General features: G+C 38.0%; 4 protein-coding genes, 1 long non-coding RNA gene, 1 other non-coding gene and 1 pseudogene across 7 annotated transcripts; 1 reads left to right on the top strand and 6 right to left on the bottom strand.

The window, feature by feature from the left end:
* Positions 1–2,261: 2,261 nt before the first annotated feature.
* Positions 2,262–8,889, bottom strand: LOC127950319 (primary amine oxidase, liver isozyme-like). The gene is made up of 4 exons (XM_052547301.1): positions 7,256–8,889; positions 3,177–3,462; positions 2,931–3,063; positions 2,262–2,837 (listed from the first exon to the last, which is right to left on the bottom strand). Exons 1-4 carry the CDS (start codon positions 8,814–8,816, stop codon positions 2,556–2,558), a joined length of 2,262 nt encoding a protein of 753 aa, XP_052403261.1. The 5' UTR covers positions 8,817–8,889; the 3' UTR covers positions 2,262–2,555.
* A 1,034-nt stretch (positions 8,890–9,923) lies between these two features.
* Positions 9,924–26,997, top strand: LOC127950277 (next to BRCA1 gene 1 protein). Of its 2 annotated transcripts, none has more exons than XM_052547298.1 (21): positions 9,924–10,146; positions 11,334–11,396; positions 11,557–11,575; positions 11,960–11,982; positions 13,602–13,832; positions 14,107–14,184; positions 15,046–15,242; positions 15,419–15,544; positions 15,625–15,828; positions 18,378–18,537; positions 18,626–18,895; positions 19,482–19,610; positions 19,717–19,792; positions 20,949–21,059; positions 21,144–21,317; positions 21,735–21,932; positions 22,076–22,493; positions 23,696–23,778; positions 23,951–24,020; positions 24,148–24,244; positions 24,562–26,997. In XM_052547298.1, exons 1-21 carry the CDS (start codon positions 10,045–10,047, stop codon positions 24,733–24,735), a joined length of 3,003 nt encoding a protein of 1,000 aa, XP_052403258.1. In that variant the 5' UTR covers positions 9,924–10,044; the 3' UTR covers positions 24,736–26,997. The 2 variants fall into 2 exon arrangements, with proteins under 2 accessions (XP_052403258.1, XP_052403259.1); XM_052547299.1 differs by having other exon boundaries at positions 13,602–13,790.
* A 935-nt stretch (positions 26,998–27,932) lies between these two features.
* LOC127950387 (caspase-6-like) lies at positions 27,933–32,385 on the bottom strand. The gene is made up of 8 exons (XM_052547399.1): positions 32,262–32,385; positions 32,036–32,074; positions 31,690–31,729; positions 30,443–30,583; positions 29,638–29,714; positions 28,904–29,079; positions 28,665–28,812; positions 27,933–28,515 (listed from the first exon to the last, which is right to left on the bottom strand). The coding sequence occupies exons 1-8, from the start codon at positions 32,290–32,292 to the stop codon at positions 28,274–28,276; spliced, it is 894 nt and encodes a 297-aa protein (XP_052403359.1). The 5' UTR covers positions 32,293–32,385; the 3' UTR covers positions 27,933–28,273.
* Positions 32,386–37,036: 4,651 nt separating this feature from the next.
* Positions 37,037–97,929, bottom strand: LOC127957127 (deleted in malignant brain tumors 1 protein). The gene is made up of 29 exons (XM_052555518.1): positions 97,810–97,929; positions 94,494–94,517; positions 94,031–94,351; positions 93,351–93,656; positions 92,943–93,230; positions 92,409–92,729; positions 90,272–90,577; positions 89,848–90,132; positions 89,295–89,615; positions 84,296–84,601; positions 83,872–84,156; positions 83,326–83,646; positions 76,648–76,953; positions 76,224–76,508; positions 75,678–75,998; positions 74,991–75,128; positions 74,604–74,861; positions 60,961–61,266; positions 60,265–60,393; positions 59,882–60,132; positions 53,631–53,751; positions 42,419–42,442; positions 41,987–42,304; positions 41,300–41,617; positions 40,892–41,176; positions 40,372–40,692; positions 40,155–40,292; positions 39,787–40,028; positions 37,037–37,527 (listed from the first exon to the last, which is right to left on the bottom strand). Exons 1-29 carry the CDS (start codon positions 97,841–97,843, stop codon positions 37,363–37,365), a joined length of 7,044 nt encoding a protein of 2,347 aa, XP_052411478.1. The 5' UTR covers positions 97,844–97,929; the 3' UTR covers positions 37,037–37,362.
* On the bottom strand, positions 42,942–53,624 carry LOC127950412 (uncharacterized). The gene is made up of 2 exons (XR_008152463.1): positions 50,244–53,624; positions 42,942–45,453 (listed from the first exon to the last, which is right to left on the bottom strand). It is a non-coding gene; the product is annotated as an uncharacterized LOC127950412 (long non-coding RNA).
* LOC127964530 (uncharacterized) lies at positions 85,380–85,496 on the bottom strand (annotated as a pseudogene).
* LOC127966308 (U6 spliceosomal RNA) lies at positions 91,220–91,324 on the bottom strand. Its single transcript, XR_008155580.1, has one exon. It is a non-coding gene; the product is annotated as a U6 spliceosomal RNA (small nuclear RNA).
* Positions 97,930–107,755: the final 9,826 nt, after the last annotated feature.

The raw sequence follows: 107,755 nt of genomic DNA on the forward strand, positions 1-107,755 counted from the left end.
TAAAGGTTTGATAGAATTGGCTGGAAGACCTGCCAAGAGGGCATTGCAGTAGTCCAGCCTGGACAGAACAAGAGCTTGAACAAGGAGTTGTGCAGCATGTTCCAAAAGAAAGGGCTTGATCTTCTTGATGTTGAATAAAGCAAATCTGCAGGATCGGACGGTTTTAGCAATGTGGTCTGAGAAAGTCAGCGGATCATCAATCATAACTCCAAGGCTTCTAGCTGTTTTTGAAGGAGTTATGGTTGATGTGCCTTACTTGATGGTGAAATTGTGATGGCAGCCTTTGACTTTGGTTCCCCGCTGAACTGCACTGAATGTGTGGTCCACATCTGGAAATCGTCATCTGTATTTCCAGGGAATGCTGAGAAATTGAAAGAAGCAGCTGTAGAGCGGTTTTGTTTGTAACGGTTTGAAATGACACGTAAGACAAATTGTTTAAATCTAAGAGATCGCAGCACACATAGGGCTGTGCACAGTGATAAATTCTTTAATCTTATAGGGGAGATGAGGTTATTTGTAATGCAGGGTGGTTGTTACAAGGGCTGTAGGCCTGTCTTTCTAATTATAAGGTAATGAGCGAAATTTCCAGTGGCACAAATCATGTTGGACCAGCCCACATGTTCGTCCAGCCCACATTTGGAAATCGTGATCTGTATGAGAAAGTTGGAGGAGCAGCTGTAGAGCTTGTGCAACTTAAAAAATAAGGAATTTTCAGTACGAGCCAGAAAATAATAATCTTTCAGAGATTTCTTGGAATACCAGCAATACATGATACACTTATCATCCCTCCTGTCAAACTACAGCCTGAGAAAGAAGGCTTGATAAGTTGATTCTGTGCTCTGTTAAAACACATTTTAACACAGTATTGCAATAATATTAATAAGCTGCGTGTACATTTCTGAGAAATAAAATAAAAGGAATTGAGCGAAATGTCCAATTTCACAAATTGTGCTGGACAGTTCGGGGAAAGTTGTCTAGGTAGTTTTTATGTGGTTTTAAATGTGAGAAATGTATTAAATAGAGTATTTCTTAGCCAAATCAATGGTTTGATATCTTTATATGTTGCTTTGTATATTTTTTTGCTGTTGCATAAAGATAATGGTTTAAAAGTTCAATCAATTTTTGTGGTCCAGACTGTGCATCTCACATACATTAATGAAAGGAGGGTAAAGTATGTACAAACTAAGATAACACGACCCTAACTGACACAGCTGCTGCTCTCCAAATATACCATCTGGAATTCATTGACATCTTGACAGAATAGCTGTACATCTATGAGATTAAATTTGTTTAATATGTATATCAGTCTTTACTTGCATGAATGTACTCTGAAATAAGGGGCAGCTGGGAGATAAACGATCATCAATCCTTGAAGAAGTTTAGTGTCCAATGTCAGTTTCCACAATCTATAGCCCTCCGACAATTCATGCTCTTAATAGGTTTGGATTCCTTATCTGTTCAGCTGTAAAACCAGGCTTTGTTTTGCCTGCATCTACTGATGGCTAAAAGGTAATCTGAGGTTTTGATTCAGTAGAGCTGAACCGTGTAACAGGCCAAACAATTACTCCAAGGAGACAGAAAACACTATTAATTGATTGCAGATGAACTGGTAGAGCATGGTGATGTTATCTTGTCATGATTTGAAAGTTGCTCTTAAGCAGCAAGAGGTGAATATTTTCAGTAAATAATAAAAAATGTCAGTCTGTTCTTTAAAGCTATTATATTCAGAAGACTTGGAATATAGTGCATGTGGACTAGCCATATGTTATGCAAAGTATTAATATTGCTTTTTTGGAACAGTTGAATGGAAAACACCTGCATGAAAATTCTTTAAAATTATCTTTTGTATTCCACAGAAAAATACAGATATAGAAAATGGTTTATGCAAGTTGCTCTAGTGTGAACAGTTGTGTTGATGTTTTTTTTTTAAACAAACATTTTGTTTAAAACATTTGATGTGTCGCGGAGCAAGGGATGGACTTCTTCAGTGTAGTTGTGTTGCCACAACTATAATTATAACGACAGAGAAACAATATCATTGGAATCAATTCTAGAATTATATTTTCTCCTACAGATTAATGATAAAAAAATTGTCAGTCAAACAGAATCCATCTGACTTTAAAGAGCTTGAGAATTTAAATCAGACAACATGCTTATAATAAACAGCATGCTATACAAACCTTAGAAAAATACAATTATTTAGAGATATATATTACCCCCCCCCCCCCAAAAAAAAACAAACAAAAACAAACAAACAATATGTAGTCACCTTTGACATTTTATTTCATGGATGAACATTTTCATAAAAATAATAGTGCATTTGGTGAGGTGTTCTATCAATCTATTTAAATTTAAAATGAACCTTCACAAAAAAAATGAAGTCTCTAAAAGAAGAATATAACCAAAATAATATGCTGATTTAATAGTCTAAAACACATCACACAATCATTTTCTACAAACTTAGAGAATATTAATAATATTTACATAAAAAGCTAGAAAAGCATGAAAGTGCTTATTAAAATAACTAACTAGTGTAGTGTGAGGATGGAGGATCCTTACTCAAACTTCATAACACCTTCAAAGCCATGGTAAGTGAACGGCTCCAGTGTGGACGTGCAGTGATCCTTTTCCAGACAGGCCATTTTGTTGTACTCACAGTCACTCTCAGAGCCTGGACCAAAATACACTCCATCAGGTGAGTTGATGGACGGATCTTCGTTAAAATAGTTGTGCGGCCTAAGGATGACACCGCCACCATTGCCTACAGTAACTGTGTTGGGGATGTCTTCTGCATGAGGAATGTGTAGGAAACCGGTGGTCACCCAGGCAACCAAGTCCTTTAGAAGACATAATGAAGTTTCAGTCATAATTTACATTAATTAAAAATATCTGCTGAATAAAAACATTCTTATGAAGTGTTCCATTAATACCTCGTTGACGATCATATCATTATCGTCAATATATTTGCTGAAGTCAACAAATGGAGACCACATGTAATTCTGATTGTACAGACTGCTACTAGTCTGCTCTTTATCTTTATGCTTGGTTATAGCAACTTTATACCTACAAGAAAAACGAAAGTGAATGGGAGATAAGCTAATCAATAAACAACACATCTAAAAAAATATACATGTAGCTGATTATTGCATGCTTGACTCGATACACTGAGGCCTTACCGAGCCCAGGATATGGACTTCTCTACGGACTCACTTTCAGGGAGGTGATCTCCAGCAAAGCTCACCACCTGAAGCCTGTAAGAGCGATGGTGGCCCCACTGATTAGTCTGATTACTGGCTATATGAAGGTAACGGGGTGTTTTGGTGCTATGAAGCATCGCTGCTTCTTTTTCTGTCTTAATTTGCTGCTCCACCAGTTGTGGTATCTTTGCTTTCTCTGAAGGCATCCATGGCAATGGCACTTCCTTATACACCATGTCTTTAGTCTGAAATACATTCTTCACACCTTCAAAAAAGAAAGAAAATGTTTTAACCCTTGTAAGTTGTTCAAATTCACTAACCTTTCATTATGTTCGGGATGAAAACATCCACTAAATTAAACTGCTGTAAAAATGTGTCAGATAATTTTTGTTTTTCAATTTTCTATGAATAAACGTCAGTCCTGATCAAAACTTCCAAATGTAAAAAAAAAAAAAATCCAAAATATTAACTCTTTAATTACCAACCCCCCCCCCCCCCCCAAAAAAAAAAAAAAAACGAATGACTTATTTTCAATATAAAAAGTAATTGTGGCTGGATATATATTTTTTTTTACCTTTTATCACAGTCTTGGGCATGTCAAAAATTATTTATAACATTGTGATTGATGCATTGTTAGTTTTTGTGCAGCATTAGATTTAACATTTTTCTCCCTCATTTATTGTTTGTGGCTGTTTTTCATCAAGAAAAGACAAGCATTTCACACATAGGCCATCCATACTTCTCACAATCAAAAGGCAGCAGGTGCATAAATACACTTACTTAGTTTTTGTTTACTCCATGTAGTCCTGAGAGCTGAGGTGCATATTTAGATTTTTTCAGATAAATCAAGAGAAGTCCGCAAAGAAAAAAAAAAGAAGTCTTTCTCACACTATCTCTTTCTCTCTCTCTCTCTCTCTCTCTCTCTCTCTCTCTCTCTCACACACACACACACACACACAAACACACTATAATTTGCTATTATACTCCATATACAAGCCAGAAACTAAGCTTTTTTTTTGCACAGGCCGATCTAAAGGCTTAATGGTCCCACCTAGTGATCAACTGTAAAAAATAGCAAATTTTACCTCTTCCCAACAGGGAAAACCACCAGCAATCAAGAATGCATGATCATATGGTGTCATGGCTTTGTGTATCAAAAAATGTAATTATAATGGAAGTCAATGGGGCAAAAACAGCCACGAACAATAAATGAGGGAGAAAAAAATCGAAATCTAATGCTGCACAAAAACTAACAATGCATCAATGCCAATGTTGTTACTAACCTTTGATATGTCCAAGACTATGATAAAAGGTAAAAAAAATATCCAGTCCACAAGTCATTTTGTGTGCCCCCCCCCCCCCCCAAATCAGTGACATCATTTATGAAATTGGTAATTAAAAAGTTAAAATCTTAGATTTTTTTTAAACATTTGGTAGTTTTGATCAGGACTGAGGTTGATTAATAGATTTATGCAAAAAAAATAAAAATAAAAAATAGAAAAAATAATATTTGTCTGAATATTCATCCACGAACACAACAAAAGGTTAGTGAATTTGCCCACAGTGTATTGCTGAGTTTTTGAAGACTTTCAAAGCATTTATCCAAAATATGTTTCAAAATAAGATTTGTCACCAAAAATCATTCCATTTGCTGAAACACAGCGAAAGTTGTGGCCAAAATAAGACTCAACTTTACCCCCTAGTGGACAAAAACGTAATAAGGGTTATAACTGTTTTATGACTTTTAACTGTATTTTTTTTCCGTGGTATTCTCTGGAAGCTGATGGCCATATTTAGCTTTTCTATATAGTCAATTCCATGTGAGATAGTTTTCATTATGACCAAAATGAAGGAACCCTTTAGCTGCAGAATCATTGTGAACTTCTTAAAGGGATAGTTCACCCAAAATTAGGGCTGCTCCGATCATGATCGGCCGATCGTTATGCGCATCTCGCCAGTAAAGCCGGTTCTCTAATCAGCGGTAAATTCCATCAGGTGCGTGATTTCACATAGAGCAGCTGTTACTACACAGAGCCGTTATTAACAGAGAAGATGCGCAAATCCACGTTCATTTTCAGCGTTTATTTGCGCATCTTCTCAGTTAACAACGGCTGAGGGAATTTACCGTTGATTAGAGAACTGGCTTTAGCTACTGACGAGATGCGCATAATGATCGGCTGATCGTGATCGGAGCACCCCAGAATTAAACAGTCTGCCATCATTTACTCCTCATCTGTATGATGTTCTTAAAAAATGTGAAAAAAATGTGACGGAAACCAGTGACACAAGTCGGCAGCACAACTTTCGAGCAAAATGAGAAAGAAGCGTTTTTTTTTCAAAATAGGTGATTTTCCTTTTTTTGGAGAATCTGTTAGTAGAGATAACAAAGTAGCCTCTCAGTGTTTGAGATAGCAGTATTGGTATATTTAAAAGCATACATTTTGAGGTTGAAATCAGGTTGTTTGTCAGAGATTCTAGCACGCAGTAGGGGCGTTTCATTGTCTGTCTGTATTTCCATACTGGATAAGCTGGCTTTTGTTTCTTTTGTTATTGCCCCCGCCCTCCGAGGGACGCGTGGCTACTTAGTATGCAGCGCTCTGGCCGGCTTTAGTGAACAAGCGCTAACTGATTCTGAAGACGATCTGAGCGAAGATGAAAGCGGCATAATAAGACTGTATAATCTCCCTAATCTACAACTGAGCGAAGATGACGACGAAAAAAGAATGTATTGGACTGGTGTCAGATGAGTTGGACCGTAAGATATCAGAGGTTATATCGATAGTAACATTTGATGGGGATAAAGGGGAAAATCCGTAACCTTTAGAGGCAAACAGACGCACAGTGCAAACTTCGGATCTGCAAGAATACTTTTCTGATTCTTATGGGGTGAGTTTTCATAAACATCAAAGTTTGTCATTTTGTGTTCATTCTAAGAACACGTAAACGTTATCTCATGTTTAGTCCATGTTTAGACCTTCCCATATCTACCTATTGTTATTAGCTAGCTCATCGGTTATCACAGAATCCTGTTAAAAAAGTCCTAATGCTACACAATGAAATCAATTCACCAAGTTTTATGTAGAAAACCAGCAAATAACAAATAAAAGTAGCATCAATATGTACTTTTTGATTACATAAAAATTAAAATAATAACATTAAAAATGATGGCCACATTTGAAAGATTAAAGATTTTTATAAAAAGATAAAACTCACATATTTCAGCCTCTAAATCATTTTTATAAAAGTCAAAAAAGATAAATTACTGACATTTACAATGCACATTCTCCTTTATTATTAATAGTATGCGGTCCGATTTTTCCCATTGTGTCTGTCGTTGCTATGCAGGGGGTATGGCTTATCTAAATGAGATGTAAATGAGCCCCATTGTCACTGGCAGCAGTGAGAACTGCACAATCTTTAAAGGCTATTTTCTGCTTTTTCAGCTTTTTTGAGTGCCTACCTTCAAATGGCCACAACTTCTCCAAATATTATCAGATTTCCATGTGTTACACATCGTTGGAAAGCTTGGAGACTACACTTTCAGAATCTGTGAATAACTCAAAATGCCCCAGAACCGACTTGTGTCCCTACTTTCCGTGATTGGTCACAAATGTCTGTAATTTGCACATAACTTTTAACATTACTTTAATGATATCATTAAATGTATATTTTGGGCAAACTAGCCTATCCCTTTGACAATATGAAACAGTTCACAAATATTGGTGAGTGACATTAATTTCCTTAAGTCAGTCATCTTTATATCTTTAAATAACTGCTAGCTAAATGAAGGGTGAGGATGACATTTCTCAAAGTCAAATTCAAGTCCAGCAACATACTGACAAATGAAAGGCCTATTATACTGTTTTCCCAATGTTACCCACTATTGGCATGTGTCGTCACAAAATGTCAACATTTAAAAGTTTTTACTTGTTTATTGTAAACGGTTGGAGCTGATATCTCCACTGAGTAAAATTTAATTATTGTGACTGTAAATAAAAATGATTATATGTTTATGTAACTTAAGTAGGCTAAATGAGCTTGCTTGTTTTAGGTCTCACCTAAAATATCCAGGTCGACTTTAAAGTTGATAAAATGAGTATGGATATTTCCAAGGACATTCTCTGCAACCTGGTGGCCATACTGCAAATTTCCATCAACCTTAAAGGAGGAAGATATGTATCCAGTGGCGTGAACTCTCGCTTCCACGGATCCGCTTTGATAGAAAATAAAGTCCCATATGTAATCATAGTTCCCTATAGCAGTGATAGTGCGGAACACCAGAGCGCTGTTTGCCATCCCACCATACCCAATATGAAAGAAATCGGAGAAATGCCGTCGCAAAGGTCGCCCAATGTCATGTTCAAAAACACAGATGGAGTTTCTGAAACGCTGCGTAACGTTGGTGTCAATATAGCGGTACGTGTCTACAAAGGTGGCAGCGTGCGGACAGTCGATCCCACGCACGAGCTCGTGAGCGAAGCGACCGATTCCGATACTTGAGTCTAGGAACTTCGTGAGGATCATCCCAGGCGTGACAGAGCCGTAGACAGACATCGCCTCCTGCACGCTGAGTTCGTACGCAATCCTTTCTCCTTTAAACCGAACATCAAACACTCGCATCCCAGTCAGAGAGCTCAAGCCAAACGCGAAGCTCCAGTCCAGATAAATCACCTGGTTGTTTTTAACGCTGTAACGTCTCCCTTGAAGATAATACTGCTGTGGTCCTAAACCAGAAGGCTTTTTCCTTGGCTTCAGCGAAGCGTAATTTGGGATTTCTTTATAGACTATCTTTTTTAAACGACCCGCTTTGTAAATCGCCACAAATTCATCAATGGTGTCAAAGTATTGGCCGTTGTAAAACAACTTGTCAACCGTCCAGTTCGACGAGTTGCTGCTTTCGTGATTGATCAGCATCTCGAAGCCCACGGGATGGATGTACATGCCACTGAAATCGCGGAAAAAAGAGATCCATGTCTTGCGGTCTCCACTTCTGGTGCCTCTCGGCATACTTTCAAACGTCAGCAGCTCCCTTTCTTTTGGGATATAACCAAAACTTTCCGTCAGAGGTTTTTCAAGTTTTTGGAAAACGTGATTAAGGAGCGTGAAGAGCTGCACATACTCTCCGATTGTAACCGTGCGGGCTGTGAAGGGTAACTCCGAAGTATTGTACTTCTCCTGAGTAACATCGCGATGCTGCAGTCGACCAGATAACGGTCCCACCACGTACTCCTTCAGGTAACCGCGCTCGCCACAGAACACGAGGACGCTCGCTTCGCGCGGGGGCTTCGGTCCGCTGGAGTCCAAGTAGCGCAGCACACCTGCCTTTCTCGGCAGCGAGAGGTCAATTAAAAAGATGAAATTCTCCGAGGGCTTTGCTATGAAAGAATGGGAGATATTTAAGTCTTCTTGGGCCCACATGTAGTCGCGAACAGACTTGTACTCCTCTGCTGTGAGGTCCGCAAAAACCAGACTTTTATCTGAGTGCCTGAATTGTAGATACTCTTGCGGCTGGGACATACATTTTGGAAGCCTATTTGAATTTAAGCATATCAACACGATGTTGATGATTATTGAGACAAGTCCCAGGAGTATCAATAAGTATTTCAACAGAGAATTCATTATTGTATAGACTACGCCTCTCTTGTAGCCTGAAAGCTCGGTCTCGAGCGTGAGTGCAGAATAGATCTCAGATAATCCTACTTCAATATGCTGTTAGTAAATGTAATAACCACACCCACCTGGGCTGTTCCCCTAAAGTTCGGACACGACCCCTGTGCTTCAATGCTATCCTCCCAATTGGTCTTGGCAGCCAATGCTACAAAGACTATTTCTTTTTATTGCAATATTGTCATGTTCTCTGCTTTTTATTTGTTGTTATGAATGCAGTTCTCTATTTTCTAAAATGTTCCAGAATAAAGCACAAAAAATATCAATGCAAAGCACAAATATTAAATTCACATCATAAATGTGTTAATCAAAAACACAATCGTGTGCCACCAGAATAATTAGGCTAGGAAAGCCAATGGAATTGGTGACCCCTGCTGGTGATAGAATTTACTGCAGTGGAATTTACTTGGAAAAAAAAAAAATATTTTTCCCACCTCAGGGAAGTTTAAAATAGAAACAAAAGAAAAATAAACATATAGACACACATAGTATACTAAATTGACATATATGTTCAGATAGATGAATAAATCACTCAACTGATGAATGATCAACAAAGTGATATTGATACAGTGAACAGATGTTTTAAGAAAGAGGTATGGAGAAACAGGTGAGATCACATTTACCCTTTATGTCTATGCTTGTAGACGCCTGGAAATCTGTGATGACCAATCAGAAGCCAGGACCGGAACTTAAAATAAAAAAATAAACAACTAAATACGTTCAGCCTTTGGAAAGTAAATATGTACAGTTCACTTGCTGGGTGAATTGACAATAGGTTATTTATAAATGTACCACACACTAACCAACTTTATTCTTTATTATTTATGAATCAAATTCTTGACGATAACAGTGTTTTGTAAATATTGTAACCAACTTTATTCTTATTATTTATAGATCAAATTCTTGACGATAACAGTGTTTGTAAATATTGTGCTAAGTAAATATTTTACGTTAACATTCACGATGTTACCGATTAAAATTAAACAGCACTGCACATTAAATTGTTTTGTTTTGAGTGACGTCAGATATTTTCCTGTCAGCTGACGCGGTGGGCGTGTCTGCGTAGCTGATGTAAACAGAAAGGACCATTTTGATCAGAGAAATCTAGAAGCCAGGGCACAGTAACTCATCAAAGCTTTTCTGGTTTCACCTATGCAACGCCTTAAATAGTACTCGCGCCATGGACTTCTATATCAATCTGAAGGTGAATTTCCGAGGGAATGCGAAGAGTTTCTTGCTGTCTGGCTCGGAGACGAGGAGCTGGGAGTCTATGGAGGCCATGGTAAGCAGAAGATGATGAGGTGATGTCAGTCTGATTACTCACCTTGATGCCGCAAACACTTTCACCCCGAAGTCATCCGATGTCTGCCCCATGCGATTAGAGTAGTATTACTAGACATCTCTTGTGACAATCACTACTCGGTGTGCTGTTTCGACGAGCAGAATGACGTAAAAGCTTCATTATTTGGAAAGAGTGGGTTAAGCGACCATTTTGATCCCAAAGCGCACGAATTACAGTACATAGCAGCCATATTTATATATAAAAAAAATACATTATATCTGACGTGAGCAGACCCTCCATCGATTAGACCACAGTTACACAGGAGTTTGACATCCTGTGAGCAGAGGAAACCTCACGTCTGTAAGTTAGATCTCAGTACTAAGCTCTTAGTTAATGTTGTCTTATTGACTGTCTCGAAACACACTAAGCTCCCTTACGACACAGTATAGCTAACGCTACCCAAATGTGTAGCTCACTAGGTTTTGAAACACTGACTGCAAATCTGTTTCAAGCAAATGTCATTTTGTGGTCTACTTTTAAGCATCGTTTCAGTTTGTAATAATGAACAGCCAGCCGTTGGACGTGGCGACTGGCCAGTCAGGGTCTAAAATCACCCTGAATGGCTTTATTTTGGAATACCACTGTACATTATCTAAGTTATTACAAGGCTACTATCAAATACGTAAATTAATATTATAAAATAATAATTTGAGTTCATATTTACCAAATTTGCTTACTTGTGGAGACCACGGAGAAACAGAACAGGTTGCCCGGATGAGAGGTCGTCGGTTTTTTTTGACATACTATTTATGCAGTATGTCAAACAGGCCTCACAACCGCAGATCACGTGTAACCACACCAGCCCAGAACCTCCACATTCATGCTCACATTCAATGGCACCTGGCACTTGGCCTTGTCATTTTTCAAAATATTTGTCGACATTGTCCAATCAGAATCAAGTATAAATCTCATCAAAAGTAGTAGCCCCTCACTGCAGAACACAAGGTCTAGGGGCGTGGCTGGATCCACATCTAGGGGCTTTTGTAGAGACGGGTATGTTTAGGGATTGTAAGGTGGGAGAAGTTAGATCTGGATCTAACCACGCCCCTGGATCTTGTGTTCTGGAGTGAGGACCATCTCCCACAAAGTTGTTACTGCGTTAACTTTTCTTATCTTCCTTTCTTCAGGTGAAAAGGTCTTTTGGCCTGTGTAATTTTCAACTGACATATTTCGATGAGGAGAATGAAGAGGTGAGGGTGTAGAAGTAAATATTTGTGATGTTGCTTGCATGGCATTCTTAATAACTGCTTTTTCCCCCCAACAAAAACATGAGACATACATAATTACAAAATTGTTTATATTATTAGTTAATAATTCCATGCTAATTGTGTATGTAACTGTTTGTTTCAGGTATCAATCAACAGCCAATGTAAGTAAAATGTCTCAATCTGTATATAATAATAATAATAATAAAAAAAAAAAAAAAAAAAATATATATATATATATATATATATATGTATATATATATATATATATATATATATATGTGTATATATATATATATATATATATATATATATATATGTGTATATATATATATATATATATATATATATATACACATATATATATATATATATATATATATATATATACATATATATATATATATATATATATATATATATGTATATATATGTATATATATATATATGTATATATATATATGTATATATATATATATATATATATATATATATTTAAACTCATAGAGAAAATGTCATAACTTTAATTGGAGTCTATCTTTTTTCAGTGGAATATGAAGAAGCCCTGAAGGTAAAGAATTGTTGCTATCTCACTGTTTACGACATATCACTCAGTAAAAGCAGCGGTCCTTAACCAGGGGGCATCAGAACCTTTTAGAGCAGCCCAATAAGAATTCAAATAATTTAAATTCAAATACCGTATTTTCCGAACTATAAGTCACACTTTTTTTCATAGTTTTGCTGGTCCTGCGACTTATAGTCAGGTGCTACTTATTTATCAAAATTAATTTCACATGAACCGAGAGAAATAAACTAAGAGACATGAACCAAGAGAAAACATTACCTTCTCCAGCCGCCAGAGGTCGCTCTATGTAGATCAGTGCTCCTGGTGTCTTTACTGAAAACATAGAGCGCCCTCTTGCGGCTGGAGACGGTAATGTTTTCTCTTGGTGCTTGGTTCTAAATAAATGGGACTTATAGACCGGTGCGACTTATATATGTTTTTTTCCTCATCATGACGTATTTTTGGACTGATGTGACTTATACTCAGGTGCGACTTATAGTCCGAAAAATACGGTATATTAAAACAAATGTTATTAAAACATTGAAAGACACTAAAAATAAAGATGTACTACATTAAACCGACATCGTATTTTTGCGTTTCTTTATTGTGACTTTAAAAGAAGTACCAGAGGTGCATGTCTGCTTAAATAGGAGGCCATTCAAATATTCCATTGGACTAAGGAGGGCATTGAACTAAAAAGGTTGAGTTCCACTCATTTAGAGTTGATAGAGTGTGTTCCTGTAGCTCAAGAGGTAGAGCATTATCGCGTTTACAAGCGGAAGGTTGGGGGTTCGATTCCATATAATACATGATAGGTAAAAGTCAGGCGGCAAGGAAGTCGACCGGAAGTTGAAGTCGGGCGCGTGCCGCCATCTTGCATTAGCATTCCTATTGACTTCCATTCATTTTGGCGTCACTTTGACAGCGAATAACTTTACATCTGAGGCGTTTAAAGACTCCGTTTGTCCATTATTTATTTCTAAAGATACATGACAATGTATAAAGGGCTCCATTACCTTCTATGGCCCCGTAGAAACAGTTTTTGTAAAAATAGGCTAACGATTGCATCATAACCACTCGACTCTCTGTTGCATTACCGTACAGACAGGAGGAGAAGCTCGCAGGCAATTAACTTAATATGGCGTACTGGCGTTACATTTTAAAATACTATACAAAATAATTAATCAGAATACTTTCTCCTGCTCACTCACGCCAAAGAACTCCCCTCTCAAGCTCGCCGTCTCTGCAAGATTAACGATGGCAGTTTGCACGCACAGATACTAGAAGATTTACATCTGTCAGACAGGTTGCTGACGTCATCAAGCTTAGTTTGAGTCTGCGCGTCAGAAACGGAAGTGCTAAAAAACGCTAAAAATGGGCTTCACTTGTCTCAATTGAGTTCCAATGGGGTCGCTGTGTCCATTTCTTTTACTGTCTATGGTAAAAGTTGATAGCCTGAATGCACTGTAAGTCGCTTTGGATAAAAGCATCTGCTAAATGCATAAATTAAATTTCTAATTTTTAGAGTGGCTACCGTGTATTAAATCCATTGTTTTGCAAAATGGACAAATGTTCAAAAGCAAATGCACTACATTGATACACTGTGGTTTTGTTTGTAATTGTAGAGTGCTGCACGACAAGGGAACAGACTACAAATGAATGTGTATGAGACAAGGGGCAATAGAGCCACAGTGCCAGGACCGGGCCCACCACCAGGGTCTGGGATGGGCTTGGGCCAGGTGAAAGCTGGTACTGTTGGAGAACCCAAGAAGGGATTTAGGCCTCCTCAGCACTGCTCTACTTTGGCGCAAGTGGTGAGTCGCAAAGTTCAGGCTGCAGTCCCAGAGGAAGGATTGGTAAGATTTTATAACCCAATGGTTTTGCACAATCACAGAAGTAGCCACGGTTGTTCAGTAACGTTTTATTAAATTATAGGCTGCTATTTATTTGGAATGGTGCATTATACTATTATAATTAATCTTAATGATAAAACATTAATGTTCTGATGGTAAAACCAAATAATGGAATTGAATTCTGATTACAGTTTTATTGTAATTTGCATGAAATGTAATATTCATTTGAAAAAGGTATTCACATATTCAATTTTAATGTCCTGCTTTTGTTTTAAAGGTAATTGTAAATGAAGTCAAAGGAGGGAAGGCAGAGGATAAGACCCCTCCAGCTTGGTTCACTTCATACATGGAAAAGGTTGGAGAAACAAAACATTAAAAACAACATGAAATTAAAATCTGTTTTCTTAAAGCATGTTATTGATCTTATTGTGGACAAACCATTATAAATATTTGAGCACCAAATCAGCATACTAGAATAATTTCTGAAGGATTGTGCAGATATTTTATTTTTAAATATTTGCTTCGACTTCACAATTTTTATTAACATATAAGTCATAGCTTGATCTTCTAGAGCAATGGCAGACTTATGTCTGGTGTTATAATCTGGATGTCTTCAATCATTCTGTCTGGATTAAATTTACAGTCGACTGCAAGCTCGTATTCAGAGCTGCCTCCATCCAATCAACAGCCAATGCATAGAACCACATCCCCGCCTCACATTTGTTTATAATCGTTTCACTCGTATGTACAGCTCAATATGAAAGAAAAGATCTGTTACTACTTCCATTATACTGCAATTTTAAGAGTTGACAAATGTTGTACTGTCTCATAGTTTTTGAATGGATACGTCACCTGAAAAAATGTAACTTAGGGTAGTTTACCCCAAAATTTAAATTCAGTCATTATTTGCTCATACTCAAGTTGTTCCAAACATGTATGGAACATGTACAAGTATTTTCTTTTGAACATCAAAGAAAATATTTTGAAGAATGTGGATAACCAAACAGTTTCGGGTCCCAATTGACTTCCATAGTATGAAAAATAAAATACTGTGGAAGACATTGGGAACCAGAAAATCTTTCAATGACAGAATTTAGATTTTAGGGTGAACTATTCCAAAGTGTCATTCTGACAGTTTTAGCAGTGGAGACAAATCCTAATATTGGAAATGTTTGTGTCTCAATTCTTTCTCTTCAAAATATGATAACTGCCACAGTTTAAGGATCAAGTGGTTAGAGAGGCCGTAGAGAAGATCTGTAGGGAGTTCTCTGGACAATGCTGCATCCATAAGCCAGTGGGAGCAGATCCTCAGGTTCCTGAGGTCACCTCATCCACTCTGCCTGGGGCCCCAAGTCCAGCTCCAGCCTGCAGTAGCTGTCGGGGCCAGACCACCGGCGGTGGATACCAATGCAGGTTAGAGAGCTCTCTGTGATGTGGATGTCTGTATCTGAATCTTATGCTAATATAATTGCTTCAAAGGGAGACATATGTTTGCATGAGGCATATCATTTATAACTGGAGGCCTGTGTGTAATTTGTGCCTTTCATTTCTGTTTCCTTTTTTCTGTTTCATTGTTTCTTTCTGCACAGTGTGTGTACTTCCTGCACTCTATGTGAGCCATGTAGCTTCTCACATGATCCAAGCCACAACCTTGTGAGAGCCAGAACTCCCCTGTCTATTCCCGAGCACGGTTCCCCAGCACCAGATCACAGCAGGTGGGCATTTGTCCTCTGCTTTAGGTTGTCTTGGTTTTGAAGTTCAGAATAGTTAAACATATTTTACTCTACGACTGAAGGTTCTACAGAAGGGGTGACCGGAGCTTTCGTAAGGCTGAGAAGCAGCGTCTTAAAGCTGAGAAGCGCCAGCTCAAGGCGGAGGTGAAGGAGATCAGGAAGCAACTGAGAATGGAGAGGAGGGGACTGCAGTGGAGCACTGCTGGAGAAGGGAGCTCTTCACCCGTCCTGCTGCAGCCACGTGCCACACAGGCAAATAGCCCAGAGTAAGAGCTTACACCCCTTTACCACCTGAGGAAGAGCATATTAAAGTGATAGTTCCCCCAAAATTGAAACTTCTGCCATTTACTCAACGTCATGTTGTTCCAAACTTGTATGATGTAATTTTTAAAGAATCATTATTGCCATGAACAAATACCTGATGCCTTTTTGGCAGCTTTCCCCCCTTCCATCATATTAGTCCTATATTAAAATTTCAACTGCTTAATAGGGGTGTGCAATATAGACTACAATAATATCATAATTGTTGTTTAAATGATATGCGATTTGACATTGTTGAGTCTACGCAAAAACACAGCCAAAGAGTGCACACATACACTGAGATGTAGGTTAGAATAATGTGTAAGCACATTTTTGAGTTAACGCGTTCACTGTGTGATTTAGTCCATTAAAAATACACATAGGCCTCATTTATGCTGCCAGTTAAATGTGACCCAATTCCGTTTTTTTGCACATATGTGACACAGATAGGATCTGTTCTATGACAGTGTAAACGTCATTGTATCAGTGGAAATAAATGGGAAATAAATCAGATATGTGCCAATGCAACTGCCATGTAAACATGCAGATCAGATTTACTGAGGCATTATGTTCTGTACATCATCAAATGATGTGACAATTTGATACTTCTCTGCGGTTTGTGACCCGTGCTGGCAAAATTAATGTAAATTCAAATGGGCTATTTTGATCTACAGGCAAAAAAAAAAAAAATTATATATATATGTATATATATATGTATATATATATATATATAAATAACACGTGAAAAAAATGCTCCAGGTAGTAATTAGACATCTAAAATTATCTTTATTTGTCTGTTTTCTGAGAGGATGACCTCTTGCTTCTGCCGCTGACTGTCATTCGAAGTGCGTGCATATAACATTCCCGATAAATACACATTTACAGAATCACAGTTTTTCAGTATTCACACAAACATAATCTGTTCTGTTTTAAGTGAACGCTTTGGGAACTGTTGGGGTAAAACATCTGATATGTAACATTATAGTACATCCGTGCATTACAGTATAGGACATCTGTATCATGTATCATAATGTTTATCTAACAATAAAAGAAAAGAGGAAATCGCTTCATTGAACTGCTTTTGTAGTATTAATAATCAATTAATTTGTAATGAACAAATTTTTTACATTGACTGTTTGTTTTTCGTACATGAATGTTTAAGTTTAGATTAAACTTTAGATAAATTGATAAAGGTAATGCATTATTTGTATGTTTGTTTTTTTATGCAATTTGTTCTATTGTTTTTCTCATTTATAAAAGCAAAGATAAAATAAAATAAAAATAGCTGTATTGTGTGATTATTAATATAGTAATTAATAATAAGAAAAGACAGAGGACTTCACTCTATCAACTTCAAACGGGTGTGGCGCAGTCATTTTTTTGTGAGATTCCAACAAATCATAAATAATTTTGAAGGTCTTTTAATAAAGAAAGGTTTTTTTCTTTTTTGTGCTCATTGTGAATCTTCTTGTCAGCACAGGTCACATTATTCTCAGGAGGAAGCACGTTGAGCCAGTAAATGACAACAGCAATGAATCAATCAGCTGTTTGAACTAATCAGTTGAATGAAAACTCAATGACTCACTCATGAAGTGATTTGCCACCTACTGCCAATTTTAGGTTTATATTTAAAGTATATTTTCCCTTTCTCCGCAAAAATAATTTCAGATATCATGATTTTAAAATATCAAAACATTATTTATGCATTTATTACTGCATTCATGTACTACATTGTTAAACAGTCTGTGTAAATGCATCTAACTGCCAATTTTAGATTCTGTGCCAGCACTGCATTGCAAACAAATTTTGCTGGTACTGATCTCATTTGATTGTTAACAGCCGAATAATTTATTTCTATTTAAAGTTTTAAGAATTAAACAATTTGACAAAAGTTGATACATACATTTATTTAGGTTTGAAAAAAATCACCCTAGAAAAGTGCATTTCTGTTACTTCTGTTAAACCTGCCAAAATACCAGCACAATAACATGCCCAGCAAAATCAAGTCTACTTATCATTATCGAGAATCAAACACCCCTGCTGCATAAGATGTTTTTCTGGCATTTGAGAATAAAGCTATCTATTCTACTTCTTATTACCCCATCATGACTGGCTGAGCCATGTTGAAGTGTAATGTAGGGGCCCATGTGTTAATGTAGTCATTTACCTGGCTGACACCAGAAAAACTCTGTATTTTTTATTTGTATTGATATTTAATTACATTTCATCATTTATTAATAGTATAATAATTTAAATCAAATGTTATATTATTAATACAAAACGTATGCTAAAAAGTTTTTTTTGGGGGGGGGGGAAATAAATTAATAACGACACATTAGATGAAAAATCAAAAGAGACCAAAAATAAATGTACAATGTTACAAAAACTATTATGTCAGCCCCACAAAGGAAAAAAAAAACTCCCCAAAGTATAATCTTACTGAACTGATCACAAGAGTTTAAAATGTAATTAGTGATGATAAGATGCCATTTAATTTACACTGTCTTGGTTGCAGTCGTCCTAAACGTCCATGCCCACTTGCTGTGCCAGCTATGACAGCTCTACTCTTGGATGAAAACCTGCCTGATGGATCACGTCTGCGTCCTGGGACCAAGTTCATCAAATACTGGAAAATGAAGAACAGTGGCAGAGTGTGCTGGGACTCTGAGACCAAGGTACACTTTGACTCTCAAACAGACACACACAAATCTGTATACACACAAGAGAAAATTGGAACCTGATTGTGTCACAATTCGTCCTCAGTTGAAGTTTATGTGGGGGAACTTGGCAGTGGGCTCCGGTGAAAGATGGCGGGAGGTCTCAGTACCCACTCTACAGCCAGGTCAGGTGGGTGTTATCAGTGTGGCACTTTGTGCTCCGACGTTAGAGGGCACCTATACGTCCCATTGGCGCCTGGCACACAGAGGAGAGCAGTTTGGACCACGTGTTTGGTGCAGCATCGTTGTGGATCCACATGCTCCGACAGCCATCTGTGCTGACGGGCTACTGGTGTCTCCCTGTGTCACCCCACGGGTAAGAGAACAGTCCAGAGACAGTCTCAACCAACCCAGAAATCTTCTTTATCTGTGCAGATGTTCTAATTTACACAGGAATATATAAAATGGTAAAATCAGTGTTATTATCATAAGAAGAAATTAAATTTAATCTAAATTAAAAAAGAAAATTGTTAAACCTAGCAAAACTGGAGGAACACAGAAACTGTACTAAAATACATTTTCATGACTCCAAAACTAAACTAAAATAAAAACAAATTATTGTAGTTTGCTTTTGATGGGTATATTATATTATATAATTTTTATGTAACATTTTTTACAACCAATACAGCCCTCCTGCAGTAAACATGAAAAAACTTTCGCAGTAAACATGAAAAAACTTTCGCAGCCCTGAAATTACTAAAGCTAAAAATAAAAACTGAATAAACTGAAACTAGGAAATTATATATATAAAATGGAAACTAAATCTAAAAGACAAATTGAAAATAAAAAATGGGGCCCAAATATATAATATATTTTAGGTTTTTGGCCAGTATAAAGTTATTGTTAGTTTAATTTTGTAATTGTTTTTCTGTAGCCATTTTCACCCTGTCTGACACTTTCAGGAGAAGTCTTCCCACACTCTTGAGAGGGAGGAGAAATGCCGGGCCTCAAGGGAACAACTGCTTTTGTCAGTAAACCAGGACTGTGATCAGGAATTCTACATTCCATCTATAGACTTGCTCACAGCTCAGGTATGACCAAACAACAATCAGCATGATTCACAAGACCCATCATGTCTGATGAAGAAAGTTTGACTCCATTGTAAATTCCACACTCTCTGTTATGTTTTTTACTCAGGACTTACTGTCTTTTGAACTGCTGGACATCAACATTGTGCAAGAGTTGGAGAGTGTGCCTAACAACACTCCTGCAGGTAACTTCAATTCTGGAATAAGTCTGTAAGGTGTTGCAAAAAATTGGTAACACTTTATAATAACTGCACACTATTAATCATTAATTAAGCATTAGTAAACAGATAATTCATAATTTATAAAGCATTAATAGACAGTAATAAGCAGTTTATAAATACAGATATAAATGCTTTATTCTTGATTTAAAAGCATATCTATAATGTGTTTAATAATTGTATTTTCATACTTTATTCATTATCAATTTATCATTTCTCAATGAAGTATAGCATTATTTACAAACCCAAAATTTAGGAGTTGCCAGTGATTCATAAGATCACAAGAAATGTAGTAAATTCAGGTAGTTATAAAGTATTTAGTAGTGGTCAGTTAACTATGTATGTGAGCTCATCTAAAGTGAGTCTAGTTATGCCTTATAAAGCATTTATAAAGGATATTTAAAGGCTCAGTTATTTTCTACACAAAAAAGGAAACAAACACCACACAGTGATACAGAACATAGAAATATTAACAGCCTTTGAATCTCATTTGTAAAAGCTTTACAAGGCATAAATAGTCCTCACTTTAGATAAGCTCACAAAAATAGTTAACTAACAACTACATATGTTTTATAACTACCTGAATTAACCCTGAATTACAGTAGAAATACATGTTAATAAACCATTTATTAACACTATAAGTAACTATTACTATATGTCTGAATAAAAAGATGTATGAATGCACATTTAAATAGTTTATTAATCATTTACTTACAATTTCTAAGTGATCTTATGAACCATTGACAACTCCTTAATAACTGGTGTGTAAAGAATGCTATAATTAATTTAGAAATGATAAATTGATCATTAATAAAGTATGAAAAAACAATTATTAAACACATTATAGATATGCTTTTAAATCAGTTATAATGCATTTATATCTGTATTTATAAACTGCTTATAAATGTCTATTAATGCTTTATAAATGATGAATTAACTGTTTCCTAATGCTTAACCAATGATTAATAGCATGCAGTTATTATAAAGTGTTACCAAAAAATTAGAATGAACGGCTTTTATGGATTATGCATAAACATTTTTAACCATCACTTTAAAGAAAAAATATATAGATTTCTACCTTTTCTAATATTCTCTCTCTCTTCATCTCTGTAAATATATGAAGACATTACTCCATGCATATCACCTCTGCCCCATGAGGGACCTCTACAGGAGAAACCAACACTGGGACTCATCCAAGAGGAAACAGAAGCCCAAGGGGTCAGCAGCATCCTGGGTAAACATTCAACTCTTTTCTCTGTGTGTTGCTGTTAGTAATTGTATAGCTTGTTATATTTATGAACCACTTCTGATGTCATAGTCACAGATGTGGCCCAGGGAACAGAGTTAGAGGGCGTCCCAGCACAAGAGAAAGGAGAGGACATCATCACTGGGCCTCAGTTCCTCAGTCCATCTGTTATCCGCTCTCTCACCCTGGAAGTGACCCGTGAAATAGCAAAGCATGGGGCGCTTTGTGGGACATGCCCAGCTAAAGGTTTGTGATGCCAGCTGTGGGAAGATGTACCTTTTTGCTTTTCCTGGAAATAACAGTCATTTTTTTATTGGTAGCACATAAGTCAATTTCAAACTTCTCACTTGACCATGTGTAATCAGATTGTGAATTATGTAGAATAACTGTATTTGTACTTTTTCATTTTAGTGTTGATCTAGTCCCTGTCCCTAGTAAGATTTTTATAGTAAAACTATACTCTACTGCTTAAAAATTTGGCCAGTAAGATTTAATAAATTATGTTCTTATGAACCTTTTATTGCTTTCTATGAAAATATTGTTCCACTGAATAAAAGCAAACATCACGGCAGTGCAGTAATGTACATTATTAGCAGTTTTTTGAGTAGAAGGTAGTTAAGGAGTTTCTAAAATTAATTTTATATAAATTCTTCCCATGTTAAGTGGTGCGTCCAGCCCCCCAAGGTTCAATGTCGCTTTGTGAGAGTACATCAGGAAAAGTTTCAGATACAGGGCTCATATCTGCTCCAGCCCTACTGAAAGTAGAGATGGCACAAATCTCCAGCCCAGCTTCACCCCAGACAGAGACCACTGATATAGCTGCTCCCTTGCTGACGCTTCCAGCAGAGCTCATTAGCGCAGGTAACAGGTCATTCAGAATATTTACTTCTGACCATTGTTGTTTTCTACATCAAAAAATTTGAATTCTTTAAAGGTGATTCAAATAACTTCTTACCAAAGACAGTACATTTTTAAGCCATTAAAGTGATCGTTCTTATGTTTAGATGAGGGTCACGAGTCTGACATCGAGCAGATCCTGGTGGAACCTGCAGGTGGAGATCCTGTAGAAGAGGGAGAGGAGGAAGTGGATAAGAAAGAGCAAGTGCGGGACACAGAAGCAGCTAAGGAAACCCGCAGCAGAACTTCATCTGCTTCTTCAGAAGACTATATCATCATCCTCCCTGATTGCTTTGACACCAGCCGTCCATTAGGAGAGTCCATGTACAGCTCAGCCCTGTCGCAGCCTGGAGAAGAGCTTATAGAGGGGGACAAAGTAGAATCAGTGGAGACCGTAGAGCTCCAGAGCCCTGTTGCTGCTGTTAGTGCGGATGCTAATGACATGCTCTGTGCCTCCCAGACTCTGGACGCTGTGCCGCTCACCCCTGTGATTGTAGTGGCTCCAGGATCCTCGATTAACACCTAGTAAGTTTATACAGAGCGGTAATAGACTGAGCTCAGTGGTCAGTTAAACTAGTGATGCATCTAAATTTTGCCAACCGGAAGGTTTCCCAACAGAAACAGCAAAACATTGTTTTTCAGGGCCGAAATCATTCACTGAAACAATGATGTATAATTAGGACTTTTCTGGTGATGCATTTTGACAGTGTTAAAAATAGGTGCTAAAGTAGTATAAGGTCCACCCAGTTGGCCCAACGAGGTTATCCAATAGTGGCTGAAGGTTATGGGGTAAGGGGATAACATGATCTTCTACAGTCAATAATTTCAACGAAACCCATTAAAGAGAATCAATTAAAATATAACAATTTATCATCAGTCAGTTAAATCTTAATCTGATAAATCTATGAGTTAAAGATGAGTTATTTAAGATGCATTATTAAAGATACATTACATGGTATGGAGTGTATGCATTGCATTGATCAAGGCCTAGACGTGGAGAGTTTACACCTTTAGGGGACGGATGGTAATCTGCATGAAAGACACTGGGAAAGAGCACACCTTCCACAGTAAGCAACATATCTCTAAACTCTTAGGATCAGTATTACCTTTTATTTTACTTCTTGTAAGTTTGAGACTGTTGTACCAGTTGCAATGAGAAATTTCAAATGATACCAAACATGATCACTTGACTTCGTGAATATCACTTGCATTCATGTGGAACATTTTATTATGATATTGACCATTCAGGATCAAAGTGTCTGAGGCTCTGTAAGTCTTACAGTAGCAATATGTAAAATTTGTACAGCTTAAATATTGAGAAGTGGCTCATTGCGAAGGACTTTACTATGAATGGTTTATTTTCATCTGAGAACATGACATGCTGAATGGCTTACTGTGTTTAGTTAACCAAATTGAATTAGCCAAATGTTGTGGGATGGGGGGGTTTGTTCTATTTACAAGAAAAATAGGTCATACCATGAAATGAATAAGATTAAGATTCTGCACTATTTCTTGGTCACTAATCAAATTTGGTATCTCGGTCATGTGAGAATGTTCTTGTTTCCAATTTAAGCAGGCAGATGTACACTGACGACTCACAATATCCTGCACACACATTGCTACTCCATATCACAGCCTAGATTTCCTTCACCACGTTCTCATAACTTAGTGTCACTGATACTGATATGTTAAATTTAGCTTAATACATATAAAATCTCTTTATCCAGCAAAGAGACACAAGGGCAGACAGAACATGGAGCAGAGGAGCAGGAGAGGAGTAATCCTACAGAGCCAGGTGATGAGGAGAAAGGTGAGGGGAAACACAACGGGATATTGAAGTATTAAACCATGCCAGGTTGTGAATAAGTGCCTTTTTGAATGAATATGAGACAAAAGAGACAGTATGTTAAAAGATATACAAAACTACATTTGAAATTTGAAGTTTTTTATTTATGTATTTTATTATTTATTTATATATGTAGACTCTGAGCCTAATCAACCTGACCCGGAGAACTCCGTAGCATCTGTTAAGTCTGAAACAGAAGAGCTCAGGTGAGTTACACTGCACACAACCACACGTTTCGTCCTCATGGAAGTTCATCCAGGAAAATTATTGCATTGTCTGCTTTTATTTCTATCGCTTGGATTCTTATTCTTTCTCAATATTGACTTTCCTCAGGGCTAATAGCATTACAGGTGGATTGGTGAAGGGTGCTCTGTCCGTGGCAGCATCTGCCTATAAAGCTCTTTTCACTGGACAGACCGGGTCTGAGAAGGTGAGTTTAAGAGCCATTCATATGGGATGCAGAATGGGGAAAAAAAACATTTTGAAATAAGCTAAGCTAAGCTGCTAAACAATATCCTCTTCTATCCTATATTAAAAAGGAATAAAAATATTACTATTGTAAAATTCATTACTTGTTATTATAAAACGTATAAATGGAAAAAGTAAATTTATACAAGTTTATAAAAAGATTGTGCTTAAATGGGATTAATTTATATCAAATTATGATTAAAATTTATTTTGCCACTGTGTAAAAGTGTACAGTGCAATATTTGGGACATATATCAGTAGTTTTTTTGGGTTGTGTAGCTCCCAGAAGATGCCGCTTCTCATGACGCCATGATGGCCGTGCTGGTAGAGATGGGCTTCGGTGACCGGGCGCTAAATCAACGTCTGCTACAGAAACACAACCGCAACCTGCTGGATGTGGTAAATGAACTGGTGCAGATGACTGACAACGACTGGTACACAACACGCTACTGAGATACTGGTCAATTATTGAGGTTTCCCTCATATCTCTGTTTTTTTGTTTTTGTTTTTTTCTATGTGCAATCAGCAGCCCATTCCATGATACAGACTTTCATTCCACCTGGGTTGTAAAGATAGTGTGTGTGTGAATCTGTCTGCTCCAAAGTGTAACAGATAATGATTAGAGAAGCAGTTCATCATCATTATAACTGTGCTTGTTAAAGTTTGTTGTTAGTGGGCATTAATGTTTTCACTGATGATCATGGGTAGCTAATGAACACTAATAGGTAATTAATAATCCAAAGCTATTCAAGAAATATGCCATGCTTTTAATAAAAACATTTTAAAATATAGTGTAATTAACAACAAAACATTCTAATAGTTAAACTATGAAAAGCTCTGCAAAAGTGCAATCAATCTGGCTTTGTGTGGACTCTTAATCATCAGCCTAGACCAAATAGATGAATCACTCCTTTACATGGACACAAGATGATAAATTAAACTATTCCTTACTGGAGAAGTCAATATTAAGTTTAGTGTGTGAATGTTTTTTTCCTCAGTAATCTTTAACTGTTGTTGCTTATAATACATGTGGAAATTATTATTATTATATTGAATACCATTGATTTGTTTCTACAAAGTCCATGAAATAGGGCATATACTGCACTTTGTTAATGCGTTGGCATTTAAATATATATAAAATGTTACAGCTTAAAGCAACAAAGCATTTGATTAGTTAAGCGGACTGAACTGGAGAGTGTAGTTTGTATTAATTCATGCTTTAAACGGTTAAAGAGGAAAATGCAATCATGACATATTTAACTCCAATTTTCGACTGTTCATTCCAAAAAAAAAAAAAAAAAAAAAACCCATCCAAATTATATATATTTTGATAATTAAATGGCTATTGTATTTAGTGTGATGAAGAATGTATCTCAGCACTTTTCTTCAGCGGGAGATTTTGAAACTACCTACTGTCTAGAGCAGGGGTCGCCAGCTGGCAGACTCCAGTCTGAATCCGGGCCGCAAAGCCTTTTGACATAATGAAATAAAGAAATGCCAAACACTGTTTTATAATAGAATCAAATTTATATCAAGCACATCAAGGAAATTACAGTAGAGCAGTTTGGCACATTTCACTACTGCAGTTTTATCTGTTGCTACGTTCAGAAGTGCAGTGAAATGAGCAGAGTGCAGACATGAAACTTTCAGTGAGTGAAAATGACATTCTCGAAAACAAGGAAAGTTGACAGGTCCTTAAAAAGTCTTAAATTTAGTTGTATCAAATTTAAGGCCATAAAATTCTTAAATTATATAAGGAATTCTTAATTATGATTTCATGAGGTCTGAAATTGTGAAACAGCTTAGTGTGGTGATTTAAACTTCAAAAGGCGATGATTTTATTGATTAAACATGGGAGCTGCAAATTTCAAAGTCATGTGCTGCACTTCCGGGGAAACTGCTGTATTTCTGCCGTTACAAAAGCGCCTCCTACTGGCAGAGAATGAATGTGCATTCTCAATGATCCAGTCTGCTGTGTTTGTTCAGACCAATGTGAAAATCAACTCGTTTTCATGTTACAAACACATTGTAAATGTGAACTTGTGGATCAACAAGATGATAATGCATTATAAAAATCTAAACAATTAAGACAGAAAAAAATATATTTATGTTATTTAATTAATAGAATAACTGATACTTTTGACTGGTTTAAATGCTGAAATGTTAAGTGGATCATTTTATAAACATTTTTTATTTTGTGAAAACTTATGTCTGAACTGTACATTTTTTTTTTTTGTCATTTTATTTGGGCAGGTTTTAAACAGTCTTAAAAAAAAATCATGTTTTTAGGCATATAACTGTCTAGATCTCGGCTAGTGATGAGGGTTCATTACTGGACCTCAAGCAATTTTAGTTGGAGACCCCTGGTCTAGAGTGTGGAAAGCATTCCTTATAAATTATATATCCTGATTTGCTGTAATCCATGAAGCTCTCACAAGTGGTATATCCATCATCACCGATCATCATCACCCACTTGTTTTTCCAGATCTAGGGTTAAAATATATGTTTTAGCACATTCCTTAGGAAAGCCGTAAGGTGGTCTTGGTACTTGCAGCAATCAGTAGAGGTTCTGGGTGGAACTGCCTGGATCAAATGATTGTAAAACATAATCAGTGAAGGCAGATGTGCCTCTATGTATGATGCCTGAATGGAGCATTCAGTGTCTCTGCAACAAATGTACACATCTGTCTGTAATAAATATTCTTGTATGTCATACTTTTGCTTCCAGTCTTTTATAACAAAGCACCATAAAATCCAAAGTATGGGGTTCTTTAAAGAGTATTAAAATTTCACATAACACTTAACCCACATGCTAGAAATATAGCCACCGACATGTTTGGAGAAGCTAGTTTTATAATAGAGTTCAGATGCCACAAAATGTATTTAAATTTATTTAAAATTCATTGTGGATTGTGTTTTGGAAGTTATGCACACTGCACACTAAAAGCATGATTTTTTTTCTTCTAGCAAACCACTATTTATAATTTTTTTAAAACTTTTTTTTATCTTTTGATAACTTAAGTTATTTACACATATTTGTTGTATAACAGAAAATTAAATTTCATTTAGACCAAATTGTGATTTAGTATACTATTTATCAATGTATCTCTTTATTTTAATAGACGTGCATGCTTGCAATACAAAAAAATTCAGTGTATTATTACATTATAAACGTTGATTTATAAGTCAAGATTTTATGAAATTGCTGTTAAAAAATCACCTCAGTTTAACAGTTTAAACCTGCACTGTAAACCTGGATTTGCTATGTGGAAAATATAAAGCAAGTCAGAGGAATATAGAGCAAGTCAGAGGAATGTTTTTTGACTATAGAGGCAAGTCTATTCAGTGCTGACAACTGCATGCTTTGTATTAAGATAATTATACAATATGTTGCAAAAATCCCATATCTCCAATAATCCTTGTTCCAACCAGACAGAAAACAGCCAAATTACATATTATAAGGCTTGCACCAACATTAAAAGGGACATAGATTCCACTCCAAGTTAACAGAGCCAAGTAAAGAATGTATGAAGACATTCAGTTCATATCATATATAATTACTTTAAGTTTTAACAGAACAAGTGCCACACAACACAAAATATTTGAGGTGTCAGAAAAGTAGTGTTTTGATGTGGACAGATCTTGAAATGTCACTCTTTTCAACATTTAATGCACAACATGTAAGAAACAGTTTAAACAAAAAACATAATCCCCCATATAATTCCATACTCTGTAAAAATTAGTACGCATGCAAAGCTGTTAGACCAGTTGGTTTGTGCTAAATGATGATTTTCAGTTTTTTTTAGCAGTTTAACTGGAGTTTCTTGCCGTGTTTCTTAACTTCCAAACTAAAGTAGGTTCTCAACAGTCCTGGAGGTACAGGACTTAACAGATCATGAGTGTAGTGTAAAGGACTGATATACATTACTTAAAAATAAGTCAAATAAAATAATCTAATGTCTGAATTTTTACCTGCAATAGGGCCCTAATTCTATTGTTCCTTCTTAGGCCTGAAAAACAGCTTCTTAGTAAGCATGGACGCAAAGCAAGGCACTTGTTTTTTGCCGATAGCAGAACGATCCCTGCAGTTTCCTACACTGCGAAAGGAAACCTTCCTGTTAACAAGCGTCAGGATATCAGTGAACTCCAGTGTGGACCCATGATGCCTGAGGATGTCACACAGATCCTGGATGTACCATGAGCCATTTACCACCTCGCGATGAGAGAAATATCCTTAAAAATAAGAAGAACATTCTTATTTTCTTATTTAATGCTTTAAGATATTACTGTAAAATCAAGAATGTAATTAAATCCAGTTTGTAAAAGTAAAACGTTAGAAAATCTTGGTTAAAAAAAGTAAACAACAAAAGCAAAGCACTGACCTTCAGCTACTGAGTAGCACATAAGGAAATCTGCTCCTGCTGGAAGGGTGCAGAGCACCCCCGCATCTACAACCACCTCATTGACTATATGACTGTCCACTGCATCCATTGGGATCACAGGTTCATCATGTTTGTCACCACGACAAGCCTTTTGTTCAAAGAAATTAAGGCATTTACAAGCAGCATGAAATCTGTATTCATACTACATAAGGACATTTTGTGGAAGGAGGACAAATTACCTGAAAGATGAAGATCTTGGGTTTCCCAACAAGGCTACAGCATTTATCCCCCTTGAACAGATCAGTGATTTCTTGAATTTCAATTTTCGTATCGTAGGCATAGATGTGACCATTTTCCCCATGACTTAAAAAGACACAGACAAAACAGTCTGCATCTACATGGTTAGCAGCAGCAGCTGAAAACAGATGAATACTCTGGATAAAACATGACCCCATACTTTATCTGGAGCATGATGTGACATGCTGTCGACTACCACAGAACACTCTCCCCTCAAGTTATAAAACACTTTGATGCATTTACATTAATGATGAGGTTGATTCTAGCACACCAGTCATTGCTGTAGCTAATTTTGAAACAGTATTACAAATGCTTTTTTTTTTCATATTTATTGTAGTGCTGACTTCAGTTGTAAGTATATTAATGTAGATATGTTTTTCAAATTGAAAATTTCAAATTGAAGAAGAGTGCAATTTGTTTGTGGTAATCAAGAGTAGAGCCTGGAGCATTTTAACTTTTTAAACTATATACAGTATAACAACAAAAACAATATCTGTGAATATTGTAAAATAGTTCTATCACACACATACACATAGATGTTTATGTGTGAAATAATGAAAAATGTAAATAATGCCAAAGATGCTGTTGATTACAGTAGCTGCTGTGTGTAGCCTGGGATATTTAAGCGTGGCTCCCATTTCTCAAAACATGCATTAAAGAGAAATTATTGAGGCACCTTCTGTGACTATGGACATAACTTCATCCCGTTTGTAATTATCATAAGCCTTCACTTCAAAACCCAGATCTTGAAATCTGACAACAGATATAAAAAGAAAATTTACAAATTAGTTATTGTTTTGTTACTTTAATAAAAGACAAGAAAACTGGTTCTACATCAACCAACACACTGTTTGTTTAGCAATATTAATATAAAATAAAATATTATATATATATATATATATATATATATATATATATATATATATATATATATATATATATATATATATATATATATATACATATATATATACATATATATATATACATATATATATATATACATATATATATACATATATATATATATACATATATATACATATATATATATATACATATACACATATATATATATATACATATACACATATATATATATATATATATACATATATATATATATACATATATATATACATATATATATACATATATATATACATATATATATATATACATATATATATACATATATATATATATACATATACACATATATATATATATACATATACACATATATATATATATATACATACATATATATATATATACATACATATATATATATATATATATATATATATATATATATATATATATATATATATATATATATATATATATTTATTTATATAGATGTGACCATTTTCCCCATGACTTAAAAAGACACAGACAAAATAGTCTGCATCTACATGGTTGACATGGTTATATATAATTTGAGCACTATAAATAATGTCATTACATTAGCCAAATACCTTCTAACAAGGTTGTGTTTGTCTGCCTCTGTGCCAGAGCGGTTGCTCATCATGATCTTCCAGTCAAAACGCTCATGGTTAAAGATCAGAGCCATTCCTCGTTTCTTGTGGTCCATCCTATACTCCTCACTAGGATTCAGACTGAATGACAAATGAGATATAATAAAATAATATAAATATAAAAATGTAGAAACAAAATTTTGTGAATAAGTTACTTAAACCTTAAACCAGGGACGGACTGGGACCAAAAAACGGCCCTGGACTTTGACTAGGCCCGGCCCAAAGCTATCAGCGCACGTAAACTCGACAACAACAACAATAACGCATGGCATGAGTGTCACAAGACTTTAATTGTGGCTCATGATACTATACCATCTAAATTATAGCAATAGCACTGATGTTGACTAGATGTTGAGCCGGAGTGGGGGTCTTTCTCTGCTCTTGGTCTAAGCTCAACCTGAATAAACAATGATGGAATGGATTTTTTTTTTTAAACAGGTTTTATTCCAAGAAGGCAAGGAATAGTTTATATAATATCCTGTTATAACATTATATTTTACAATATATTCCATGCTGTCTTAAAATGAATTTGTTACTTAATAATGAATTTGTTACTTAATAATCTTAATTTATGCAGTTATTAATTAATTAATCTTACTGCACAGATAATAATACCACATCTAAATGAAAATACACCATTACAAATTTAACTTCTGTATTCAAAATCTTCAAAGTTTGTAAGCATTAACTGTAATGTTACCAACATTTTTAAAAGTAAACGCACAACATATTTCTTAATATTAGCTACTGCATGTGACATTTTACATCTAAAATGTTGAAGTATCTAAATTCCGCTTTTTTTTCTCTCACCTTCTCAGCCCCACCCTTTTCTTTCCGTTTTTTTTTTTACCCCCGACCACATTAAGCATATTGTTTGTTTGTTTCTATGCTTCTTCTATCTAACGTTAACGTAATTTCTTCCTACCTTTCCACTTCTTATTCTTACTTGGCGGCCACGGCCAGTGCAGCTGGCCTACAATTTAAAGGTGTATTACTGCCACCTAAAGTACTGGAGTGTAAAACAGATTGGGCGGGCGGGGGGGGGGGGGGGGGGGGATGGACAGGTGATGACTGCGTGCATTCTGTGATTCTCCAGATCACACAGATGGCCAGTCCGCCCCTGCCTTAAACCCAAAACTGTACAATTTCTACATGTTGCAACTACATGTTGTATCATGGGGTTTTACCTTTGATTAAAGCCATCCGTTTCTGTTATGTTCTCTCTTACTGAAAGAAAAGATTAAATCAGCACGAGCCACTAAACTTGATTTGCAAAACAAGAATATGAAATGCGCAAACGTTTAGAGGATATTTGCAAGCCAACAAGATTTAAACCACAGTGAAAGCCATTGGAATAACTGTGGTCTAAGGCGTGTATTAGAAAGAAGACCTGAAGTTCAGTGAACACACTGAGGTCAAGCTTGTTGAGCAGGTTGTCAAGCATAGCAGAGCTAACAAAGGCAAATTCTTTATTTACATACAGGTCCTTCTCTCTCGGATCAAACACGAGCTATAAACTAGTTTCAGTTCTACCTGTCAGTCCCGCTAAAGCGCAATCCATCTCCACAGTTCCTAGGGAGAACAAAGAACCAAATTAGGGACTTTTAAAAGCATATGAATTGAGATATTGAATTAGAAGAGTCTGTTTGTAAATAATATTTGTTTTGCATGATCGTGAATAGAATGTTTCACGAACAGCATTAACTGTGTATAAATATTTAGTTACTTTTGTAACAGGATAACTAGATAAACACCTTACCAGATTCATCGCTCTTGACGTGACTTGCCATCGCTGTTTCAGCGGAGAGAACCAGTGCGAACCTGTGGAAGGTTTAACAACTAACCAACCACAGCAAAGACAGAACTGGTTACAACTTCCGCGTTAAATTCTTTCTTTCTTTGATGAAACATGAACACGACAGGCGGACCTTCAAGGCAAGGCAAGTTTATTTATATAGCACATTTCGTACACAATGGTAATTCAAAATGCTTTACATAAAAGAAAGTAAAATAATCATGAAGAAAAATAATAACACAAATAAAACAAGCAATTTTAAAACTTTTATAATGATTAAACATTTAAAAACAGTTAGAAAAGGATTTTACATAAAAAAAATAAAATAAAATAAAACAGTGAAAATATAGTGCAATCAGTTCGGACATTGCACAGTGCTCATTCAATAAATGCACAGCTAAAAAGATGCGTTTTGAGTCTAGATTTAAATGTTACTAGTGTTTTAGCACATCTGATCTCTTCTGGAAGCTGATTCCAACTGCGGGCAGCATAGTAACTAAAGGCGGACTCCCCTTGTTTTGTGTGAACCCTTGGTATTTCTAACTGACTTGATCCTAGTGATCTGAGTGCTCTGTTAGGTTTATATTCAGCGAACATATCTGCAATATATTTCGGTCCTAGGTCATTTAGTGACTTATATACGAGTAAAAGTACTTTAAAATCAATCCTAAATGTAACTGGAAGCCAGTGTAAGGACCTGAGGACTGGTGTGATATGATCAGGTTTTCTGGTTCTAGTCAGAATCCTGGCAGCAGCGTTCTGGATGAGCTGCAGCTGTCTAATGGTCTTTTTGGGAAGGCCAGTGAGGAGCCCATTACATTAGTCCACCCTGCTGGTGATAAAGGCATGAACAAGTTTCTCCAAGTCTTGACTGGAAACAAAACATCTAATTCTTGCAATGTTTTTTAAATGATATAATGCTGATTTAGTTACTGCTTTGACATGACTACTGAAACTAAGGTCTGTCTCCAGAATCACACCAAGATTCCTGACTTGATTTTTAGTTGTTTGACCCCTAGGGTCAAGGTATGCATTCACCTTGAACACTTTATCTTTGTTTACAAATGCAATGACAGTTTTTTCCTTATTTAACTGAATATAATTCTGGCACATCCAACTATTAATTTCATCAATGCATTGGCAGAGGGAGTCAATGGGGCTGTAGTCATTTGGAGATAAGGCTAGGTAAATCTGGGTATCATAGAACGTCCGAACAGTAGCAAAGCGAAAACCAATTCACAACAAACTTCATTCACTATTATTATATTATATTATATTAATTATATTATTTTTGATGCAGCTATTTTCTCTAGAGGTAAGAAAGGGACTTGTGTATGTGTGTGTGTGTGTGTGTGTATGTGTGTGTGTGTGTATATATATATATATATATATATATATATATATATATATATATATATACTGTATATATATAAATAGATTAATACCCTATCTTTATTTATTATCATATCCTGTTTGAAAAATATATTATTAAATATAAAGATTATATTTTATAAAAACATTTTAATAGGATTCAAAGGGATTTGAGTAAAAATAAAAATAAAAGAAAGAAACCCACAGTTATTATAAGGTTATGCATTTGAACTATTTTAAATATTTTTTTCTCCTTTCTCCCTCAAAGACTCAAAGGAAAGTCAGGTAACCATGTCACATCACAACATGCACAACATTCATTCTTAATTATGTGCCTACTATGCTGAAAATGGTCACAATATGGAATGAATATTTCTTTACACAGGCCTTGATTCATAATTATAGACCTGTAAACACATTAATGGTATAAATTACATTTCAAGTTAACAGAACTCAGCAAAAATTTATAAAGACATTCAGTCCATATATTATTTACTTTCATTCTATACAAAACAGGAGCCACATGTGACAAAAATCTATACTAAAAGACACAATCTATTGTACTAATCTATTATGACATTTGACAAAAGTGTAGTGTACTGATGTGACTTGAAGTCACCATTTTTAACATTTAAGACACAACATGTAATATTCACAGTGTAAAAAAAGTCCATAACCCACCATATAATAACATAATCCCATAATTGCTAAAAGTTGATAGGTAAATTGGTTTGAGATTTAAGATGATTTTCAAGTTTAACTGCCTTTTAACTGGAGTTTCTTGTTGTTTCTTCCCCATTCAAAACCAAAGGAAGATTTCAGCCGCCATTATGCACCTACTCTGAAACCCCACACTATCCCCCTACTTCCTGAAACTGATCTAACAGGAAGAAAGTTTTTTTTTTCATCAAGATCATTTTTTGCATAGCATTCTTTGTAATGTAGATAAGAACATTTGACTCACATCGTAATAAGCAATTTCTGTAGTTTCATTTGGTGCTGGACCTTAATGCTAACTTCAAACCCACCTGCTAAAAGAGTTAGCTGCATGTAATGGTTGCTAGGGGTGGAGATAGTACAGTTAAGAACTGTTAAGAACAAATGTTAAGAACACCAGAAAATGGGCAATAAAAACAATAATAATAATAATAAAAAAAATTACAATAAGAGATTGGTGTCTGGGTAGGGACAGAAGAAGAAAACTAAGAAACCAAGCAAAAGGCACAAGTCCAATTACCAAGAGTGTTATGGTTCATCTGATGATGAGAATTTCTGCATTTTGTGCATGTAACTGACACCGACACACACAGCATTATAACATTTGTTATAGTTTTAAGTTTGAAGTTCTAAAGGAAATACACTACACACAGACACATTTTATATAGTCACGGCTGATCACTGAGACGCCCTGCGATTCACTGAACGAGCCGTTTACCATCAAATCTGCGCTGGATATTAATCTCCAAACTATAGTGAAAACACTATCAATTAGCACAGTAACAAGATCGGCAGTTTAAGACATTAACTTGTAACACAAAACACTATAGATAAGATACTTCTCTTTTCAATATGAATAAGGCTTTATTAGATAAATCTAAGACATATAAACTAATCTAACACGTAAGCACATAATGATTTACGATCTCCTGTTGCCTTTCTGAGGAATTCGGCTTGTGTTTCAACCACAGTCCTGATCGACTCTTCAATTTGTCTGGTTCGGGTCTGATACGCTACAAGAGGTCATTTGGTGTAACAATGGAACTCTTATTTGACGTTAAATCACATAACCTGTGAGTATGTAGTACGAGTTCAAGTAAATGTATTTTTTAGTAGACAAAGTAGTTACAATGTATCAAAGTTTGAAAGTTCTAGCTTGAACAACCACTAAGTTACTGACCCTAAAACAAAAGTGTTACTATCATCCCCGGTCTCCCCTACAGTATGTGGTTCCTAAAACACATCCAGGAGCAAGTTCATTCAACTCAGAGTTATGTTCCTGGTTAAGACTCAAGACATTCTCAACAGAGTGATGAATCGACTGGTCACTAGGGAAATGGATGCTAAGATAAAGCGTGCCATGCTGATTCTTCTTTTGTTAAATGGTCGTTTAGATGCTTAGTGCATTTTGCCACCTAAATGATGGTTGTGCAATAATTATTATTTTTTTTTTTCATTTAATCTTTAATCCTTCAGAATATGAATTATATTGTTTGTTTGATGCTGATTATATAGCAAGATATGTAGTCATATCAGATATGTATTTTCATACAGAATTTAGATATTATAGAAAATGCCAATCTATTTGTGAGATTAAAATATAAAGTGTAATAAATAAATATATATAATATAATAAATTAAACCACCTTTCTCCAGAGCAGGTTATCTTAAGAGAGCAAGTTACTATTGTTACTTATCCTGAAAGTAACCTCTTATTTTGGAACCAAAAGCTGAGGTTATTCGCTCACTTATCAAACATACCCGGGTATGTCACATAACCTGCTTTCTGGAATACCCCCCAGGTAGCGTGAGATAGGGTTGACATGAATGTGTTTGTATGTGTGTATCAGTGTGTAAATGAAAGTAACTAACTGGAGACTAAATCAAGCAATCTTGTTTTATTATTGAAGACTGTGACAGTTATTTACTCAAAACAAAAATAAAATAGGTATAAGAATAAAGGAAAATTATTATTTACCATAGAATCCTAGATACAGTACACCGGCAGCTTTACCATATTGGAGAACTGGGGAGGTTGGAGGGAAACTGGATTGTGCCAAAAGAAAGAAAGTAACAAAACCAAAAGAAATATAGCTAACCCATTTTTGTCTAATCCTCATAGATATATCAGTCACAATCAACTTTAATTTCTTCATCGACATCAGGGTTAATTACCAGCAGTCCAGCTAGTTTTTAGACTCTTACACATGTGATAATGATGAGCAGAAGTTCAGAGGCAGATGAATTGAAGTTGCGTGAGGAGACACTAACTTCATAAACACAACTGAAGTTTCCCTCATTTGAATATTCTGCCTCAGGAAAGAAGGCGGCAGAGTTTTTGACAGTTTGATCGACTCTGTCCTGGTGATATCTGATTGCCTGAACAAGTGAAAACTCCTGCATGCATCAGGAGCACTGTGAGAAATGCTGGGCGGCTGCAAGTTCACTAAAATAGCAAAAAGAATGATTTTATAGGATTACAGAAACTAAAACAATAAAGCTAACTGAATAAAATAAAACAAAAATAATAAAGTAAAAATGGCTTCAAGAACTGCATCTTTTCATTATAAAAAAATACAGATTGCATTCACTTGCTTGTAATCTATGATGGATGCCGGCAATAAAAATAAACTGAACACACTCACCTACAGTAATGCTTACAGTTTTGTTCGAAGGTGACTTGATAGTGTTGCTCTGGACTATTGACAGCTGTAGTTTCTGTTTCTGAAGAGCTGGAATTAAGCATTAGCATTGCATCTTGGTTTAGGTGTTGTGCATCTGAACTGGATATTTTCTCCAGGAGAAACAGCTGAACTTTCTTTGAACTGGTCAAAGAAAGGGTCGGCATCTGCACGTTGCCTGCAAAAGAAAAAGTTTATTATTTAAAAATGTTGAAAAATGATGAAAAACATGAATCTATTGTAATTTCTGTTGCTCATTTCACCATAAATAATGTGTGAAGGTACTTACATTTTGACTAACCTGAACAAACAACACTAGCATCTTCTCCATGATTACAGTTATGACTTCCTAGTCCATTGTGTGGACATTGTGTGAGGGTTCCGTCACTTCCTGAGCATTTAACATCATCCAGCCAGATTTGCCCACTGCCTTGACCAAAGGCAGCTCTAAATAATTTAAACTATTTGTAAACAATATTTTATTTTTCTCAAAGGCTTCAAGTAGCCATGTGCATTACATTGATTTACAATATGCACACATTCATTCTCAATTTTGTGTCTATGCTATTTTGATAACAGCTCTGTGAATGTTTCTAAATTAAATTAAGAACTACACTAAATGACTCATGAAAATGCTAAACTATTTTTTTCAATTAAAAAAAAAAAAAATCACACACACATACACAAACACTTAAAAATAAATAAATAAATAATTCTGTATGATTTATAAACTTGTTTTCCCATGGGGACCAACAATGTTCCCACAAGGACAAGGATTTTGAATATGGCCATCTTACATTTACATTTATTCATTTACCAGACACTTTTATCCAAAGCGACTTACAAATGAAGACAGTGGAAACAATCAAAAACAACAAAAAGAACAATGATATATAAATGGTATAACAAGTCTCAGTTAGGTTAACACAGTACACGTAGCATGGGATTTAAAAAAATATAATAAATAAAAAGAAAACAGATATAATAAAAAAAAGAATATAGCAAGCTAGTTAGAGGTCTTTACACATACACACACACACATATACAATTGCATAATAAATGAAAAGAAAATAGAATACAAAAAGATTAGAAAGGTAGTTAGATTTTTTTTAAGAATAGAGTTAGAATAGTGAGTGTTAAAGTTAAAGGGTCAAATAAAGATGGAAAAGATGTGTTTTAAACTGATTCTTGAAGATGGCTAAGGACTCAGCTGCTCGGATTGAGTTGGGGAGGTCATTCCACCAGGAGGGAACATTTAATATAAAAGTCCGTAAAAGTGACTTTGTGCTTCTTTGGGATGGCACAATCAAGCGACATTCACTTGCAGAATGCAAGCTTCTAGAGGCCACATAAGTCTGAAGTAACGAATTTAGGTAAATGGGTGCAGAGCCAGTGGTAGTTTTGTAGGCAAACATCAATGCCTTGAATTTTATGCGAGCAGCTATTGGAAGCCAGTGCAAATTGATAAACAGAGGTGTGACGTGTATTCTTTTTGGCTCATTAAAAATTAATCTTGCTGCCGCGTTCTGAATTAATTTTAAAGGTTTGATAGAATTGGCTGGAAGACCTGCCAAGAGAGCATTACAATAGTCCAGCTTGGACAGAACAAGAGCTTGAACAAGGAGTTGTGCAGCATGTTCCGAAAGAAAGGGCTTGATCTGCTTGATGTTGAATAAAGCAAATCTACAGGATCGGACGGTTTTAGCAATGTGGTCTGAGAAAGTCAGCGGATCATCAATCATAACTCCAAGGCTTCTAGCTGTTTTTGAAGGAGTTATGGTTGATGTGCCTTACTTGATGGTGAAATTGTGATGAAACGATGGGTTTGCTGGAATCACAAGCAGTTCTGTTTTGGCAAGGTTGAGTTGAAGGTGATGGTCCATCATCCAGGAAGAAATGTCTGTTAGACAAGCTGAGATGCGAATAGCAACCGTCGGATCATCAGGATGGAATGAAGGGTAGAGTTGAGTGTCATCAGCATAGCAGTGGTATGAAAAGCCATGTTTCTGAATGACAGAACCTAATGATGCCATGTAGACAGAGAAGAGAAGTGGTCCAAGAACTGAACCTTGAGGCACCGCAGTAGTTAGTTGTTGAGGCTTAGACACCTCACCTCTCCAAGATACTTTGAAGAACCTATCTGATAGGTAAGACTCAAACCACTGAAGTGTGGTTCCTGAGATGCCATTTGCCAGTAGGGTTGATAGGAGGATCTGGTGGTTAACCATTTCAAAAGCAGCGGACAGATCAAGCAAGAAAAGTACTGAAGATTTGGATTCTGCTCTTGCCAGTCTTAGAACTTCAACAACTGAGAGCAAACTTTGTGGGAAAATTTTGTCCCCATAACATATGGTATACCTTAACCACACACACAAATGGGGACTTTGCAACTTTATTAATTTTATTTTATAGAATGCTCAAGATAATTTTTAATCATTGTTTAGGGTCCCCCTCCATAGCCCTCTGGGGGTTCGGCTCACAGTTTAAAAACTAGCAACAAACAAATTAACCTGGAAGAACAATTGATTATTCTACTTTTGAAAGTATTACACAACATTTATATTACACAACTGTATAATACACATAATATCACTTTATTTTCTCAAAGCAATCCTCATTAGGCCTAACAAAGATAAATCAGTCACAATCAACTGGATTTTCTTCATTGACATCAGGGTTTCCATATTTCTTTTTAGAGCCAAATTTTAATGTTTTACTCAGTATTCATCACCATAGATTTCATAAATGTTATCATCAGATTTGTTTTCCACACTTTTAACCTCCGTAAAGTTTGCATTGACGTAGTCCTCTTCAGAGTCATCCGCGTCCACACTGACATAGTCCTCTTCAGAGTCATCATGATGCATGTTTTTATTATTAAATTCTACATTTTCATAATCAGAGTCATCATCCTCTTCATTTTTCTTGTCATGGGATGTACCTGCATATGTATTAGCTGCAGCTAGAGACATTGCATAGAGATGAAGGGGAAATTAATTAAAGGAAGTTGTTAATAAACAGTGGTGATGGAATATAAAATGTTAAAACTTAAAAGATATAATATGATGTTTTCATGAAATGCAGTTACCGTTTTTGAAGGAAAACTTAAAGAGAGTTTCCTTATTCCTTTGCTTTTGTCTTCTCTTCAGCAGGAGGATGATTATGAGGAGAGACAACAAGAGCAGTACACCTGACACTGCAGCACCAATGACAGGAAGCAGGGAGGCTGAGAGAGACATTAGGGGTTGAGTTCAACTTTCATTACCAGCAGTCCAGCTTGTTTTTAGACTCTTACACATGAGTACCTGTGATAGTGATGAGCAGCAGTTCAGAGGCAGATGAATTGAAGGAGCGTGAGGAGACACTGACTTCATAAACACAACTGTAGTTTCCCTCATTTGAATATTCTGCCTCAGGAAAGAAAAAGGAGGCAGAGTGATTGACAGCTGCCTCAGTCCTGGTGATGCTTGACCCTCTGAACAAGTGAAAAGAGCCTCCAGGAAACTGGGATGCAGTGGAACAGATGATAGTGAAACTGTGGCCCCTGGTGATCACTGGCCCCTGAAGATCCTTGTCGAACCATGCATCAGGAGCACTGTGAGAAATGCTGGGCTGCTGCAAGTTCACTAAAAAAAACACTTTTGTATGATTACATAAACTCAAACAATAAAGCTAACTAAATAAAATAAAACAAAAATAATAAAGTAAAAATGGCTTCAAGAACTGGATCTTTTCATCATCAAAAATACAGATTATATTCACTTCTGTGCAGCTAATTCTTGTGATCTATGATGCAGGCAGTAAAAATAAACTGAACACACTCACCCACAGTGATGGTAACAGTTCTGCTCGAAGGTGACGTGATAGTGTTGCTCTTGTAGGAGTATTGACAGCTGTAGCTGCCCAGATGTGAGACGTCTACATTAAGGTTGAAAGTGACACTAGATTCATGTTCCTGGGAGAATATAGATGGTCCATTTCTGAAGAGCTGGAATTCAGCATTAGCATTGCATCTTGGTTTAGGTGTTGTGCATATGAACTGGATATTTTCTCCAGGAGAAACAGCTGAATGTCTGGAGGTCAAAGAAAGGGTCGGCATCTGCAGGTCACCTGCAAAAGAAAATTTTTATTATTTAAAAATGTTGAAAAAGGATGAAAAACATAAATCTAATGTAATTTCTGTTGCTCATTTCACCCAAAATAATGTGTGAAGGTGCTTAAGATTTGACTAACCTGAACAAACAACACCAGCATCTTCACCATGATTACAGTTATGACTTCCTAGTCCTTTGTGTGAACATTGTCTAAGGGTCCCCTCACTTCCTGAGCATTTAACATCATCCAGCCAGATTTGTCCCCTGCCTTCACCAAAGGCAGCACTATGAGGTGCACTGATGGCTGATCCACACTGTAACTGTCTGCACACCACAGCAGCATCATTCATGTCCCATTCATCATCACACACGGTTCCCCACTGGCCATTATAACGAATCTCCACTCTTCCACAGCATGAGTCAGTCCCACTGACCAATCTTATGTCTGGTAGTTGGTCTTAAAAATGTAAGTAATTAGGATTAAAAACGTGTTTCTGGGTCATGTGTATGTTACACATTAGTTTACATAAGTTTACTATTATTATTATTATTATTATTATTTGGGGCCAAACATCACGGTTTGTGTTTTCTAATCACTGTGATTTTATTTTCACACACAAGAGGTACATTTTCAAAACTCTTAGCATTAATTTCTAAACAGATAATCAAAACAATCTGATAGAAATTTAGTACTAACTGTTTTGAAAATTATAACAAAAATTATTTTAGAAAATGAAAGTAATTAAATGTTAAAATTAAAAAGGTAATGCTAAGAATCATATATTACATACAAATACAGCAAAACTACAGGAAAAAAATAAAATACCCTGTAAGCAGACAACTCCTGCATCTTCAGAATGACTACAGTCATGAATTCCAATAGAAGGATGTGAGCACTGTGTGAGTGATGGTTCACTTCCTGAACATGTCACATCATCCAACAAGATCGGACCACTTCCCTGGCCAAAATGAGCATCGGTTTGTGCACTAACAGCTGGTCCACATCCCAACTGTCTGCACACCACAGCGGCATCATTCATGTCCCAGTCGTCATCACACACTGTCCCCCATTGGCCATTATAAAGCATCTCAACTCTTCCAGAGCAGTCATTATTACCATTGACCAGTCTGATAGTATAATCTCCTAAAAACATTATGATACAAGTATTGTAACATTTAAGACTAGGTTAAACAGGCATTCATATCATTTAACTAGAATAAGAGTTTAATAAGAGTGATTAAACAGTCTGTTACTTACCAGCTGCATAAGATAAAGCACTGGCTGTTGAGATGAAAAATGTGACATTTAAAAACATTGTAGATTAACAACTACATATAATAATTGACATTTCATAGATTAGGAATCAAATTCAAACTTTTCTTAGGGAAAAATAATACACAGGTCAAAACAGAATAACTATAGAACATGCTAAAGCCAGAAACATACTTTAGACATACATACCTGTACTTGAACAGAACTTGCTTTCAGTTATTATAGCTTCAGCAACACAAGATTCATTTTGTGTGGCAGAAGTAAAATAAGAAGTCATAACTAATATAAGTAATATTATTATATACATATTTTTAGGTGTGCTCCGACTGATCGGCTACCGATCACAATCAGCTTGGGATGATTGATCAGCGATTTCTCATAAAAAGGCAGATCTCATAAAACCGATCTCAAGCTGATGACGTGCCTGTTGTGAGAGGTTTGGCATGACATGAAGTGGCACTGTCTCAGTCTCTGTCCAGTGCCGGTTAAATAATTATCAAGTCAAGTCTTCTTTATTTGTCAATTTTATTTGTCATTTTATTTTTATTTTGTTTTACTTTATTTGTCAATGTACAGAACATACATACAGAGAATTGAAATTGTGCAACTCTCAGACCCTTGGTGCATACAGATAACACTAACAGTAGAGCATAAAATACAGATAGATACAGATTAAATATAAAATACAACTGTACAAATAAGGGAATGTTAAAAAATACCGTGAAATAAAGCAGCACAAGGCACATAGAATACAAACCAGTGAAGAAGCATGAAGTGCTTCAGGATTTATTGGTAAACAGGTGCAGTGACTTTGGTTTTCAAAAAACATAATGGACCAACACCAGCAGATGACATTGCACCCCAAATCATCACTGACTGTGGAAACTTAACACTGGACTTCAAGCAACTTGAATCTCTATGAGCTTCTCCACCCTTCCTCCAGACTCTAGGACCTTGGTTTCCAAATCAAATACAAAACTTGATCTCATCTGAAAAGAGGTCTATGGACCACTGGGCAACAGTCCAGTTCTTCTTCTCCTTAGACCAGGAAAGACACCTCTGACATTGTCTGTGGTTCAGCAAAGTCCTTGACACATCTGTGTGTGGTGGCTCTTGATGCCTTTGTCCCAGCCTCAGTCCATTCCTTGTGAAGTTCACTCAAATTCTTGAATCGATTTTGCTTGACAATCCTCATAAGGCTGCAGTTCTCTCGGTTGTTTGTGCATCTTTTTCTTCCACACTTTTTCCTCCCACTCAACTTTCTGTTAACATGCTTTGATACAGCACTCTGTGAACAGCCAGCTTCTTTGGAAATGAATGTTTGTGGCTTACCCTCCTTGTGAAGGGTGTCAATGATTGTCTTCTGGACAACTATCAGATCAGCAGTCTTCCCCATGATTGTGTATCCTAGTAACCCCACTCACAGAAACACAGAAATGTGTTGTCAACATTGCTCTGACAATTTCAGTAAAATAGTATAGCAACTTAAAAGATACATGACATTTCTCACCAGTGAGGTAATAACATCGCTGTTGTTAGAGTAGATGAACGTACAGTTTTGCTATTAGTAGAGACACTGCTGCCGAACACCGAGACGCACAGACTGGGGTAATTCACACACGCTTATTCTCTCTCTCTCTCTCTCTCTCTCTCGCTCTCATAACTGCAATGGTCTGCAATCAAGGTGTGGTAACCGTAAGTTTATATGCTATGACTGTGGTATACAAATAAATGAAGCAAAAAAAGCTTTAAGTGAGGAATAATTGACAATGGGCCCTTTCATTACTAGAAAATAATACACACCTGAGGTGTACCGCTTGTTGTGGCCGCATTACCAAGTTCTCAGTATAGGCAAACTGTCCTGCACTCTTTCATGCCTTTTTATATAGTACATACAAACAGTATTAATTTAATACTGTTTTTAATACTTAATTTAACATTTACAGTAAGTGTGTGACCACCTAGAAATTGATAACGGTGTATCTTTTAATAATTGATAATAATAGTGCACCACTCTCATCTAGGTTCAGTTCTTCTTGGTTAAAGTAATGTAGCAAGACCAAGGAAGTGTCCGAAATCGCCCCCCATACCCTTAAATAGGGCACTATTTGAAGGGACAGCCAGTACTGTCAGAAACCATAGTGGATGTTATTGAATTTATTCATTATTGTTATTGAATGCTTTTTTTGCACCACAATAACAAATGTACAACAGTTGTACACTCAACTACTAGAGAATACCCAAAATGCACTGAGGGTCATGCTGAATGAATTCCTGTGTCCAAATTTCCACTTTCCTGGTCCAGTGTGGGTACAGTGCAATATAATACAGCTAATATATAATACATAAAATACAGACTTTCAATTCTTTCCGAACACCACAAACTCATGGTTACCTTCACACTGTCAGGTTTGGGATTGACAACTGCATTTACTTACAAGTGTGAGGTGAAATGTCCTGTTCACACAGCAGCTTACATCAGAGGCTCGAAAATTGTTATTTGAATGAGCAGCTAATCCCGCATCCGCCATTCTAATGGTGAATATAAACTGTAACCATAGTGACTAAAGTAAACATTAAAGATGGCGTCGTCCAAAAATGCAAAGTCTTATCACAGTTGACAAGACAAAAGATTTCCTCTGTCAAAACTTGCAGTTTTTACAACTCAGTCCTCAGTAAAGGGTGGACAGCAGAGCATTTGAGTAAGACCCAGTCCACAAAACTGACGGGAGCAGCTCAGATGGAGGACAGTGACTGAATTTAAAACTTCAGATCAATTAAAATTTTCTGCCAGGAAATTCTCATTATATTTACAGACATTTCCTGTAACCCTAAAACTCAAAATGCAACACTCAATTTAAAATACAGGCAAAACACCTGTGAAAAATCAAGACATTTTGTCAGGACACTGGTTTGATCATCAGGACTTCTGTTGTGTTATGTCTTAAGTGGTTAATTCCACTCACTCTGTCTTCACAGCTGCACCTCATCCTAATTAGTGTTCCAGCTCACACACACACCTGTCTCTCAATTTCACATTGATTTTCTTCTATACTTATGCTTCTCTCTTTCTGTGCTTCTCTGTCAGTGTGTCTTGGCTACCATCCGTTTCACTACTGTCCTTAAAACTATTGTGCTCAAGTTGTGCTCAAGTTGTGCCTAGTTGTCATGCCCTGTTTGTTCATTTAATCTTGTTTATTGTCTTTTTGGTGTACCCAGTTCCCGTACACAGTCAAGTTTTGGATTCCTTCCCTGGTTGCTGATTGTCAGCGTTTGATTTGGATTATTGCCTTTGTTTTGGACTACTGTCTTTGTTTTGGACTATTGCCTGTTTTGTTCAATAAATTTTGGCAAACTGCGAATCTGCTCTTGGGTCCCTTTTTCTCCCAGCAACCCTAACAGTACACACCGACCAGGATGGATCCAGCAGATCAATCACAGTTTCGCTCAGCTTTGGAAGCAAAGGGTGTGCTGCTCGGACAGCATCAGGGAAAGCTGGCGGCAGCTCATCATGCCATGGACACTTTAGCCAGTCAAGTCTCTGAGCTAACTGAAACCATTCGCCGGATGGAGACTGAACGTAACCTACTGTCAACAGCCACCGGACGTTCTTCAGTCACCCCTGAACCACGCATCAACAATCCTCCCAATTACTCCGGTGAGCCTACGGAATGTCGATCATTTATTATCCAATGTGAGGTAATTTTCTCTCTGCAACCCCTCACTTATGCCTCAGATTCAGCCAAGGTGGCGTTTGTCATCTCCCTTCTTACCGGTAGGGCTCGGGAATGGGCCACTGCTGTATGGGCTGCTAAGGCAGCATGTTGTATGGAGTTCGCCAGCTTTAAAGCGGAGTTTGTCAAGATATTTGACCGCTCAGCACTCGGTAAAGAGGCATCGCGGCTGTTGGCAGCACTTCATCAGGGGAGGCGTTCGGTGGCGGACTTCGCTATCGAGTTTTGCACTCTGGCTGCGTCTAGTAAGTGGAATGATGCAGCACTGGCAGCCAGGTTCACGGAAGGCCTGGAAGATGAGATAAGGGATGAGATGTATGCTCACGATCTTCCTGAACATCTAGATGAACTTGTTGACCTGGCTATCCGTTTGGATAATAGACGGGATCTTCGTCGGAGAGCTCGGGCTTCTACATTCTTGCCTTTTGTAAACCCTGTGTCTGCCTTTTCGGGGTCCGATACTCCCGTTCCCTTATCTGCTCCGGAACTTATGCAGTTGGGCAGGTACCGGTTATCTGCAGAGGAGAAACAGAAACGTCTTTCCGAAGGATTATGCCTCTACTGTGGCCGTCATGGACATTTTGCTTCTTCCTGTCCGGCAAAAGCCAACGCTCGCTAGTAAGCAAGGGGGTACTGGCGAGCGCTACTTCCACCACCCCGTCTACTGGTTCGCGCTCTATGATTCCTGTCTCAGTCACTTATGAAGGTGCAGTTCATCAACTCTCTGCTCTCATCGATTCAGGAGCTGAGGGGAATTTTATAGATTTTTCTTGGGCTTTGAAGAAGGGCATTTCTTTTCAATCTCTCTCTCCTGTCCTTACTGCTCATGCTTTAGATGGTCACGAACTTACCACCATTTCTCAGGCCACAGTTCCATTACAATTAATCACATCTGGTAATCATAGAGAGGAAATAGTATTCTTTGTCACTCGCTCACCCCTCACTCCGGTGGTCTTAGGTCATTCCTGGTTAACCACTCACAATCCACACATTAATTGGTCTGAAAGCACCATCCTATCATGGAGTCCCTATTGTCATGCCCATTGTCTTGTGTCTGCCTTGTCTTCTGTCTCTTATTTTCCTGTGTTGCAGGAGGAGCCGATTGATCTCTCCAGTGTTCCTGAGGTCTACCATGATTTGCGGGCGGTTTTCAGTCATTCCCGGGCCGCATCTCTCCCTCCACACCGTCCCTATGATTGTGCCATCAATCTTCTCCCTGGCACTTCTCCTCCTAGGGGGCGATTGTTCTCCTTGTCTGGTCCTGAAAGGGCGGCCATGGAGAGGTATCTCTGGAGTCTCTGGCGGCCGGTGTTATTCGTCCCTCCTCTTCTCCGGCGGGGGCGGGGTTCTTCTTCGTGAAGAAGAAGGATGGTTCCTTGCGTCCTTGCATTGATTATCGGGGGCTGAATGACATCACCATTAAGAATAGGTATCCCCTACCTTTGATGTCATCAGCCTTTGAGATCCTGCAGGGGGCAAGGTACTTCACGAAGTTGGACCTTCGCAATGCCTATCATCTGGTTCGGATCAGGGAGGGGGATGAATGGAAGACGGCTTTTAATACACCCACAGGGCATTTTGAGTACAGGGTCCTTCCCTTCGGTTTGACTAATGCCCCAGCCGTCTTCCAGGCGCTCGTCAATGACGTGCTGAGAGACATGATCAACAAATTTGTCTTTGTATATCTGGATGACATCCTAATTTTTTCTCGTTCACTACAGGTACACATTCAGCACGTCAGATGAGTGTTGCAGCGGTTGCTAGAGAACAAATTGTTTGCTAAGGTGGAGAAGTGTTCCTTCCACAACCAGTCAGTTCCGTTCTTGGGCCACATCATCTCGGTGGAGGGGATCTGCATGGACCCTACGAAGGTAAAGGCCGTCTCTGACTGGCCCACCCCTGGCAACCGTAAATCTCTGCAAAGTTTTATTGGATTTGCTAATTTCTACAGGCGGTTTATCCGTAATTTCGGCCAGGTGGCGGCTCCTCTGACAGCATTAACCTCCACAAAGAAACCGTTTTGCTGGTCCTTAGCTGCTCAGGCAGCCTTTGATGAACTTAAGAGGCGGTTTTCATCCGCACCTATTTTAATAACTCCGGACCCTTCCCGGCAGTTTATTGTGGAGGTTGATGCGTCAGAGGTAGGTGTTGGAGCGGTTTTATCTCAACGATCCCCTCTTGACAATAAAATACATCCTTGCGCTTATTTTTCACACCGATTGTCCCCCACAGAACGGAACTACGACATCGGCAACCGGGAGTTGCTGGCTGTACGGCTGGCTTTGGGGGAGTGGCGCCACTGGTTGGAGGGCTCGGCGGAGCCGTTTCTGGTCTGGACCGACCACCGGAACTTGGAATATATCCAAACTGCCAAACGACTAAATTCCAGGCAGGCTCGCTGGGCACTCTTCTTTGGTCGCTTTAATTTTACCCTGTCTTACCGACCAGGCTCCAAAAACATTAAGCCTGATGCGCTCTCCCGTCACTGCCCCGGAGGATGCAACTCCACCAGACACCATTATTTCACCTGGTTGTGTGGTGGGGTCCGTCACCTGGGGCATCGAGGAGCATGTCAGGCTGGCTCAGTCGGAGGCAGAGGTGCCAGAGGGGGGCCCGGTGGGTCGGCTGTTTGTTCCGGAGTTGGTTCGGCCAGAGGTTCTGGAGTGGGGTCACGCCTCCAAACTGGTCTGTCACCCAGGAGTGAGGAGAACGTTGGCTGCCATTCGTCAGCGTTTTTGGTGGCCAGGCATGGGGGGGGAGGTTCGTGCTTTTGTGGTCGCCCGCTCGGTCTGTGCCCAAAACAAGTCCTCTAGTTCTGTACCCGTTGGGTTGCTCCAACCTCTTCCTGTCCCATCTCGCCCCTGGTCTCATATTATGCTGGAATTTGTGTGTGGTTTACCAGAGTCCAGTGGCAATACGGTTGTTCTCACTGTAGTGGACCGCTTTTCTAAGGCGGTTCACTTTATCCCTCTCCCTAAACTTCTTTCTGCCAGGGAGACTGCTCGGGCGGTCGTGGACCACGTCTTTCGGATCCATGGTCTTCCGGAGGACGTGGTTTCTGACCGGGGACCCCAGTTCGTCTCCCACTTCTGGAGGGAGTTCTGTCGACAGATTGGTGCTACCACTAGCCTGTCGTCAGGATTCCACCCACAGACCAATGGCCAGACCGAGTGTGCGAACCAGGACCTTGGGAGGACCCTTCGTTGTCTGGCTTCACATAATCCCTCGTCCTGGTGCCAGCAGCTTACGTGGGTTGAGTATGCGCACAATACATTGCCGGTGTCGTCTACTGGATTATCTCTTTTCTTTTGCTGTCTCGGATATCAACCCCCTCTGTTTCCTTCACAGAGTTCCAAAGCTGCGGTTCCCTCAGTTCAGGCATTTATCAGTCGATGCCGGCGAACCTGGAGGAGGGCCAGGGAAGTGCTTCTGAGAACTAGGGAACGCACCAAGAGATTGGCGGATCGTCATCGGGCTAAGGCACCCAGATACATCTGTGGGCAAAAGGTATGGCTCTCCACCAAGAACCTGCCTCTTAAGGTGCCCTCCAAGAAGTTGGCACCGCGGTTCATTGGGCCATACCCCATTGTTAAGGTGCTCAGTCCGGTGGCGCTTCGGCTTCGGCTTCCGCATCCTCTTCGTCGAGTGCATCCAGTGTTTCACTTGTCTTGTGTCAAGCATTTTATTCGTTCTCTCTCTTCATCATCTTCCCCTAAACCCCTACCCCCTCCTCCCCTGATAGTTGAGGGTGCTCCCGCTTTTACCGTTAGGAGGATTGTTGATTCCAGGCGGCGGGGCAGGGGATACCAGTACCTGGTTGATTGGGAGGGGTACGGTCCAGAGGAGAGATGTTGGGTCCCGACTCGGGACATTCTGGACCGCTCTCTTATTGAGGATTACCATCGATCTGCCCCTCACCCTGGAAAGCCTGGTGGCATTCCTGGGGCAGGGGGTCCTGTCAGGACACTGGTTTGATCATCAGGACTTCTGTTGTGTTATGTCTTAAGTGGTTAATTCCACTCACTCTGTCTTCACAGCTGTACCTCATCCTAATTAGTGTTCCAGCTCACACACACACCTGTCTCTCAATTTCACATTGATTTTCTTCTATACTTATGCTTCTCTCTTTCTGTGCTTCTCTGTCAGTGTGTCTTGGCTACCATCCGTTTCACTACTGTCCTTAAAACTATTGTGCTCAAGTTGTGCCTAGTTGTCATGCCCTGTTTGTTCATTTAATCTTGTTTATTGTCTTTTTGGTGTACCCAGTTCCCGTACACAGTCCAGTTTTGGATTCCTTCCCTGGTTGCTGATTGTCAGCGTTTGTTTTGGATTATTGCCTTTGTTTTGGACTACTGTCTTTGTTTTGGACTATTGCCTGTTTTTGTTCAATAAATTTTGGCAAACTGCGAATCTGCTCTTGGGTCCCTTTTTCTCCCAGCAACCCTAACACATTTCTTCATAATTATTGTACCATATTTTTACTACCAATGCACTGCTTTAATCTATTAACTTCTAACAATTTTTTTTAATGTGTACTAGTTTATAAGAAAATATAAAAATGTGACTGTTCAATAATAAAATAAATAAAATAATGTAAAAACAATCCAATCATAAAAATGTATTACTTTTATGAATAATTATGTTTATATTATTTAACAAAATAATCTAAATTAACATATTTCCAATAGCACATTCACTGAGACTGAGTATTTTTGAGATTGAAATAAATCTCATTCTTATTCTTTGCAATGATTCAGTTTTGCATCATGGTTACATAACAATGCAATTGTGAAATTCCATCCGTTATTAAGCAACTTTTAGCAACAAATTGGCCTGCCTTTAGTAACTTCCACCCAAAATTAATTTGTAACACTGCCCGCAACCAACTGAGCACCTGATTAGTTGTTCTATTCACACAAAATTTAAAAAGATTTAATTGAAAAATTTAAAAACACATTTTAAGTATACTGAGTAAAATCTATTACTACTACTGAACTTAATATTCATGAAGAAATTTAATCTAATTGCACTCTAATTATGTAAATATTACTTAATTATTTTTAACTATGAAGTTGTGTTTATTTAAAGTAATTAAAGGGATAGTTCACCCAAAAAATTCAAATTTGATGTTTTTCTACATTTTGGAAACCCAGGGCATTCAAAATGTAGGTGACTTTGTTTCTTAAGCAGGCTCCAAAAGGGAGTCAATCCCATGGACTCCTAATGTTAAAAATGCACAACTTTACAGCAGAAAAAAACATGTTTACAGCCTGGTACAAAAAATTATTATGTTCTATATGGCTAATTTTGCCCTTTGTAACAACTGTGAGTGCGGTGATTTTTTTTATTTTTTATAACTCATCTGTTTAAATTATATTAAGCCTTAAAGTTCTGCATAATTAAGGGTTCATCCACTTTAGTGACAGGTGATTGCCGCTGCTGTCACCGCTGTCAAGCTAGGTGGGCATGGCTTCAGCATCCAGCTCCTGCCTCTTTGCCCATTTTTTATTATCCAGGATTGACACTTGGTGATGCGCTGCCAAGATGGTGGCAGCCGCCTCCGCCCACATTTGGCTTCAAAAATGTTTTTGGAAACTCATCCATTTAAATTAAGCCTTAAATTGGTGGTCGTGGTTTCAGAAATCAGCTCCCACCTTTTTGCCCATTTTTGATTATTCGGGAGTGACACACAGTGACGTGTGTAAACTTTAGTTAAGGACACAAGTGGATTCCTGGGTTCATTGTCAAAGTGACAGACCTTCTCTCATACAAGGTCATGCTTGGAGATGGAGAACACACAACCTCTGGATCACGAGTCTGAATCTCTAACTATTAGGCCACAACTTCCCCCTTCATTTAAAAGGAAGGATTTTGCATTACGTCAAAAAAAAAAAAAAAATGCTGATTAAAGCTTGCTGTGTTGTTTGAATGGGCTCTGATATCTCTAGCTTGACTGTTGATTTGAGGGACAAGTTATCACAAAAAACAACACTGGCAATAGGTGCTTCAGGGTTAGGTGGTATTCTACCTTAGCATAGTGGAAAAAAACACAACAATTTCTGAGTTCAATACAATTGTATTGCTCTAAACTCACTTTATAAAATAAAAAAAATTATATGTGTACTGTGCTAGACTAACTTAGACTTGTTACAGCATTTGTATACTGTTGCCCTACTATTGGTCTGAATTGCATCTATTTTCTCTTGTAAGTCGCTTTGGATAAAAGCATCTGCTAAATGATTAAATGTAAATGCATTATGTCAGCTGAGTGTTTGAAATATCAGAAACTAACCTTTTGAATACTGCGCAAATTTTTTAATATTAGTAACGGACAAGCCTAACCATCCATCTCTGATCCATAGAATGGGAAGAATATTTTGTCTTTTAAATTAAAATGTACTCAATACTTCTATGTACATTTTAAAACTGCTTTTCTCCTTGATTTTTAATATTACAAGTTTAATATTAGAACTTATTATGTTTCCTTTAATATATTTTACAACACAGTTGTGAGTCCAGAAAATGCACAGGTGTGTCAAATAATAGAATGCATTTGTCAATCCCATAAATAACTGAAATGTCGGTGAATGCAACCATATAAATGACTCCAATAAAGGACTGACAACTATTTTTGCTGCTGTGTGAATGTGTCCAATGTTTGTTCTAAAATTGGTTCAAAATAACAAACATGTTTCTAGCTTATCTGTCCTCCAGTTGGATAGATAATAAAGAGAAAGAAATTCGTAGTCTGTGAAATCTGTCAACTTGGCTTACCAAAACCTAGAAAGGAACTAAAGCAAAAGTTTGCCACTCTGGAATTTTTCTTTTTAGTAACGGACAGTCAAACAACAGCAACAAAACATTTTAGTCTACTCACAAATTTATGTTGTCTATATAGATACTTGTGTACTGTAGCGGACGGTAACAGTGGCAGAGAAATGTTATGTTGTCTGTGGCGGGATGTATCCTAGTCTTTTGACATAGTTCTTTCTTCCTACCCTTCACGATCCCAACTTTTTATTTAAAAAAGCTCCATTAAATGTAAACTCCATTTTATCATTTTAGTCATCATTTAGATAAATCATTTAGATCATTTTCAGATCAGTCAAAATCATATCAAGGCAGCTCAATCATCCCTGAAGGATAATTAATAGACCGTGTCTAGGTTAAAGTTAACATAAAACATAAAAAAAAAAAGCCACTAGTTTCAGTTCAGTTTTGGAAAGAGCAGATGGTAAAAACTCTGAAACTAAACCTGAGAGATGAAAGATCAACATATTATTCAGTAGCTTAGTAAAGATATGGCACCACCGCCAACATACACAGTTCATAAACATCAACAATACTGTTTTAAGCATGAAATATTATTGTATACATATACAAATATTTCAACATTGAATGTTAATCTTTAAACTACATATGTAATTAAAATAGAAACTGCAAAGATTGTAAATTGAATTTACCTAATATCAAAAAGAGAAGAGGAGGTCTTGACATGGTAATCCTTGCTTTGCTCCCAAATGGACTTAAGATCTCTCGATCTGCTCTTTTTAAAACATACAAAACCAAAACTGCAAACACACACATTCACTTCCCCTTTTAACTGTTTTAAAAATGAATTTTGACAAGAAAACTACCCCTTTTTTACCCAGCCTCTTTCACGTGTTTCGCTTGAATTTCATTGCAAAGAGACTTTCTCTATGAGATCACAATCTTAAGCAGAATCCAGTCCAGACTTCTTGAACTCAGTCATCACTCACTATCTCTTATAAGATTAGAAATTAGCTTAGATATTAATTAGATTACTCATTTTAAAACACAACAGATCATAAAATTACAAGGGTGGCAAAACATTCTTATGAATTTAAGAGGTATTTAATTGAATTCATGGATCATAAGAAAATCTGATGGTGCTTTTGTGAGTAATAAAACTTTCACTCAGCAGTTATTATGAGTTCAGTCCATTTCTCTGTCAAGATCTGTCCTTCAGACTATTTTTATTCAATTAAGACTGTAACCTTATACAAGGTAATTTACACCACAAATTACTGTTTGAATATGTAAATAAACAAACTGTATTATTTTTTTAACTGATAATATTCTTGTGTGCACAATTGTGTTGATATGTGGATCTTATTTTACTAAACTGTGAACGAACATTCATGCTGCTTTTGCCCATTAAATCTTTCCCATCAGAGTTTTTAAAAAAGGTGACAGCCACCGCAAGCATGTTTTTTTAAATTATTATTTTAACAAAGAGTTTACTGACACACATAATATTTTTTGTATTAATATATGAACACGCAATATGTCAAAGCAAAGAACACAGCTTGTGTGTTTATTTTTTTATCAACACTTGAATGTGTTAAAATGTGACTACTTTAAACAAAAAGCTGAGAAAAACATGTTTTTGTAAAATATTTTTGATCAGATTCAGAATGCTGATCAAAACATAGATGGAAGATTGCTTCCATCAATATATCCAACGCTTGCATGGTCCTACAGCACTTTTCCTGGGCTGTTTTTTATTCAGTAACATTGGGCAGTTTTGATTTATGTGCTGTTTAATGCTTGATTAAAACTTTTACATATGCATCTGCTTACATTCATAATCACTTATTTCTGCTTCTTCTTTGCTGTGTTTTGATCCAATTTGAGAAATTTCCATCAGTGGCGGGGAAACATTATCTCATGAATGATGGATTCTGTCAATGGTGGGGAGAATCAAACAGCCCGCATGAAAAAAGTACCTTTTATGATATATATGATCAAAGTCCAAAACTGACACTTGCTTAGTACTAAATATACGTAAAATGTGACTTTTTAAAAGCATCTGACCATCACTGTTTTCATCTCGGGGTCCGGAATTGTCTGTTTGACATTAAAGGGATAGTTCACCCAAAAATGAAAGCTTAACTCCAGGGCATCTAAGATGTAGGTTTCTTTGGTTCTTCAGTTGAACACAAATCAAGATTTTTTAACTCAAACCATTGCAGTCTATCAGTCTTATAATTGATGTGAATGGGAATCATGGCTAAATACAAAAATAATAAAAAACACACAAACAAAACTAAAATAAACCCTGTGGTTTGTGACGATACATTGATTAAAGACAAAACGATCGGTCTCTCTGATGCACTGCAATGCCAGAACTGTACTGAACTCGTACTCCACACAGCCAATGTGTGATGAATTGACAATATACTGATGTGTGAAGACACAAAACGATCTGTGCAAGAAACTGAACAGTATTTATATAGTTTTTTTTTTACCTCTGATGCTGAACTGTCTGAACTGTACTAAGCGTGTCCTTGACACAGCCTGTGCGTGAGTTGTGACAAATCTTCTTCTTGCTTTACGGTTTAATGCAGACTTATAAGTGCACTGCAGTCACCTATCTATCAAATTGACCATTCAAACTCCCAATTGAGATTATATATAGAGTGACAATGGTCCATTAATGTATAAATAAATGATGAAATTAACACGAACTAAGCATTAATAAATGCTGTGGAAATATTGTTCATTATTATTAATGTTATTTATATATGTTAACTAATGAACATTATTGAAGAATGACCGCGGATGAGGCATTAAGTGCAAAGCACTGCGACCAACTTAACAACTTAACATTTTTAATGTAGCAATGTGGTCGCTCAGTTTTTCAAGATCAGTTTTAATCATGTAAATGTTAATAGAACTGAACAAAGAAATAAAGTGTTACAAACGTTACGCACAGGCCGTTATTGCAAATACAAAAACAAGACGAGTAAAGAAAATGTGGTACTTATTAAAATAATCATCCTTTACTTCAATATATGAACACAGAAACCCGCTGTCAACAGGTTAATTACTTTTCATATTTGTTTGTCAATAAATGAACTGCATTCATTTCGAGTCTTCATTGTGACATCATTACTTGGAGTGGCCGCCATGTTGATGGCTTCCTTTAGTGCTACTCGGACTAGTGCGCAGTGTTTAGACATACTCCCTCTCAGCCGTGTGTCTTAATTTGATTAATTAAAAATCTATTTCAACCTGACATACGACCAATGGATTAAAGCTGCGGTAGGTAACTTTTGACGCTCTAGCGGTTAATAAACAGAACTGCTTGCGTCTTGTGGAAGAACATTGTAGCCGGAACTACTTCTCTCTGTTTATGTTTATGAAGAATCACAAAGGTACTGGGTTACTCCGCCGCGGTACCCCCGAAGCAATCTAAAATAGTCTGAATATAAACACTTATTATAGGTGCACCCTAGTGATTCAGGACAAGCTAAAAACACGGTTTGGAAAATTGATTCATGGTGTACTTGCTTATTATATAAATTTTTCTACATTTTGAACACAAACAAAGTTACGGACCGCAGCTCTGACTGGTTATTTTTTACCGGGAGCGATGGAGTTTCTGCAAATGGCAATAGGACCACTGGGAGGAGCCAGAGGAGCTTGATTTTTTTTCACAGATTATCTGTCTCATATTCTACTGTCAGGACATAATGACAGGTTTAATAAATATGTAAAACATATTTTTTTTTACAAAAGTTCCCTACAGCACCTTTAAAGAAATCCTATATAATCTAAAACTTGAGAGGCTAAGGTTCTCCCTTAGAGGCTCCTTGAGGAGATTTGACAAAACTTGGAACCCCTTGCTTTCCATCATTGACTCTCTAAACATCATGCCTGAAGAGTGAAATGTTATGTCCTCAGGATTTACAGTGTAACTAACCATCAATGCAGATTATTTATTTATTTATTATTTATTATTTTATTGTACGGTGTTTGTCATCCAGGAGCAGGGGGCATCAGGGTATGGCATCCCATGTAGGGGATAGGAATGGTGCTTTGTGGGAAGGTGAGGGGGAGTGGGGTAAAAATGAAAAAATGAGAGCACTGTTTCATATTTATAAGTACCGTTTGACATTTTGTACACTTTGTATGGTTGGTGCTCAATAAAACATATTTGAAAAAACAAAACAAAAAAAAAAACAAACAAACATTATTTCTTTATTCATTGTGGAACTTACCCACATTAAAGTGTTTAAAAGAAGAATACATGAATCCAGAATAACATGTTTTTCAGCAGTGTTTTGTTTACAAGCAGATATCCTGTTCTTTCTTTGGATGTTTTGTATGTGCAGATATTCATATAACAAACTATACACAAATTCAAACCTAAATAGGGACATAGTATACTTAAAGTATGATGTGAAGTTCACTTAAAGGTACAATTTGTAAGATATTTGCAGTAAAATATCCAAAAACCACTAGGCTAGTATTATATATTTTGTCCAGCTGATTACTAACTATCTCTAATGTTTTCAACTACTTGTAAATCATGAGAAAATTCCCATTCTAAACAGTGACACGGGGCAGTGCAGTCGCCTGTCAATGATGTTAGTTACCCTTTGTTACCGCCTTTACTGACGTAGAAACCACATGACAACAGTGTGGTGGACAAATGCGGAAGTAGCTTCGCGACAAACTTCAACTAGAAAGAGATGCCAATCCCATTTGTGTTTTACTCGACAGGTGAGTTGTATCGGAGTTCGTATCTTTACAGAAAACGTATGCTATTATAACTATCAACAAGATTTGTATTATGGGGCATATACGCCAAATACGGGGCATCACATCTCTAGACCCGCGCGAGGACGAATCTGATCCGTAGTCTGATCGCGTCTTTGCATTGACCTTGTCTGTAGTCTACCTGCGCAAATCGTTGAACTTGTGTTAAATCCATGATTTATCTTTGTTTGATTGATGGCCGTCAGCGGTTGGATAGAAGGCAACACATCCCATCATTCCACGCTCCTTCGTAGCATCATCAAACCACGCGATTGTTATTGTTTTGATAGTGCGCCCTCTAGTGGCAGGTCCTACAACCTGTAGCTTTAAAGAAAACTTAAGAGTTGCAGTTTAAATCTACTAAACTAGTAGTTTACTGAGACTATACTTCAAAGTATACAAGGTATCTAATTAGTAAACTATGAGTATACCTATAAGTTCACTTTAAGTATAATTGCAGTACAAACTACAAACATAGAGATCAACTAGTTGTGTACTCAAAGTTTGCTATACTGTTATACTTAAAGTATACTTAAAAGTATACTTTTATATACTAGAAAGTGGGCCAATATAGTCCCAAGGAGTACTGAAACAGTACACTTACAAATTTACTACTAGAACACTGATATTTGTATACTTGCTTCATGAAGTATACTTATTAAATAAACTTGAAATATACCACTTTTTGGTAAAATTATTTTTCAGATAATGTACAAATCTCAGTTTCGAAAAATTGACACTTTAGATTGTTTCTGTGGTCCAGGGTCACATATTCATAGTTAAATCTGTCATTAGGTTAGTTGTGTATAGGTACAGTATTTATATAAAGCATTCATAAAGTTTGTATTTTTTTGTTTATGTATAGGTAAACATCATGTAAATCTGTAGTCAAAATCTGTTTTACTTCATTGTTGTTTGTCTGTGGTTGTGCAGCAACATGGTCCTGTGAAGCATGACATTTCATTCCACTGTATGTCCACACATGTAGCAGAATTACAATAAAGCTCAACTTGACTTGGCTTATGTTTCATTTAATTAATCACAACATACAGTATGTAAAACTTCAAAATATCTCTGCAAAGAAGTGAAACTAACTGCTTACATGTGATAGAAATTGCAAAAGGGAATAAAGAAACCAAATCATATAAGCAGTACTCTGAAATGGCGTTAAAGTGTAGCATTCAGTGACATTTCCTAGTTTTAGTTATTTTGCAGGATGTGTTTTAACACATTCAGAGATTAGCTCTGTTCTCAGAATACGTAAACTGTGAAGCAGATTTGAGGAAGTGCCCTTTTGGAAACACAGAGGGCAGAGACTGTGAAACAGTGGCAACATATTCAGCATTTCCTGAGCCCAGAGAAATAAAAACTGGATTTACAGTGTATTTGCAGTTGTAATTTTATTCAGAGGCAAATTGTGTAGAATACATATATTAATAATATATAATTTTAAACATATTAAACTCTTTGTTTAAACTGTTGTTTAAAAATATTTTATTTTCAATTATTTAGGCATCCAGTGGGCAGTAATGATAAAAGGCAGAAATCACACAGTAACAGTAGCTCATTTGCGGTTGTCTAACAACAACAGCAACTGAAAGAAGAAGACACACAGATGGGTTGTGGGTAGTTGTGACACACTGTGAACGGATACAGCTACTGCTTTCTCTCTCAGCGAGTTTCCTTATTGGTTGCTTCTTTAGACATCACATCTTGAGAAGCTGTCAAAAACACTATATCACTTTTAATAAAAGTACATACTTTTTTGCTAAAGCTCTGTTAACAACTGCTAATTTGTTAGTTAACCATTTTCAGTCAAATAGACAAATTGATGCTTTGCTACAAGAAAAGATAATCCACACTTACGTTCCAGATATTTCAAGATAATTAATAAAAGTAATGTTCAAAGAGTCTTTGTTCTCTTTATATACAAATAATAATTTATACTTGGACATTGATTATTGGATATAATGAATAACTCACTGCAGACTTTACTTGTTCCTTGCCTAGCAAATCTTGCTCCATTTTTGTGTGGCACTTTTGTGTAGCAATGGACTCTTGTCTTGTCTGATATTTAGTACTGTTATCCATTCAGAAGGTACAGGGTCTTTTATTTTGTGAAAAAAATTTCATCAAATAGCTTTCATAAATCTTCATAGTTACTGTCCAGTGAACTTCTGTTTTCTGTTATATTTACATTGATGTAGTCCTGTTCTGAATCGTCTGTTTCCACATTGACGTAGTCTGGTTCAGAGTCATTTTGATCTACATTGATGTAATCTTGATCAGAGTCAGAGTTTACATCATCATGATCACCATCATCCATATCTACAAGCTCATAGTCATCCACAGCAGGCTCTTCATTCTGGTCATTATGGAGCACACCTGGCATATTAACTGCACCATGGGATACAAAGTGCATTGGAAAAAACAACAACAACTTTTTATTATGATGGTAAGATGTTTCAACACTGATATTTGCAAGCATACCAAATTAAAGGTAAAGCACATTACTGAAATCATTCTCACCTTTTGAACGGGAGCTTATTTGGATTTTCTTTTGTTTTTGTCTCCTCCTCACCAGGAAAGTGATCAGCAGTGCAGACAATATGAGCAGTACAGCTATTACCACAACACCAATGATAATAAATGAAGAAGCTGGAGGGAAGATTTTAGTACATTAAAAAGAGTACACCCTACCTTCAGAAGGCATACTACTGTAATGTTTCTGCTGAATGATTCCATATATTTGTTTTAGCTAATCGTTTAAATTAAATATTCAATTTGCTCATGAATTAAGGTGTGATCACATTTATCGTTGCTAAAAGTATGCGGAATCTGTGCAATGAGGATTTTTGCACAAGGGCAAATTTCCCCATGTAGGTTTCGCTCATTCAAATTTGGGCTCTTGACTAGTAGAAAGCAGCTTGGTTTGAAAGTGATTTCTGTGTGAGCTGTGCTTCATTCATCACTGTACATTGATAATGAACAATGGAGATTTGCCCAGAAAAATCTCATTGACATTTCAAAATATGACTGCACATCACTATTAAAGACAGTCAATTGTTGTCACCTACTGGCATTTTGTAACTTGCCAAAAGAATCACTGAAGTTCCCCACAACTCCTACACAGACTGACAGTCAGTCTCAAACCTTGTGCTGTTGAACTACACCAGCACACTTGCAAAGAACACTTTGATTTAGGGAAAGACTAAATCCTCCTACCTGAACATATGACTCCAGCTTCGTTACTCTGAGGACAATTATTTCCATTCTTTTCTAAGCACTGTGTGATGGATGACTCGTCTCCATTACAGTGGATCTCGTTTAGCCAGACATTACCCCTTACCCCAAAAAGAGACTGGCCATCTGCAATAACAGCTCTTCCACATCCCAACTCTCTGCACACCAGAGCAGCATCATCAATGTCCCAGGATGCACCACACAATGCCTTCCATGTGCCATTATAAAATAACTCAACTCTTCCAGAGCAGGCATCCAAGCCATTGACCAGACTGATGTTTTGAGTTCCTGTTGAATAGAGAAAATTAAAAGTGTGGTTCACAGTTTTTTTTCAAGGCTTGATTGCTTGATTTATGAGGTGCAGTCTAACATTAACATTAATTATTTTGTTAATGCTTAGTAAAAAAACAAAAACAAAAACAACAACATTATTTTCTAGATAATTTACCTTTATTCCACAACTCTCTCTCCCTTCTCTCAATGTGCTGGTCATTTCCTGCTTTTATGAAGCCCCTCCCTCAGAAATAAGCAATGTGCTCTGATTGGGTAGTGAGCCCAGTGTTTTGTGATTGCCTAAAATGACTTTAGTGTGCGTCTAAATGTCCTGGCCCTCAACTCAGTGGCATGTGCTCTGACTGAATTGTAAATAACGGCATAATTAACCCATTTAAGCCCACCAGCAACTATACACTTGTAAGTATATCATGAGGAAATGGGGTATTCTGTGTTAATAGGTTAATAAATCAAGGTTATTGGTCTTGTTTAGTGCTTTTTGCTTTCATAATATCTCACCTAAAACATAACTTAACCCTTTAAATGACATCTCTACTTTACAATAGACCTTAATTTGATAGGGAATAAATCTGTAAAAGGAGGAGATGAGAGATCAATCTTTCCACAGCTCTGCTGCCCCTCTTCTGTGTCTGCCTTTGACATGAGGGTGGAGATTTCCAGTTTTCAAGTGACAGCACCAGTTTACAAACTTCCATCAGTCACACAAAAGGAAGAATGGAAAGATAATGAGCTAATACATGGAATCAACTGCTGTAGATGATCTTTTTCACTCTTTTATGACATTATAGCCCGGTTTCATAGTCAAATCTTCAACTGGGAAATTTAAGTAATATTTATTAACATGGCTTAGAAAAAACAACAACAACAACAACAAAAAAAAAACCTTACTGGTGTGATTCTTGAGACAAAACAAAGGCACTGATATGTTTTTAAGATCAATCAGCACAAGTTTCTTTCAGTTAAAACAGATCAGATTTACATTTAATTTGGGACCATGCTTATGCCTGGTCTGTGAAACTGGTGGAATGTCTCATAAGGGGCAAAATACTGAGGCCCCTTTATCTCATTCATTTTATGTCTAGTAGCTTATAATTTCATTATAAAGTTGAAATTCAGACAAGTAATGAGTTTACATTTATATTATTATATGAAATCACCTACTACAGTCAGCCATCGAATACTGTGGACCTAATGTAATAAATTTTTTTATTATATGTATGTAATACTGTGACGAGTGGGGCGGGGCCGAGAGATGTGGGAACGAGCGAGGCCGGTAGAGTGATTGGGAAATCCGCGACACCTGCGCCCCACCGCAGGTCTCGAGTCCCACAGAGGAGATGGAAGGATATAAAACTGGAGCGATGATAGTGAAGGACGAGAGAGGACCAGGCCTGGGCAATATTTTATGTTTGCTTTTTATTTTGTGCACACCAGTCGTCCCTGAGGGGCTGGTGCGCTGGTTTGTGTTTATTTTTGTCATTAAAGTTTCATTTTGATTGTGCGCCAGTTCCCGCCTCCTTCTTCCGGATGAATAGGAAGTTTTTATCATTACAAATACTTTCTTCATTCCAATTTTTATTTATTTATTTATTTTTATTTAACTAACATACCTCTAAGAATGAAAATACATGCATGTTCAATAATAAAAAAAATTAAATAAAAATGTATCCTGCACATGATAATTATTTTAAAAGGCATATATTTTAAAAAGAATATAATTAATTTGAATGAATATCAAGGACTTTTCACAGGGTTAATCCATTTGACCTAATTCATATGTGCCTCTTCATAAAAATGTCATATTTTACATTTTTACATCACAAAGTGTAGCATGCAAATATGTTTATGTAAATTTATTATGGTACTACTTGTACCTTCACTGCAGTATTCCTTATAGGCTACCTGTAGGATACTTATACTAAAACTACTTACGTAAGGGACAGTTCACCCAAAAATGGAAATTGGGTCATCATTTTGTCATCATCAAGCTGCAAACCTATTAGTTCCTTTCTTTTGTTGAGCACAGAAGAATATATTTTGCAGAATGTTGATAACCAAGCAGTTAAATGCGTAATTTTCGTTCAGGTACCTTTTTATTATATAGATGTAATATTCTCTTCATTCTATATATTTTTATTCATTAAATTTTTTCATATACAATACCCTGTTGGGGCCACTTAATGGCTGCACTTTGTCATGAACTATGATCCACCATTTTAAGACAACAGATTTGTTGTGTTTTCATATTCAAGAGATAATAAGTTAGATGCAGCCTTTTTTTGGATTTGCATCGAATGTTCTTCAACTTTTCTGCATAATAAATTAGCAGTTATTTTGACTTAGATGCCAAATGCTCTCCTTCTATTCTAATTTGACACTGAAGGGGTGAATACAACATATTTGCCTAACGGCAACTATAGTGGCTGCACATTCAAATATGATTTTCAAAGAAAATAAACCTGGGGAAAATAAATGCAGAATATGTTCACATAGGACACTAATAACATTACTATATATATAAAACCATTCAGAAAAATATCACATCAGTTTCAGCACCTGTGCAAGCACTGCTTTTAATGATAGGCCTGTTTTTTGTTTTGTTGTCGTCTCATACTTTTAGATATGTTGTTACTTGTAAATGCTGCTGCATTGTTAGCTTTTAATGTACGGTTTTATCCTGATTAAAGCTTTAATACAGGCAACACCTGTATTAAAACTCTACGGTTTTAGAAGACCTGGAATACAACACATAAGCTGTATGGAAAACTTTTTTTTTACAATTAAAGTGTACTTTAATTGTAACTGCATGGAAAAAAATATAATAATGAAAATCTTTATTTCTCCTTTTCTAATTTCTCTTTGTGGAGTCTACAGAAAATAAATAAATAAAGTAATTCAGAGTTGCTCAGATTTTGAGTGAACTATTCCTTTATCAATAATATAATAATATATATTATAATATAATATAATATAAAAGTTTCACTTTTTGAATGGAATTAGTGAAATAAATCAACTTTTTGATGATATTCTAATTACATGACCAGCATCTGTAGTGAAGGTCAGAGTCCAATAAAGTATAAAAAACTGAATAAGAGGCAACAACTGAAGAAAATAGAAAAATATATGTATAAATGAGAAAAGTATTAGAAATATTTTTGAGTATAAACATTTAGGTAATCATTCAAAACCATGACTGTCAAAAAGAAAACATAAGGAATTTTTAAAATCAGAATAGAATTTATCACAAAAATTTGGTATGTTGAAGTATTAAGCAAGTATTTTTTTGTTTGTTTTTGTTTGCTGTCTTACATTTTCTTGGACAATATAAAGTGAATTTGTTTGCAATTAAAACTGCTTTTTATGCAGGACACTACTGCTTCTGATGATATAGAGAGTTCACGTATTTGTAAAAAGAACAGTAACCCTTCTAATTTATATTAATATTTATTTAATGATTTAAAACAGTGTATATCATTTAATATAATAATAAATGAAATGGTATCAATTTAAAAACTGTTTACCAAGTGTGAAGTCAAGCAGTGATATCATCATTTCTGTTCTTTCATTGATCGATATCCGTGATGTGCATCTCTGTTGCTCTTCACATGTTCTCTGAGTCAGACAGAAACTAGCTCTGTGTGAACAGAACTACTAGTTCCTCATTTTACTGCTACCGCCCCGTCTTACTAAACACTTCAACTTCTCATAGAGTAAATCAGAAGAAATAGCTCATTATTTATTTATGTTCAAGTAGGAGCTAACCTCAGTAACCACTGAGATCTGTGAAATACCCACTACCTTCTATACTAAATATTTCTATAATAAATATAAGCACTTGTTTTTAGTTCAGCCTTTCAGCATTCTGCCAACTAATGTGCACTTTAACATGCTAGTCAGTTTTCACTAGACTTTGCAAATATGTAATTCAATGTCAGCTTATTCTGTTCTTTACAAAAGCAAACACAAGTTGTCTTTTCAAATGTTTGAAATCTCTTTGAGAACGTGTGCTCTAAATGTGCTTGCTGCTGCACTTAGACATATTCACATTGTTCACACATTTTAAGGTTTCTGAAACTTGTGGTTAAATGCGTGTATATGAAGACACACCACACTGGCCAATACAGATCATTAGTACAGCCTTATTCCATTTTTTATGTTTAGCAGAGCTGCATTGTCAGTTCAGGTCAGTCTACTTTTAAGTTAGTGGCTCAGATCTGTAACCATTAAGCCACACCAACTTACATTCTGGTGCCACCTTCATGCTATTTGTAAGGTTCCTAATATTGTTTTGGTAGTCTCCTACAAAAAGTTATGCATGCAAGGTCAAAAAACACTTTAGTTTACTCATAATATACATTTCATTTCACCACATTTCTCAATGATTTTTCAAACGATTTGTATAAAGCAGTTCTAAGATTTGGTCTCTCTAAACCCCTCATTTCCATGAGTCTACTCTGCTCTGAATGTTCAGATGGCCCAGTCCTTTGTTATTGGTCTATTGCATACAAAGTGTGTCGGAAACGAAACGCCCATTTCTATAACTGACTGACAGCTCCGGAGAGAATGTATAGAGAGAAAAGATGGTATCAGTTTTACCTTATAAATTCAAGCCTGGGTCTGATGATGAAAGGTCTAGCTGATCAGACAGAGACTGATTTGCAAGCACGACTGGAGCAGAATGCTTCTCAGTGGTCAGTGTCAACTTAGTTTCATGGTAATTTCAAGATGTGATTGAGCGTCATTGTTATAATTTATTTGGGTGTATGTGTGGGAAGGGAACTGTATCAGAATGCCAAACTTAAATGTCAAGGTCAAGGTTAAAGCCTCTTGTTCTTTTTTTGTGTCTGAATAGTGGTAAAACTGAAGTTATGCTTATTGGTTCCCGTCATCAAATTTCAAAAGCTGGTTCCTTATCTTTGACTATTGATGGCTCTGTCTTGGCTACTCAAGCTAAAGTGAGGAATCTTGGAGTTATTTTTGATACCAGGCTTTCATTTGATTCTTTTGTCCAGAGTACAGTTAAATCATCCTTTTTTCACCTCAGAAATATAGCTAGATTACGACCTATGCTAAATTTCTCAGTAGCTGAAAAGCTGATGAATTCCTTTGTCATCTCTAGGATAGATTACTGTAACGCCCTTCTAGCCGGAGTCTCTAAATCCACACTTAACAAACTACAATATGTCCAAAACTCGGCCGCCAGGATATTGACTGAGTCCAGGGTAAGCAATCACATCACTCCAGTTTTGGAGTCCTTACACTGGCTCCTAGTCCGATACAGAGTGGATTTTAAAATGATGATGCTGACATATAAAGCATTGCATGGCTTGGCCCCTTATTATTTATCTTCGTTGTTAACTTCCTATACCCCAACTCGGAGACTGCATTCTTCACAAACCAACTTGTTGGCTGTTCCTCAAACATGCTTACGATCTATGGGTGACAGGGCCTTTTCTTCATAAGCTCCTGTCCTTTGGAATTCTCTGCCTCCTGATCTTAGGGAAGCACAGGGCTACGACATTTTTAAAGGTAGACTTAAGACTTATTTTTTAAAATTAGCATTTGATCCCATACGAAAGGAAAAGATATTTACCAATATATTTCTCAAAATATATTGTCAATATTGTAATATATTATTTTCCCTTTTTATTTCCTAATATATTATATATTTGAATACATTTAATAATATATTAATGAAACATATATTATATAATATATTGCAAAATATACAAATGATTGCCACTTTCAGTATAACATAAATATATATAAGAATAAATGCCTAATATATTACATGATATTTTCCAATATACTGCAATATATTTTTGTTTCATAAGGGATTGTTGATGTTACTTTTGTTGTTTGAGCTTTATATTGGAAAAAATAAATATATATAAGAATATATGCCTAATATATGACATGATATTTTCCAATATACTGCAATATATTTTTGTTTCATAAGGGATTGTTGATGTTACTTTTGTTGTTTGAGCTTTATATTGGAAAAAATAAATATATATAAGAATATATGCCTAATATATTACATGATATTTTCCAATATACTGCAATATATTTTTGTTTCATAAGGGATTGTTGATGTTACTTTTATTGTTTGAGCTTTGTATTGCTTGTTTTTGTACAGCGCTTTGAGAAGTTGCCTTTAAAGGCGCTTTATAAAATAAAGTTTATTATTATTATTATTGTTATTGTTCTAAATTAGGAGTTAAAAGCTGCTTTGGGGAGAGCCAACTACTGCAGTGTTCCTATTAGCGATCAACTAGATGTGCCCCAGAGACAGATCCCCTGCAAAGACCTCATCACCTCGTCGACCATCAGCACAAGACCACAGCAACCAGACAAGACCTTTGCACCTGTGTTGCAACCTGGAAATAAACCACACCATGCTGGTATCGTCAGACCAGAGGAGAACTGGCCCCCCCACTGAGCCTGGTTTCTCCCAAGTTTTTTATCCATTTTTGACACAGATGGAGTTTTGATTCCTTGCCACTGTCGCCTTTGACTTGCTTAGCTGAGGACGCTTGACTGATTGCACAGACATTTTTGGAAGAGAGCTGAACTGGATGTTTACATCACTGAATCATCGAATTATAGGTATACTAATAGTTTACTAATTAAATACTTTAAGAATGTATAGTACACTTTGAAGTATAGTCTCAGTAAACTACTTGTTTAGCAGTTTTATACTGCAAGTACTTGTAAATTAAGTGAACTTTACATCATACGTTAAAGGGTTAGTTCACCAGAATATTAAAATGATGTCATTAATAACTCACCCTCATGTCGTTCCATACCTGTGAGACCTCCGTTCATCTTCGGAACACAGTTTAAGATATTTTAGATTTAGTCCGAGAGCTTTCTGTCCCTCCATTGAAAATGTGTGTACGGTATACTGTCCATGTCCAGAAAGGTAAGAAAAACATCTTCAAAGTAGTCCATGTGATATCAGAGGGTCAGTTAGAATTTTTTGAAGCATCGAAAATAGATTCTGGTCCCCCCACCACATAGTCCAGTACCTGCAGCTTACAGCCCGAAGCCATTTGTTTTAAGAATAATGGCTGGCTGATGAAGTTATTGGCTGGCTAGCCGGCTCAGCTAAAACCTAAATGGCTGCTGCAGCCGCCAAAATTTTCATAGCTGCAAATGGCTGAGGCTGCCACTTCATGTCTACAGATGTCTATGTTATACTGATTAACTAGGCTAGATCTCAATCTTTCCAAGCAATGCATGGCTTACACTATATTTCTACAAAATGCAATACAGTGTAATAAAGAAAACACCAGATTTTACTTTCACAACGTATGCACATATTTATTTTGTAGTCTGTATGCTACTGAACATTTTCAAATAGCCTACAATGTGTTGTGTTTAGGCTAAATGCACGTACAGGCTAAGTTGTATACAATAACTTGGCATTATCATGGATGAAGCTTATCATATTACACCTTAAAGGAGCAAGTGATGATAGTTTGCCATTGAGCAGTAGGCAAGTGGAACTAAACATGCATTCCACCGGCCCACTACCGTTACGCATATATTTATGACATGTACAGTAATTTGCTGTTCAACTTTATAGTTAAGGCGAGACACTATGGGTAACATTTTTAACTAGCAGATATCACCATGAAACTTTCCCAGTTGATTACTTACATTAAGATGAGAAAAAAAATTATTACAAGTTTTCTTTAATTTAATGTTTAAATATGCAAATTAGGCAATATCTAATTAAATATGTGCAAATTTGCATATATATAAAAAAACTAAATCTGAGTATTTGAGAAAGCCAGGTTAAAAATATTTTTTAATTGTGTTCACATATTAGATGGGGGGAAAATTACAGAGGGATTTATGGATATCTACTTTTGTTATCCTGTAAATCAGAATATTATATGACAATAGCCTTAAAAAAAATGATTTTCGCCATGTTTTTTGGAATAACATGTTATATATCTCAGGCTATGAGTGATATGTTTACAAATCCCTCTGTAAATGTCTTCATAATATAACTAGGTACTACTGAAGTGGAGATTTCGGACTTGGAGTATGAGAGAAAGGTCATTTTGAGAAAACGGGCTTTAAAGATTTATCATCAGCCAATGAGATCGCGCATTCAGTCTTTTTACTTTCACGATTGGTTGCTGATAAAAAGGAAATGACCATATTTGGATCCAACAGGATTGTACAGAAGAGAGAGAGCTTCCTAACGGTGCATGTGATGAGAGGGTGACGGACGGCAGAGATCGCGGAGAAGTATGTTGATTAAGAACGCAAACTTTTGTTGAATTTATGAGAAATCTACAGACGCAAATAGACGAAGTGTAGTAAAATAATGACCTAAATGTGTATTTCGGACTTTTTTCACCACAAGTCTGAAGACAGATATTGAAGACAAATATCCAAAATTTCCAAAATTGACCAGAAAAAAAAAACGATGTTTTTGCCTGCCGTGTCTCGCCTTAATATAAACACACACTGTTATCAGTATTATTTTGGATAAAGTTTTGCACATTTCACTTCAATGTACAGCATGCGTCGTGAATTAGCAATGTGGAAACGGTGGTTTGTTACTGCAGTAATATCACGTTCAGTGCTATAAATCTTTCCGTTCCAAAATATTTGGTTCATAACATCAATCTTTGATTCAGGTGTTTGTGCAACCGTGTCCTGAAGATTTAACAAAAAGTCTGGGTAGGCCTAAGTTTAAAAAAAAAGTAAGTAGGAATTAGGAAAGTATGTGAGAAGTGAGATCAAAATTACCTTGCTTGCTTCTTTCCGCCATTTCACCTCAGTGCGAGAAAAAAATGCATAGATTCTTCTGCGAGCAATTTTAATTGGTCTTGTGACTCTGTGTATCGTAGCAACGAGCACAAGACTGTGCTGTTATGAAACCAGTGGGAAAATAGATCTCATGTATTGTTTATATATTTTGTGTGTGAATGTCTCTATGTGATAGAATTATTATTTGATGCAAATAATTCTAGCCGGCTCAGCCAAACTTTATCAGATGGCGGCTCAATTTGGCTTAGGAAATTATTGGCTGGCGGCGGCTGAAATTCTAAATGGCGGCGCCTGGCGGCGGCTTCGGTGTCTACTTTTTTTTTTTTTTTTTTTTTATTCAGTTCCATCACACAAATGATTAACGTGAACAGAAAAACATTGCACATCTCAAAGCATGCAAAATAACTGCGGCAACAACAAACAATTACAATTAAATTTAAACTTACATATAAACAGACAATAAGAATACAAAAAAAGATACAAATTAAATAAATAAAAAATAAAAACTGCATTAGGGCAATTACATAAATTTGAAAAGCTTTAGAATTTGTATTGTTTTTAAAAGCTTCTTGTTTTGTGATGTTATATTAGAAAGGGTTTCAAAATATATTTTAAGATCAGTGTTACAAAATGTAATATATGATGGTTTCTTTTGAAATACTTTTGACTTATGAATATAAAACTTTGCTAAGATAATTAATAGATTAATAATATACATATGTTAAAAAGAAATAGACCAAGGGCAATAGAAGAATAAATGTTCAATATCCTCGAAAGATGCATTACAAAAGGTACACTTATCACAAACACTATGAATGTATCTGCTAACAACTGCATTTACAGGATAACATCTGTGAATAATTTTGTAAAGTACTTCTTTTACTTTATTAGAAATTACATATTTATATGGCAGCATCCAAATGTTGCGCCAAGATATACAGTGAGGTTTAAGCCATTTGGATTTACATGGAGGACTGGATCCAACATTAAGGGAGTTTCTTATAAAACTATTATTAAAACGCTTGTCAAAAATAGAGAGACCATTTACAAAAAGTTGGAGATTTTGTTGGCTTGTATTATTGATATTTACATCAGAGGATTTGGTTAAAATTAGTATGCCATTAGGAATAGCCTTGATTACTTTGTTAAATTCTTTTTCACTTACAAAAAAGCCATATCTTGTAATAAAATTAGGATAAGTGTAAAAGTGCCCATTATTGTCAATAAGCTGGTTTACAATTAATATGTTATGCCGAACCCAATTCTCCATATATAATGACTTGTTACTATGAGTGATATTACCATTGTTCCAAATAAAACACCTACTAGGAGAAAAATTATGTTTGTACAAAAGTGACCAGTAAAGCAATGCTTGTTTGTGATAATTGGCCAAGGCAATGGGGAGTTTACCAGTTATATAAGGGCAGGCTTCGGTGTCTACTGCAGCTGGTAGGGCCGACCCTTCCAATGACTAAGTCGCTCCCGCCGGAGTATGTATGCTTTCTAATTCCAGAAGAAATAGTGGCCTTGATTGTTTAGAATTCGCAGATATTGGCTGAAAAGATGCCTTGTGCAACCAGTATCAAGGTTTCTTTTTTTTTTTTATAGTAGTCTATATTTAACAAACTTGGTGGCCTCTTTCTTACTGAAATATAATTTCCTGCATGACAAGTTACCAATTTCCTTATCCAATTTTCATCAGCAATATGGAAATTGTGTTTTGTCCACAGTTTCTCCTGCAACAAAGGTCTCCTTTACCAGCTTTCAATTTATGTTTTGGAACTAGCAAAAGAAGCATTGGGCGATTTAATTCAGTTATCAATTATTAATAAGCAAAAATCTACTTTGTCTTCTCCCCTTTTTCTTGCTGAATTTGACTTGTTTCAACTCTTATTATAATACATTTTAAAGTGCCAAATGTTTTATACATTATGACAATTTAAAATGAAAAATAAAAGATAGGTGTAATTTTAATCTTGTGCTTTTCTTTTCTTTATTTCTTGATGTGTAACCTGTTCTTGATGTGTGCCAACCCATAGTGTTAGTTCACTGTTTTTATTAAAATTACTATTATTTCTATTTTTGTTTTGTTTTGTAGGAGGTATAACCATTTCTCATTTCCCTGTTCTTGTAGGCTATGTATTCATAAGTTCTGGAAAAATAAATAAATAAATAAATATAAGGATACAGGACAGAAGATTTGAAAAGACAAAATGTTCTTTTAAAAAGTTTATTCAAGCATAAGCACACATCGCTAGATAGGTAGTGATCACATCTAGGTAATATTTAAAATTAATATTGGACTGAAATGTTGTAAAGAACAATGTGTTTTAAAGAGAATATAAATAATATCAAAAAGAGTTTGGTCCTGCCTGTTGATTAATTACAGTGGTGACGTTCTACAATGTTGTCTGTTGAGATTGTAGGTAGTCATGTCACCGCAAATGACTGAGTAATTACTGTCCCAGTGTGCAGTGAGCCAGGGAACTTACCAGTGACTGAAATACTGATTCATGAGCTCGGGAGCTAGAGAGCTGATTGAGATGCATCCCAAGTAAACAACTTCTTCATTATTATTATATTGAATCATTCACATTTATCATTTTGCATTAGCCAGGGGATGGAGACAAGGAAAGGAAGATACAAAGGAAAGGAAGATACAAAATTACATTGAAATGTAAAAAATAAGCAAACAACTTACACACTTAGATATAACTACTTTGTTACATCAAAATTAGACTTAAAATGGCCTGAAATTGGTGAAATTTAAAATAAATATTCTTGTCTTTCATCAGTGCTTAATGAGCTTTGATGACTTATGATCCCAAAAATAAAAATAAAATAGTTAAAAGTTAACTTTTTTTTAAAAAAAGAAGCTAAATATAAGTTATATAAAAAAATAAGTTATATAAATAAGTTTGTAACGATAAAAACTTCCTATTTATCGGGAAGAAGGAGGCGGGAACCGGCGCACAAAAGACATTTTAATAATCACAAAATAAATACAAAATAAATACAAAACACACCAGCCCCTCACAGAGGACTGGTGCGCTCAAAATAAAAACCAAAACATAAACTATGTCCCAGGCCTGGTCCTCTCTTGTCCTTCACCATAGTCGCCCCAGTTTTATATCCTTCCATCTCCTACGTGGGACTCGATACTGGCGGTGGGGCGCAGGTGCAGCTCATCTCTAATCACTACACCTGGCCTCACTCCTCGTTCCCACGCCTCTCGGCCCCGCCCCACTCGCCACATACCCCCATCGCCCCTCGCAGGCCAGGGGGTACCCTCGAGACTGCGCTCTACTCCCCCCCCCTTCCCTCCGGGGGGGGGGGACCGCTCACGGGGACCTGCGGGAACCTGGGGGTAGGACAGACGAGGCGAGAGAAAAGGAGATGGAAGGAGGAGCGACAGGGGCGAGAGAGGGGAGAGAGAAAAAAAAAATAAAAAAAAATTTCGGTTCCCAGACCCACTGCTGCTCGGCCCTCCACCGGCTGTGTGATCTCCTCCGCGGTGCCCGGCGGTGGCACTGGACGGCCCTCGGCGGACGGCACGACACTCCTCCGCCGCCCGGTGGACGGCGACGGCTCCTCCGATTTTGGGCAGCGGCAGGAGTCCCCCGTTCCCTGCCCCTCCGGATTCCATCACGGAGGCGGCAGGCTCCGGCCCCCTGGCGAACGGCGCCGACTCCTCCGCTCCCTCACGGACGGCAGCCGCCCCTCCATATCGTGGGCGGCCGGCAGTGAGCTCGCCCGTCCCCGGCAACTCGCTCCAGCCCACCGCCTCGAGCGTCCATGGCGGCACATACTTCGCCTCCTCGAGGGCACCGTGGATTCACCACAGCGGCGAGGGATCTTCAGCAGCGCGTCCCTCCTTCTCCCGGGCTTCGGCACCACTGTAACGATATAAACTTCCTATTCATCGGGAAGAAGGAGGCGGGAACCGGCGCACAATCAAAACATAATTTTAATATTCAAAATAAATACAAAACGGCGCACCAGCCCCTCATGGCCGACTGGTGCGCATAAATAAAAACCAAAACATAAACTACGTCCCAAGCCTGGTCCTCTCTCGTCCTTCACTATAGTCGCCCCAGTTTTATATCCTTCCATCTCCTACGTGGGACTCGATACTGGCGGTGGGGCGCAGGTGCAGCTCATCTCTAATCACTACACCTGGCCTCACTCCTCGTTCCCACGCCTCTTGGCCCCGCCTCACTCGCCACATAGTTATATAAAAAAGTTGTTAAAATATATATATATACACATAGTTAATTGTTACTGCCTTGAGTTATTATTTGGAATATATGTAAAATTCTTAAAAACTCAAACTTGATGAGATTCATAATTGTCTTTAATAAATAGAATATTGATCTCATTGTTAATGTAAAATTATTAAAAAGATTTTCCCCCCGATAGTTTATGTAATGTTTATTTTACCAAAAAATGGGCCATGAATTTATATTTGATTTCTAAAAAAAAAAAAAAAAAGAAAGAAATATAATACTTTGGGTTCACTCAGTATTAATCACAACAGCTTTCATAAATGTTTCCATCAGATTTGTCTATCACACTGTTATTTACTGAAACATTCACATTGACATAGTCGTCTTCAGAGTCATCAGTGTCTACATTCACATCATCCTGCTCAGAATGACCAGAGTCCACATTAATATAGTCTTGTTCAGAATCATCATGATCCATGTTTTCATCAGGTTGTACATTTCCATAAACAGCCTCATCATCCTCTTCATTTTTGTTATCATGGGATGTACCAGCATATGTATTAGCTGCAGCTAGAGAAATGGCATAGAGAGGGACATAGTTACAGGAAAATGTTGAGGATAAAATTAACTTGAAAGAAAGAGTTAAAAATAAAACAGAAGACATCGTCTGACTTATTTTAGAAAATGCAACTCTGTTACCGTTCGTAAAAGAGCACTTCAAATGAGTTTCCTTTTTCTTATGCTTTTGCCTTCTCTTCAGCAGGAGGATGATTATGAGGAGAGACAACAAGAGCAGTACACCTGACACTGCGGCACCAATGACAGGAAGCAGGGAGGCTGAGAGAGACATTAGGGGTTGAGTTAAAGGATAGTTCACCCAAAAATTCTGTCATTAATTCCTCACCATCACATCACGTTCTTAACCCACAAGACATTTGTTCATCTTCAGAAAAATATTAAGATATATTTGATGAAATCTGAGAGCTTTCAGACCCTGCATAGACAGTACCAATGTAGAATGTTAATGAACGGTGGTGAAAGCTGACAGGGAAGAGAAGAATTGTTGAATAAAGTCGTTATTTTTGTTTTCTTTGTGCACAAAGTATTATCGTAGCTTCATAAAATTATGTTTTAACCACTTGTGCCACATAAAGTATTTTAACAATGTCTTTTTTGGCCTTGAACGTGTCAGTTGTGTTGCTGTCTAAACAGGGTCAGATAGCTCTCTGATTTAATCAAATATATCTTCATTTGTGTTCTGTATGAACAAAAGTCTTAAGGTTTTGGAATGACACAAGGATAAGTAATTAATGACAGAATTCATTATCTTTTTTAATGTTCCTTACAAGCAGTCCAACTTGTTTTTAGACTCTTACACATCAGTACCTGTGATAGTGATGAGCAGCAGTTCAGAGGCAGGTGAACTGAAGGAGCGTGAGGAGACACTGACTTCATAAACACAACTGAAGTTTCCCTCGTTTGAATATTCTGCTTTAGGAAAGAAGAAGGAGGCAGAGTGATTGACAGCTGCCTCAGTCCTGGTGATGCTTGACCCTCTGAACAAGTGAAAAGAGCCTCCAGGAAACTGGGATGCAGTGGAACAGATGATAGTGAAATTGTGGCCCCTGGTGATCACTGGTCCCTGAAGCTCCTTGTCGAACCATGCATCAGGAGCACTATGAGAAATGCTGGGCTGCTGCAAGTTCACTAAAGAACAATAATACATTTACAGTACATGGATAAACAAAAAAAGTGAACTTATATACTTAAAAATTATCTAAAATAGTCATGATTCAAAATGTAATCCACTGCTATTTTACAAAATATTTCAATTGCAAAAACAAAGGTATCATTACAAAATGATTTCACTTATACTTTACTAATGCATGTGATTTATGACGTAGGCAATAAAAATAAACTGAACACACTCACCCACAGTGATGGTAACAGTTCTGCTCAAAGGTGACGTGATAGTGTTGCTCTTGTAGGAGTATTGACAGCTGTAGCTGGCCTGATGTGAGACGTCTACATTAAGGTTGAAAGTCACACTAGATTCATGTTCCTGGGAGGATATAGATGGTCCGTTTCTGAAGAGCTGGAATTCAGCATTAGCATTGCATCTTGGTTTAGGTGTTGTGCATCTGAACTGGATATTTTCTCCAGGAGAAACAACTGAATGTCTGGAGGTCAAAGAAAGGGTCGGCATCTGCAGGTCGCCTTCAAAAGAAAAATTTGTTTATTTGAAATAATTTGTTAAGACAAGGTAATGTATACATGACATTCATGAAGCTTAATGTAATTTTGGTTGGTCATTTTCCCTCAAATAATGTGAGAAGCTGCTAAAGATTTGACTAACCTGAACAAACAACACCAGCATCTTCCCCATGACCACAGTTATGACTTCCTAGTCCATTGTGTGAACATTGTGTGAGGGTTCCTTCACTTCCTGAGCATTTAACATCATCCAGCCAGATTGATCCACTGCCTTGACCAAAGGCAGCACTATGAGGTGCACTGATGGCTGATCCACACTGTAACTGTCTGCACACCACAGCAGCATCATTCATGTCCCAGTTATTATCACACACAGTTACCCACTGGCCATTATAACGGATCTCCACTCTTCCACAGCATGAGTCAGTCCCACTGACCAATCTCGGATCTAACAGATTACAATAATTAAAGTACAATGTGATTAAAATCTTGTTATTTTTGACATGCTGGAAGTACAGACCCTTTTAAGTGCCATCGTCACAATAATGTCACAGCACTAGCTGGAGGCTGAACGAAGGGAAAACTAGAGGTGGCCAATTCAAACCAGCACAAATTCAGCTACATATAGAGCTTAAAATATCATTTTGTTGTGATGTCGTGTGCCAGAATCAATGGAGTACATGCTCCAATTAAAACATTTATTGCATACCTGCTGCCATTACTAGACAAATGTTTGTAGCGCACATTTCTTGTCTGAAAAGGTTAAATAAAATAATTCCTCTTGCTATGGCTTGTGTTACAGTACGTGTATAAAGATTTCTTATGCGTCTTACAACATGCAAGAGTAGCAATGGCCATAGTCAGGCTTTGACAATTAGAGAGGTCTGGGGTGGGGTTAAGAATTGTGCTATAATAACACCTACAAATACAACTCATTATATACATAAAAACTTTAGAAGAGACTGTAAAGTCCCACGTAGGAGATGGAAGGATATAAAACTGGAGCGACGACCGTGAAGGACGAGAGAGGAACAGGCCTGGGACATTATTTCATGTTTGCTTTTTATTTATGCGCACCAGTCGTCCGTGAAGGGCTGGTGCGCCGTTTTGTATTTATTTTGTGATTATTAAAATGTCTTTTGATTGTGCGCCGGTTCCCGCCTCCTTCTTCCGGATGATTAGGAAGTTCATATCGTTACACCACACAAACAGGAAGTAACCAGAGAAGCAGAGAGAGTGGAACACAGTCAATACTCATGCCTCCACTGGCTAGGCACTACAGACACAGAGATGTAGATGTTTGTGAAAGATGTTTTCTCTGTTTTGGAGGGATGAACACGACGAGCAAAATAATAAAATAAATAAATAAATAAAAATTGTTGTGGTGGGTTTTTTGAGGTGGAAATCTGTTTGCGTTCACACAGAAGGCGACCCAGCAATGTTCTGCCAATTTCCGGGTCCAACGTGCACTGTGAAAGGGGCTTCATTGAATCAATTCCAAGGTCATCTGTTTTTTTTTTTTTTTTGATGAAACAGGACTTTTTTTTTGTGAAATAATGTGCAAAAACTGCTTATTTGCTTATATTATCTTTAAAATATCCAAAATATAAGGTAAATGTCATAAAAATAAAATAAAATAGAAATCACAAAAATTCAATTCAATATATCTGAACTACAGGCTTACCATGCCTTTTTTAGATTTCACTGCTTTTAAGTGATAATCAGACCCACATTATTAAAATTTGACCAATCAAATGTTGATATTCAAACAAAGTACTGTAGTCAACCCTGGAAATATTTGTCAAATACAGATTTCATTTTTGTTCTCTTTTGTTGACACTCTCTGTTTACAAGAATGTCTTGTTTTGTGTAGCTGAATGCTATTGCTGAGCCTTTTTTGCTGATAGCCACAAGTGAGCGTATTCCTGAAAAATTTGCTTGCAATTTTTCACAAAATTTCTCAATGGCATGGTTCTTCTGCCACATGTGTTTTGAAATACCTAACTCCTCCTTCATTCCTAACACAATGTCATTATCATGTGACCATAGATAGCACTGACATAAGACTACATACGATGGCATGTCACATTTATATATATTATTTATTAATAACATTTTATACAATAACACAATAACTATTATCGGTTTATTTAATTCAATGCAAATTCTATCCTTGCTATTGGCCAAAACATTGACGTCTGTACAAAAAATAACGTGTTTAGAAGCAATTACATGTCCACACATTATATTGTCTGTACACGTTACTTCTAAAGAAAAATATATCTTTATGGCCTTCCATAGGACTGCAGTGCATTCTCAGTGTTTTCCTGGTATGCGGCTGATTTCATGTGTGAGGTAAGCATTTCGAAAAGCACATGCCGAAGCAAAAAAAAATTCAAACTTGCTGCCAGATCTTGACTGTCAAAAATTATATTGTGTTTGTGAACAAAGGTTCCCTTTCGAGGGAACTTCGAACTGCGTCCTCTAGGAGCCACTTTGGGGAACACCTCATTGTGACCCGTGTCTGAAGCATACATTGAAAAAACACCAACTTGTTGGCCGGCGACAACCTCCGACGTCACTACCGGTGTGACTATAAATAAGCACCAGGAGAGCACATCATTATCTTAAGGCCGATCTTTCTCTGTTTATCATGGCGACAACTAGCAAGCGTTTAGACGATGTGTGCTTCGGTGTCGGCGTTATGTGACACCCGATGACACACGCGATCTTTGCGTCATTTGTTTGGGTGAAGAGCACGCACGCAATGTCTTTGAGGAGGCAATCTGCGTGCATTGTGAGCGTTTTTCAATGGAAAAGCGACGCTCTCATTCGTCTCTCTTCTGAAAGAAAAGGGGAAAAAAAGGCAGCCATCTGCTTCCCGCAGTTCAGGACGTGTCCGTGTTGAGGCGTGGAAGACAGGTGGATCTGTCTGAATGGTTTAAAAAGGGACTTTCCCTTTCGCGCTTGTAAAAAAAAAAAAGAAGAAAAAAAAAGAAAGAAGGGCGGCGGACGAGAGAGAGCCTTGGGAGGATGATGCTATATCTTTAACTCTTTCTGATACTGAGGTTAGTGCTCTGCTGGGTTTTTACCCAGGAAAAGCAGGAGATATTTGAGGATGGTGAAAAAGCTGAGGCTGAGCCTTCTCAATTCTCCTGCCCTGCGTAAGTAGAGCTGTTGGAGGTTATTGAGCGAAAATTACCTTTTGACCATAACCCTCCAGCTCAGGTAAGCCTTTTATTTCTGCATGATCTCCATACAGAGATTAAAAAGAAACGAAAGATGCCGTTTTCTTCTCACATCCATCGGTTTCGGCATGAAAGTAATCTGCCGACATCGAGGTGATGTGCGAAAGCAGCTATGACGGAATGCCCCCTGTAGAAAGAGCAAAAAAAGTATAAATAATTTATAAAGCATTTTTAAATGTGAAAAATTTTTCTTTCTGCAGGGGAAACATCCTCTCTTAATCTCCCTCCTTGCCATTTAAGCCCCTTCAGAAAATCATCTCGCTTGGGCTTAAATGGCAAGGCATACGCAGTAGCAGGTCAGGTTGTGGCTTTATTACACACAATGCTGGTGCTTCAAGCATATCAGACTGATCTGCTAAGAGACCTGGATAGAGGCAGGGGCCTTTTTCTGATCAGGTAGCTGAGCTGCGCCGCACCACGGATCTCTCTCCGTGCTACCAAGCAGGCCACCTCTGCCATGGGCAGGACTACGGCGGCCATGGTGGCAGCGGAGAGACATCTGTGGATGAACTTGGCAGACATCGGGAGGAAACAAAATTCTTTGTTCTCGATGCTCAGGTTTCGCCTTCTGAGCTTTTCGGTATTTCCGTTGAGATGGTGATTTGAGAAGTTCAGGGAGACGAAGGCGCACTCTGCTGCTTTCAGATCCTTAATTTCACGAAGGTCCAGGTCTGAGCCCGAACAACATAGGGGTCCTGGCCTGTCTCGATCTGAGGATCAAAGACGGGCACAGAAAGCTAGTGTCGCAACTCGCACTCCTCCCCCACCAGGGGTTAGAGGAATCATGGGTCACGAGGAGGTAAGCAGAAACTAAAGGGTATGATCTAGATGAGGCAACGTTCTCATCCAAATCGGAGTGATACTGAGGTATCTACTCGTTCCCCTTGGGGATTTTTAACCCTCTGGAGAAAAAAATAGCCTCATAACGCGTATATGCATTAATCGACTTCAGAGGGTTAACTTCTGCTTTTATCTTCCCCTTCCTAATTCCCCTTAAACCACCAGCTCTCCACCTGATCGAGGTTAGATGGAAACCCTCGCATAACAGTCTCCTATGCTAGACCTATAATGTTTTTATGGTTATATGTTCATAGCTGATGGTCCAGACTAAAAGGAGGCGCCCCTTGAGCAGGGCTCCAGCGCAGGATGGTGGGTGAGTAAATGTAACCCTCTCTGTATATACTTATGTGTATTTAATTGCTGGTGGTTATGTGTCTACTAATAAACTCTGTGAGTTTCCTTTTGCAGTGCTCAGTTACAGTGTTTACCAAACACTCACCAGCACCAGCCATCCGGCTTCATGTTCCGGTATTAGGTGGCTAAGATCACAGGTTTCTGACGGAGCCTCCTTGATCATCAGGCCTGGCACAGCACTGCAGGGAATTTCATGGATGTCCGGCCAGGTCTCCTGGCCGCTTAGTGGTGCTGTCACATCTAGCAGGAAGTGGAGGTGGCAGTTACAGAAGTCTTCTTGTATATGCTGCCTCAGGTGATGCTCCCCTCGCCCGAGTTTTGTAAAATTGAGCTTGCCTCTCCCGTGAGATTCAGCGCCTCTGCTACGCTTAGGAACCTTTAAGTACACACGCTAAGCTTTGTGTACTTTCTCAAAACCACATGGTGGTCAGTGTGCACGTGAAACCTTTGCGCACTTTCTAGAAATTCACAAGTGGTAAGTTTCCACGCAAGACTCTGCAAACTTTCTGAAATCTTGTATGATAAGGGTTACGTGCTCCGCTTCGTTCTGTTGGGAACTCAGAAACGAAGACCAGGAGACTCTTGGGTAATCTTCAGCAGGATTCTTTATTGAGAACACTCTGCGTGGCGCTGTAGTCATCAAATGTCTAACTTGTCCTTAAGCCATACATTCAAGTGGGAGGGATCCATACAGTAGAGGTGGAGACAATTTAAACAAAGCATGCAAATGCAATCAGGAAAGTGCCAGACACTGGCATCTTCCCAGCCTTGATCTCATCAGCATAACAGTGTCATTTAAATACAGAGGTGCCTGATAGTATCATCCATACCTTCACATTATCATAGAGACAAAAGGCACAGCTGTGCCTTGAGCTTAAAAAGCCAAATGGCAAGGAAGAGCACAAAGACAAAAGGACATTATCTCAGACACCTGATTTTCCTGATTTACCTCAAAATGTATATCAAAACGTTTTCAGTTCATATGCTATTACATTGGAACCTAGATTTAACATTTTATAAATTTGTAATCCCACAGTTCCCTTTCTTGAGATGATTAGACCTTGGTTCCTTGGGCTCCATTCAGCCAGTGTGTATTTGTTTATACACCTCAAGCATCGCTTCCATCAACATGAGGCTCTATTTGTGTGATTCTCATAGTAACTTTTCCAAAAAAGGGTCGCCTATGAGTGCGCTACTCTGAGCTCGGAGTTCTCCTCTCATATGAGACCGAGTTCTCTGTTTTTTCCCCAGAGCGCTCCAGTATTGTTTCCATAGATCGAGTTAATGACTCTCAATCATACTGTTTTGAGATGCAACATCCCAACTATGAGCTGCTCTATCAAAGGGCCACAAGAGCCCCTCCTTAGAACAATAGTTGAAAATCCATGCTATGGTAAGTGTGCACGTGAAGTCTTTGCACACTTTCTGAAATGCACACTGTGGTAAGTTTGCACGCTGGTATTCTGCATTCTTTCTAAAATCCTATATGGTGAGGGCTTTGCTTGGTTGCTTCATGCCCTTTCTTGAGTTGGTAAAAGCCCGTTTATTTTGGGCGCCACTCCACCTATGTATCCTCAGATACCTATCTAAACAGGGTGTTGCTACTAGAGAACTGTCGAAACAGCTCTTTCAGCAAGCTTATGCGTAAGATAGCAGTAGCCCCTGTGTGACAGGCAAGACTTGGTAGAAATGCTAGTTTTTTTAGCCGCATCCCTTTAAAGGAATCTTTCCTGATTCCAAGCCTTCAGCTCTACCCTGGGCCAATGCCCTAACAATTAAGTTGGGTATGTAGCTTAGGCCTTCTGGCCGTAAGGGGTACTGTCACAGACAACCGTCTAATGTCCCAGGGGCAACTCCTATGGAAATGGTAGAGTTGGTACTTAGTGCTCACCATGATTCTGGCCTGCACTCCCCTGAGCAATGCGGCGTGGGTATACTGTTCCCCAAAGCGGCTCCTAGAGGACACAGTTCAAACTTCCCTCAAAAGGGAACTGTCTCAGGTTACGTATGTAACCATAGTTCCCTGAGTAGGGAACGAGACACTGTGTCCTCTAGCTCCCTGCCATGCTTCGGACGCAAGCTTCAGACGAAGAAGATAATGACGTGCTCTCCTGGTGCTTATTTATAGTCGCGCCGGTAGTGACGTCGGAGGCTGTCGCCGGCCAACAAGTTGGTGTTTTTTCAATGTATGCTTCAGACACGGGTCAAGTCGAGGTGTTCCCCAAAGCGGCCCCTAGAGGACGCAGTGTCTCGTTCCCTACTCTGTGAACTATGGTTACATACATAACCTGAGACAGTTTTACGTGTTTAAAATGATATGAGTGTGAGTAATTAATGACAACATTTTTGGGTGAAAGCTTGTTTTTAGACATCAGTACCTGTGATAGTGATAAGCAGCAGTTCAGAGGCAGGTGAACTGAAGGAGCGTGAGGAGACACTGACTTCATAAACACAACTGTAGTTTCCCTCATTTGAATATTCTGCTTTAGGAAAGAAGAAGGAGGCAGAGTGATTGACAGCTGCCTCAGTCCTGGTGATGCTTGACCCTCTGAACAAGTGAAAAGAGCCTCCAGGAAACTGGGATGCAGTGGAACAGATGATAGTGAAATTGTGGCCCCTGGTGATCACTGGTCCCTGAAGCTCCTTGTCGAACCATGCATCAGGAGCACTATGAGAAATGCTGGGCTGCTGCAAGTTCACTAAAGAACAATAATACATTTACAGTACATGGATAAACAAAAAAAGTGAACTTATATACTTAAAAATTATCTAAAATAGTCATGATTCAAAATGTAATCCACTGCTATTTTACAAAATATTTCAATTGCAAAAACAAAGGTATCATTACAAAATGATTTCACTTATACTTTACTAATGCATGTGATTTATGACGTAGGCAATAAGAATAAACTGAACACACTCACCCACAGTGATGGTAACAGTTCTGCTCGAAGGTGACTTGATAGTGTTGCTCTTGTAGGAGTATTGACAGCTGTAGTTGCCCTGATGTGAGACGTCTACATTAAGGTTGAAAGTCACACTAGATTCATGTTCCTGGGAGGATATAGATGGTCCGTTTCTGAAGAGCTGGAATTCAGCATTAGCATTGCATCTTGGTTTAGGGGTTGTGCATCTGAACTGGATATTTTCTCCAGGAGAAACAACTGAATGTCTGGAGGTCAAAGAAAGGGTCGGCATCTGCAGGTCGCCTTCAAAAGAAAAATTTGTTTATTTGAAATAATTTGTTAAGACAAGGTAATGTATACATGACATTCATGAAGCTTAATGTAATTTTGGTTGGTCATTTTCCCTCAAATAATGTGAGAAGGTGCTAAAGATTTGACTAACCTGAACAAACAACACCAGCATCTTCCCCATGACCACAGTTATGACTTCCTAGTCCATTGTGTGAACATTGTGTGAGGGTTCCTTCACTTCCTGAGCATTTAACATCATCCAGCCAGATTGATCCACTGCCTTGACCAAAGGCAGCACTATGAGGTGCACTGATGGCTGATCCACACTGTAACTGTCTGCACACCACAGCAGCATCATTCATGTCCCATTCATCATCACACACGGTTCCCCACTGGCCATTATAACGGATCTCCACTCTTCCACAGCATGAGTCAGTCCCACTGACCAATCTCGGATCTAACAGATTACAATAATTAAAGTACAATGTGATTAAAATCTTGTTATTTTTGACATGCTGGAAGTACAGACCCTTTTAAGTGCCATCGTCACAATAATGTCACAGCACTAGCTGGAGGCTGAACGAAGGGAAAACTAGAGGTGGCCAATTCAAACCAGCACAAATTCAGCTACATATGGAGCTTAAAATATCATTTTGTTGTGATGTCGTGTGCCAGAATCAATGGAGTCTGAAAGATTTCTTATGCATCTCACAACATGCAAGAGTAGCAATGGCCATAGTCAGGCTTTGACAATTAGAGAGGTCTGAGGTGGGGTTATAATAATAATAATTCTTTACATTTATATAGCGCTTTTCTAGACACTCAAAGCGCTTTACATAGACAGGGGGTATCTCCTCATCCACCACCAGTGTGTAGCATCCACCTGGATGATGCGACGGCAGCCATAGTGCGCCAGAACGCCCACCACACACCAGCTTACTGGTGGAGAGGAGACAGAGTGATGAAGCCAATCAGTAGATATGGGGATTGTTAGGAGGCCATGATGGTCAGAGACCAATGGGCTAATTTAGCCAGGATGCCGAGGTCACACCTCTACTCTTTCCGAAAGACATCCTGGGATTTTTTAATGACCACAGAGAGTCAGGACCTCGGTTTAACGTCTCATCCGAAGGACGGTGCTTGTTGACAGTATAGTGTCCCCACCACTACACTGGGGCGCTAGGACCCACACAGACCACAGGGTGAGCACCCCCTGCTGGCCTCACTAGCACCTCTTCCAGCAGCAACCTAGTTTTCTCAGGAGGTCTCCCATCCAGGTACTGACCAGGCTCAGCCCTGCTTAGCTTCAGTGGGCAACCGGTCTTGGGCTCCAGGGTGATATGGCTGCCGGAATTGTGCTATAATAACACCTACAAATACAACTCATTATATACATAAACACTTTAGAAGAGACTGTAACGAGACAGAAGCAGAGGTAGGATACATGTGCAGTAGTTTAATATAATCCTTGGTAGACAAGTCAAAAATAGTAGGCAGATAGCATAAACTTGAGACAGTCAAAGTTCGTAACAAGAAAAGCACTCCAATCTAAACAACTATATGGAAGGGAAAATCCAAAACATAAATAGGGAAAAGGAAAGGCAATGGTCATACATAAGATAGAAAAAACAGTGGAATAAAAACAATCAGTAAGGTAGGTAGACTGGCAATACTTCACACTGGCCTGTTAGTCTGGCCCTGCTAATTACCACACAAACAGGAAGTAACCAGAGAAGCAGAGAGAGTGGAACACAGTCAATACTCATGCCTTCACTGGCTAGGCACTACAGACACAGAGATGTAGATGTTTGTGAAAGATGTTTTCTCTGTTTTGGAGGGATGAACACGACGAGCAAAATAAATAAATAAATAAATATTGTTGTGGTGGGTTTTTTGAGGTGGGAATGTATTTGTGTTCACACAGAAGGCGACCCGGCAATGTTCCGGCAATTTTCCGGGTCCAACGTGCTTATTTGCTTAAATTTTCTTAAAATTTCCAAAATATAAAGTAAATATAATAAAAAGAAAAGAAAAGAAAAATCACACAAAAAAAAAGAAAAATAAGAAAAACCTACATAAATATTTAGGGGTTTCTATTTATTTATTTATTTTATATAAAAATTTATCAATATAGGATTTCTTTATCATTTTTAGCCTTCAGGTCACTTTGAAATTGACCTGAAAAAATGCGCTAACTTGCTGCCAGATCTGGGCCCCGTTCTTCGTACGTCGCTAACTCAGTTAGCTGGATTTGAATGTTGACGATTTGGCGTGATCTTGGATCATTTGGTTCTGCGAAGCTCATCCCGGAGCTGCTGTCATAGCAACAGGTCCGTAAGCTTAAACCTGCTCGGGAGCAGGCTTATTTCATGTAAAGAGGATTAGATCACTTCTTTTCAACCAGAACTGATACTCAAAATATGTCTGCTACCACCGCTACTTTATTACAAGAGTATCGTACTGATCCAGGGACAATACTTTAAAATAATAATTATTAAAAAAATTATTTAAAAATAATATAAAAATGCTGTTTAGTCCATAACAGCCTACTATGGACAGCCAGTTTTACTACCTGAAATATTTATTTGTCATAAAATTATTACTTCATAATTGTATTAGAGTCTTACCATGGGCGTAGGTTTAGGGGGGGACGCTAGGTACTAGTCCCTATCAATATTTTGAGATGACTAATTTGTCCCCACCAATATTTAGCAAGCTCCTTTGAACTGCTATTTGGATCTTTGCACTGTTATTTGGATCGATTCTAACGGCCAGGACAACAATAGTACAAGAAACACTGTAATTTGATTGGCTTCGGGGTATCTGACAGGCTACACGCGCGGGCCTGGACTACTTTTGTGCTTGCACTAGCCAGGCGGCAAGGAAGTCGACCGGAAGTTGAAGTCGGCTGGGGGCTGCCATCTTGTAGCAGAACTTCACTTGCGTTAGCATTCCCATTGACTACCATTCATTTTGGCATCACTTTGACAGTGAATAACTTTACATCTGAGGCGTTTAAAGACTCCGTTTGTCCATTATTTATTTCTAAAGATACACGACAATGTATAAAGGGCTCCATTACCTTCTATGTTACATTATGGCCCCGTATAAACAGTTTTTGTAAAAAATAGGCTAACGATTGCATCATAACCACTCGTCTCTCTGTCGCATTATCGTACAGACAGGAGGAGAAGCTCGCAGGCAATTAACTTAATATGGCGTACTGGTGTTACATTTTAAAATACTATACAAAATAATTAATCAGAATACTTACTCCTGCTCACTCACGCCAAAGAACTCCCCGCTCAAGCTCGCCGTCTCTTCAAGATTAACTATGGCAGTTTGCACGCACAGCTACTATAACATGTACATCTGTCAGACAGGTTGCTGACGTCGCCAAGCTTCGTTTGAGTCTGCGCATCAGAAACGGAAGTGCTAAAAAACGCTAAAAATGGGATTCACTTGTCTCAATTGAGTACCAATGGGGTCGCTGTGTCCATTTCTTTTACTGTCTATGGCACTAGCAGCGAGCGGGTGGTGTGTGCGTCCGCATGTTGACGACGCCGACGGTAAGTTATCAGGGCTGTCTCTCTGCCACATACAAAGGCTTGGGTAAAAACATTTTAATATTCCTTTTTTTTTGCCCCTTATTGTACTTTGTAGATGCCACCCAAGAAGAAGAAAGGGGACATAAGAAGCTTTTTCATAAAGCAGAGTCAGAGTGTAAGTAGGCAAAATAACTAGCTAGCCACAGAAATAAACTAGCAGAAGTGACTGACCAGGCTTTCAAATGCAGATTCTAATGTGGAAAATAGTATTAACTGGTGATAGTATGTGTTACCCAAGATGATAGAATATTACGTTAGCAAGTAACTGAATGTCAATTAGCCTCTACCTTAACTTAGAATCTTGCAGTCAACATAAACGTGAGTGTACTGGAGGGTAAATAGTGTTTTTAATAGAAAAAGGTTATTATATTTATTTATTTAGATTTGTTTCCTTGTGACAGAGTATCTTTTGTTAGTGTAAATACTAATGTACATAATAATTTATGTTAATAAAACGTTTGGTTGTTCAGCATTACACAGTCTCAGGTTTTTATTTTTTATTTTTTGAGAGTGCATTTTTGAGATTATACAGTGATACTAGCTCTTTAGGGACAGTATACAGGATGGTATATCAGGGTCAGGATACAATAATAATAATGAGATGAAGTAGATTCACTTCTGTATTGTGATATTCTGTATTGCCAACAGTCTGAAATAAAAAAGGAAATCACCATTAAATCACTGGTATCTTACAACATAAGATGGGGGGGGGGGTGTATGGGGGTGTCCCCACCAAAGCTGAGACCAAACCTACGCCCATGAGTCTTACACACATGCTATACAGATAATAGAGTCGTGCATTATTTTGAGTGATGACTGCTTTTATAAGAGTGGCTTGATGGAGCGCAGGAGATGCAGATAACATGATATTGACCCTTAAGAAACTTTCATTAATGCTGTCACGTAACAAATCTGTCTAAATATAAAACGAAATGAATAGATAATTTCTACATTGAAATAAAAATGTAAAGACTGCACAACTATTATAAATTGCGAATCTAAATTATTTGGAATCACAAAAAAAATTCTAATAAAATAAAAACATGTATCTATTATCTGTTTCATGTATCTATTACAACATTTATGTAGTTTTGTTTGCTTGGCTGTTTCCTTATAAAAGTCCAGAAATTTGTAAAATTTTTCGTCGGGTGTCATTTTAAATTATATGACTTCATTACATTGCCGTCTTGCTACCAGCCAATCCCTCATGGTTGATCATGGTTTCGAGTATCGATACATATCCCCTTTTAAACCAACACATGAACACACAATTATCTCAGATAACTCAATCCAGCGATACTAATCATACACAACATGTGTGTTCGAAGAACCCAATTAGCCGGATCACGATTAGCACGATGATATCATCTTGGATGTGTCATTTGATCTCGGATGTAATAAGCGACGTATGAAGAACGGCCCCTTGATTGTCAAAAATTATATTGTGTTTGTGAACAAAGGTTTTACGTGTTTAGGATGACATGAGTGTGAGTAATTAATGACAACATTTTTGGGTGAAAGCTTGTTTTTAGACATCAGTACCTGTGATAGTGATGAGCAGCAGTTCAGAGGCAGATGAACTGAAGGTACGTGAGGAGACACTGACTTCATAAACACAACTGTAGTTTCCCTCATTTGAATATTCTGCTTTAGGAAAGAAGAAGGAGGCAGAGTGATTGACAGCTGCCTCAGTCCTGGTGATGCTTGACCCTCTGAACAAGTGAAAAGAGCCTCCAGGAAACTGGGATGCAGTGGAACAGATGATAGTGAAATTGTGGCCCCTGGTGATCACTGGTCCCTGAAGCTCCTTGTCGAACCATGCATCAGGAGCACTATGAGAAATGCTGGGCTGCTGCAAGTTCACTAAAGAACAATAATACATTTACAGTACATGGATAAACAAAAAAAGTGAACTTATATACTTAAAAATTATCTAAAATAGTCATGATTCAAAATGTAATCCACTGCTATTTTACAAAATATTTCAATTGCAAAAACAAAAGGTAAAGGTATCATTACAAAATGATTTCACTTATACTTTACTAATGCATGTGATTTATGACGTAGGCAATAAGAATAAACTGAACACACTCACCCACAGTGATGGTAACAGTTCTGCTCGAAGGTGACTTGATAGTGTTGCTCTTGTAGGAGTATTGACAGCTGTAGTTGCCCTGATGTGAGACGTCTACATTAAGGTTGAAAGTCACACTAGCTTCATGTTCCTGGGAGGATATAGATGGTCCGTTTCTGAAGAGCTGGAATTTAGCATCAGCATTGCATCTTGGTTTAGGGGTTGTGCATCTGAACTGGATATTTTCTCCAGGAGAAACAACTGAATGTCTGGAGGTCAAAGAAAGGGTCGGCATCTGCAGGTCGCCTTCAAAAGAAAAATTTGTTTATTTGAAATAATTTGTTAAGACAAGGTAATGTATACATGACATTCATGAAGCTTAATGTAATTTTGGTTGGTCATTTTCCCTCAAATAATGTGAGAAGCTGCTAAAGATTTGACTAACCTGAACAAACAACACCAGCATCTTCCCCATGACCACAGTTATGACTTCCTAGTCCATTGTGTGAACATTGTGTGAGGGTTCCTTCACTTCCTGAGCATTTAACATCATCCAGCCAGATTGATCCACTGCCTTGACCAAAGGCAGCACTATGAGGTGCACTGATGGCTGATCCACACTGTAACTGTCTGCACACCACAGCAGCATCATTCATGTCCCAGTTATTATCACACACAGTTACCCACTGGCCATTATAACGGATCTCCACTCTTCCACAGCATGAGTCAGTCCCACTGACCAATCTCGGATCTAACAGATTACAATAATTAAAGTACAATGTGATTAAAATCTTGTTATTTTTGACATGCTGGAAGTACAGACCCTTTTAAGTGCCATCGTCACAATAATGTCACAGCACTAGCTGGAGGCTGAACGAAGGGAAAACTAGAGGTGGCCAATTCAAACCAGCACAAATTCAGCTACATATGGAGCTTAAAATATCATTTTGTTGTGATGTCGTGTGCCAGAATCAATGGAGTACATGCTCCAATTAAAACATTTATTGCATACCTGCTGCCATTACTAGACAAATGTTTGAAAGTGAAAAAGTGAAAGTGACGTGACATTCAGCCAAGTATAGTGACCCATACTCAGAATTTGTGCTCTGCATTTAACCCATCCGAAGTGCACACACAGAGCAGTGTACACACACACACACACACACACAGTGAACACACACACTGAGCAGTGGGCAGCCATTTATGCTGCAGCGCCCGGGGAGCAGTTGGGGGTTCGATGCCTTGCTCAAGGGCACCTAAGTCGTGGTATTGAAGGTGGAGAGAGCACTGTACATGAACTCCCCCCACCTACAATTCCTGCCAGCCCAGGACTCGAACTCCAACCTTTCGATTGGGAGTCCGACTCTCTAACCATTAGGCCATGACTTTCCATAAAAAGATGGAGCGCTTCACGAATTTGCGTGTCATCCTTTCGCAGGGGCCATGCTAATCTTGTCTGAATCGATCCAATTTTAGTATATGTGCCGCCGTGGCGCACATTTCTTGTCTGAAAAGGTTAAATAAAATAATTTATCTTGCTATGGCTTGTGTTACAGTACGTGTATAAAGATTTCTTATGCATCTCACAACATGCAAGAGTAGCAATGGCCATAGTCAGGCTTTGACAATTAGAGAGGTCTGGGGTGGGGTTAAGAATTGTGCTATAATAACACCTACAAATACAACTCATTATATACATAAACACTTTAGAAGAGACTGTAACGAGACAGAAGCAGAGGTAGGATACATTTGCAGTAGTTTAATATAATCCTTGGTAGACAAGTCAAAAATAGTAGGCTAATATAAAAGTATATTAGAGTCTTACACACATGCTATACAGATAATTATTTTGAGTGATGACTGCTATTATAAGAGTGTCTTGATGGAGCACAGGAGATGCAGATAACATGATATTGACCCTTAAGAAACTTTCATTAATGCTGTCACGTAACAAATCTGTCTAAATATAAAACGAAATGAATAGATAATTTCTACATTGAAATAAAAATGTAAAGACTGCACAACTATTATAAATTGCGAATCTAAATTATTTGGAATCACACAAAAAAATCTAATAAAATAAAAACATGTATCTATTATCTGTTTCATGTATCTATTACAACATTTATGTAGTTTTGTTTGCTTGGCTGTTTCCTTATAAAAGTCCAGAAATTTGTAAAATTTTTCGTCGGGTGTCATTTTAAATTATATGACTTCATTACATTGCCGTCTTGCTACCAGCCAATCCCTCATGGTTGATCATGGTTTCGAGTATCGATACATATCCCCTTTTAAACCAACACATGAACACACAATTATCTCAGATAACTCAATCCAGCGATACTAATCATACACAACATGTGTGTTCGAAGAACCCAATTAGCCGGATCACGATTAGCACGATGATATCATCTTGGATGTGTCATTTGATCTCGGATGTAATAAGCGACGTACGAAGAACCCTTGATTGTCAAAAATTATATTGTGTTTGTGAACAAAGGTTTTACGTGTTTAGGATGACATGAGTGTGAGTAATTAATGACAACATTTTTGGGTGAAAGCTTGTTTTTAGACATCAGTACCTGTGATAGTGATGAGCAGCAGTTCAGAGGCAGGTGAACTGAAGGTGCGTGAGGAGACACTGACTTCATAAACACAACTGTAGTTTCCCTCATTTGAATATTCTGCTTTAGGAAAGAAGAAGGAGGCAGAGTGATTGACAGCTGCCTCAGTCCTGGTGATGCTTGACCCTCTGAACAAGTGAAAAGAGCCTCCAGGAAACTGGGATGCAGTGGAACAGATGATAGTGAAATTGTGGCCCCTGGTGATCACTGGTCCCTGAAGCTGCTTGTCGAACCATGCATCAGGAGCACTATGAGAAATGCTGGGCTGCTGCAAGTTCACTAAAGAACAATAATACATTTACAGTACATGGATAAACAAAAAAAGTGAACTTATATACTTAAAAATTATCTAAAATAGTCAAAATTTAATCCACTGCTATTTTACAAAATATTTCAATTGCAAAAACAAAAGGTATCATTACAAAATGATTTCACTTTACTAATGCATGTGATTTATGACGTAGGCAATAAGAATAAACTGAACACACTCACCCACAGTGATGGTAACAGTTCTGCTCGAAGGTGACTTGATAGTGTTGCTCTTGTAGGAGTATTGACAGCTGTAGCTGGCCTGATGTGAGACGTCTACATTAAGGTTGAAAGTGACACTAGATTCATGTTCCTGGGAGGATATAGATGGTCCGTTTCTGAAGAGCTGGAATTTAGCATCAGCATTGCATCTTGGTTTAGGGGTTGTGCATCTGAACTGGATATTTTCTCCAGGAGAAACAACTGAATGTCTGGAGGTCAAAGAAAGGGTCGGCATCTGCAGGTTGCCTGCTGAAGAAAAAGTTTATTCATTTAAAATGTTGGAAAATTATGAAAAACATGAATCTAATGTAATTTCTGTTGCTCATTTCACCCAAAATAATGTGTGAAGGTGCTTAAGATTTGACTAACCTGAACAAACAACAGCAGCATCTTCCCCATGATTACAGTTATGACTTCCTAGTCCTTTGTGTGAACATTGTGTGAGGGTTCCTTCACTTCCTGAGCATTTAACATCATCCAGCCAGATTGATCCACTGCCTTGACCAAAGGCAGCACTATGAGGTGCACTGATGGCTGATCCACACTGTAACTGTCTGCACACCACAGCAGCATCATTCATGTCCCATTCATCATCACACACGGTTCCCCACTGGCCATTATAACGGATCTCCACTCTTCCACAGCATGAGTCAGTCCCCCTGATCAATCTTATGTCTGAAAGATGTCATTAAAAATAAAATTACAATGTGATTAAAAAGGTTACAGTTTTGGCATGCTGTATGTGTTTGACATTTTTGGGAGCCAAGCACCAAACATATATTGCAAGTTATTTTCACAAGTTTTCTTATCATTCTCAGAATTCTTAATTCTTATATAATTACTTGAAGCCAAATAACCAAAGTTTATATATCTTTTTTTTAAATTGATGTAGAACTATTTTTATTGTAAGCAGCACATTTTCAGAACACTTACATTTTTTGAGAAAACCAAATAAGCTGGTAAAAACAATGTAACCTAGGAAAATACTGAATAAAATATCAAATTATTTAATACCAAGAACATTAAAACCATATTTTGAAAACACATACCTTTACCGAAGCAGGCAACTCCTGCATCTTCAGAATGACCACAGTTATGAATTCCAATAGAAGGATGTGAGCACTGTGTGAGTGATGATTCACTTCCTGAACATCTCACATCATCCAACAAGATCGGACCACTTCCCTGGCCAAAATGAGCACTGGTTTGTGCACTAACAGCTGTTCCACATCCCAACTGTCTGCACACCACAGCGGCATCATTCATGTCCCAGTCGTCATCACACACTGTCCCCCATTGGCCATTATAAAGCATCTCAACTCTTCCAGAGCAGTCATTATTACCATTGACCAGTCTGATACTGTAATCTCCTAAAAATAAAATAACTCCATTATGATACAACTCATCTTACAACAGGCTAAACTTGCAGACTAGCCAAAACAGTGACTAGATGTCATGATAAAGCTGGAATTGTTATTATTTTAAATGAATGACTAAAAGCTTGTTACTCACCAGTTACAGAAATCAGAGCACTGGCTGTTGAGATGAAAAACAGGGACAATTAAATTTAAGGTAGACTTACAATTAAAACTTAAAATCAATTCAGAATTTATCAAGACATTCTTATATATATATATATATATATATATATATATATATATATATATATATATATATATATATTAGAATATGTAAAGGTCACAAATTTAATTAAAATAATTTAAAGTTGAACAGAATAAACAAAAATAACAGAAGCAAGGTAGACAACTAAAAAGGTACAAATTACGGACTTAACGAACAATACCCAAAGCACATTGTGGAGCGTCAAAAGGGGCTTTTCTTCATCTGAAAGCAGACGATAAATATAGGAAAAAAGGTAACTGCTACAGTAGTCAAATTATATATAAACGGACAATTATATTGTTATAAGGACTTTATCCCCCTGGCTTTTCTAAACCCTTCATCCTCATGTCAATAACTGCTAATGTCATAAACATATATTACCTCACACCCCCTGTACCTTTATATTTCTCTCAAATTTACAAGATGCACTTTTATGTGGTACCTATAGGTCTTGCCACAAAAAATGTGCACTTTAGTTTCACCCCAGCGTCAGGCGCGAGTCAAACGAGCAAGGAAAAGCTACAGCAGCCAAATCAGATTACGTAGAACAACTGTGAACTTCGGTCTGATGAAATGATGTTAGACTAGCCTATATGTCAGTAAAACATACTTTCCTGTCCCATTAGCTGGTTTACTTTGCTCACAGCGCATACTCTTCAACAGTACGCAGATATGTTGCGCACGATCTATATCACTTAATCATAAATAACCTGCATAAGAAATATGCAAGCTGCAAACTTTGCATGTATACGCAGCATGCAAGAACGACGCTCAAATGCATGTACTAAAGTATATTCTATAATTCGAGAATACCTAAGGCACAAACTGATATGTATTTTTATTTGTAATTTAATGCATAGATAAATGTGAGCACAGTGCACCATGGCCGCGGGAAGTGGGGGTGCTGGGGGTGCTGCAGCACCCCCTAGTGACGAGAGGGAGATAAAAAATGTAGGCCTATTAAAATATTTTGCACAATTTATAAATTCCTTATGAATATTTTAGAAAATGATTTTGACACACGCAGTCTATTACGTATATTTTGGATTTTAATTTCATATTTTGAGGCCTAATCAACACAGGTTCGGAAGTTACGTTGTCAACGTCAGGCAGGCAGGTTTGGTCGCCGAGTAACGAGGTTTCCCGCTCGTTCCATGCAGAATACATTCATTTTTATATAATACAGCGCACCTCGACATTTGGACACCTGTAACCAGGGCACCCCGCCTGCATGTAGCTCAGGTAAGAGCATTGTGCTGCCGCGCTTGTAACATTTATTTTTTTGGCAACAAGGTTGGGATCAGCTTTGACTAGCCAAGCAATTGTAAGTAGTATACTATAGTATTTTTGGAAGGTGGTGGGGATGGAGAGTATTATTTCGTTCGTGTGTTCTTTGCGTAATGGTTGTGGAGAACTGTTAAATAATGTTTAAATAGTTGGAGATTATTTCCTTGTGGTTTGTGTAAAAAGGTTGGAGATGGAGACAGAAAGCTTTATACTGTGCGTGTGTTTTTTGCGTAATGGATGTGGAGAACTGTTCAATAAACAAATTGCTTAAAAAGTCCGAGATTATTTCCTTGTGGTGTGCGTAAAAAGATTTTGGAGTTAATAGAGTTGCGTGTGACATAAACGTGCAGTGACTCAAGCCAGCTGCCCAAATCGATTGCATTGTTTTAGCGTTATTGTGAAGTTTGATTAATATTATATTTTGTTGTAATATTATTTGTTGTATCTAAATAAGTTGCATGTATGCATAGGCTATCTGAAATTGTAATGAAAGTAATTATTTCGTTTTCTTTCGATTATTAAATTATTATTTCTGATTCTGCTTCTGCTTCAGATTAATAAGGCATTGCGCATATCTGAGAACTGATGTCTGTGTGTTTCAGACCCTGTGCACTGAAGTGTATATGACAATAAAGTAGTAAATCTCAATGTATTTATTTTTAAAATGTATTTTAAATAGGCCTATAGGCTCATAGGTTTTTTGTCAAAAAAAAAATAAAAATAAAACATTCACAGCACCCCCTGTTCAAAATTACTTCCCGCGGCCCTGCAGTGCACTTATACTAGTGTAAGTGTGTGTTCACATTTATTTGTGCATTAAATTACACATTTTACAAATCTAGTAGAACATATATGAAAATGAAAATTGAAATGCATAAAATAACAAATTATTTTTGTGTTTTTGGAACGAAAACAGTGCAGTACATTATAGTCAAACACATTTTTATATTGAAATAATGAAGATTTCTGTGCCACCCCAGACTGGTTGCTGGCCCCTCCCTGGCCACCCCTATGAAAACGTCCTGGCTACGCCACTGAACAGGAAGGATGCTAAGGCATTCCTTTGGCCCAGGATCACCAAAAACCTTAAACCAGGGAACACCTCCTTTTCCTTTTTACCATACATATATTTTAAGTATCATGTATGTTTTATATAACCTGTGGAATTATTTATGTGTGTTTAACTTTCATTACAGCCTATTTGTAGGGTTTTCTACCTCAGTTATAGGAACTTATCACCAGAATTTTAATTATTATAATTTTTTTTGTATGCTGATGTAGGATATGATTTTAGAAACAAAATGAAGCTAAAGCCACAAGTCTACTAATACTTCATTTTTATATTTCAGAGCATAATCTCACAAACTGTGAATTTTCTGAAACGTTTTCTAAGACCATGTCATGCGTGCTTTTAGAGAAGGCTAATAAAACTGATTTTATGCTCTCCTGTGTGCTATTATCCCATATCTGGACTGGCAGACTGCCCCATTCATAATTCTATTGTTGTCACTCAATGAGCCTTTCATACTTCCGCAAGGTATGATATATTATATGATAAAATAAAAACTAGCCTATATCTGCATTAGTGTGTTAGTTAACTTGTTAAATGTCTTTTTAAAATCAATTATGTCAACCCAAACATACAGATAAATCAACGATTATTATTTTAAAAGTTAATTCTGGGATTAGCAAATATCTTCAGTTCAGTTTGTAAAAACTCAGTGAAAAACTAAGAAATAACGGCACAATGATAAAAAAGATGGCACAACCAACCAACTTATAATCTTAAACTAAAATGTTTTAAGGATAAAATATTACTGTGATATTAAAATTGTGACTTGCAGTGTCATAATAATAGTTTAATCTTTAATCTCTGTTATGAAAAATAGAAAGTGCAAGAACTGAAAATTTACTTTACCCAATATCAAAGTGAGAAGATAACGTCCTGGCATTGCGATGCTTGCGTTCTATGAAAACAAGCATGAATTAAGAGGTTACTTCCTGATTAGTGAAAAAGGCAGCTGATTCTAAAAGAACGGAAACGTACACTATAGCAACTTTTCCGCTGTCGGGCCGAAGCGTTCTCGTCTCTTTTAACCGTTCCATTCCGCCCAGGCGGCAAGGATATGGTTTCGCTTTCCTCTGTGTTGCTGATAACAGGGCTCGTATGGAGCGGCCAATAATTCCAATCAACCAAAAATTCCAGCATGAGCAGACTGGGACAAAATTTCAGACCTTGAAATCTCACTCTTATCCAGGCCATCCCATACACCCACAACAAATTCTGAAACGAGGAAAACCTTATTATTATTATTATTATTTTATTATTGTTATTTTTTTTTTTGTATGGCCATCACATGAACGAATGTTTAAATCCTTAGGCTGGGAACATGCAAAATAATTAAAAGTTCCCTCCTGAACTGCACCTTCTCTTCCATTTTCCTTTTCAGTCTCTTGATTTCTCCAGATATTTTAAAAATGTCCTTGATGTTAAAATTATTTAAATAATGATAACATACTTTCAATATCTTTATAGTAAAACCCTATCACTGAACGTTGCATTATGAGTAATATTTTTCCCTTATGAAAATTAACAATATTATAATTAGATGCTAAATGCAAATGTCTCAACAATTATTTCATTAACAGCATTTATTTTGAAACAGGTATGATTTAAACTGTGGTTAAATTAATTATTAATTTAGCATACAATATTTTACCTGGAAACGGTAAGTTATTTCTCTGAATAAATTATGATGTGTATATTTTTAATGCCCTGATTGAGCAACATCTATTTCAGACTCTCCAAGATTGCACAAATATTTTTATTAGTACGGTGCCTGGAGGTGACTTGTTCGGTTTACTTAGTTTTGTCGTGGCCACGATATCGTTGTGTCGAGGTAACTACATCCTTATGTCATGGCCTCCACATGTTATGTTGAGGGAACAACATCCATTTCTCATGGTCACGACTTCTAATGTTGAGGGAACGACATGTTTTTTCTCGTGGACACGAGTTTAATGCGTAAACAAACCTGTGTGACCATAGCAAACCATTGAATCATTCATATTTTATTTTGAATTAAATAATTATTATATTAACCTTATGCTTTGGCTATGGCTGTATTATATGCTATTGTCAGCATTAAAAATGAAGTTTATCATAAATAAATATTACATAAAGTGCATAATAAAATATAAAAACATTTTTTAATCCATCCTTCAGTCTTGTAAGTCCATTAACTGACAGTCTTTCCCCCGTAATATGTGTACATTATTATTATTATTAGCCAATATTTATTTCATTTATATACATTTTTCTGCTTCTGTTTCGATCTCTTTACTTAACATTCTGAATACTTTTGTAAATAATAGCTACTGTACTGTAAATGTACAGTAAATGCTAGTACTGTAAATGCTCGACATTAACATAAAATGTCATAAATGCATAAAATTTTAATGCATACATTTTATATGTATAAATAATATAATCATTTCTTAATTCTATATAAAATATTAATGATTCCATCTCTGATAATCCTGGGTTGCTATGGTCACGCAGGTTTGTTTACGTATTAAAATGGATGTTATTTCCTCAACATCTCGAGGCCACGACATACGGATGTCGTTACCTCAACAAAATGATCTCATGGCCATGACATAATATGACATTCCAGGCATTGACAGACCACACTTATGCCTCAGGGGATAAAAATAATGTTACACAAGGCAATACAGTTCCAAAGTGAAGATTCTTTAGCCCTAACCATTCTCAAGAATGCACTAGCTCTTTACTGGGGCCACAGCTTGCCTTGGGATTGGTACGCCAAGGCAATGACATCCACTATCCAGTGGGTCAACCTCTGCTTGGAGACAGACAAGGAGCTGTTCAGAGCTTCTGAAGCTCCGTGTGTGGTCCACGTATATGTTTAGCACTCTTACGGGACACAGTAATGCCAAGGCTGGATCTGCCTCCTCAGCAGATGTAACCGCATGCTTCTGTGGTCTGCGTTGTGTTGAAAATACTGAAGAACGACAGGAGACTGCCAGATTGGGTCTCTTCCGTTCAGGAGAGAGCAGGAAAATAAAAGGATAAACGAAAAACAAGTCCAAAGTAAAACTAGAAGAAAAAGCAGTAACTAAGTACACAAGCTTATACAGAGGAGCATATGAAATGCGACAATATTGATTTTATAACAACTTAACAACTATAAGAACCCGTGCTTTGCGGATTGGTTAGAGCAAGGATATGCACATGCCAACTTCGTGAAATGGTCAGTGTCTACTAAAACATCAACAGACTTATTGTTGTGGTCTTCAGCTGAACAAAAGTCTATACAGACTAATTCGAGCGGAGACGTAGTGGTGATGGAAACTAATGGGGCCCTAGCCTCTGGCTCAGGAGACTTGCTCACAATGCATCTCTTACAGTTGTGCACGTAGTCCTTAACATCTTTCTCCATTGTATCCCAATAAAACCTCTGTCTGGCCAATTCTAATGAGCGCTGCTGACCCTGATGGCCCGCATCAACATGAATGCCTTACAACACTGCCATTCGAAAGTGGTTCAGGTACAACATATTGGTAAGTTTTCTGTTTTTTCACTGGGTGCTTGGACACACGATACACAATCCCCAGGCGTGTGTTCAGTTTACCCCACTGTCTCAATATTCTTAACGTCCCACGTGATTCATGAACTTTTTCACGTCTTGAGGGACGACGACCACGGTCACTAAAAAACTTGACCCGGCCAACTACAGGATCGTTGACATGTTCAGTAACAGCGTTCTGCCCCACTGCAACAAGAGACTCCAGATACTACACATGTGAAATAGCTCTCACAGTTCCTGCATCTTCCCAATGCTGATGTGTTTGCATGACAGCTGAAATCTCATCACTGCTCACCCGTACACTTCCTGCAATACACACAGCTTCAAAGGTAGCATCTCCAGTCTTAGACTGAGCAATGTTCAGTCATAGGCTGAAGAGTTACCACACTTTACAACTTCAGAGTTCCAACCTTGTCTGGGATGGACTCCCCTCGCCATCTCTTTAGGTTAGACAGAAGATGAAGGAACTGGCTACTGTCATTCTGGCAAGGTGAATCAGGTTTACCTACAACACGCCAAAATCCATCATTTGACTTGGAATGTCTGATGAGTGGCTTAAGTACATTTGTACCCAAAACAATGGGATCAATCTGTCCTTTAACAAACAACACTGGGACCAGAAACTTGTACCCATAAACCTCAAGTTTAAAATCACATAGTCCCAAAGGACTGGTTTGTTTTCCCCCACAACTCACCAAAACAATATCTGCAGGGGCCAGCATGTCTCCTGTCATCACACCTCCTTGTTTTAACATGGGTATTATGTCTGCACTAATGGTAGTTGCCATAGACCCATTATCCATCATGCCTTTCAACTCAACCTTATCCTGCCCTAATGTGGGACCGGGGTAGGCGTATTAATGGGAGAATGAAACACAGGCTTTATTTTTGACACATGAAAGGCGGGATGAATTCTCCTGTATGCAGGAGGGAGTTTAAGGCGGACTGCGACCGAGCTAATGATCTTGGTGACAGTAAACGGGCCAATAAATTTGGGAGCCAACTTATTAGATACAGAGCGGAGAGAATATTCTTAGTAGAAAGCCACACTTTTTGACCCACTACGTATACGGGAGGCCTAGACCGGTGGCGATCGGCTTTGGCCTTAGTGCGCACCCCCACTTGGAGTAGAGTCTTGTGGGGAGGAAGGGTTCTTGGAGACCAAACATTGCAACACCCTTTCCAAATCTTGGTTGGCTCTCTTGGTTTGACCATTGCTCTGGGGATGAGGACAGACTTACAGTCGCTGCCAGGAATTTACAGAATTCTCGCCAAATTTTGGACAGAAATTGGGGTCCCCTGTCGGAAACCATGTCTATCGGGAGGCCATGTAAAAAAGAGATGATCTACGACGGTCAACGCTGTCTCCTTGGCTGAGGGTAATTTGGGCAAGGGAATAAAGTGGACTGCCTTCGAGAACCGGTCCACCACGGTTAAAACTACCGTGTTGCCCTGGGAGGGCGGGAGTGCGGTAATAAAATCTAGAGCGATGTGGGACCAGGGTCTCGAAGGGACCAGCAGCGGTTGTAGTAACCCATCAGAGGGCCGATTGGAAGTCTTACCAGTGACACAAACTGAGCAAGCCAAAACAAAACTGTGAATGTCGACAGCCATAAGTGGCCACCAGAATCGTTGCTTGACTAAAAATCTAGTGCGGTTAACCCCTGGATGGCAAGCTACATTAGAGCAATGTCCCCACTGGATGACGTTGGACCTTAATCCCTCCGGCACAAATAAGCGATTCAATGGGCACCCGGGCGGAGGCGTTACACCTTCTAAGGCCGTTCTGACCTTCGATTCGATCTCCCATGTGAGTGTGGAGACCACTAATATCTCAGGAAAAATACACTCGGTAGTGGACGGGCGTTCGGAAAGGTCAAAAATACGTGACAAAGAGTCGGGTTTAATATTTTTGGAACCCGGGCGGTACAAGATAGTAAAGTCAAAACGTCCGAAAAAAAGTGCCCACTGAGCCTGCCTGGAGTTCAACCTTTTGGCAGTGCTAATGTATTCTAGATTCTTGTGGTCTGTCCATACAATAAAAGGAACCCCCGATCCTTCTAACCAGTGTCGCCATTCCTCTAATGCCATCTTAACTGCCAACAATTCTCAGTTACCAATATCATAATTTCGTTCGGCAGGAGATAAACGATATGTAAAATACACGCAAGGGTGGACCTTGTCATCTAAGGGAGAACGTTGCGATAACACAGCTCCTACCCCCACCTCCGACGCATCGACCTCCACCACAAATTGACGTGTAGGGTCAGGGGTGATCAATATAGGGGCTGAAACGAAGCAGCTCTTCAGTTTGGCAAACACGACGAGCTGGATGGTGCCTTGTATGGCAGACACCGCCGTCGGTGTGTGAATGTGTGTGTGAATGGGTGAATGTGAGGCAAAATGTTAAGCGCTTTGGATGGCCATGTGGTCTGTTGAAAGCGCTATATAAATGCAGTCCATTTACCATTTACCAAACACAGCCTCAGCTGTGTCTGACCACCTGAACGAAGTTTTGGCAAAGGTCAAGGCGGTCAGAGGCGCGGCTAGTTGGCTGAAGTTGCGAATAAAACGGCGGTAGAAGTTGGCGAACCCCAGAAACCTCTGTAGGGCCTTACGGGAATCTGGACTTGGCCACTCTACTACAGCCTTAACCTTCTCGGGATCCATACATATTCCCTCAGTTGACACGATATACCCCAGAAAAGGAATTGACTGTGCATGAAACTCGCATTTCTCTGCCTTGACAAAAAGCCCATTCTCTAGCAACCTCTGAAGCACTCGTCGGATGTGTTGAACATGTTCCTGGAGAAAAGAAGAAAAAAATCAATATGTCGTCCAGGTAGACATATATGAAATGATCAATCATATCTCGCAGCACGTCATTGACGAGTGCCTGGAAGACCGCTGGGGAGTTGGAAAGCCCGAAGGGCATGACCAAATTTTCAAAGTGCCCTCTGGGGGTATTAAAGGCGGTCTTCCATTCATCCCCCTCCCTGATACGAACCAAATGATAAGCATTGCGTAAGTCCGAAGACATCAACGGCAAAGGATAAGTATTCTTTACCGTGATGTTGTTCAGTCCCCGGTAATCAGTACAAGGTCGCAGTGATCCATCCTTCTTTCCCACAAAAAAGAACCCCACCCCCGCAGGAGAAGAGGAAGGGCGGATGAACTTCAAAGCTAGAGAATCAGAAATATATTTCTCCAGAGCCTCCCTTTCCGGAACAGAAAGTGAATATAATTTGCCTTTAGGCGGAGACTTACCTGACAGTAGATCTATGGCACAGTCGTAGGGACGATGCGGAGGAAGAGAAGCAGCATGAGACTTACTGAACACTTCCTTCAGATGGAGGTACTCCGCGGGCACGTTAGACAAATCCACCGCCTCCTCCTGTAACACAGACATAGACACAGACGGACAGGCAGACACTAAACAAGATTCATGACACTTTTTACACCAGGAAAGAATGGCATTGGAGGACCAGTCTATTTTGGGGTTATGGAGGAGGAGTCAAGGGTGACCGAGGACTATGGGTGCCAGAGGAGAGTCAAGTATGTGGAAGGAAATAGTTTCAGAGTTATTGCCTGATGTGATGAGGGTGATGTCTTCAGTGATGTGTGAAATAGCTAGGAGTTTCTGTCCATTGAGGGCGTGAACCGTGATGTGGTGCGGAAGGGGTCTGAGGGGAATGTGGAGTTTATGTGCCAATGTGCTGTCCATGAAATTACCTTCTGCCCCTGAGTCCAGTAGTGCTTGACAGTGGTGGGTCTGTGCTGACCATCTCAGTCTTACTGGAAGGAGCGTAGATGATGATGATGATGATGATGATGATGATGATGTCTTCTCGGTGGAGATCCCACCTGATAGTAGCCCCATACGTACTAGCGGGCTTGGCCTTTTACCGGACAGGTGTAGGCTTGATGTCCGGCTCCCCCGCAGTAGAGGCACAGGCCAAGGGTCCTCCGCCTCTCCTTCTCCTCCCGGGAAAGCCGAGCTCACCCTACCTGCATGGGCTCGTGACCGCAGGAGGGGCTGGCCACGTCCCTGCCGCTGAATCGCACATCCACCGGTGTTCTGGATGTGGTGCTGGGTAAGCTCCTCCTCTCCATCCCCGTCAGACGTGCATCGACCCGCAAAGCCAGTTCGATTAGTCCATTGAGAGACGTGGGGAGATCCAGGGCATAGATCTCCTTCTGGATGCGGTCAGCCAGCCCATGCAGGAATATGTCCCACTGCGCCTCCTCGTTCCAATGACACTCCACCGCCAGGGTTCGGAACTCGATGGAATAATCCAAGACTAATCTTTCATGCTGACGTAACTCCGCCAGCCTCCTGGCCGCCTCCCTCCCAGCGACGGCTCGATTGAAGACCAGTCTCATCTCGGCGGAGAGTGCCTGAAACGAGGTGCAGCATGGATCCTGGTTCTCCCACACCGCTGTCCCCCATAATGCCGCCCTCCCAGAAAGCGGAGTTAGCACAAAGGCCACTTTGCCCCTTTCGTTGGTGAAGGTTCTGGGCTGTAGGGACAAGTGCATGTCACACGGGTTAAAAATGCTCTACAGAAGTTGGGCTCACCCGAATACGTCTCCGGAATCGGGAGATGTGGTTCCGGCTGGGAGGGGGTCTCCGATGGTACTGGTATAACAGGCGGAGCTCGTAGTAGCTGGAACTGTTGGGTGAGCTCGGACACCTGCGCCACCAAGGATTGAACCGCGCGACCAGTGTCATTAAGATTCCTCTCCTGGGAGTCCATCCTCCGAACACTGGCGCTGAGAAATTCTTAGAGGGCGGAAGGTTGAGTACTCGCTGCCTCCATCTTGGTCAGATCGTTCTGTAATGACTCGTATAGAGGATAGGAGGCAAATGCAAGTAAACAGAGTTTATTGACAAGAGGTGTGATGCATGAAGGTTGGAGAGTGACGCAGGGACCTCGATGGCAGCACAGACTGGTGAGTAGGTGTTTTGAGTGCGCTGGTAGAGATGACGGTGGTGGTAGATCCGTGAAAGGTGAAGATAATCCGTGAGTAAATGATACAATCAAGAGATGGCCGAACAGGAGACAAAGCAAGGGCAGGAACAAGAGAGACTGAACAGACATCAACACGGAGGACCTCAAACAACGATCTGACAAACAAGAGACGAAAGACAGGGCATTAAGTAGGCTGTTGGAATGAGCTGCACCCACATGAAACAATCGACATGACGTAACATGAATAAAGCAGGAGACGGTGCATTCATGAACCGTGACAGTACCCCTCCTCCTAAGGACGCCTCCTGGCGTCCCCAGAATCCCTTACCTGTTAATTGTAATCATTGATAAGGGAGTGATCCAGGATGTCCCTAGCAGGTACCCAACTTCTCTCCTCCGGACCGTAACCCTCCCAGTCCACCAAGTACTGTACCACACATATCATCACTTACAGCACTAGCTGTTTGTTGCGAGAACTGACACTCATATACCTTGCGGTCTCTTACAAATTCATCCAAACGATCCTGTACCTCTGCAGCAGTCCACTCACGCTGTGGTTTGCTTAAAAACATCATTGAGAGATCTTTATCAGGACAATTACGTATGAACATAACGGCAATCTCCAGGTCCCAATTTTGCAATGTTCTGCCCTCACTTTTAAGATGCTGTTCAGCTAGGTCAGCAGCTTTGTTTAATCTAATCCAATAATCAAAAAGGCCTTCATTTCGATATGGCTTGGTAGGGTAGAAGTCAGCCAGGGGAAGACCTGTAGATATAACACCCCCGAAGTGTTGTTTGAGGATATGAAATACCATATCTACATCACCAGTCCTAACGACTCTGTTGCGCAACCATTTCTGATATTCTGAAATAATTGCCTTTCTCAAGGTAAGTCCTCATCAAATCTTCCCATTCAAAGATTGAACACTTATCTGAACTGTCACCATGAAAGTATGGTGGCTCTTTACCACTTTTCAGCACAAGATTCATCTTTGAAGCATCAATGATGGTGGTGCCGCAAGGATTCACATGAGCAAGTTGGAGGTAGGTAGCTGATTGTTAGGAAACAAGTTGGATTTAATCGACTGACTGATATCAGAGCTCAGTTGTTTTACTTGTTCATTAGATACTGCTATAGTAGGTTCTGATAAACTCATTTCAAGTGGTGGTATGTCACAAGATACTGGAGTAGAAATTCGTACTCTATTAGCATCAGAATCAATGTCATTCATCTTCCCAGGAGTACACGAACCACTAAATGGCAAAACCCGTCTACCTCTCCCAAAATGATAGCCACCAAAATAACTGGCATCTTTGTCAGAATGCATTATTAATTAACATACTCCAAAAAAAATAAAAAAATAAAAAAAACTTAAACCGTGTTCTGTGTGTGAATTATTTTCAAACAATGCTAGCCATTTATCTGTAGCATGGAACGCAGCATACCTCTTCCGTTCAGGAGAGAGCTGGAAAAGACAGCTAAAAGAACAATCAGCAGGTATGGCTGTCTGGACTGAACGATTTCGCTGACAAAGGGGGGGTGAAACCATTACCTCCTTACAGACCCTTTATTTTTACAAACGCTGGTTTCAACAAATATATAATTACACTGAATGAATAACAAGAAAATCTAGTGAAATAAACCTATTTTAACCTCGTTATACAGACAGGAACTTAAGCTCGAATGAATCCAGTGGCGAAGAGCCCTAGGTCAGTTGTGTGCCAGTGTTTTTCAATGCTGAAGGGGGCCTCAGTCAGGGAGTAGTAGTACAGCTGGCAATAGAAGTGCTCGGGGGAAGCAGACAGGTTGTCATGAAGGCGGGTTGGCTGCACGATTGAGATGCCCCAGAATATGGATGGCGCACACAACTTGAGGTGTGTCTGACTCCAGAGGAGGAGCTTTGCCTCTTCCTGAAAAACAACAAACAAACAAACAAACAAACAAACAAACACAATAATTAACATAGGAACCAATTTAAACATGAAATCTATGAATGCTAAAAATATATAAACTGTACTGTATTTAAAAGAGGGTAGTTAATCTGCATATTTTTTAATTAACTGAATATGATTAATTACAATGTTTGATATGATTACTTTGAATACAATATTAATTGTATTTCAGAGAGTATAGTGATTTTGTTATTGTATTATGAAATATAGAAATCATTTAAAACTTTTTAACTAATGAGATAATTCATTATTAATCACATACTTATGATTATGTTTTATTTAATTGGCTTGTTCCAAAAGTAAACAAAAATGCACTAGTAGCCTATTT

The sequence above is a fragment of the Carassius gibelio genome, chromosome A3, assembly GCF_023724105.1.
Source record: "Carassius gibelio isolate Cgi1373 ecotype wild population from Czech Republic chromosome A3, carGib1.2-hapl.c, whole genome shotgun sequence".
Taxonomy (NCBI): domain Eukaryota; kingdom Metazoa; phylum Chordata; class Actinopteri; order Cypriniformes; family Cyprinidae; genus Carassius; species Carassius gibelio.

Coding starts and splice junctions, on each gene's coding strand:
- LOC127950319 (XM_052547301.1), bottom strand. CDS start 8,816: ATGAATTCTCTGTTGAAATACTTATTGATACTCCTGGGACTTGTCTCA. Junction 3,463..7,255: donor AGTCGACCTGGATATTTTAG/GTGAGACCTAAA, acceptor TCTTTTTTGAAG/GTGTGAAGAATGTATTTCAG. Junction 3,064..3,176: donor AAGTCCATATCCTGGGCTCG/GTAAGGCCTCAG, acceptor TTTTTCTTGTAG/GTATAAAGTTGCTATAACCA.
- LOC127950277 (XM_052547298.1), top strand. CDS start 10,045: ATGGACTTCTATATCAATCTGAAGGTGAATTTCCGAGGGAATGCGAAG. Junction 10,147..11,333: donor GGGAGTCTATGGAGGCCATG/GTAAGCAGAAGA, acceptor TCCTTTCTTCAG/GTGAAAAGGTCTTTTGGCCT. Junction 15,545..15,624: donor CCAGCACCAGATCACAGCAG/GTGGGCATTTGT, acceptor CTACGACTGAAG/GTTCTACAGAAGGGGTGACC.
- LOC127950387 (XM_052547399.1), bottom strand. CDS start 32,292: ATGGCAAGTCACGTCAAGAGCGATGAATCTG. Junction 29,715..30,442: donor AAACACAACCTTGTTAGAAG/GTATTTGGCTAA, acceptor ATCTGTTGTCAG/ATTTCAAGATCTGGGTTTTG. Junction 28,516..28,664: donor GTGCTACTCAGTAGCTGAAG/GTCAGTGCTTTG, acceptor CTTATTTTTAAG/GATATTTCTCTCATCGCGAG.
- LOC127957127 (XM_052555518.1), bottom strand. CDS start 97,843: ATGCCAGGACGTTATCTTCTCACTTTGATATTGG. Junction 75,999..76,223: donor AACTGTTACCATCACTGTGG/GTGAGTGTGTTC, acceptor ATTGTTCTTTAG/TGAACTTGCAGCAGCCCAGC. Junction 42,443..53,630: donor TCTTCTCTTTTTGATATTAG/GTAAATTCAATT, acceptor TCATCTCAACAG/CCAGTGCTTTATCTTATGCA.